This window comes from Cryptomeria japonica, chromosome 5, assembly GCF_030272615.1.
Source record: "Cryptomeria japonica chromosome 5, Sugi_1.0, whole genome shotgun sequence".
Classification (NCBI taxonomy): Eukaryota; Viridiplantae; Streptophyta; class Pinopsida; order Cupressales; family Cupressaceae; genus Cryptomeria; species Cryptomeria japonica.
Window position 1 is genome coordinate 699,237,678 of NC_081409.1, and position 144,179 is coordinate 699,381,856.

At 36.5% G+C, this 144,179-nt stretch overlaps 1 protein-coding gene across 5 annotated transcripts; it reads right to left on the bottom strand.

Annotated features, from left to right (window-relative positions):
* Positions 1-17,648: 17,648 nt before the first annotated feature.
* Positions 17,649-86,460, bottom strand: LOC131070658 (probable monogalactosyldiacylglycerol synthase, chloroplastic). Of its 5 annotated transcripts, none has more exons than XM_058006242.2 (9): positions 86,156-86,459; positions 85,366-85,904; positions 83,747-83,919; positions 82,799-82,960; positions 82,469-82,610; positions 82,080-82,304; positions 53,138-53,200; positions 28,451-28,525; positions 17,649-18,087 (listed from the first exon to the last, which is right to left on the bottom strand). In XM_058006242.2, the coding sequence occupies exons 2-9, from the start codon at positions 85,888-85,890 to the stop codon at positions 17,848-17,850; spliced, it is 1,605 nt and encodes a 534-aa protein (XP_057862225.2). In that variant the 5' UTR covers positions 85,891-85,904; positions 86,156-86,459; the 3' UTR covers positions 17,649-17,847. The 5 variants fall into 5 exon arrangements, 4 of the variants coding, with proteins under 4 accessions (XP_057862225.2, XP_057862224.2, XP_057862223.2 ...); XM_058006241.2 differs by having other exon boundaries at positions 85,366-85,909; XM_058006240.2 differs by having other exon boundaries at positions 85,366-86,056; positions 86,156-86,458.
* Between the last annotated feature and the right edge of the window lie 57,719 nt (positions 86,461-144,179).

A 144,179-nucleotide genomic window follows, 5' to 3' on the forward strand; every position in this document is an offset into this window, starting at 1 on the left:
TTTTTGTAAATAGATTAAAGTCACTTTGATAGGTTTTTATCTTCATGCTTTCTTTTCGTTTATCAATATGAATATATTGATTGATAATTATTATTTAATTAAAGTATAATAATCTTTTATGTATTCGTTATTTTCATATTTGTATATATATATATATATATATATATATATATTTGTGTGTGTATTTTGGATATGCGTGTGTGTGTGTTTGGATTATTGTTGCTTTGTATATATATTATCATATTATTATCGGTCTGCATATTATTTTTTGCCCACGATGCAGATTGATTGAGTCTGCATTTCATTTTCCTCAACCTCTACAAGTAGGGAGGGGAGTGTGAAATGAGAGGGGCTACCACCATGGAGGGTGGCGCACCCTACTCTTAAGGAGGGTGGTGTGGTGGTAACACCACCACCTTTCCCACTTCCTTTGCATTTTCCATGTGCTATGTAAAGCGCTTAACAAACATCAATCCACATTCCACTTTGTAAGGGGATAAGTTAATAAGGTCGATGCCTTGTGTTGAACACATCGACCCATTTCTTAGTAATAAGACTTGGTCGATGTGAATTTAATAAATAGGAGGAAGTTGATATTTAATAGGGAAATAGAGATAGAATTTCATTTGTTTTGGTAAGTAATTATTCATTGTATTTTGACTTGGTAAGGAGGTGATTTATAGTACCATTTTAGTGAACTCTTATATGTTGATCATAGGATAGTGAGTTGTTGCTAAGTCGTAGTGGTGTCATTTTGCATGTGAATTGTGGCAACCTAGTGAGCTTAATTGTATCCTTAGGTTTCTCGTCTTTTTAGTATATATAGAAGAGAGAACTTGGAGGTTATACACATTTTCCATCCCCATTTTCATTTTCATTCATTCACTCATCCATTCTCAATTCCATTAAAGTTAGTCTCATTGCATAGAGTTCATATTTGTGGAAGATTAATGTTAGTTTGAGGGAGAATTGGAGAAATATTTTGTAGTAAGATTTGGAGATTCTTAGTTAGAAGGATAGTGGAGAAGCTAGCAACTTTGGAGGAAGGATTCAATCACATCATAAGCTTTGTTACAGGCATGAGTAATTCTTATTATTATTTATATGTTTTTAAAATGTCATTACTTAATCTTGATTGAACATGAAAGATTGTATTATTGAATGTGCTTGTATTTTTAAAGTGATTGAATTAGAATTATTTTAAATAGAATCAAGTATGGGGAAATATAAGCTAGAATAAGTTTGATGTTAAGATGTTATTAGGAAAGAATAAGATGTTATTCTAGGGATAGATTATCCATGGTTGGGTTTAATTTTATATGTTTCGTATTTTGGCTCATGGGGCAAATATGGCTTAGTATTGGTCAGTTATATAAATAGAGCAAGAAGTGGGTGGGCATATGACTCTCAATCGAAGTACTAAGCATAAAATTATTTGGCCAAAGTAATGTAGGGTGTCTCTATCTACATTGTCAGTTCATTATGGTCTGGGTTTACATTAGAGGCAGGGAATGTCATACTAGTAGGAGGAAACCTAAGTATGATAGCACTAGTTATGTAGGACACAACACTAAGCTCATAAGGCCTTGTTATTGTGAGAATACCAAACCAAACCCTTCACCAAAAGGTCAGGCAGCTTCACTTTGAAGAGGCATAGGGGACTTTCAAGTCTTGGTTGGGTGGAAAAGCGCTTAAGTGATGCTCTTTCTCGTGCAGATGGCAGCTAATATTTAAGGATGTATACCAAGAAGGACATCTAGATCACTATATATTTCATATGTACTTATTGTGAATAAAGATGGAAAAGAAGTTTATTTCAATTATGTTATTTGATTTGTAAAGCAAAATTTTCAATAGATGGTAATTTGGCATTGTATTTTTTTTAATTATTGAAATTAAACTTGGTAAAATGAAAGGGTAGACCAAGAGGGTTGTTACATAAAATTTGTAGCTATATCAAGAAAGAAGCTTGCCACTTATATGAACTTTCAATTTGCCATAATGGGTCATACAAAGACTAATCAAGTAGACCAGATGTGTGAGAAAGACAAAAAGAAAGAGATTTTTCCTTCTTGGGAAGCATATAAGGAAGATCAAATTAAAACCAAAACTTTTACAATAAACAAAGAGGCAAAAGAGGGTTGATCTCAAAGAAATAGACCTATACAGTCCCACAACCTCCTTTTTTGTTGTGGTCGTCAAAGCTTTATGTAAGTGAGCTCATGAACATGAAAAAGAGAACTACAGTTTTAAAAATAAAAGGACAGTAGCAAGACAACAAGTTAAAGCGAATTGCAGAAGCTAGGTGGAACCTTGAAAGGGAAAACAAGTTGTTGAAGGAATGTAAAACAATCTTAGAAAACAACATAGAAAGAGAACATCAAGAGTTAATCAATTAAGAATAAGAAGTAGAACAAGCAAGAACAACAAAGAAAAATAACTCGAAGTCCATGAAAATAACTAATGTGTATGCTAAAATTCATCATTTAATTCAACTAGAAACAAAGGGAAATCATGAATCCCTATCTAATCAAAGAATTCAAAACAAACATCAATGAAATAACACAATCAAGAAATATGAATATAAAATCTATCAATTAAAATTCCATATTCCATGATCGCATGTAGCCTCCATTGTTCTTCTCTTATTTGTGGTATGATGGCTCTCAGATATCGCGCTGGCAACCTGCAAATGACACAAAGATTCAAAGTTCGTGATTGTTGAAAATGGAGATTGAGAGGTGGAACAGATTGATCAAGAGGTGGAACTCAGGTGAGCTCACATGTTGATTGATAGTTGAATTGTTGATTTGGAGGTGGAACTGAATAGATTGAATAGATTAATGAGTGAACTGGTTAAGAAAAAAGTTGATTGAAAGATGAAAAAAAAATGATTGGAGGATAATTAATTGATAACAAGGAAAGCTTTATTTAGAAAAAGCTAACTAGAAGATAAAAAAAAGAATGATTGGAGAGTGTTGGTTGAAAATTTTGTACACTTGGGGAAAATACAAAATTGTGGTTTCAACCAAAGCGTGTGAGTAAAACTCTCCTAATTAAGGGAAGGTTCCCCCTATCTAACTATAACTTTGAAAATAAAATAGGATGGGACAGCAATCTTTCTTCTTCCTTCAAGAAAGACAATATCCTTTTCTCTTCACAGAAAAGGATAGTGATTTGATATAACTAGAAAGGAAAACTAAGAAAACAAGAAAACAAGAAAAAGAAAGAAAGAAAGAAAAGAAAACATACCTTGGTTCAAACTGAAAATGCCTCTCCAAAAGATGCAACAATCTTGGAATGAAGAAGACAATCCAATAAATAGAGACAATCCATAATGCCAAACCCTAACCACGTTTTTTCAAAAACGCCTAAAACTGAAAAATGTGGCAGCAAATGCATGAAGAATCGATCAAATAAGGCTCCAATCCCCACATCTAGGTAGGAGATTTAAAAATGATTTAGAGGATTGAAGATTCATGGCACTTTCATGAGGTAAATCGTGACATTTGAAGAACACATTTTTTGTTTTTTTAATGCCTTATGACCAGCAAAAACGATTACCACGTGGCGTAAAAAGAGTTTCCAAATCCATAAAAATCGTTTTAGGATTCAAAACGTCTTCCTCCTAAAATCTCTCCTCAAAAATCGATTGAATATTTCAACAAATTTGACTCCAATAGCTAATCGGGTTTTTGGAAAAGAAGTGCAAGTTTGATTTTGCATGCACTTGTGAAAATCGGGTTTTTGGAAACAAATAGCAAGTTTAAAATGCACTTTTTCAACTATAAGGCAAAAATCGTGATTTTTAGACCAAATAGCAAGTTTAAAATGTTCAAAAATGCACTTTATAGGCAAAATCGGGTTTTTGGGAGAAAATAGCAAGTTTAAAATGTCACTTTTTCATTCCAAGGCAAAATCGGGTTTTGGAGAGAGATGTGCAAGTTTAGAATCACTTGTAAAGGGAAAATAAAATCCCTACAACAAGTTATATTTCACTTGCACATATGTAATAGGGGTTAAAATCCCTATTACATGTAAAAACCATTAAAGTAGGGGTTTTAGAAAACAATTACAAGTTTACTTGTAACTTAACCAAAAAATCCCTATTTTAACTGAAAAAGCTAAAAGACAACAAAAAACAACAAGCGGGAAATAAAAAGCAAATTACAAGTTTTATTTTTCAATAAAGTGCACATGTAATAAGCTAAAAATTTCCCTACAAAGACCAAAACAATGAAAATCATTAAAACTTGCAATTCAAGGAAAATTCTCCACCTGCAGTCAGGGAGAAAAAACCTGAAATTGAAGGAAAGACATAACAAACGAATCCAGAATGCGACAAAATTCAAAACGTAGTTCGAAGATGAACTAAGGATTAAGCCAATCCAAGGATTAGTCAAAATTTTGCCTCGGGAAGAGTGTCATAAAGTAAAATTTTCATTTTTTCACAAAAATTTTATGTAATGGTCCTTCATTTTTTAAAACAAAAATGAGGACAACAAAGAGAATTAAACAAACTGAAATAGTTAACTGATTGAAAGCTTTTTAGAAAAAAACAAAGTGGAAGATAGAAATAAAGATTGAAAAGATAATGAATTTATTTAATTATTTAATTGAATTAATTAATTTAGCATGTGCATGCACTTTGACTTTAATTTTCAATTTAATCTTTGCATGAGATTTAATTCAAATATTGAATTTATTTTAAATTCAATTTGTTATTTGAATATATTTAAAACTTGGCTTTGATTTTCAATTTCATTTTTGAAATCATGCACATGTATTTGAAATTGGAGGAAATGAGAAGAATTCAATGAATTTGAATTTGAATTTGGAGAATTAATTAACCAATTAAATAAGTTAAAGAAACTATTTAATTATTTAGAAATTGAATTTAATTAAATAATAAAGATTACTCAATTAAAGGAATTAAATCACAATTAATTAAATAATTAATATTCAATTAATATTTAGAAAAGGGTTAATGAATAATTGATTAGAAATAGAATAATTAGTAAGATGATGAAAAAATATGAAATTTAGAAGAATAAGATTAATTAACTTAATTAAATAATTAAAGAATTATTTAATCAATTAGAGGAATAATTGGTACATGATCAATGAGACATTTTTAGGTGTCTACATTTGTCCCTCTTTGAGACAAAGTCAACATGACATTGTTTTAAAAAAAAAAAAAATCCTACCCTAGTACGCCCCGATGACGATTAGGGTGTAAACATGCCCCCTTGGAAAAAGTGGTCGAAAATTTGTGAAACTGGGACCATATTTTTTATATCATTATAATGAGCAATCGTGTGAAGTTTCATGCGATTTCAAGATCGTTTGAGTAGCCTACAATTTCGTTGAAGTACAGGGGGGCCACGGCCGTTGGAGTGAAAAAAACCCTAATTTTGAGTTATAAATAGTGATTTTGCCATTTCATTTGCTCATTTGCATTGTTTTCAGTTCTTGGAGATCATTGTGAATCTAGTGCTTCCCTGCGAGTGTTTGATCATCATGGTTGGCTTTAGGGCATGACTGCACTTGTCCAAGCGAGTACGTTCTTATTAGAGACCACCGGGGATAGGGGGCATGGTATGTTTTCAAATTTATGCTCTATTTATTGCCTGATTTTGTTATTTTTTTCAATTTTTTCCAGAGCCATGTTTTCTTAAGCATTACGCATTCCCCTGTCAATATTTACGCATAAGCCATAAACATACCGCATTAGCATAAGTGTTACGCATAGGTCACAAGTGTTACGCAAACGTCTATTTGTTTACACATAAGTGAATTTCTTTATGCATTGTTGTTAACTGTTACGCATTCACCTTAATTATGTCGCATTAGTATCAAATGTCACGCATTCATTGTAAATGTCATGCATTCTTTGTAAATGAGGTTTTTCTTGCCATGCTTATGATCATTTTTTATCGCGTTAAATGATATCTGACATTTTCAATATGTTTACTGTGCAGGAGAATATTGGAGTGCTATATTGCCGACATAGTAGACCCAGTGGTATTGATCTTCGAGACCGGTTACTTGATGAGGAGGTTGTGCACATTTGACATCTGGGATTGTATCATGTTTTACATTTGCAAAGATTACAGCCAATAGAGCCTTGATATTGTGTTGGTGGAGCGGTGGCATTCTGAGACATGTACCTTCCATCTTCCTACTATTGAGGTGTCTATTACCTTAGAGGATGTTTGGTGTATACTGCATATTCCCATTCATCGTGCGAGAGTTGTATATGATCACAACGATGGTGTCGCCGAAATGTGTGCCCTTTTTGAGTGTGAGGATTATCCCATAGGCTCGCTTGGACTATGATGATCTCACTATAGTATTGTGCAGTATCGTAGGTGGTTTCCTTATCCCTGATAGGCGAAGTCATGGATTTCCAGTTGGATGGGGCAGAGTGCTCCATCATATGATTGTTCATCGGCGAGTGTATGCTTGGGGTCCTTGTCTATTAGCGATGGTTTATTATCAGATGCACAACATTGTTTACTTAAGATACCGATCGGTTAGTTATGATGTGACATTGCTCCAAACTTGTGCTTGGGAGCACATTTCTATCTCGAAGCCAATGATTCATGTTGACTTGCAACCTGAGGAGCCATATGCTTATAGATATACACCTGGGATCAAACACAAGGGCTCGGGTAACGTATTGTACTTGTGACATCAGATTGATGATATCTTGAAGCATTTCATTTGGAGACCTTATTTGGATTGCCCCGGTTGGGCAAATGATGCTTAGCACTTGCCTTTCTATAGACAACAGAGATCTCTGATTGGGAGGATCGTCGAGACACAGAGGATTATTGAGATGTACCTATCAGGACGGATACTTAGGTAGTTTCGAGAGGTACAGGTAGTACCCATTGTTACAGCTTACTTTGCTCATGTTAGTCGTGAGGTTTCTGATTGGGGTGCTTGTATACAGCCACATGTGGTTGATGCAGAGTTCAATGCTCTTCAAGCATTACAGTGGGGTTGGAGTACAGGTGTGGCAGATCCAGGGGACTACACCTCAATATGTTGCATGGTGGGCTAGACATAGGCCTATTCCATTGACCGATCTGACAGTTTCGATCACAGCTTAGCAAATACGTCATCCTAAACAGCCGCTGAAGATTGATATGGGGGAGAGGAGGGGAGATGACAGAGGAGAGGAGGGTGGGGTAGGAGAGAAGGGCGGAGGAGGAGATGAGGGGGGGAGGAGGATGTAGACATTGGTGGAGACACCAAGTCTAGTAGCAATGGAGACGATGATGATTCTTCAAAGTCATCGAGTAGCGAGGATGGGGATGATGATGACATGCCAGAGTTGGAGGATGCACCTACAATAGAGGGGGGTGGAGATGGAGGACAGGGTGGTGACAAAGATGATGGTGATCCACAGATTCTTAGAGCGCCGATTCGAAGTCTAGAGGATGAGGTTGCCAGACTTAGGGAGCGACAAGATGTTGAGCGGGATTCGTTCCACAGATATTATGGTGCACTAGAGAGCAAGAGGGACCAGATTGCTAGTGAGAGGGATCAGATTGCAGGTGAGAGGGATCACCTCTAGAGGGAGAGAGATGATGCGGTGAGGCAGATGCATATGGTTTAGGTCGCTTATGACCACCAGTTTGTTCTAGGTACCAATGCACATAGACATTCAGACAGACTGTACTATGGTATATAGGAGGCCTTTTATTATAGACAGCTCTACCATGAGGTTGTACTTGAGGCACAGAGAGCTCTGAGCTTCAGTGAGGTTAGAGGTCATTCTGGTTCTAGTAGGACTTCTACACAAAGGATCGACAGTGGTGGTGTTATGGGTCCACCTCAACATCTTGGGGCAGGATCTAGCAGCCAGGATCCACCTGGAGATAGAGACAGTGTGGGTTAAGATATTGAGTTCATGTTATTTGGACCTTTGGGCTTGTTTTATGATGATTGTATTCTGACACGTTACTATTTTTGAGTTATATATATGATATGCAGTTTTTTGTTGCGATCTATTATGCTTTGTGTTCCATGTATGTTGTATGATTCTATGTGTTATGTGATGCGGGTCTATATGGTTTATTAATAATTTTTATGAATGCAAGGATTTCTATATGGTTTGTGATGTAATGATTAACTTAATGCAATCTTATATGATACTCAAGTAACTATACTATATGAATGCAATTTAACTATATGATTGCAATTTAAACTATATGAATGCAAATTAAACTATATGGATGCAATTGTGTTTTCGTATGATAATATCAAAATATTGTTTTATCCCTTTTGACTCGGATGTACCTTGAAGAAATGTTAATAAGATAAAAGAAAGAAGAGATTGATGAAAGAATAATGTTAGATGATAGAAAATGATGAGAAAAGAATCAGCAAACTAGTAATAAGCAATTGAGATGAAAATGAGAATGATTGATTCGTGAACCTTTATCATTATTTATTGCACAATATATATTCATCATTGAGCATTATTATGGAACAATGGACCTTAACACATCAGGGTATAAGGAACCAAGATGTAGAGATATCTCATTGAAGAAACAAACACGTAGCAGACAAGGAGTGAAACCCTCCATTCTGGGAATTACCATAGGGGTCGAGGTATGTGTGGCATTCACAAGCTGAATGCTCCTATCATAGACACCCACTAGAGCAATTTCCCTAAAACTTCATTGGTTCACACCACAAACAACAAACAAAAAAAAAGATAATGCCCATCATGGCTCCTCGAGTCACTTGTGGACATCCTTGAGTAGCATAGGAACACAAAGGGAAATCGTGCATCCCTATCTAATCAAAAAATTCAAAACAAACATCAATGAAATACACAAATGACACAAATATTCAAAGTTCGTGATTGTTGAAAATGGAGATTGAATGCTCAATTTATAGATTATTGGAGAGAATTGATTGAGAGGTGGAACAGATTGATCAAGAGGTGGAACTCAGGTGAGCTCACATGTTGATTGATAGTTGAACTGTTGATTTGGAGGTGGAACTGAATAGATTAATGAGTTAACTGATTGAAAGATGAAAAAGAATGATTGGAGGATAATTAATTGATTTCAAGGAAAGCTTTATTTAGAAAAAACTAACTAGAAGATAGAAAAATAATGATTGGAGAGAATTAAAGAAACTAAAATAGTTAACTGATTGAAAGCTTTTTGGAAAAAAACAAAATGCAAGATAGAAATAAAGATTGAAAAGATAATGAATTTAATTAATTATTTAATTTAATTAATTAATTTAGCATGTGCGTGCACTTTGACTTTGATTTTCAATTTAATATTTGCATGAGATTTAATTTAAATAATGAATTTATTTTAAATTCAATTTGTTATTTGAATATATTTAGAACTTGGCTTTGGTTTTCAATTTGATTTTTGAAATCAAGCACATGTATTTGAAACTGAAAGAAATTAGAAGAATTAAATGAGTTTGAAATTGAATTTGGAGAATTAATTAGCTAATTAAATAATTTAAAGAAACTATTTAATTATTTATAAATTGAATTGAATTAAATAATAAAAATTATTCAATTAAAGGAGTTAAATCATAATTAATTAAATAATAAATATTTAATTAATATTTAAAAAATGGTTAATGAATAATTGATTAGAAATAGAATAATTAGTAAGATGATGAAAAAATATGAAACTTAGAAGAATAAGATTAATTAGCTTAATTAAATAATTAAAGAATTATTTAATCAATTAGAAGAATAATTAGTACATGATCAATGAGACATTTTTAGGTGTCTACAACTAACATAGCATAATTGGAAGAATTTCAATCATAATGGCAGACATGGTAATAAGAGAAAACAATTTAAAGGAACAAATAAAAGAGGCGAAATCTTGGGCCCAAGTAGTAAATGAACCAACAATTGAACAAAAGGAAATCATAGAAAAACAAATCAAGAAAAGAAAATGACAAACAAGAAAAGACTGTAAATATCATCATCAAAGATTTGAAGAAGTTTGGAGAGGAGAGAACAAATATCCTAGCAAGGGATTTTCTCAAGAATGAGTTGAAATGGACAAGTTGTATTCAACAAGCAAATAGGACCAAAAAGAATATGGGAGTAGGAAAGGATAGACATGTGAGAATTACCCTAAGAAACTTAGATGACAAATCTACAATCCTAAAGAATAGGGGGGTTGCTTAGAGGTACTCAAATCTACTTTGAAGATTTAACATTTGCTCAACAAGGAGGAAAGAATGGGAGAAAGTAAAATCAGAAAGGGAGGCAAAAAAGTGAGCATGGTTAAAAAATAGGAAAGCTCAAGTCACTGATAGATTAACACATAATAAATAGGGATTTGGGTCACCACAAGAGTATCTAAACATGGTAAGTTGCAATTGCAGAAGCTACCCATGGAGAAGATGACCGAAATTGGGGCACATAGCTGAGGGGAAAGGCATTATTTTTTTCATGAAAACACAAGAGTTCCAAACTTTGAAGGATACAGTAAGATCTTTGTTTGGAATAAAGCGACCAAAATAGGTAAAGGATGTGGAGGAATAACAATCCTATTAAAAGAATGTGGAACAAAATTGTAAACTTAGAGAAAGAAGATCCACATGAATAATTTATATGGCTGAAAATAACAGACAATGAAGTAATAATTTGGCTAGCTACTTGTTATTTTGCTCCAAAAGGCTCAAGGTTTTACAAGAAGAGAAACCTAGATAATGAAGACCCTTGTGCAGCATTAAAAAAAAGATATTTCAGCTTTCAACATCGTGGGAGAAATAATCATAATTGATGATTTCAATGCCAGGACAACAAACAATCAATCTATTCAATTGGGCAGTGATATGGGAAAGGACAATAATATGTTATGGTTGAAGGAGAGTGAGGATCATCTATCAAAAAAGACAGTGCAATATGAAAAAGGGAGTATTTCACAGTTGGCACAGAATTGTTAGGCCTTTGTAGCCTATACGATATGGTTATATGTAATGGCATGAAAAATTGGTCGAGATCCAATAGTATCACTTGTAAATCTTACAATGGGCAAAGCATAGTAGAGTATGTAATATGATCTCAAAGGTCTATTCCCAAGTTGTTGGACTTCAATATTGAGTGTTGTTCTATGGAGTCAAATTCTGACTATATGCCTCTTTTTATTAAGTTTGGTATAAATACAAAGGCCTCTGCAAGGAGAGCATATCCAAAACACTCATAAGAAAGTGGACACACCTGGTAAAATTCTTATAAATCAAGAAAATCAAAAGTTATTCAGTGTTGCTCTTGAAAAGCACCTCAGGTTGGCTACAAACAATATTGAATGCAATGATAGCAAGGGAGATAAAGGGTATATTTGCAGTAGTATGTTCATTCCCATAATACACAAAACTTTAAAGGTGTGTAAGAGATTAGACCTTTGAAGAGATTCTCAAATACCTTCCCGGCTAATCCTTGGTATGATGATGACTGCAAGGTTGCTAAAAAAAATCCCTTAACGAGGAGGAGTCAAGCAAAGAAAACAAGATTATATATTAACAATTGATAAAATCAAAAAAAGAAAGTTATGTGACTTCAAGAAGGAAGGAATTGATTTCTTGGGGAAACATAATCCCAAATGTTATTGGAGGGAGCTACAACAAAAGATAAAACAAATAGAAAATAATATCATAGATTCCCAATGGTTAAATTACACAAAGCTTTTATATGAAAGGACAAATGAGAAAAGTAAGCCTGCCATAATTGACACTTTGGTTGGGCTTTTCAGTTGTAGACATTGATAGTTTGCAGGTAGAATTTTTAAAATGGGGAGCGGAGCTCCTAGCTCCGCACATCAAAAATATCTTTAGCAACGTCACTCAAGATATCTTTCGAGTGGACAACTAGTTGTTATAACTTTCCACAAAAACAGAGATGTCAATAACCATTCCAATTACCGTACTATTAATGGTCAACCATCTTCTTGGAAAGCTTTTTGGGAGCATGCTAGAGTGTAGAATCAACAATTGGGCAAAAAATGAGGGAAAAAGAACAAGGGGGTAAGCAAGCTTCTGGCCTAGACATTCTATTATTGATCATTACATCACTGTAAGACATTTCATTGAAAACGTTTGAAACAGCCAAGCTGGTGAAGCTTTTTACTGCTTCTTCGATTTTTTAAAAAGCCTTTGGCACCATCCCTAGGGATAATCTTTGGCATAAATGGAAGAATTGGAGGTCCCAAAGGAGTATAGGGCAATTTTTCATAAGCTCCATGAGCAAGTTAGAGCCAAGAAGAGAACTAAGGAAGGCATGTCTAAATGTTTTGGGAGCGACATTGGAGTCAAATAGGGATCTCCTACATCCCGCACATTGTTTGGTTTATATGTCCCCCATTGTTTGGGACAGCCAAGCTGGTGAAGCTTTATGCTACTTCGTTGATTTTAAAAACGCTTTTGACACCATGCTCAAGGATTAGATTTGGCACACAGTGGAAGAATTGGAGGTCTCAAAGCAATATAGGAAAGTTGTTCATAAGCTCTATGAGCGGGTTAGAGACAAAATCAAAACTAAGGAAGGCATGTCTAGGTGCTTTAGGAGTGACATTGGAGTCAAATAGGGGTGTCCTCTATCCCCCACATTGATTGGTTTATATATTGATAAACTTGAAGAGTGATTAAATAAGACAAACAAAGGTGGTATCTAGTTGGCAGGCTATGTGATGAAACTACTATTATATGCAAATGACCTTATTCTTATTGCTAAATCTACCCAAAGTTTGAGAGCACGTTTGAAAACTCTCAAGCTCTTTTGTCAAGAGGTTGGGATGCAAGTAAACACCAACAAGACCAAAGTCATGATCTTTTCTTTGAAAAAGAAAAAGCAACAAGTTACCTCTGTCTTTGAGGGTAGCTGCTTGGAGGTTGTGGATGAGTATGAATACCTAGGAATTGATTTCCACTATAGGATTAGTTGGCAGACATGTAGATCAAAGAGAATCCAAGAAAGGTGGAGAGCATACCTTCTTCAAAACAGGTGCGATAAAGTAGAGTTGTCGGATTGGAAGACTAAGAAAACCTTTTTCGACTTGTTAGTGGTGTCAGTTATCCTCTATGGATGCAAGGTTTGGGGGAGTAGCATTTAAAATCACAAATGGTGACAAATAGAAAGAATTCAAAAGCATTTAATCACTAGTAGTCTCAAAGTCAAGTCAACAGTCACATACGAGATCCCTTTAGCTGAGGCTAGTATGTTCCGAATTGAGGCTTCAACAATCGTTTGTTTGTTAAGTTACTTAAAAAATGTTGAAAATATGGATAAGCACCATTGGCCCAAAATGGTTGTTAAACCGTAGGAAGATGACATGGAAGAAACAAAATAGCAAGTAGATGGACAAATGGGACATAAATTTGCATGATTGTCCTCAAACTAATGAGGAGATAAAAAAGTGAGTGTTAGAAAAATTCAAGAATGCCATGTGGCCAAAACAGCTAGGTAGAAAGAAAAGTATACTATGCCAAAGAATTCAACCCCACATGGAAAGATGATGATAAAAACTATTTGAGATCTACAATCAAGGGAAAGGCTAAAACTTTAATTGCACAATCGAAGACTAGCTCTCATCATCTCAGATGTGAGACTAGCAGATGTATGGTGCCCAAAGAAGACTAGGAAGAAAGAATTTGCATTTTTTTGCAGCAAAGGGGTGGTAGAAACTAAATGCCATTTTATCAAAGAGTGTGTAACATTGGAAGATATTCGTGGTCAATTTGACAATAACTTAAAGGTGAATAGTTTGAATGAAGTTTCTGAGGAGACAAGACTTCACAAAACAGCAAGTTTCTTACTCAGGATTCATAACAGAAGAATCAACATGGAAAATAATCTGCATACGGTTTAATTTTTTATCCCCTAGTCCCTTAGACTGCTGGGTCTTGTGGACATCATTCAAATTCCTTCATTCATTCATTCAATTATAATACATGGATAAAGAAGAATTGATTTATTTAAAGCTCTATAAAAAAAAAAATTAAATATTTCTTTTGCTCCCTTTTGTCAGAATGTTGAATCATTGTACGCTTATGAATTTATCAATTCAGGCACATCTGCAATCAACAATAGATCTCTGTATAGACATGTCACTAGAAGGCACTTCATGAGCAAAACTCAGTACAAAAGCTTCACTATTAGCTGTCAGGTATTGTTAAACATGCAAACTCCCACAATCCAAGTAGTTGAGCATCATACAACTTTCTTGTAAAAGAGCAATCAAGCAGCCACTTAAAGACACATAGGATTAATGTCAACATAAAAATATTAAATGAAATCGTACAGTGCGAATGTCCTAATAATTTTGTTGTTCATCTGAATTATATGACAGAGACACCATGTATTATGACAGAATTGTAATTTCCTTAAGTTAAAATGCTCAACCGATTTAACATCCTGTATTTTGTTGTAGCCCCTATATTTCTTCAGAAATAGCAATCATAGCCCATCTTTTTATAGAGATGCTTCATGCTATGGCCTTCAAACCTTAAAGATTATTACGATCTTTATCATGACTTTAGTCAGAATTGAATGAAACAATGGCAAACCAGAAATGCATATGCAATGATTTGTTAGGATATGTTATTCATCAGTTCAGGAATGAGACCTGAATTTTAATGGAATAATGAAAAATATAAAAAAGGATTGGCAAAATTTTATTGTCATATTTGACCTTGAAATTTTGGCAACACATACAGTGCATTCCTAATCATGGATAATGCATGAGTGACTGCTAAGCATAGTTTTTAACAATGCACAACTGTTTGAATTGCTTAGATGATAACACAACAATAATTTGTAGAAGACCTCTTGTAGCAAGGGAACTACTTTTCTTCCTTTTTAACTAGAGAAACAGAAAATGAATTGTTGGAAATATTGTCATTGATGTCAAAGTAAAGAAACAAAGTTGTCATTGATGTCAGGGATAATAGGATCTTGCTATCATGTCAAAAATAAGATCTCAGAGTATATTGTTGAAGTGTTGATGTTATCAGAGAGACTAATTATATGATATATGCCTTGTTAAGGCTAAAGACATGCATATCACGTGAAGGCCAAAGGCCACTAAACCATGGAACAAGTCCCAAAGACTACTTACATGAGACAGCGATCCATACATATGACAGCAATTATAATGAACATGAACAGCGACTCATTGATAGAGCAATGATATCATACAGCAAAGAAAGATGGTGGATTAATGAATAGAATCAATTCTATGTTTATGGCAAGAAATATGGTGGCCAAATAAATTAATATGTTTATATTCTAAGGCGGAGGTTCTTACTTAATAAGCAGCTGACTTGTTTACAAGAGTGACATTTAACAAATGGTAAGATTTAAAAAGGTGAGACTCCATGTAGAAGGCTCTTAACCCAAGCAGCGGATTTGTACGAGACATTATTAATATGAAAGTCAGCGATTAGCATTTGAGGGAAAATATATGCCTATATACATTGTATGTCGAATGGAGGAAGACAAAACATTTGCTTACCAACTCCATTAGAAGTGAAGAACATAATCTAAACGTCGACCTTTAATAAGGTATTTACAATACAAATAAATATTGGTAAGGGGCCTACTCCAGCTTGATAAATTGCAGCGATCAAGTGTTCAAGAAGGATGACTTCAAAGAGAAATAAAAATAGAATTACTGGTTGATGACTATGTCAAATCAGACAAGATTGACAGGCCAAGAAGAGCAGCAACTTAATGAGTATGAGACATGGCAATTAGAACAGTGTATATGGATAAGATAGCAGCGATCATGGATTTTAATTGTTTACAAAGGGCAATGTTTGAGATATACAAAGTAAGCGATATGTAAGGCAGAAATATATACAAAGGTGCAAGCAAATCTGTAAATGAGTGAATGGAGAAATAAATAAAAGAGATACATGTATGTGCAAACAGCAAAATTTATGAAGAATGGAGAGTTTATTTCATAAACTATATATCAGATATTTTAACAATTGTTATGCTGGTCGATCCACATTAAATCACCCAAAATCAGCAGTTAATGAGCATCAATCGATATAATGTGATAAAATTGTATTATGCAGCAATCATAAGTGATAAGACATCAATCATGCAAGAACAGCGATCCGATTAAGAAATGTTTTATTATGACTGGTAAAGAATTACCAATCGATTGAGTTTGATGACTGTGAGCAGCACTCAAGATAATGACTTGCAGCGAGTCATAAACCTGGACGGTGATAATATTAATAAGGGAGTGCTGAAGATGAGCGCATTATATAAGAGCGACTAAAGAAATAGTAATTATGGTGCAACAAGAGCAGTGACTAGATTGATCAGCGACCTCCTTGATTAATTAGACAAAAGTGGTGATTTGTTTAAATATACACTATCAATCTAAAATAAATAAAGTGACCACAATTAACGTGTGATAGTAATTTTTCTTAATAGACAACGGTGTTAAAAAAGCTAATGCAACAATCAAGAAGACTACAGAGATTGGTTACAATATTTTATGAAAAAAATACATACGAAAAGGTGCATGTTATCAAGAGTTACAAATGGCATCTTGGTTAATGGAGAGATACGATGAATTATGGAAAGAGATGTGATAACTAAGAAAGGAATTCTTACTCTTTAAATGGTGCAATTTACTTATGTTTCAACACACATCAATTAAGATGAAGAGGTGCGATTCATGTGATTTATGTTTTAATTTAATAAAACAAAAGACATGAAACTTTTCATATTAAAGAGACACAACCTTTCTATGAAATGGTATGTCTTTTAAGACAATCAGACTCCTTAGAAGATAGAAAAGGAGTTGGTAAATGAATATGAAGAGTGTGGATACGTGACAATGATGATGTGAAAAGGAACATAAAGAAGATTATTCAAGGAATCAAAGTGGGGAGATGAAGACTTGTTGCAGATTATAAATTAGATTTGTGTGCAGATTGAAAAATGTGTGACAGTATTTTTGGAGTATTCTTCGTGTTTTTGTAAACAGCCATATTGTCGTTTAATGAGTATTTTTGATGAGTGAGTATGCAACAGATTTGTGACTGAATATAGAATAAATTTAGAAGACAAGAATGAAATGTATTTCAGATTTAAAGAAGAATATGTGCAGACTTGTGAAGACTTTATGAGCAAGTTTATGAACAGATTTTGAGGGAAGATGTTACTATATTTATGACCATTCTTGAGGAAGAATATTGTGCATTCTTGTAATCAGATTTGAGAAAATTATTATCCATCAAAGGAGAACAGTATAAAGAACCTGTTGTAGATTTAAGAAGGCAAAGTGATCACGTTTGACATATTTGTGAATGCTTCATAGCAGATTTATGACAGTCATCTAGCAGATCAAAAGAGTTATTTATAACAGATTTATGTGTTGAGGTTGGTGCCTCATTTAGGTGGGGTTGGTGCTCACAAAATCAGATTTGGGAGTTGGTGCTTCAGTGGGTTGATGCTCACAAACATAGGGGTTGGTGCACCTACAAACATTGTAAAAGAAGAATTGTATAGAAGCATTAATTTGTCGTGGTTTTCTCCTATAAGGGTTTCCACATATATATCTTGTGTTCTACTTGTGTTCATATTAGTTAGATCACATATGAATGTTGGTATGCAATGAATATGTTAATAAGATAAGTTATATTCTTATGATCGAAAAGGTTTAAAATGGTAAAATTTGTTGTTATACTGATTCACCCCCCCCCTGCCCCCCCTCTCAGTATAACCGTGTGCTCTTCATGAATAAATGAAAATAATATATCAAGTCAAAATTGAAGAGGAACAACGCTAATGCTTAAATTTTAAAAACAGTAAGTGAAATGTCAAGTTAAAGGTAATGCAAACTCAGACAGAACATCTCTCTGACGAACTAACTCGTCAAGGTCATGAACAATCTTAAATACTGCATCAGGTCGGGCAAGCTTTAGTGCATTCTGAGACATCATCTTCAATTCGTCAGCCTTTGGACCAAACCACTTAGCGACAATATTAGCTATTTCTTTTGGTGATTTGCAAAACCTCCCAGCTCCATTTTCAACAACATAAGGCACATTTCCAGCTTCCTGTGCATTATGTATGGAAATAATGTTGAAAATCAGTAATTAATCATACACTCATTCGCTAATGCACACAACTAAAATTTTTAAAGTTGACATGCTGCAAAAGTCAACTTCTCAATTTAACTTTACAATCCTTAAAAATAGAATCCATATAATTTGAATTATGTAAATAACTCATCGATTAGATGAGTTCATAAGTACAGGGGTTTTTCCTTTTGTAGCATCCAACATTATCTAATTTATCATACTAGACCAACTCCAGCTATACCAGGCAGTTTATTTCTTCCATATGCTTCAATATTTTTAACACGAGAACATATCTAAATTTTTAGAACAATCTCAAATTGCAATTTGTTACTTGTACATCAGAAATAATCAAAAACATTTAGTTTTTAAAAGCTCAGTTTTCATCCATCCTACGACTGTTTGGAAAACATTTCTACCTTAAAAGACAAGATTTTTGGACATAATGAAGAGAAACTATAGAGGCAAGAACAAATAGGTAGTTCCTACTCCATTTGGGGTTTAGATCAATATTTTAATTAGCTTGAGCCATAATGACTTTGGATCATGTTGTTTTTCAAGTCCAAGATACCAGAGGCCGTCAAATTTTTAAAAAGCTTATATCCATTAACAATAGTAAAATAAAAGAGAAGTTTGACAAACTGGAAAAGATAAGAACGCTACAACAATGATGACCCGGGTTCAAATCTCCCCAAGAACTGTTAGGCAAGCTTCAAAGTATTAATCTAGAGAGAGCGGAGTGCATTTAAGTACATGAAATGTCCCCCACAATTTTTTTTCAATTTTTACACACAAAATTACCCATTAGCATTAGCATAATGAAATACTGAGAGAAATACATATTGGCAGTTAGACCAGCCACTTCCACTTTTCAGCAAGATGAAGAAATACTGGAAATAACAACTTCTTAATGGTATAACCAGCCAATTACAAATTCTCAACCACTTATTCAGCGGGAGGACTGAACTAACAAACTATCCACTCAACCACTTATTCAGCAGGAGGACAAGAGTACAATGAAATAGTGATAGGCGGCGAAGCCAGCCTCTTCCACTTATTCAGTGGGTGTTAGGAAACAATTCATAATGAAGATTGTTGTTAGTACTACTAATCAGCATTACAATGCATAACAAGAATTGCAAATCAAGAGATATCACTGTCTAACAGCTGCAAATAATGCTCAATATACTCCACAAGTTTCAAGAGACTCACTACCCAAGAAACAACCCCCAAACTCCAAAACTCTAAGTCTGATGTACTTCACCAGCAGACTGAAAAACACAGACCAGCAACATAAAAACCTACTGAAATGCTCATAACTTAACCAAAACTCAACAAAAAGACTTGAAACTGAATTCAAATCAATTCTAGAGATGAGTGTCCAATCCAAGACCAACAACCAGCTGCAAACTTGATCAAACATTAATGCACACCTTCCAAGACAACTTCAGACATGGTACAGCCTGGGCAGAAGGGCGGTTTGCAATATAAAATCCAAAACTTCGAATTAACCTCTAAAAACTAGCATAAGGGATCACCTAGGCCTAAGAAAAATAAAGAGTGAATACCTAGATGCAACAAAAATTTCCCCTTAGACTTATGATGGAAAAACCACTTCAGCTCTACAATCAACCTGCAATCTGAAAACTCACAAACACCCCAAAACACATTAGAAAACATCAAATGACACTACAACAATGAACTCCATCTGCTCTTCAGTGTAAAGAACAGCCTCACAATCTCAACTAGTTGCTATCTTTCAAGCATGAAGCCAAGAACCAGCTAGGAGGTATGCATTCCTCAAAGCAATCAGTCTAAATTTCGGCAACACTTCGTTGCAAATATTCATCGATGTCAAAATGAGTAGAGCCTTGTATTTATAGAGAAGTCTCTTCAAATTCAAATTCAACTCCCTCCAAATTGACATGAAATGAAATGAAGTCAAATGCCAACTTGGACGCCCAAAGCAATATAATATTTGCCTTTATTTTAAATCATATATTCCTCCAAAATGGACGCCAAAATCAACTATTGCTTAGATGCTTTCAAGGTTATAATCTTTAAATGAAATGTCTCCAAAATGGACACACACCTTATGTCTGGAAAATGATACCTTATCACCAAGTCGTCCCCTTAAGTCATTACTAGGAATACATAAATCACACGCCTAGGGGCCAATGGGGGGAAACATTAAAAGATTAAAAAAGTTTTTTTACCAAGCACTGAACAACTGCCAAAGAGAGTTGGAGGCCAAAAGTACAGGAAACTGCACTGTAAAAAATAACCTATGAACTGGTCCACTGAAAGTCTGAAACCTGCAAAAAATAGCATTGCCAAATATAGTATTTACTATAAATAGCATACTGCTAAAAATAGTAAGTGTTTTCAAAGTGATTTTAACTACATTCTGAGCAACCGTCGCAACTTACTAAAAATAGTAGGTCCACAAAAGTCTTCAGATCCAGTTGCATGTCACACCATTGCGAAAACCCAAAAAAACCCAAAGAAATGAGTTGTCCATGCCCCCACTTACTAGAAATAGTAAGTTTACCAAACTCCACTGCTTGCTATGCATGTACCATCATTGCGAAGATTTCTGAAAACCCAGAAGGAATCTAGAATCAAAACTGTAAAACTCCAACACACAAGCCACCAAAACAGCCAAAGCAACTTCCTAGCAAAAAGAAAACCCTAATTCTGCTCCCGACTAGACTACGGGCCTCTAAAATAGGCTAACGACCATCTGAACTAATCACTGCTAAGAAGGGGACATTACAGTATATTAGGAAAAAATTGAGCATAGAAAGATTGCCAACTCAATGAAATAAGAAGCAAAAGCATTCTTATATAAGATTATTAAAAACTTCACTAAACAAAAGCAAAAGCATCCAATATGGATATAAACAACTCTAGTAAACCAAAAACCCAAAAACAAACTAAAGTCAAAACAACTTTATTAAAGCCCATGCTAAAAGCTAATTGACCATTACAATATAACAATACTTTAATACCCTCCCTTAATGGTCAGTCCACTAACTACACCAAGCTTGTCCGAAAAATTTACAAATTTGTCATGACTCAAACACTTGGCAAGAAAGTTTGCAGTTTGGTCCTTTGTTGAACACAATACTGCAACATAGCAGATCCAACTTCATTATGTTGTCTGATGAAGTGACAATGTAGTTCCACTTGTTTGGTATGCTTGTGGAAGACTACACTCTTGGCAAGTTTGAGCACCCCTTGATTGTCACAAAACAAGGGTGTAGGCTTAGATTGTGACATCTTCATGTCAAAAAGCGTTCTTCTAAGCCAAACTACCACACACATTGCTTTTACTACTCCTTGATATTCTACATCTATCAAGAAAAGAGCTCTTGTGTGCTGCTTCTTGCTAGTCCGTGTGACTACACCCATGCCAAGGCTGAAAACATATATAGAAGAGGAATTTCTATCATCTACAGAACCTACCCAATTTGAATCTATAAACCAGCACAGCCTACAATCTTTGCTTCTTTGCCTATGTTGTTGATCTTCTTTGCAAATATACTATTGTTTATACTACCTCAACCCACAGTTTATTGGGAACATTCTTTCTCCATCATACATCAGGGCATCTCCATGATAGTATGGTTCTACCTCTCAACTACTCCATTATGTTGTGGAGTGTAGGGTGTCATATTCTATCTTCTTAAGCCATCTTTACTTTAAAAATTATTGAATTCTTTGGAACAAAATTCTACTCCATTATCAAATCTGAGTAGTTATGTCACAACCTAACTCTTTTTCTACTAATGCTTTGAACTTTTGGAATTCGTTACACACATTTTATTTTAATTTCAAAAAGCATGCCATATTTTCCTACTAAAATCATCAACAAATAGATGAAAATATCAGGCACTAGTGATAGATGGCGTGTTCATTGGTTCACAAATATCCACATGAACCAAATAGGACTATCTTGGCTCTCCATGCTTGTCCATCATCAAAAGGAGTTGTGTTGCTAAACGTTAGGAAGTCCATCAACCAAATTCTCTTGGGCCAACTAAGAGAGAGATGATAAATTGAGGTGCCCATACTATTGATACCAAAGTGTATTGATGTCAAATGCACTCTTGGCTATCAAAGCATGTTCCCTAGCTTGTCCAATGTCAACCAATCTAAATTATCCATGACCTTCTATACCAAATTCTCTTGGGCCAACTAAGAGAGATATGATAAATTGAGGTGCCCATACTATTGATACCAAAGTGTATTGATGTCAAATGCACTCTTGGCTATCAAAGCATGTTCCCTAGCTTGTCCAATGTCAACCAATCTAAATTATCCATGACCTTCTATACCAAAAGCAATACACTTCTTGGTCTCTTTCTCCATTATACAAAATTTGTGTTTTCTGAAAAAACACTAGATTAGTACTATGTTGCATAGTTTGACTTATCGAGATTAAATTTAGCTGCATTCCTGGTACATAACACAAGAAATACGCTTCTTGGTCTCTTTCTCCATTATACAAAATTTGTGTTTACTGAAAAAAACACTAGATTAGTACTATGTTGCCTAGTCTGACTTATTGAGATTAGATTTAGCTGCATTCCTGGTACATAACACACATTAAGAAATGTAACTTTTTCCCACCAAAAGTTATTTGCACATTCTCTCTATTGACAATTGTGTACTCGTCACCACCATCAAAGATCATTGAATCAAAGCAAACAATGTACTCTATGAGCCAATCTTCCTTGTTGGTAAACTAAGATGACAATCCTAAATCTATTTGCCATGCAAATGATTTGGAGTGATCTGTTAGTTTTGTGACCATGAATGCAAATAAGGAACAATTCCTTCTCCTCCAAATGCTCTACCCCCCTAGTTAGATTTTTGCTTAGACAACTTTTTTATGTGTTGGTGTAATTAATTTATTTTATTTATCTCTGGGATATAATTACATTTTATTTAAGCTTACTTAGGGAATTGCATAGGATTAGTTGGAGCATTTCCACTTAAGGTGGACTTGTCCTTTCCTAGGATGTATTGTTACTTGTGTTGGGTGGTTGAGTTTTAACTATCTCTTACCTACCCTTGCATCTCATTGGGCCACATGTCATTATTGTGTCCTCTCATTCCCTTTTGCCTTGCCTTTATAAGCAGGCTTATTTACATTGTATGTTGATCCAACTATTTGCATCTTGATAAGCATACAATTTGTTCTTGTCACATTATTTCTCTCTTATTCTTGTGCTTTCCATTGCCTCTAGATCTGGGGTGGCTACCTTCATAGCCAATTCTTGCATGGTATCAAAGCTTTTAGAGTGCCATTGGTTTGCCATTTGAGAAAATCTTGGTGCAATTTGGGGTTTTGTATTTTGTGGCTTTCTATTGTAGGTCAATATTGGAGCTTGTTGAGTCAGATCTAAGGTCACCATTGGATTCAAGAGGTTTGAAAAAGTCAAAATCGTCTTTTGTTCCATCCAAATCCAACACCATAGGCCGAGTCCATAGTCATTTGAAGGTGGAGGGTGGTTGCCAAACCCAGAAGCGATCTACAATTTTGAAGCACTTTGGGTCAAATCCAACATCCCCATTGCACTCAAAAGGCTCAAGAACACCAAGATCACCTATTCATTCACCCAAATCGGGCACCCTCACGCCGAACTGAAAAATTCCCCTCCCTGGTTGCCATATGGACTTGCAAGTATAGATCTAATTGTTTTAAAAAATATTTATTTTCTGTTTTTTTTATTTTTCAAAAATTATTAAAAAAAACAAATTTAAATGGAGGGGTGTTATTTTTTTGGTTTGTTTAAAAAAAATTGGGCAATTTCGTAGGGTGGTACCCTACGGGTAACATAGACCCTATGCCCGCAATGTTCTTGCGAGTACCACAAGGTACCTGTGAATGCCACAAGCCTTGCAGCCTACAAAGGACCCACTTGTGGTAGCAAGTACCACCTGTCACAAATGTGACAGACAAGGTCCTACATTTTTTTTAGGTTTTTTTTTTTAACTTTTTTTATGTTTTTAAATAATTTTTTTAAATTAAAAACCTTATAATATTTTTTTATTAAGTTTTTTTTTTTAATTAAACTTAAATAAAAAAGATTTTTAATAAATTTTTTAATTTTCTAAAAATTCAAAAAAAAAAGTTTTTTACTTTATTGTTTTTCATAAAGTTTTTTAATGTCAAAATTAAAATAGTGTGGTTTTTTTTCTTTATTCCTAATAAAGTTTTTTTTTTCAAAAATCAATTTTTTCTTTATTAATTTTTAATAAAGTTTTTTATAGGTTTTAATAAATGTTTTTATTAACTTTTAATTAAGTTTTTCAAAAACAAAATGTCGTTAAACAAGCAAATTTGGGAAAATGTTTTTTTGTCCACCTATCGTACCTGTCTTGCAGCGTCCTCCAACCGGTAGCCAAGTGGGTCAGTTGCTCCTACATTTTTCTTGGCGACATACCAATCAGGGGCATCTTCATCTGCAGTCTTCTACAAGGCATCTTTTTGGTGGCATCATTTTCATGTTTTCAGATTTGCACCATGTCATGTTTTATTCTCTTGCATGAGCTATGTTGTACATGCACTAATATAAAGTGTCATACCTCTTAGTACATTGTCTTTTGATGACATATTTGATGTAATCCTCTTGTATTCAATAGATTAAGAAACTATCTTGTGAGACTTGGTACATGTCATGTCTCCAAATGAAAATGTATGTAATTTGAGTATCCATCCGATGCTCATACAGGTTGTCTCCATGCTTGATCTTTATCATGTTGCAATGAGTGATTCATTAGTCATTCGTCATCAACAATAGTACCTGGTTTTGTCACACTTTGACATTCTTGGTGCAACATTGGCTCTATTTCTTCCTAGTGAGGAATGTTGCTAAACATCATTGGACCATCTTTGCAGGAGATTCTACATTGAGGGGGAGCTTTGTGGTCTCTCTTCTTCTCTCTTATGGGGGGACTTTTTCCTCGCATGAGGTTTTGTTCTTCTCATTGAGAGCATTGTGTGTTTTCATCTCTCTTTTGAGGGGGAGTTTTTTTCGATTGGGTTTTTCTCTCTTTCTCCGTTTGTGAGAGATTGCATTGCATTTATATATGGGTACCTAACATGGCCTTGTAGTCAGGACCCATCTTGCATTGTTAACTTGAGTCTACATTCCCCTAAGTTGCACTTAAGGGGGGGTGTTGGTGATATTAATTCATTTTATTTATCTCTAGGATATAATTAAACTTTACTTAAGCTTACTTAGAGAATTGCATAGGATTAGTTGAATCATTTCCACTATAGGTGGACTTGTCCTTTCCTAGGATGAATTGTTACTTGTGTCGAGTGGTTGAGTTCTAACTAACCTCATTGGGCCACATCATTATTGTATGCTCTCATTCTCTTTTGTCTTTCCTTTAAAAGCAGGCTTATGTACATTGTATGTTGATCCAACTATTTGCATCTTGATGAGAATAAAATTTATTCTTGTCACGTATTATTTCTCTCTTATTATTGTGCTTTCCATTGCCTCTAGATCTTGGGTGGCTAATTCTTACATTCTACAATGCTTCTTCATATGATCCATCTTACCACAATAATGAATTGTGATGTTCTTTAGAATTTTTAATACACCATCATTGTTGTCTTGCCCTTTCTTTTCAAACCATTTTTCTATCCTTGTCTTTGGCTAAAAATTCCTACCTATTCCACACCCTCTATTTCGCTACTACTACCAAACTATCTTCTATTTGTCCTATTGTAGGAGCTTATTGCATAGCTCTTCAAACATCAAGTCAACATACTTCAAGGTGATATTGCATGTCTCTAATAAAATGTTCATATACATGTGGTAAACTTTTCAGCTCAATTACTACAATGTCCTCTTTTTCCATCTTCTGACTAATGGCTAACAACTAATCTCGAATGACCTTGATCTTGAGTAAATGCTCTTGCAAGGACAGTTTCTCATCCATCATGATCAAAAATAGCATATTCTTTAAGAAGAAAGCTCTACCCTTATATATGTGCTTTGCTTCTATATGCTGCTGTGTAATATTTATTTGCATCAACGTTTGGGATCACACTCCATGATCCATCATCAGGATAAGAGAGCTGTTGTAGAAAGAAAGTCATATGCAACTCTCGTAGATGTTTTCAAATTTCAGCTTAAGTCATACTTATCTGGACATTAGGAAGCATTTCATCTAAAACAAATAATTTAATAAACATTACTACTTTTCTATCACATTTATCAAACTTGTCCTAGTCTTCACTCATAGTCACTAGTCAAGTGTATTTATTGAGAATGACTTTTTCAAACCATTTGTACTAAAAAATTGTCAACATAAGGTACTTCCACATATTGTAATTATTGCTAGAAAACCTCTAGTTACTTGCCAACATGATGTTGGGTAGAAAAGCCATTTTTCCTCGAAGAAACAACACCTTCCTATTGCAAAAAATTATCAAACCCTTAATAACAACATGTCTTCCATAAAATTTTCCCTACCACTGGACAGAACCTTTCACAAAATACTTTCCAAATCCTAGCTTGTAGAATAGAGAAAATCCCCATGCCCTAACTGCTGAAAACAAAAAAAAATAGTTAAAAATGACTTTAAAAAATTGTGGAAAACACCACAACAAAAGGGTTTAAACCCTAACCACTAGACTTTCAAACCACTCAGAAAACACTGTCATCTACCGTCAAATTATAACCCTACCCACCAGAACAATTAAAAATGGCTTCCAAACCCTCAAATAAAAAAATCTGCGACAATTTCATGGAAAATTGGTGTGAATTGCAAAGAATAAAAGGTGCATGATCTGCATGTGAAAATGAACAACAATTTTACTCATAAACCCTTGCAATTTTACCAAAAAAAGTCCCACAATTTTTAAAAAAAGAGGCGCAACTTTCACCACGAACATGCAATTTCTTTTAATAAACCCATGCAATTTGACGAGGAAGAATCCACAATTTCAAATAAAAACCAATCCACAATTTTAAAAGCAAAGCCTCATGATTTTTCACCTACAAATGCCATGATTCCTTAATGCAACTCTGCATGGATCCATATGAATGGCACTTTTTGGCTCTTCCTATGCTACAACTGATCCCTTGATCCATCACTGCCAACAATAGTCCCTAGGTCATCACGCTTTTATCAGTATCGAAGCTCTACCTAAGCTTTGATACCATACTACAAAAAATGAGCACAAAAAGATTACCAAGATATTCATTCAATTTGATGAAATAAGGAGCAAACGCATCCTTACATAAGCTTACAAAAGACTTAACCAACGAGGATAAAAATGACTAATCTAACAAAGCAAAAAGAAAAAATCAAACTAAAGTCAGAACAACTTTATTAAAGCCTAAGCTAAAAGCTAATTTATCATTACAATAGAATAATATTTTAGTAGTGTGCCCAAGTAGTGACTCCCTTTTCTACCCCAATGTCCGAAGATCCCTTCTACACTCATTTACCCATCAAAAAGAAGAAAATCTACAAGACAACAGTTGCAAATGGTAACCTGGTTGACACAAATCACTTTGGTTCATATTCTATGCTTCACACTCACCAAATAATTGTCATACATATGGGAGGTTTGATAGATAATTATGTATGTAGGTTTTTTTGAATGCATTGTATACAAAAGAACAAAGGATTTAGATGAAATCAGCATTAATGAGAACTAAAATAACCAGCTTGCACCCTCACAAGCAAAGAATTTAAATCCTTCCAAAACCAAACAAGCTTGGCTTGCACAATAAGAGGCAAATCAAGATAGCCGGGAGAGCTCTTGGTATGAGAAAGCTTCATAGTGTTAATCTGGATGACAGATAGCTGTATCCTTAAACTAAAGCATGTCACATAAGCATAAGTGAAGGTCTAAGGCTAAGATGCAAACTTTTTATGATATTGAGATCAAGTTTCTGACTCAATCACTTATAGCAGTCATTAGGTAAAGCCTGAATGGCCTGATATTAATGGGATATATGCATTAAAGTGGAGGTAACATGTTGAAATCGAGGGGGAGGGTTGTACACCTTGTTGAACAATATATAAGGAAAATGAAAGAGTGGTTTCATACACAAACTTGGCATTGCAAGGCAATGACCTTAAATATTTCCTTTACATTTATGCGCTTGAGTAAGTGTCAAAATAAATCCAAATCTATGATGTCGAGGTAACTCATCTAGTTGATCACAAGCATTGGATTAGTTGGATGTCAGACCAAACAGAAATAATTCTACGCATTTTAAGACAAGCATGCATATGTTCTTTTTCATGGCAAGAAGTATTAATTGAATAGATCAAAAATGAGAAACTGTGTTGATAATACCTGGCCAGCAATGTAATCATTGAGGATAATAGGAAGACCTCTGATCATAGCTTCTGCAATTGTCCCCGGACCTGCCTACAAAAATTAAGAACGCAAATTAAATAGAAACATGAGATAACAAGATAATTAGGAAACAAATGGTTTCAAAAGATTTGTATGCTAGCCAGGACTTGTCACCATTATTTTCAGTATTTTTAATAAAGTATTAAAAATCTCCGTAGGAATCACCATTTCAATGAAACAAGCTTTTATAATAATATCCAAATTTATCGTTTTTGCATCTAACCAAACAAAAATGTTATGTTGTTTTTTATTCCCTTCACTCCATTAACATTATTAGTTTTTGAAGATATGGAATCAGCTGAAGATGGATTAGAGGAAGCTGATTGATGGGGAGTAAAATATTAAATATTGTAACCACATTAGCATAAAGGCATCAATAATTTGAGGTCTGATTGTTAAGAGTAACAGTTATTACTATCTTGAATTGCAGAATGTAGTGTAACGCAGTGAAGACAAACAGATGAGCGGCATTAAAGTTTAAACACAATACACATATAAACAAAACTGAAAGTGGATAAAAAAATTTACCTTTTTTATCATGGATTGACCAAGGCATGACCTTACAATTACTTATCTTACAAATTATTTATTATTGGGAATAGTCCAACAGCATTTTTTTAACTAGATGTTCTTGCCATTTAAAACAATTAACAAAATTAAAAACATTATTTCCTTCCTTGGAAATGAGTTTTCACATTACTATAAAAAGTTAATGAGAATATATTTCAACCACTATTTAGGTTGACATTGCAAAGCCTACTATAACACCCACATTTGATTGTATCAATTGCATCCCAGAGTCTCTTGGTGTCATCATTGAAAAGGACCAGTGTGAATTGTGACTTGTATTTATGCACGAGGTCCATATCCACTGATATATCTTTTAAGAGAACACCACATTCATATCGTGCTCCAAACCCATTTCCTTCCCCATTAACTCATGGCATTGACCAAAGCAATTAATCCAAGGTTTCATTGCACACTTTGAGAGGGTCTGTGGTGTGGCTTACCACCACACTGGTTTCTTCATTTTGGGTCCAGATGATTGTCTAAGTCCATATTTTAAAGACTCAGTGACTGAATGAATCGCAAGCTAAAAGGGCAGGGTAAGTTACATACCAAAACCAAGCGAGTCTAAAGGAAAAACTCAGCTGCTAAAGAAAAATAATAGCAGCACCTATAAACTGTTAAACTTCTTTTTCTAAACTGTTATGATTTGAGCTTCTATTCTATATATATATTCTTCTATTTAGAATGAATTCATTAATAAATGCAGTTTGCTATATTATTCTCATTATTAATGCTTATAACATGTGAATATAAAAGATAAACATAATTCTACTCATATTATGTGTCATAGAATGGCCTCTCATCTTTAATTATTAACTTTATGAAATTGCAATAATCTATTGTTCCAATTATAAAATAGATTCAGCATACCAGGCTGTGGTCTGATGGTAGATTCCAATTTAAAGTTGATCGATGCTTGAGAGACAGTTCTTATTAACTGCTCTTTTATCTTATCTGATCGATGCCTTCTGGAATGCATTGCAGGGGTCTTAAATATCCTCCTTGATCGCTTGGAAGGACATGTCTTTATCGGTGGTTGAAACCTTTGGCAAAGGGAGCGTCCTTTGCTGTTTTCCCATTTGGGATCACTGCCCTTTCAACCTGTTGTCTTTTTCTAATCAGATCGTACCATTGAATAACGTATTTGTATTTGTTATACTTGACTTTGCAAATAATTAATATAATTTAATATTACTTAGTTGATCGTCTATAATACAATAAATGCAAAATAGGATAACAATATCATTAATTCGATTAAGTAATAATATTCCCGTAGGGATATTACAATATCACTCAAATTATCCCCACACATGGAATTAGAATTTGCCTTTTGTCCAACACAACTACAATCAAGCTCTTCACAACATTGGCTCCCATTAAAGTAGCACTATATGTTGGGTTGGGTGAGGCATCACTGCATGTGGAAAAGGAATTGGATAAAGATACCAAATTTGTCAAGAGGATTCAACACATTCAACAACAAATTCATGAAATCTTGCAATGAAAATGAAAGTACAAGCAACGACGTGATCTACATAATGTCCCTCATCACTTCTAGGTGACAAACATGGTATTGTTGCACCTTTAGAAAAACAGGCTTCAAGACGCAAACATAAAACTCAAACCTTAGTGGTATGGCCTATACACCATTTACCAATAGGTAAATGATGATACATTTGAATTCAACTTGCCATTCCTATTTTGAGTTGTCTTGATACCATACGAAACTCATCTTTCATATTGCTATTGGTTGATTTGCTATCATTAATTAGGTCATCCTTGTTGAGATAATCAATGTTAACTACATTTTTCCCCTAACAAGTTGTAGAGTCATCCAGCAATGGTCTATTTTTTCAATTAACATGCTTGTAGATTATAGTCGGCCAAGTGTGCCGAGTTTGTTTATAAATATATATTAGTTAGTCATAGGTATAAAGTGTGTAGAAGTTAGTCGGCTATTTGGTCAATAATCTATTTATGCAATTGTGTTTATTGTCCCTGACGAGTAGTTGTTACTTGACAGTTCCTGATGATTGGTAATCTCAACCAACCACAGACTACTATTTATGTACTCATTTTGTGTGTTGGGAACCTGTATCATTGTCATGTACACATTGCATATTGGAAAAAATGTTGGGAACCTGTATCATTGTCATGTACACATTGCATATTGGAAAAAATGCTCTATCTTTCTGAAGTTATATTAGTACTTAGTAATTCTATGTTCTGATATTCTATATTTTATACATTACATTTCTGTTTCCTTTGTATGTTAAGTAGCATAATCTTACCCGAGTAAACATTTGGTGTCATTGCCAATACGAATTTGGAAAATATAATTCATAGATAAGCAACATGGCAACATACAATATGACGATGTAATGGGCTGACCGATAGAAGAACCCAAAGTAACTAAAACTGAAGCGTAAGAGTACACAACAAAAGACAAATTGACGCAACACTTGGTGTACTTGTGGGGAGTATCCGTCAACTCGTACATTCGAAGGGAGGCTCTACAGTGAGAGGTTCTTGAGAGCGCCACCCGAGATAACCTAACAGTAAATGACGAGGTTGAACATCATCCAACCTTGGTCTATTTTTTTCAATTAACATGCTTGTACATTATAGTCGGCCGAGTGTGCCAAGTTTGTACCAAGTAGAAGTTAGTCGACTATTTGGTCAATAATCTATTTATGTAATTGTGTTTATTGTCATTGACAGTTCCTGGCAGTTGGTAATCTTAACCAATTGCGGACTACTATTTATGTACTCATTTTGTGTCGCGGACCTGTATCATTGTCATGTACACATTGCATATTGGAAAAAATGCTCTATCATTCTAAAGCTATATTAGTACTTAGTAATTCTATGTTTTGTACGTTACATTTTTTCTTACTTTGTATGTTAAGTAGCATAATCTTACCCAAGTAAACATTTGGCGCCATTGCCAATACAAACCTAGAAAATACAATTCATAGATAAGCAACAAGTCAACATGCAATATGGCAATGTAATGGGTTGACCAATAGAAGAACCCGAAGTAACTAAAACTGAAGAGGAAGAGTACACAACAGAAGACGAATTGACACAACACTTGGTGTACTTGTGGTAAGTATCTGTCAATTCGTACATTCAAAGGGGGGCTCTCCAGTGAGAGGTCCATGAGAGCGCCATCCGAGATAACGTAACAGTAAACGACAAGGTTGACCATGTTCTCCGAAGACTAGCAAGGTTGTTGGCACATAATTTTATTGTCCTTTGAGACCTTCGAAAAGAAAGGTACCCAGAGCAACGTCGGCAGCAAATACAACAATTCGAGCAAAGGACCCGGAGGGAGAAAGAAGAACATGATACAAGTAGACATTGTACCTTCGGCAATTAATGCCCCTACGGCCAAACAAAGTGGAACAAGTACTGCAAGCGGTCAAGATGAGGGAGAGGGATCACTGAGAAGATTTCTCCAGCTTAGAGAGCAAAGTGAACGATAATGACAGTTGCAAAGAATCATTGAGGAATCGGAAAGTCTAGCAAGAAGTAAAAGTAGAAGTGTCAACAAAAGTCGTAGTCGAGAGAGAGACAAAAACCATCCAACGAGGAAGGCACAACAAATTATACGAGGAATGAGTGGGAAGAGATTTCTAGACACCTACCATTCCCCAACAAAGCAAATGAAAACCTTACTGACCAAGCAGGCAACCCATTCGTACAATCAGTATTGGATGAAGAAGAAAACTTTGGAACTGAGTCTACAAAGAGTAATCAGCCTATACAATCTGTACGGGATGAAGAGAACGAAGGAGAGAACCTTGCGAATGAGATTGCCTAGATACTTGAGAACAACCTACACCGCATTGAAAATCTATCCATATCGTAGACCCCAATGAGAAGAGAGTACAGAAACAAGGTGACCAAGGTGCAATGGACGATGAGGGTGGACATATAGAGGACTCATACATGGTTGTGAGTGCAGGTGAAGCATTGGAACATTGAGAGCAAATATGTCCAACCAGGTCCAAACCACAGGGTACATACCAACTGAGAAAGATGGTGACTCCACCAACGAGTCCAAATATTGACAAGCAGAAACTCTCTAAGTACACGCAATGGATCATAGGACCCCGTAAGGCACTATAAGACATGCGAAACCATCCCATTAGCAAGAAGCCAATTAGACAAAGATTATAGGCTAAGAGCATTTCCCACAACACTACGAGGAATAGCCATTGATTGGTTCTTAGAACTAGAGGATGCACACGCAAAATCTTTGGAAGCATTGAAGAAGGCATTCAAATTTAAGTTTAAACTCCTAAGAGATGATAATGAAATTGTTGCTGAAATCTATAATACCAAACAGGGGAAGCACAAAAACATACGAGCTTGCAATCATAGGCTCAAGGAGTTGTTGGGTAAGATGGAATTAGTCAACTGACAAGTTGAAGGAGAGATGGTTCATCAAGGGACTGATCCCCTTGCTGCGAAAGAAAATGAAAATAGTACCTATGTCCTCGTATGTTGATGCTTACAATCAAGTGATGGGCATTGAAAGTGAGAATAAAACATCCTCACGGGGAAAGAAGAAGACAAGCGATGACGAGAGCATGGAGGACAAAAGCAATGATGGTGAGTCAAAGATAGTGCAAGCCTTGAGACAAGATATGTTGCACATGATGAAGGAACTCAAGGCCGAGGAGAAGAATGCTGAGGCAAAAGATTTGTGGTGCACCAACTGTAAGGTAAAAGGCCACACACTAAACTTTTTTAATAAGTTGTTATGTGACACTTGTCAAGTAATGGGACATTCCATCAAGGAATGCCATTACAATCTAAAAACAAGGAGCACACAAATGCTCTTCGCCCAAGCGGAATAGTCAACCCCTCCTACTACACCATCAAAACAAAAAAACACCAACAACAATGCATCTCCTAGCAAGTTCCAAAACCGAAGATGGAATACTAACAAGTACAATAATAGTAATAGTGGGCCAAGAAGTTGTATCCAATATGATTCCAAAGGGAGACCCATGATCCAATGTTGTAAGTGCAATTTTAGGGGTCACTTCGCCAAGGAGTGCCAGAGAAATCTGAACAAGGGAGGCTTGCTATGCAAGTGGTGTGGGTCAGGTGATCATGAGGACACCAATTGCTTGAAACAAAAGGGTATCAACATGCTGGGAGCAGAAAACAAGATTCTGGCAATTACCTGAGCACAAACCAAAAAAGTAGTGTACACACCCTCATATGGAGAAGGAAAGGCTTTGAGCAGCCAAGACTGAAATTGAAGCAATGGCCAATGAGAGAACATCTAATGAAACAACCAGCACCTTCGTACAATCGAAGTCCGAAAAAACCACGGTACAACAGGTGTCATAGACAACAATTCCCATCAAGGTGACAAATCTCTTGCAGACAATGCCACAACTGAGAGTGGAAATTACATCCAAGAAAGAGTACAGTGGTACCAAGTGGCGAGAAAGTCACCGATCACATGCTATTGATTGTTAACATCGGGAAGCAGCCAGCCATCATGGAGATGGAGATCATGGGAAGAAAACATACAAACACATTTTTGGACGGAGGATCAGGAGTGAACATACTACCAAAGGAGTCATGGAAGTGTCTTGGAAAGACGACCTTGTGGCCACCAACATTCTATTAGTAGGTGTCCCAGCAGCCACTTGGTATGTTGATGGCACAAAAGGTGATGATCGGCAAGCAGCAATTTTTGTTGAACTTTGTTGTCATTCCATTAGAGAAGGTGTACGACGCATTGCTTGGCAAAGGATGGCTGGTAGCAACAAAAGCCAATCACAATTGGAAGAACACACTATCCATTGAGAGCAATGGGAGAAAGTTCGTAATTGACCTCAAGAACCAAGCAATCAACAAAGAATTGGCATCTTCTTATTCAAAATTAGAAGGGGGAGAACTGGAGACAAATGAAGGAAGAATAGAACCAAACAATAAAGGAGTACTCAATCTTGAGAATTGTTCTGAGGACCAGACGAGTTATGTCAATAGCCTATTCCACTAGCAAATGGAGGACTATGAAGTATTCCACCCTAAGTGCAACATGTTGTAGATCACAAAGATGGACGAGGAAGAGAATAAAGCATCAACATGTGAGACATTTCCACCTAAGTACAAGGAATATAAGGAGTTGCAAAAGTCGATGACATACTAGCTCATAATATTGAATGAGACAAGGAGATAAAATATGAAGAGCCAAGGATGAAGAGAGTAAACTTCAGTGATGAAGACAACCCAAAGACAATTCTCATCAGCGATGACTAGAAACCAATAGTTAAGGCAGCATATCTTCATGGAGTACAAGGATACCTTTGCCTAGACATACCAGGATCTGACGAGCATATCCCCAAATTGTGCATACAAAGAATTCCCCTTGTACCTAGAGCACAACCGGTAAGAAAAAGGCCATATAGGATGAACAATAATCATGCTGCCAAGGTGGAGGAGATAGAGAAAATGTTGGAGGCAGGCATAATCTTCAAGGAGCAGAAAAGTGAATGGGTCTCACCAATTGTAATTTCCCTGAAGGAGGCAAATCAAATCAAAATATGTCTGGACTTTAGGTGATTGAATGCAGTAACTAACAAGGACCCCTTCCCTATCCCACTCACTGACACTATCCTGGAAGAAGTTGCTCGCCATGAGATGTACTCATTTATAGACAAATTTCTCGAGTAAAACTAGACAAGCATCGCTGAAGAGGACAAACTAAAGACTACCTTTATAGTGGAGGACGAAGTATAAATGTACAACTAGATGCCATTCCGCTTATACAACGCCCCTGCAACATTCTAGTGGATCATTCTACATATCTTTGATAAGATGTCTGTGGGGAATTTCAAAACTATCCTAGATGATTGGTCAATGTACAATGGCCAGAACAAGAATGCATGGAGAGGTGCAAGAGAGCACAATTGGTGTTGATTTTGTTGAATCTAAAGTGTAGGTACATGATACCTAATGGTAAGTTACTTGGCCATATCATTTGCAAGGCAAGACTGAAGACCGATCCAAACGAAGTAAGGTTCATCGTGCAAATGGAGTTGCTCGAGAATGTCACAGGGGAAAAATCCTTTCATGGGCATGTCAGTTACTACAAAAGATTTATCAAGAGCTTCGCCCAAGATTCTTACTCACTGGATATGCTGACAAGGGACAACCATTCACATGAGCGAATGAGCAAGAAAAGGCCTTCAATGAACTCAAGTCAAGGTTGGTCAACACACCTATCCTGGCATACCCAAACTAGAACAAGGAGTTCCACATGCATGTAGATGCCTCAAATTATGCCATTAGGGCTACACTTGCACAAGCAAGATTACAAGGCCTAGATCATTTGGTGTTCTTCACCAATCAATTACTCTCAAAGGTAGAAGGAATTGAAAGAGAATCACTAGGAATGGTGTACTCTAAGTTTTATCATTGTTTATTCTATGTAGACCACCAAGCCCTCATGTACCTGGTGAACAAGCCAATCATTCGGACAAGTAAGGAAATGGTTGCTCTTGCTACAGGAGTTTACATTCACGATCATTGTACAGTCAAGGAAAAGCCATGTAATTGCCAGCTAGTTGTTAAGAATCAAATCGAGAGAGCCACCTAACAATGTGAACGACTTTTCAGATGCTCACCTATTCCAGATTGTAGCCTACCACCATGGTACAAAAGCATCAAAGAGTACCTATCAACCTCTAATTTCTAGAGAGAGATGCCACCAAGCGAGAGGAGGAAACTCGCTTTGAAGGGTAAAACCTTTCAGCTTATAAATGGTTTGTTGTATAAAATGGGTCCTGACCATGTGTTGCGAAGATGTGTCATGTAGGAGACACCCACAGTAATGAAAGAAGCACATGAATGCCTAGTTGGAGTCACATGAGACCAAATGCTACAGCATGAAAGGTCCTCTTGGCAAGTTTATGGTGGCCGACGGTATATAAATGCCCAAGAGTGGGTAGTTGGATGTGATACCTACCAAAGAGCCAGCAAACCTCTCAAGAGAAACCACATGTCATTGTTCCCCTCGTAGCCACAGGAATTGTTAGAGGTGGGGCCTAGACTTCATTGGTCCATTGAAGGTCAATTAAGTGCACGTGTCGATACATTGTGGTAGGCACTGAGTATCTTATGAAGTGGGCAAAGGCAAGGGCACTATCAGACAACACAATCATTAATACGGCAAGGTTCATCTATGTACAAATAGTCACAACTTAAGGCATCCCTATTCAAATAATGAGTGACCGGGCTGTGCACTTCGTCAATCATGTCATTCAACTAATGACAACAAAATTCAAAATCTTTCACAATTTGTCCAATCCATACTATCTAAAAGCCAATGCCTAGGCAAAGTCAACAAATAGGGTGTTGATCTCGGTCATTTACAAGTCGTGCGATGTCGAAGAGGAGGATTGGGAAGAAAGACTAATAGTCGTACTATGGACCTACCGTATGACGTACAAAGTGATGAGAGGGCACACACCATTCCAGCTCATGTACAAGCAAGTAACAATGGTTCCCACCAAGTACTTGGCCCCTAGCCTGAGAATTGTTGGCAAGAACCATCTTGGCGACACCAAGACCCTAAAGGAATGCCTCTTCGCCCTAACAAGTTACATGAACAGAGGGTAATGGCACAATGGGCTACCAAAACCATGCAATGACAACGGAAGTTCTGGCACGACAAACATCTTCAAAAAATGAACTTTCAACCAGGGCAATTAGTTTTGAAATATTACGGTCATAACGAGATTAAACCTGAAAAGTTCAAAGTTTGGTGGTTGGGACCTTATAAAATCAAGGAGGTTGTCGAGAATGGAGCAATCAACTTGGCAACTTTGGACAATACAACCATACGAGACCTCATCAACGGATCAAAGCTCAAAGTTTACTAGGAGAGAGGAGGACCTACCGTGGAAATCAATATGTTGGGATACACGACCAGAGGAGGATGGATAGTAGGAAGGGACGAAGCATTAGAGGAAGACTTGGTGACAACAAAACAACGGTTTTTTCCTAAAGAAGACTAGGCCGAAGGAGGAGACAATAAATTGGTGGAAGAGGGAATGATTAGGAAGCATGTCGAGGGCATTATTGTACCACGAATTCACAAACATCTGAAAAATGCTTTTTTGGCACATTGGCATCAAAGAGACGCATGGGTGGCTTTTGGAGACTAATTATGACATATGAAGGTGAGTACGAGGGATACTTGGCATATGAGATAGATGAAGAAGCCGAGAGGAAGAGGAAGGAGGACCAGGCGGCACGAGGTAAACCCTAAGGATGACCCAGAGGAGGAAATTGATCTGGAGGAATATGGGATATAGATTGGACCATGTTTAAAGGCTTTAATAAAGGCGGATGATTAGTTCATTTGTGAGCGGGATGGATATAACAAAGACATCATCAAGCACTATCGCAAAAATAAAATAGAACCTTTGCCACTACCAACATCAAACTCACTCTAGAAAGTCATACCAAATCCGGCAAGCAACCAAAGGTTAATGGGGAAGAGACCACATGGTGCCAACAATATGGTGCACGGCATATTGACAGCAGGTATAAAGGTGTGGGGCCTACTCCATTGATAAAAAAATTGATCTAGAATGTGTTGATACATGTTAAAATGATTGCTATAAGAGGCTGCCATCACTTGTTGGTGGCAGTAAGCCTCGGGAATAAAGGTCAGACCACTCGATGGGTGTAGAGGAACAAAGAGAAAGATCAATGATGAAGATAGTGGGAAACATAAAAAGCAAAAAATAAAAGAGGAGAAAGAATTTTGGAAGAATTAAAAGTGCCAAAAAAATCAAAAGTGGAGAAAAAATTAGAAATCGAGCAAAAATTTCTATGGAGTGCTAAGGCCAATAAAATTAAAATTAAAGAGGACATGTTGGCAAAATGTGGAAGAAGAGATTTTTTATAAAAATATTATTAAAGTGGTGAAAACAAAAAGTAATGTAGGGGCCCAATTAACAAAATTATAAACCCTAAAGGACAAATAAAGAGGACATATAAGGTCAAGAATATAAAAATGAAAATTAAAAAATTAGATAATGTGAATTACCTTCGGCCATCTATTTTACCCTTTCAGCACTATATTACTCAACATTGGCAAGATATATTCTTATTTCCAACAAAGAAAGGCTCACAAACCACAGTAGAGCAATTTTCTAGTTCATGGTATATCGAACGGCATAAACTGGTATAGTCACTTCACAAATTGGCACGGCATCATCCCTTGGTATTGGTATAGCAATTTGCTCACATATTGGTATGGCATGATCCCTTGGTTTTGGTATAGCTATTTGCTCACAAATCGGTACAACAAGTTGATCATCAACTAGGAAGGCAACTCATGGACAAACTGGTAAGCCATTTTTTTGAGACATTGGTACTATAATTTCCTAGCCAACTGGTACGGCCTTAGGGTTTGGCTTTGGTATGGCCTATACAACCCTTATTGTTGGCACTCAAGCGGAAGCTAGTGAATTTGGCACAGTACCTTGCATGGCAGGCAATAAAATTGGCACGGCCAATCTCAGAACAACGGTTTTGCTAACAGTTTGAGAAGGCAATATATATTGGAGGCATTCATGAAGGGTCATAGCCATGGAAAGTAGTAGCAAAGGAAAACGATTCAGGCCTCGCATTCAATCAAGGAAGGCAACACGCATTGATACCATTATTGTTGACACTCTTACTTGGAATAGCTTGAGTGGTAACGAGTGTCGCACCAGGTGGCAGGGCATGGATGACAAGCATTCCCTGAAAGTAGCTTTCATACACGTGCCAGCAAATAAAGCCACAAAACTAACCCTTTTTAATGTTTGGGAGTTCGATCCCTACCTAAAGGTGATGGTGACACAATACGAAAGACACTCCCACAAATTGGTCATACTGTATAAGGGTTGCAAGATTACTCTCTCTATCTGGCCTATTGAGTTTACGAGGCTATTTGGGATATGCCCTTGAGAGGAACCTTTGTTGTCAAGCCAAGTGGGAAAATGGCATGGCAACACAAGGATGCACTCATTTGTTGCAAGTTGTGTGCCCTTGGTCTCCTTGTGTTGTGCAACGCAACGCTCGGGTTTGTGACATGGCTTAACCGCCTCCTGTGGATTCTATGAGTCTAGTGGTTGTATCAGGCATTAACAGGTCAATCTTTTGGTGCAACGGCAACCGCACTTGTAACAAATGGTATCAGAGCTTGGTCATAGGTTCAAACCCCTCGCTTGCACTAGGCGGAGGGGGGGGATTGTTGCAAGGTGTGTGCCCTTGGTCTCCTTGTGTTGTGCAACGCAATGCTCGGATTTGTGACATGGCTTAACTGCCTCCTGTGGATTCTATAAGTCTAGTGGTTGTATCGGGCATTAACAGGTCGTGCTTTTGGTGCAACAGCAACCGCACTTGTAAAATCATTAAGAGAGTGTGTCACACCGATTTGATAAAGAACTGGACAGTAGTTGGAGGAGTATTAATAGTTGGGGGCTCAAAAATAATTTCATCACCACAACCAAATGGCAATGTGTGTTGGACCTGATTAAAAGCGGACTTACAGAGCGAGTAGGGCATCGGATAGTGTCATGTGGATGATTGATCTCATGATAGGTCTCAGCATTGGTAAAGTCTACAATTGGGCATCCTTACTCTTTGAGAGGGTCACAAACTTCTTGTGTTTGCAGCACAAGGCTTTCTACATGACTCAACATGCCATTGACCTCTTCTTGGCCATAGTTCGCACTCAAGTACCCTTAGACAAATGGGAACAATACAGCCAATTGGAAACCTTGATCCTTCGTGGGCAACCATGTTCTACTAGGCCTACTTGGCAATAGAGGCAAGCTCAAGAATTAGATGTGGAGGAGGCCTTTCCTATTAAGGACATGACCATAGTACCACTAGTATCAGTTCCTATACAAGCCCCAGTCATCCAACCAGTGGTAGCACCCTCACTTGACATACCACCACCAGTCATCCAGGTAGTGGTAACACCCTCACTAGATGTACCCCTGCTCATTGCCCCATCAATGGATCCCTTAGTGCCAAACGACACACTTCTAGTAGACAAGGCCCTTCCTACTACAAAGCTCGAGGATGCCATTCACACTTGGTTAGACATGAAGGGGATCCCACCAAATACACCTCCATTCAAGCCTCCTTGGCTACTTTCGAAGAATATCGCATTAGAGGGCATAGTAGCTATGGTAGCAGAACCCACTCAGAGTGAGCCAAAACCAATACAAGGTGTTTGTGACCATTCGCATTCAAAACCACTTTCAAAGCCAACACAACCAATGGTTGAGCCCATCCAGCCTACAATTCCACAGACACATGCAAGAGAAGAAGAGTCATCATCCGATGACTAGGACAAGTTTATTCTCCGATTAGGCTAACTAAATCCCCATGATTTAGTCGCTACAATCCAACGCTACATTCAATAGCTACAGAAAATGGCTACATTCATGGATACAATGGAGGATCTTGCTCGAGATTTGGATATTAGCCATGACCCCCTAGTGGCACATGCGGCGGAGCACATTCTAGCCTTGATGCAGATGGAATGCCACACAATTTTTTAGGTGCTTCATTTCCAGAGGGTAGCCACATGTGGAGACGCAAGAGATGTTGAATGCTTGGCATCCTCCACGGCCAACTGTTGGAGGCTGACATGGCTGAGTGTTGTGAGTGCTCCATAACATGGAATTGTGCTTCCATAGAGGACGCTACTCAGTCACGAGATAGGGCCTTCACCAGGTCGAGCAGGCTTGAAAGGCCTTGGCAGATCAATTTCAAAAATCCAAATAGCAACTAGCCTAGGAGCATGCTCCCATTATCACATTGGAGAAAATCGTGGCTAACAAAGAGCACCAGTTAGCCAAGAAGGATAGACAATTGGCAGAGAAGACTACCCAGCTTGTGCAACAGTTGGCAGCGAGGGATGGGAAGCTAATGGAGAAAGACCATGACTCAAGAAGACTAAAAAGCAGTTGATCGAAGCCGCCTATATGGTGAAGGCAGTCAGGGAGAGGGAATTGGTGGCCAACCAACACCTCCAATGCCTTTAGCAACAACAGTCCCAAGAATCTACTCCAACGTCCTCCATACTTCTAAGGGCATCTTCTCACCCCTCTCATTGACATTTCCTTTAGTTTTGTTGTGTGTTCCAACACCCAGTTTTGTCCCAGATGTTTGGGACTAATGTAGTCGACCGAGTGTATCAAGTTTGTTTATAAATAAATAAATTAGCAAATGGAATAAAATGTGTAGAAGTTAGTCGGCTATTAACAATCTATGTGATGTAATTGTATTTATTGTCTCGACAAGTAGTTGTTTCTTAATAATTCTTGGCGGTTGGTAATCTTAACCCGCTACAAACTACTATTTATGTACTCATTTTGTGTTTGTCGAGGGCATGTTATCATTGTCATGTACACATTGCATATTGGAATAAATGCTCCATCTTTTTGATGTCATATTAGTGCTTGGTATTTCTATATTCTAATATTCTATGTTATGTAAGTTACATTTCTGCTTACTCTATATGTTAAGTAGCATAATCTTACCCAAGTAGACATAGATTGCTAAAGGATAGACTATGCCAAATGAAAGACAATGTCTCTAATTGATGATGGCTCTAGCAATAAAAAGAAGAGACAAAAATGTCAAGAATTTGAGTCTGAATACAAGATTAGCAAAGGTCTAAGTAAACTGCTCCCACACTTTGAGTGGTAATGTCACCACAAATCCTTGCCAATCTGTGAAATCCAAAGGCAAGTTATAGTGGAAGTACACTTTTCCAATGGCAAAGCCATCTCAAAGTTCCATACACAAATTTAAAGTGGTAGTCTAAAAGAAAGTGTGCACAAGGATTAAGGTTTCTAAAATTGTCAAAGATTGGCACTATTGCAAGGTATCAATATCATCAAAAAACAATGCCCAAGGAAGAAGATGAACAAATCAATCAAGTGGAGCCATTTTGAGTGGCATTGCCCTCTTAAAGTTCCATCAAGTTTCTTCAAAATGGCTAAGACATCATAAAACTCCACCATAAGCATGAGAAACATAAAATGAAATCTAGACACACTTTTTGTGTGGCTTTGCCACTTAATAGTTCCACCTTAGTCCCATAAGGTAACGAATGAAACACTAATCCACTCCTAGCATAATGAGTTTTTCAAGTTGAGGACACCATTTGCTAGACAAAGCCATCTCAACCTTTTGCTAAAATGATCGAGAGGTGGGTGGAGGTTTGGGAGCCAATCCCCCAATAGGATCGAAGGGCAGTGATCCTCACGGGGTATGAGGACAAAGCCCCCAATGGGGTCAAGGGGGAGAGCCCCTTGCAAGGTCTAGTGGTAGACCCTCCAAAGAGGTTGAGGGGCAGCACCCACAATGGAGCTTGTACAACCAAAACCACACAAACCTTCAGGGTGAATATTATTTTCACAATTTTGTCACTTATTTATTGCAACATCAAGTCCTAACTATTTTCAAGCTTAGGTGATTTGAAAACAAGCTTACAAGTTAGATGCCTATTTATAAGTTTGTGTGATTGCTTAGGGTTTAGCTATAGCACATAGCCATAGACCATTAGGGTTAGGATTTTTGGCACACAAATTGAAAACACTTTTTTATTTTTAAAAAATATTGGATATTTTTTGGAATTTCCTAGACATCTCAAGGATACTCGGGAGTCCCAGAGCCATTCCCAAACCACGGGGTGTCTCAATAATGTTGCCTACTTGACGGGAACATCTCAAAAACATCCTCTGGCCTTAAGCACCAATGGCAAGATGGCAAGGGGACATTCCTTCCAATTCCCCACATCCCAAAAACATCCCCATCCCAGAAACATGGGGATTTGAGGGGGTACGCATCCTCACGGAAAAATTATCTTTTGTAATTAAGTTGTCAACACTAGTTTGGATCTTGGTTCAAGTTTGTGGATTTAATTCATGGATCATGCAACAAAAAAAATTGTGGGGTTGGGTCCATTTATGTTTCATCCATACCAAAAACATGTAAAGATCGCATATGTATAGTTTGTAGCCTAAAACCAAGATTTTAGTGTAGAATACCACATAGCATTGTATAATCAACAAAAATACCATAAACTTCAATGTCATTTAAAACATAATAAGGGTTGTGTTGACGTGTATTTTGTACACAATCATACACAGAATAAAATACCGACAGGCATCTTATCCTCTCTTGAGAAAATAGTCTCTAACTGCTGAAGATCTGCAAAAAGGATCAGTTAGATGGACTCCAAGGTTCTTTTAGTGGGGTCTCCACGTGTGGACAAGCTTTTTTAGTGGTATGATGTGATTTGCTGTTTCCTCCAAGGGGTCTTACGTATTCAAAGCTTGAAGATTTTACTAAACTAAAGGAACTTTCAAAAAAAATGGAAAAAAGACAGGGTTTAAGGAAGTCTAATCTAGCCTAACCCTATGAACGACTTAGCATGAATGAGATTTGGCAAGACTCAACTAACTTCAACTTTGCCATAAGATAACAACTCAATTGAAATTAGTGCGATCTTCTAAGGTAATAATGGTATTCAATGCATCAAAGACCGAGGACACTACTACGAAGGTACATATCCTAGATGCGAAAATGCTTGAAGGTTAATGACTCAAAATGTTTTCCAGTCGACCACGCAAGGCGTTCCTACAATCAGCAAGAAGCTAGTGGTTTGGATTGCGAATCCTACCAAATATCAAATCTCACACTTAGCCTTTCAAATTAACAAACTACTTCGATTGAGCGTGATTCAAGTACATCCAACAACCATGAAGATAACTTATGAAACTTGCAACAAAACACCATAACTTCAATATTTTATTGATTTCCAAGTCATCATATACAACAATTGCTTGAATTTCTCTCTTCAAGACTCAATCTTGCTACAAAATAAAATTGCTTCTAACTCTAATCTCTCTATTACACTCTTAACTCTATTCTCTATTTTTTTATTCTATATCTCCCAAATGAAATGAAAAATGGGGGTATAAATAGCATCCCCAGTTACAATGAAAGGTCCAGATTGAAAGCAAATCAATGGACAAGATCATGACACCTAAACCCTAATTAGGGTTTGTTACAAATGACCTCCTTTTTACTGAACAACATTAAATACATAGCCAAATATTAAATTTGGCACAAAAATCTAGGAGGTATCAACCAATGAGAAATAAGATGTCATGTCATCTGTAACAACCTTTCATCTAGAATCTTATTCCCTTTCCAATTCTCTTTCTTAGCATATGCAATGAATTTTGTCACGATTTCTTCGATTTCTGTGCTTGGAATCTCGGGAAGATTCTTGATACTCTCTTCTAAGTGGATAACCTGATCAAATGCATCTAGAAGAGCTGTGTCCCAAGTAGGTTCAAGTTCCTTTGTTCTATCAATCAGGAGCATGGTGGCATACATCTGATCATACTGCTCATCTGTAACATCTGCGTCCTTGCGAAAGATGATCTTGATTCTATCCTCAAATTCTTGTATATCCACATCTGTCTCGACCTCGATCCTTCTGCCAAGAATGGTACGAAGTACCTCAAATACTCTGTCCTGGATCGGATTGATCACCTCCTCAACTTGACCACATCTAACACTGATGTCCTCAAAGAGAACACTCTTTATATGGAGTAAGGTTGACCACTGAAACAAACTGTGAGAATCACCTTCTAAGATCCTCTCTTGTGCTAGAATTCTTCTGGATGTATGTCTTATAACTTTCAAGACAGGGATGACAACGTCCTTGGTATGGGCAAATGCAGCTACTGTTGCCATCAATCTGTGAATAATCTCAAGAACTTGGATAGCCTGATGGGTGATCTTCGACATCCTTGTAACAAACTCAATGGCCACCGTGTGAGATCTATCCATCCAACTACATGTACGCTGGACCATATTCCTGAATCTTTCTGCTTCATTGATTGATTGAAGGGGCAATGCCTGCAATGGTGATCTAACTGGATCCTGACGTCCCAAAGGTTCATTGATGTGACTGAAATATGTCCTCCATGCACCGACCTCTTTCTCAAGCTTTCTATTCTTTTCTACTTCTTCTCTAAACTTGTCCTTCAATGCCTCAAATGTGTCGGTGGCATCATCTAAAGTCTGCTCTGCTGTGGATGGTCCTAACTCAATAGTCTGTATATGATAGTCCTCTGCTAGGATCTCACCCTCATATTTGTCTGCTGCCGGTGTAGCTATCTGCAGTTTTCTAGATCCAGTCTCATCTCGAATCATCTTGGACATCTTTGTAGCCTTCTTCTTCTCTGTTGTCATATGTGAACGTCCAACAAGGCTCTCTAAATCAATTGCACTGTCCTCGTCCTCAATTACGATCACCTTAGTCAACCTTTCCTTCAACCAATCTGGGATATTTGATCTTGTCTCTTGAACTTGAATTTCTTTATGTACCATTTCTTCTTGTCTGGGAGGAGATGTTACTTCATTATCATTATCTAAATCATAGTCTTGGAGGGATCCATCGGATGAAACATGCTGTGCCTGTCCTTCCTCCTGCCTATCATTTTGTACCATCGACTCCATGGATTCTTCCACTCGAACTGTTCTATCCTCTGGCCTGGAAGAAGTACCTGGTGTTTGATTTTTGTTAGCACCTTGCTTTTTCTTGGAAGGCTCTTTCTTCTCTGATCTTTCCTTTCTCTTCGAACCTCTCGAATGGAGATTGCCCTCACTGGCACATCGAAGGTTACCTTCACCTGAATTCCTAGGATTAGGATTGCCTTCACTAACACTGGCTCCACCTTCGGCTGGCTTTTCTTCCAAAGTAAAAGACATGGCTATGCCTTGTTCTCTCAACTTCTGATGCTGAACGTCTACCCATCTGCGAGTACAAGACAAGACTGGTGCCATCAATTCATCTAAATCCACGGCCTCGGGCTCATTCCAATTCAAACTTATTGTTTTGCTTTCTCTATCATATGAAGATTGGATGTGCCTGCCGTTGTCCTGAGCTTGGTCGGCTACTCTGTAAATCTTACATTTCCTGATGAAATCCAGAGGCAATCTAGAATGTATCTTTCGTTTTAATTCAAGATCATCTAGGAGATTCATCATAAAATCTTCAATCTGGTACTCATGTCTAAATCTTCTACCGACCGTCTCCTCTAAATGTCCATGGGGATCAAAACTATTCCTCCAAGCAAAAGATGAAAAAGGATACAAGGCTAACTCCTTCTCTACGTCATCCATGGCTAAGACATTAGGACATACCTCAACTGAATTACCCAAAATAATAGGTACCTGAACTCCATTCTGATGTCTGTGTCTGAATGCCTTCACATATGCTGCCAACTGCCTTGTTACTTCAAGTAACACAATTCTATCTGTCGGGTACCTCGGCAACATGTATGGAGGTAAAGGACATCCATACACTCTAATGTAAGTGAATTTGGGAAACTGAATGAACCAAGCACCGTACCTCTTGATGAATTCCTGGGCATCCTGAGATAATCTGTTGTGAATCCCTCCTTGCAACGTCCTTGTGATGTTCATCGTGAAAGTATCATTGATTAACTTGTAGTTCTTCCCTGGTGGATGATGCAAGTAGGTATAGGATTCGCAAACTCTGACCTCGCCGGGTCCTCTTCCAATCACTCCTCTGTGAGGTAGTCCTGCGTACTCAACGCTCCTGATTAAGGCATAGATGACGTATGAACTCATGTGGAAGGACTTAGTAGCCCTAAGTCTTCTCAACTGTACGTCTAAGCAATGGCTAATTATCCTAGCCCAATGTATTGTACCCTTTCCTTGAACAATCACCTGGATGAAGTAAAACATCCATTTCTCAAAATAGAAGGCATGAGGCGCTCCTGTAACTCTGTTGAGCATGGTGATCAAATCTCTGTACTCCTCTTGGAAATCAATCCTGTGTGGTGTGTTCGGTACTTTGCTCAGACGGGGACGACTCTTGAGTAGCCAGTTCTTGTTGATTATGCTTAGGCAAGCATCTGGATCATCATCGTACACTGATCTGGCTCCTTCAATGCTCTTGTATATCATGTCCCTGTGCTCTGGAAGATGGAAGGCTTCACTTATGGCTTCCTCTGAAAGGTACGCCAAAATGTTTCCTTCGTTGGACACAATTGTCCTGGACTGTGGATTGTAATGACGGGCACACTCGATCATCAACTCGTGGCACTGAATGGCTGGAGGAAAACCGGCCGCCTTAATGATGCCACTCTCTATTATTCTCCGGGCGACAGGTGATGGCTTGCCGATGTAAGGGACCTCTCGGAACTTTTTCGTGCTAAAGTTCCCCAAGTTTGTATCTCCAATGTTGCTCCACTTGGACACGATCTTGGTCTCCACTTCTTCGGTCTTCTGATCTTCTTTCATGAGAGCCGAGCGACTGGTGGATGCTCCCGCCTTTGGGGTCGCCATACCTACACAGCATTTCATTATAAGAAATAGATTTTGCAATAAATAACGTAAATAAGAGAGATAAATTTTAGGAAATCTTATGATAAGTCTCTAGAGTTATCATTTCCTAAAATACAACGATTGAGCTAAGAGATACTCAAGGATCAAATTTTCAAAACTTGAAATATGACGATGAATGAATAAAACAATAACAATTAAATCGCCATACCTCGATAGAGAGCTAACTTTAGAATGCAAAAACAAAATTTGCCTAGGCAAAATCGAGGTATAAAAGTAATCTTCAATATGATCTCCTCAAAATTGACTTCGCCACCTCTGGATAGAATGTGATCTTCACTTATCGCCTTGGACGTGGTCTCAAATGGATCTTCAAATTCGCACTAACAAATCTCCAAGTCCTTAGCAAATTCCCCTTTGGCGTGGTCTTAGATGGATCTTCAAATTCGCATCACCTTTTGATTGCTTACGCCACCTTTGGTTTGAAATCGCACCTCTTTTGGATGAATGAAACTCGCACTACATTCGCCTCTTCTCAATTCGCATGAAGGAAGGTAAAATAATGATGTAGAAAATGATAATTCTACCCCCCTTATATAGCGCATTCATCCTTCATTTACTAAGGCCGACTTAATAAAAATAAAACCATTTCAAACGATTTCTTAAATGATTTGCAATAACATGACAAGGCCGACCTCCTTAAATGAGCGCTCAAATCGATTTTTTATTAATTAAATAATTATTTAATGCCTTGCATTTTTTATTGCAAATTTCGATTTTTAAATAAGGCAAAAATAATTAATAAATGTTAACGCCATATTAAATGCCAATAAAAAAAATGGATTTTCAAATTTTAAATCGATTTAGCATTTAAGGAAATTCGAATTGTTTAATTTGGCACCAAAAATATGAAAATAAAGGGACGTACCTCATCGCTCTGGTCCCTTGGAAAGGGACAGGAGCGATCCATGATTTTGGTCTAGATTCTTGCGTTTTCAACGTTTAACTCCTTTACTTCCACGTCCCAAATTGATCATCTGGTGGTCCTTTCGAATTTGAATGCCTTTCTTGTGCGAGCAAATGCATCTCATGATCATTATCGCCCTGGTCCCTTGGAGAGGGACAGGAGCGATCTCCATGTCTTCATGTTCATCTTGTACCTTTGACCTTCAAACCTTCATTGTTTGTGTTCTTTTGCGCTTATTCCATTTGTCTTCATTATGCGTTTGGACGTATTAAAGGGACCATCGCCCTTGTCCCTTGGAGAGGGACAGGAGCGATCTTGATTTCTCCTTGATCTTGGCGACTTTTAAACTTCGATCTCCTTTGCAATGTCCTTCAAACGATGTCCCTTACACTTCCTAACCTCATTTCGCCTTGATCTTTGAAGGAACGCGAGTGTTTTTGATAGGATCGCCCTGGTCCTTGTCCAAAGGACAGGAGCGATGTGGGGCCTTTACACCATTTGGCGATGTTTGGACGTTCAAAACTCTTGTTTATCACCTTGTTGTCATACCATGGACCCTCCAGAACATTGCAATATATTGTCCTTACGCGAATTTTGCATGAATTGATCAATACATCTAATATCGCTCTGGTCCCTTCCTGAGGGACAGGAGCGAAGTTCATCATTGCGAGCTTGTTCTTATTTTTACCAACTTGCAATTATCTTCATTGCATGGAATGACGTCCTTTCGACCTTCTTGGTTGCTCGAAACTTGTTTGCCTTTTGAAATCTATGCCATTATGTAGATATCGCTCTGGTCCCTTCCTGAGGGACAGGAGCGAACTAGGCATTTAACACTGGTATGGACGTCCAAAAAATCTTCAATTTATATTCAATGCGTTCACCTCATGTTCTCCTTTGTTTTTGAATGTAAACTTGCCTTGACCCTTGTCTGGATTCTGCAAAATGAAGGAAATCGCTCTGGTCCCTGGGAGAGGGACGAGAGCTACAAGGTACTTCGCCCTAGTCCCTTGAAGAGGGATAGGAGCTATTTGGTCAATATAGGTCATTTTCCTTCGTTTTTGCATCTCAAATTATATTCATTTGGCAAAGCGTCTTCCTTTGGACGTCCTCAAATTGCTAAGTCATTAAAATCTTGCAAGGACAAAACGAAATTTGAATCGTAGCTCCGGTCCTTCACTGAGGGACAGGAGCGATTTTCTTCCTGGAGGCCTTTCTGTGCTCATGAAAATCTTCAATTTATATTCAATGGAAAGATCTTGTCGTTCTCCATTACTTCAAACGTAAAATTTGTCTAGACTCTGCAAGGATGATGAGATATTTGAAATTGAGCTCCCGTCCTTCACTGAGGGACAGGAGCGATTTTGCTCCTACAGGCCAAAATAACAAGATTTTTCACATTTTAACACTTCACGAGGTGAAAACAAATCAATTCCAATGCCCAGGATCAAACTTCAAAAAAGTCAAAATTTGGTCAAAATATTCAATCAGACAAAAATTCACATTGACGGTCAACACTTAGACAAGTTTAAGCTCTGCATGAACATTCCAATTGAAAATTAGACCAATTTGGCGAATTCATTGTATTCAAAATTTGCATTCTAGAAAAGAAGCTCAAAAGCTCTCAAAAATGACTGGATTTTGGCTTGAAAAGGCAAAATTTAAAACCCTAAGGCTTGGCCCTAAATCCAGACTACTAACTAACCAACAGAACCCTAAAAACGAAAGCGAAAACGAGCGAAAAACAAGCAAAAAGAGGGGGTCCCCATTTGGGATGGGGCGATGTGTGAAATGGTCACAACAGGTTGATAATAAGGGTTTTATACAAGGACCCCTAGCTAAGAGGGAGTGTCAATGTTGTGTAGCTTCGGTCAGATAATTCTGATCGATGAAACCAAATGTTTAATCAGCCTATTGGCCTTAAGCATTTTGATATCTATTCTATCCTAATTAGTCTCCATTACAAAACTTAATGTGTTTTGCTTATTTGTTAAATCAAAGCATATGATTTAATAATTTTATATATATACATTCTTGATATCTATTAAATGATGAAATTAAATCATATTTTGGTATTATTACCGACTGAGCATTTAACTATAATCTAACCACATTTAACATTGTGTTTATATTGATCGTGGTCTCCACGATCAGGAGACATGTCCCCGTAGGGACATGCCCCTACGTGGACTTCAATCCACGTAGAGGCATGACTCTACGGAGGCATGCCTTCCTTTGTATAAAGGAAGGGAGGCAGCAGATGGTGGAGATATAGAAAAACAATTAATATCGAATCCACTTCGGCTGTCCTCAGAAAATCTGAAAACCATTTCAGATCTTCATGCTAATCAAATTCACGTACAAGTGCTGCCATAAATTATTGTAATCTGTTAACAACAAAACAAATTCAAAGTTATAGAAGATATCACATTAAGATTAAAAGAATATATCATAATCATAATATTATATATTCAAAATCTGATACAAACTTTAACACTTTTTGACCACAGACCCTTATGAAGTTGTGGAATAGGGAGTCAAATCCACTTCCCAACATGTTGCATTTGAGGAGTTTGAAAGTGACCACAATTTTAGTGCAAGGTGTAGTGGCATTGCTTATGGTTATTCAAATGTTCTTACATCTAATGTCAATGATGATGATGGTGCTCATGATGTAGAAAATCCATATGTTGCTGATCTTTTAGCATCCAGTAGAGGTCCTTGTATAAAACCCTTATTATCTGGTCTACGTATATTATGTCTATTTATGATTTATATTACAAATTATTTTGCTGGTTCTTCAATGTTGATGACTGATGACACTAGGATTTGTTAGTTCAAATATCCTTTTACATTTTAAATAATAACCTCACTAATACTTATAATAAAAAATATTGTATGCTTTAACGTAGCCATAATAACCGTCAAGAAATTCCAGATCAACTGAAGCATCCTATCTTTACAATATCACATGAGCCAAATGCATCAACATTTATACCCATTGCAACTTATGGTAAATTTTGTGCAGAGTTTTGATGTTCTTAATTATCATTAACATATTAACCTGCATAATTTACGCTTGATAAGTTGCCTGTGACATTTACTTCTAAAGGAAAGAAGAATATTGAATGCAATTTCTAATTATGATTTCTAAGTATGGTCATTGAACTTCAAGCTTGGCATAGATAAGATGATTGATTCCATAAACAAAAAAAATGAGAGCAACTATTCATTCAAAAATTATGGTAAGTTGTCAACGGGAGTGTGGTTAAGTGGTTGGGCCTCTTGGTTCTCATGTGGGAGACCAAGGTTCAACTCTCCTCAAGGACATCTTAACACTGAAAGGTGTGCTGGAGTGGCAGTCTCACTCAAATTGCAGATAGATTACAACCAGATAGTGCTGGAGGATGCAGCATTTCGATTGCAGTTAGATAGTACTGGTGGATGTGGCATGTTGCTCGTGGCAGCAGTAGCTCCTCTGGTTAACGCTGGAAAGTTTAGTTCTAGGCCATCAATAGCGTTCATGCTGAAGCAGTGCAAGCCTGTTTGTAGCAGTGACACCGAATGTTATCTAGTTGGGATGGGGCCCCATAAGTAGAACCCCAATACAATCATCAGAAGAAAAAAATTAAGTTATTTACCTTTGTTATGATGCAGTCAGAAGCCCCCATCCATTCTTCCATGTTGGTTTCAAAGCCCCTTATCTGCACAATTATTGGCATCAGTAAAAAATTGGTTGTGCTTAGTCACATCCTATGCCAAGAATTTTATTGTTTTCTGTCTTCAATGACCATATTACAATTCCTAAAATGAGCCAACATATCAGAAGAGAAGGAAATAGCATGCTTGCAACTGGCATTTCAGACTACCTTAATGTATATGCACAATTATAAACTGATAGAATAAAAGAGATTAAATAGGTATTCCCATTACCACTGCAAGCAACCAAGCCATTTCACATACTCAGATATGGTTACAAATTAATGAATGCTTGCAATAGGTGGCAACTGGCCTTATTGAGTGCAATTAATTGAGAAGGCATCAAGGCGTGCAAGCTAGTATCATGAATAGGAAGTAAAAATAGGATTTTATGTTTTGATATGTTGCACAAATTCTTTCAAGGAACAGTAAAAATACAAAGACTCTAATATGCAAAAGGAAGACAAACTCTGGATAGAAATTAAATTGGTGCCAATAGGTTAACGTGCATAATGCACCCAGTACAAATTTATGTTGAATGCCATGTGAACACTTCATCTAATAGCATTTTTAAATGGTTGAGTATCCTCGAGAAAAATAATTAAGCTATAAGAGGAATTGGAAGGTAAGGAAGGAGCTCTGAGGTTGAAGGAAGACAAACGGTCATCCTCCATTGTTGTGCTTTGGAGCTCATGATCTCACAAAACGAGACTCAGAATAGTATTCTTTGTTGATCTTGGTTTCTTTTTTCTCCTTGGTTCTCAATTCCAGCTTTAAATTGGTTATATTGGGTCATTTTTATATTTTCGTTGCTTTAGTTTTTTTTGTAGTTTTAAGTTGTTTTTGAATTTAAAATTTTATTTGTGTTGCCCTTTTACCCACCAACCTGTCAGTTTCATTCACTGATTAGTCAGTAATATTTTGGTGGGTTGGTGGTCCTATGTCTGCCAGTCGGTGGAGGGTGATGTCTTTTTGTGGCGGTGTTCTTTTTTATGTTAGGATCTGCCTTCCTTGAAACATTTATTTCCCTCGTATCAACAGTTATTTCATGAAGAGTCTGACAGGGGGATCTTGATGATGGCACTTGTGGGAAAGTTAATATATCTGTAGATTCTGAATTCGGTGACAGGGTTAACAGCCAATAGGGTATCAAGAATTGTAAGGCAAGCTACATGGAAATTCTTGGTTTCAAAGACAGTGGGTTACAAGAGTCTGCAGAGTTCTCAGTTTCAGAGCACGGAAAAAATTTCAAATTCAAAGGTGGAGGAATGGGAACAGTCAACATTGTCGAAGTTGGAGAACCCAAAGGAAGAAATTTGAAAAGACAGAAACGGTCTCTCTTTGCCCAAGATACTCTTCATTTCTCCCAATCCAAAGATGTTACAAGCTGTAAAAAATGAAGAAAATAGGGTTTAAAATGTTGTAATATTTTTTGTTTGCCCAAACAATAAGTTTTTGCCATCTAAGAATTTTTTTAATGATTGCATTGGAAATGTTTGGTGAAGGAAAATTGTAATGTCCCCTATTGGGACTTACACTAATTTGCCCTAGAAATCCCAAGATAGTTATGCACTATATTTGGGAATGCAAATTGTCAACTTTATATCTTGATTTAGAGCCACAATATTTGATAAGTATATAAACTGCTGTTTAATATATTAATTATAAGTCTGCGAACTCTTGCTTGATCGAATGCTGTTTTCCACTTCTACCATGCCCTTTCCCCCAAATGAAGTGTCTCCTTTTTATATCTTTGTATTTCTAGAGAAATGCACCTCTTTTGATAGATGATGTCCTTTCAAATGGACATGACCTTCTTTCCTTAATCGCACCCCTTTGTTGTTTGTTTATAATTAATAAATTAATATAAACAATTATTGTTTTAGACTAATCACTACTAATCGCATCTCTTAAGGTATATTAATAACTGCAATCTTATAATCATTGCCATGTAATGTTTTTACACCTTAAATTGCTGCATAACTTGCATCGCTGTGCATTTTTACATCTGTGTTTGTCACTGCTTGTTTTTATCAGCAAGGCTGACTCCAAGATAATCACTATTTACCATACATAATACTCAGGTGATTTTTAGTTAAATATATATGACTAGCACTTGGTAATATTTGTCTTGATCAACCCCATTCAAATCCGTTTTGTTTTTGGCGAGGACATGATAGTCCACCCATCCCAAAATTGCTTGTCCTCAAGCAATAGTGGAATGATCATGGAATCTATTCCATAATCTGCCTTTTGCTGTTCTACTCGGATTATCACAAGTTGCTAATTTGAACAACTTAGCCAAAGTGTTGAAAATTTAAGAAAAGTTTTCTCCCATCTTTCTTTTCCCATCACTTGAAAATGTAAAGGATTGATTTGGATTGACCCAATGCATATTGGATAGCTTTTGTGTTAACACAAGAACTTACCATATATTAAGATGAGGATTAGAAGCATGACACACATCTATGACCTTAAATGCAATAAATTCATATCTTTTGGTTCACTCAAGTTATTCTCCTATTCATGGAGTAGACATATTGGAAACACGGAACATACACATAAAAACACAAAGCATACACATGAATATATGCAGACACGGAGCATACAAGCAAATGCACTTATTGTCAATCCCTTCTCATTGACTAGAATGCATCCATTGATTTATTTATACCATGCAGGTTGGCCAGATTAAAGAAGAAAGAAAGAAGTATTTGGATCTGCAAAAGGCCAATGCATTGTAGGGTTAATTAGGGGGCTAGGAAGGAGGCCTAACCCTGCCTTACTACTCCCATGAGCCAGGAAGGGGGCCTAACCCCACCTTGCTGCTCATTAGCCACTTAGAGCTAGAAGGAGGACCTAACCCCATCTTGCTACTCATAAGCCATTTAGAGCCAAAAAGTGAGTCTAACCCCATATTGCTACTCATAAGCCATTTAGAGCCACAAAGTCCTATCTTGCTGCTCATAAATCATTTAGAATCAGAAAGTGGGCCTAACCCCATCTTGCTGTTCATAAGCCATTTAGAGTCAAAAAGTGGGCCTAACCCCATCTTGTTGCTCATAAGCCATTTAGAGTCAAAAAGTGGGCCTAACCCCATCTTGCTATTCACAAGTCATTTAGAGTCAAAAAGAGGACCTAACCCCATCTTGTTGCTTATAAGATATCTAGAGTCAAAAAGTGGGCCTAACCCCATCTTGTTGCTCCCGTATGCTTACTAATGTGTCATAAATTTGCTCCAATATGCTTCAAACATTTGCTTAATATGTCTTATAGATCTTGAGGATATAAGGGTGTCGTAATTACTAGATTGGCTCCTCCACAAAGCTCCACTTGTTTATTGTCCTTTCTTCTTTAGATTGGATGCCTTTAAGATCTTCCTCATCATGCCTTGTTTTCTTACTTGGATTTCCTTTTGCTTGTTCGTCGGACATTGCCTCTATATTACATATTTGGCTTCCATGTGTGTCCTAGCCTCCACTCTTCCTTGCATTTGAAGCACAAACCTTTCTCTTTTGGGTATTCTTGTCGTCTTTTAAGTTTTTCTTGTTTACAATCGTGTCCACGTTCCCATTTTACCTTACATTGGAAACATAATCCTTTGTTTATGAGCTCCTTTCTTTCATTGTAAAATGCAGGGGGATAGGATTGATTCTTTGTACAGTATTTGTCCTTTGTAGGTGTGATGTCCAATTTTAGTGCTTTTTTGGATTGCATCCTCAAGTGATATAGGATCAAGGGCACTTACCAAGCCACGAATAGTTCCTTTTAATCCCTCGACAAATACGTAGGCTAGTCTACATTATGATACCTCAAGTACCATAACTAAAAGTTTTTGGAATTTGGTGGCATACTCTTCTCTAGTTCCATGTTGCCTTATTTGAATTAGCTCTTTAAAGTACCACTCGGGGTGTTTTTTATCAAACCTTTGGATAATTTTTTGAGTGAATTCATCATATGTTGATATATGTTGGTGGCCTTGGGTAATGAGGCCGTGATGCCATCATGGGATGTTCCTTCCAAGTGGAGTATGGTGAATTTTATGGCATCTTCCTCCGTCATGGAACTAAGTGAGAGGTAGGTGTCCATCTTTTGGACCCATAAACGTGTCGTGACTTTCCCAGATCCATCAAAATTAGAAAGGGTTATTTTATTTATCCTTTGTTTCAAATCGTTGTTGGGTTGTTTTCTTTTCCTACTAGAGACAGTTTGCATTTTAGCATCACAGTAATCCTTAAAATAAACATTTCTCCTAAAGTTGGGATCAAGTCTTGAAAATGCTTCCACAATTTCATCAATATTATCCATGGCTGGAATGTTTGCTTCTTCCTCTTCTATGTGTTCTTCCCTTGGTAGGAAGGGAGGTCTTGTTGACCTAGGGTTTGATACCCTTAGTGAGATGTTATTTTCAAAGTAGTTAGAGTTGGTATCCCTCCCACTGGTTTGGTTGGGTCGAGAATTATTGCAACTCATATTTTGAATGGTTGAGGAGAAGTTGGGTTGTTCTTTCATTTCTCTCATTTTGTTCCATGAGAGCTTGAGTGGTTTGCTCCATGAAGGTCCTCAATTTGTTGCCCATTTGTTCGTTCATTGTGTTATTTGGTGCAGGATTGTTAAAGGACACAAGTTTCCTCCTTTCTCTTTTTAAAGCCCTTTGAGCCCTTTGGCTAGGTTGCATCAACTACCTTTCACAAGATGGCAGAAGGATGCTTAGAAACCAATTGTAATGTCCCCTATTGGGACTTACTCTGATTTTCCCTAGAATTCCCAAGTAAGGTATGGACTATATTTAGGAATGCAAATTGTCAACTCTATATCTTGATTTAGAGCCACAATATTTGGTAAGTATATAAACTGATGTTTAATATATTAATTCTAAGTCTGCAAACTCTTGTTTGATTAAATGCTGATTTCCACTTCTATCATGCCCTTTACCCCAAATGAAGTGTTTCCTTTTAATATCTTTGTTCTAATAGAGAGATGCACCACTTTTGAAGGATGATGTCCTTTCAAATAGACATGACCTCCTTTCCTTAACCGCACCCTTTGTTGTTTGTTTATAATTAATATAAGCAATTCTTGTTTTAGACAAATCACTACAAATCGCATCTCTTAAGGTATATTAATAACTGCAATCTTATAATCGCTGCCAAGTAATGTTTTACACCTAAAAACGCTGTATAACTTACATAGCTGTGCATTTTTATATCTGTGTTTGTTACTGCTTGTCTTTATCAGTAAAACTGCATCCAAGATAATCACTATTTACCATACATTATACTCAGGCGATTTTTAGTTAAATATAAATGACTAACAATTGGTAATATTTGTCTTAGTCAACCCGATTCAAATCTGTTTTGTTTTTGGCGAGGACATGAAAAAAATGGGGGCATATGTTAACTTCTGTAGAATGTTGCAAAAACAGCTCTTTGTTGTTTTTTCAAAGAAATGGCATGCAAGAAAGGGTGATTAAGAAAGACTTTTGGAATTTAGGATAGTCAGTTTTCAAGGCTGTTCCTCAGTACGCTAAGTCTAAAATTGAGAAGGTGGTGGCTAATTCAGCCCCAAGGTGGCTAAAATTAAAAATGTTACCCCTCAGTAGTGGGAATTCTTTCTACAAATGTTTAAACCATTGGGTAATATTCTGCAAATTGAGGAAACTAGAGTAACTCCTCATTTAAATGCTAGAGTCTTAATCTCTCATGTGCCTGAAGTTGAAATTCCAGAACAGCTGTGTATGCAAATGCAAGATAGTGTGGTTAACTGTGTGTTGACGTGTATTTTGTACACCATCATACACAGAATAAAATACCCAAAGGCATCTTATCCTCTCTTGAATAAAGTCGCTAACTGCTGAAGATTTCGCAAGAAGGATCAGTTAGGATGACTCCAATGTTCTGGTTAGTAGGGTCTCTACGTGTGGATAAGCACCAGTGGTCGTTGTGATTTGCTGTGTCCTCAAGGGGCCTTACGTTGCCGAAGATTTTGATGAACTAAACAAACTTTTAAAGAAAAATGACAAAAGAGTAGGGTTTGCAAGAGGTCTAATCTAGTCTAACCCTAAGAATGACTTCATGTGGACAAGACTTGGCAAGATTCTACCAACTTCAATTTTGCCATAAAATAACAACTCAATTGAAATTGATGCGATCTTCTAAGGTAACAAATGATTTTCAATACATCAAAGATCAAAGACACTACCACGAAGGTACATATCCAAGATACAATACTGATTGAAGGTTAAGTGATTCAAGTATCTCCAGTTGACCACGCAAGGCGTTCCTACAATCAGCAAGAAGCTAGTGGTTTGGAAAGCGAATCTTACCAAGGATCGAGTCCAACACTTTGTCCTTCGAATTAACACACTACTTTGATTGAGAATGATTCAAGTAAATTGAACAACCATGAAGATAACCAAGAAAGTTGCAACAAAACACCATAACTTCAATATTTCATTGATTTCAAAGTCATCATGTACAACAATTGTTTGAATTCCTTTCCTCAAAACTCAATCTTGCTACAAAAGTAAATTGCTTCTAAACTCTAATCTCTCTAATACATCAAACTCTCTGATATCTAACTATGAAAATGACATGAAATAAGGGTATAAATAGCATCCTCAATTACAATGAATGGTCCAGATCAAAAGCAGATCAATGGTCAAGATCATGACACTTAAACCCTAATTAGGGTTTGTTACAAATGGCCTCCTTTTTACTGAACAATATTAAATGCATAGCCAAATATTAAATTCGGCACAAAAACCTAGGAGACATAGACCAATGACAATTAAGGTGCCATGTCATCTATAACAACCTCTCATCTAGAATCTTATTCCCTTTCCAATGCTCCTTTTTAGCATATGCAATGAATCTTGACACGATTCCTTCGATCTCAGCAATTGGAATCTCGGGAAGATTCTTCATTCTTTCTTCCAAGTGGATGACCTGATCAAATGCATCTAGAAGAGCTGCGTCCCATGTAAATTCGAGTTCCTTAGTCTTTTCAATCAGGAGCATGGTGGCAAACATTTGGTCCTGTTGCTCATCTGTGATATTAGCGTCCTTGCAAAAAATGACCTTGATTCTATCCTCCAATTCCTGCAAATCCACATCTGTCTCAACTTCGATCCTCCTGCCAAGAATGGTACGAAGTACCTCAAATACTCTGTCCTGGATCGGATTGATCACCTCCTCAACATGGCTACATCTAGTACTGATGTCCTCGAAGAGAACACTCTTCATCTGGAGTAAGGTTGACCACTGAAGCAAACTGTGAGGTCCTCCATCCATGATCTTTTCCTGCGCTAAGACCTTCCTCGATGTTTGTCTGATTACCTTCAAGACAGGAATGATAACATCTTTGGTATGAGCAAAAGTGGCTACTGTTATCATCAAATTGTGGATTATCTCAAGAACCTGGATAGCCCTATGAATAGTCTTCATCATCCTTGTTACAAATTCTACGGCAACTGTATGAGATTTGTCCATCCAAGTACTCATACGCTGGACCATACTCCTGAATCTCTCTGCCTCATTAATTGATTGAAGGGGAAGTGCCTGTATGGGTGATCTTGCTGGATCCTGACGTCCCAAAGGCTCATTGAGATGACTGAAATATGTCCTCCATGCACCGACCTCTCTCTCAAGCCTTCTATTCTTTTCCATTTCTTCTCTAAGCTTGTCTTTCAATGCCTCAAATGAATCGGTGGCATCATCCAACGTCTGTTCGGCTGTGGATGGACCTAGCTCAAATGTCTCTATATCATATTCCTCTGCTAGGATCTCTCCTTCATACTTGTCCACTGCCGGTGTAGCTATCTGCAGTTTTCTGGATCCAGTTTCATCTCTAATCATCTTGGACATCTTCGTAGCCTTCCTCTTCTCTGTCACTTCCTGAGAACGTCCAACAAGGCTCTCTAAATCAATTACATTGTCCTCGTCCTCTATTACGATCACCTTAGTTAATCTTTCCTTCAACCAATCTGGGATGGCTGATCTTGTCTCTTTGACCTGTATTTCCTTATGCAATATTTCTTCTTCTCTGGGAGGAGATGTTATTTCACTATCTTCTCTATCTTCATGTAGCTCATAATCTTGGAGAGATCCATCTAGTAACCCCTGCGGTGCCTGTCCTTGTTCCTGCCTATCATTCTGTACCATCGACTCCATAGACTCTTCCACTTCAAGTGTCCTCTTCTCTGGTCTAGAAGATGTGCCGGATGAACGATCTCGGTTGGTCCCTTGCTTCCTCTTGGAAGATTCTCTCTTCTCAGGTCTCTCTTTCCTCTTTGAACCTCTTGGATGGAGATTGCCCTCACTTGCACATCGAAGGTCGCCTTCACTTGTATTTCTAGGATTAGGATTGCCTTCGCTCACACTAGCTCCACCTTCAGCTGGTTTCTCTTCCAAAGTGAAAGTCATAGCAATGCCTTGCTCTCTCAACTTCTGATGTTGTACGTCAACCCATCTGTGAGTACAAGACAAGACTGGAGCCATCAAAGCATCTAGATCCACGACCTCGGGCTCATTCCAATCCAACCTTATTGATTTGCTTTCTCGATCATAGGATGACTGGAGATGTCTGCCACTATCCTGAGTTTGGTCGGCCACTCTATAAATCTTGCATTTCCTGATGAAATCCAAAGGCAATCTAGAATGCATCTTTCTTTTCACTTCAAGATCGTCTAAGAGATTCATCATAAAATCTTCTATCTGGAACTCATGCTTAAACTTCCTACCGACTGTCTCTTCTATATATCCATGTGGATCAAAGCTTTCTCTCAAAGCAAAGGATGAAAAAGAATACAAAGCTAACTCCTTCTCTGCGTCATCCATGGCTAAAGCATTAGGACATACCTCAACTGAATTGCCTAAAATGATAGGTACCGGAACTCCATTCCCATGTCTATGTCTGAATGCCTTCGCATATGCTGCCAACTGTCTTGTTACTTCAAGTAACACAATTTTGTCTATCGGATATCTCGGCAACATGTATGGAGGTGAAGGACATCCATGTACTCTAATATAAGTGAATTTTGGAAATTGGATAAACCAAGCACCGTACCTCTTCACTAGTTCTTGTGCATCCTGAGATAATCTGTTGTGAATCCCACCTTGCAACGTCCTTGTGATGTTCATCGTGAAGGTATCGTTAACTAGCTTGTAGTTGCTTCCTGGCGGATGATGCAAGTGGAAATAGGAATCACAAACTCTGACCTCGCCGGGTCCTCTTCCAATCACTCCTCTGTGAGGTAGTCCTGCGTACTCAAAGCTCCTGATCAAGGCATATATGACGTATGAACTCATGTGGAAGGACTTGGTAGCCTTCAATCTCCTCAACTGTACGTCCAAGCAATGGCTAATCATTCTAGCCCAATGTATCGTTCCTTTTCCCTGAACTATCACCTGGATAAAGTAGAACATCCATTTCTCAAAATAGAAGGCGTGAGGGGCTCCTGTAACTCGGTTGAGCATTGTAATCAAATCTCTGTACTCCTCCTGAAAATCAATCCTATGCGGTGTGTTCGGGATCTTGCTCAGGCGAGGACGACTCTTGAGTAACCAGTTCTTGTTGATGATGCTTAGGCAAGCATCTGGATCATCTTCGTACATGGACCTGGCTCCTTCTATACTCTTGTAGATCATGTCCCTGTGCTCTGGAAGATGGAAAGCCTCACTTATAGCTTCCTCTGAAAGATATGCTAAAGTGTTTCCTTCCTTGGACACAATCGTTCTGGACTGTGGATCATAATGACGGGCACACTCGATCATCAACTCATGACACTGTACTGCTGGAGGGAAGCCGGCCGCCTTAATGATGCCACTTCCGATTATCCTCCGGGCGACAGGTGATGGCTTACCAATATAAGGCACCTCTCGAAATTTCTTCGTGCTGAAGTTGCCCAAGTTGGTATCTCCAATGTTGCTCCAATTAGACACGATCTTGGTCTCCACTTCTTCAGTCTTTTGATCTTCCTTCATGAGAGCTGGACGACTGGTGGATGCTCCCGCCTTCGGGGTTGCCATACCTACACAACATTTCATAATAAGAACTAGATATTGCAATGCATAACAAGATTAGATAAAAGATTAGGAAACTTCATGATAAGTCCTTGAGTTATCATTTCCTAAAAAATAATTGAGCTACTGGAATTCAAAATTTCAAAATTCAAAATTTGAAGCTATGACGATCAACAATTCAAAATTAAAACAAGGGATTCATATCGCCATACCTTTCTTGAGAGCTTAACTCTAAAATGCAAAACAAAGGAATTCGCCTAGGCAAAATCGAAATTTAGTGGCTTCAACGTGATCTCTCTCAAGCTAGCAACTTCGCCACCTTTTGGGGTCTTTGACGTGATCTTCAATGTCTTTGGCAAGTTCGTCCAACTTGAAACTAAGTTCGCACGTACTCTCCTTTTGATAATGCTTCGCACACCTTGCTTTGATGGAAATTCGCTCCACTTGAATACCAATCGCACTTCTCCCAAAATCGCATATGAAAGATGATAAAATGATAATGTGAAAATGAAAATTTTCACACTCCCTTTATAAGCGCTCACCTCTCATTTACCTCTAGGCCGACTTGGTGATTAAAAGCAAATTTTTAAATAAATTTAAAGGCCGACTTTTGTAAATAATTGAAAATTAAAACCCAAGCGCCCCACTTTTATTAATAAATTAATTAATTAAATGCCATCGTTTTTTAATAAATTCGATTTTTAAATAGGCAAAAATTAATTAATTAATATTTAAGCGCAATTTTTAAATGCTTTTTAATTGAATTTTTTAATTTTGTCGATTTTTAGCATTTAAAATAAATTCAAAAAATGTTTGTTAGCGCCAAATTTAGAAAAGGTAAGGACACAAACCATTATCGCCCTAGTCCCTGACTGAGGGACAGGAGCGAATTATCACCTTGATCTTGATTCTTGTGCTTTTGACGTTTGAAACCATCATCTCTATGTTGAAAATGGCATTTTTTCAAGGAATTCCGAACTTGAGTGACTTGATTTTGTAAATGAATGCCTTTTGTGACCATTATCACCCTAGTCCCTGACTGAGGGACAGAAGCGAACTTCCATCTCTAGCTCAAATTGGTAATATTTTGACGTTCACTTCTTTTGTGTCGCCTTCCAAATGACGTTTTAAACCTTTTGCAATTTTGCTTTGACATGATCTTCGAAGGATAATGAGTGATTTAGCTAATATCGCCCTGGTCCCTGACTGAGGGACAGGAGCGAACTTAATGTTTTCCCCTTGATCTTGCATCTTTGATCACCAATCTTCATCATAAGGCAAACAGTAACGTTGTTTCTTCATTCCACTTTTACTTCACTTGGCTTTTACAAGGCACTTTTAATGTTTGAAGGATTATCGCCCTGGTCCCTTGGTGAGGGACAGGAGCGATCCTGATGTTCTAGCCAAAATTTGCTATCTTTCAACCTTTGCTCTTTGTTCATTGCCTCCCAAACGATGTCCTTGATCTTGTGTATCCTTGCCTTGTCATGATTTTGAAGGAAAATGAATGATCTTGTGCAAATCGCCCTGGTCCCTGACTGAGGGACAGGAGCGATATAGGTTCCTTGGCTCAATTGATGACCTTTTGACGTTTGATTTTCTCGCATGTCATCGTCTCAAGATACCTTTGATACTTTGCAACCTCGCATAACCTTGACTTGGCATGATTTTTGAAGGATTTGGCTAGTATGATGGTTATCGCCCTGGTCCCTGGCTGAGGGACAGGAGCGAACTTTAATGTCCTGGGCTCATCCTTGTTTGTATCAACTTGCAATCGCTTTCACCATGTAGAATGAGGTCCTTTGATCCCTTCTGGACACTTGAAACTTGATAAACCTTCAAAATTCTAAACCTTCATGAAGATTTCGCTCTGGTCCCTGACTGAGGGACAGGAGCGATCTTGGACATTTGGTGCAAATCTTTCAATATTGGCGACCTTTGTAACTTTGTTCTTCGTCAAGATGCTTCAAAACGTCCTTGCCTCCATGTATCCTGACTTGGAGTGGCTTGAATTTGGATAGAAGGCAAGGTAATCATCATTTCGCCCTGGTCCCTGACTGAGGGACAGGAGCGAATTTGCATTTGTAGGCTCCATCACACTTTGCTAACTTCTAAATTTATCTTCAATGGTCTTGTAGTGCCCCATTTCACTCATCTTTGGCTTGGAATTTGCTCTAACTTGGCAAGAAATTGACCTAAGGCAAAAATCGCTCTGGTCCCTGACTGAGGGACAGGAGCGCCTAGGCCAATTTGAGTCCCTTGTTGATGTTTTATAATCTTCAATTTGTCTTCAACGGGTTCATTTCATTCTCCTTTCTTGCCTCAAACCTAAAACTTGCTTGCTTTTTGTCTAAAACATGCCTCATGAGGAATTTCGCTCTGGTCCCTGGGAGAGGGACGGGAGCTACACTGAACTTCGCCCTGGTCCCTGACTGAGGGACAGGAGCGCCTTTTCATTTTGGGTCCATTTTCCTTCACGAAGGCACTTCAAGTTATATTCAACTGATAAAACATATCTCCTCTGATCTCTTCAAATCGTCAAGTTGTTCAAATTCTGCAAGGACAAGGCAATGTTTGATTTTGAGCTCTGGTCCTTCACTGAGGGACAGGAGCGATTTTTACTCCTGGGGCATTTCCGTGCTCATGAAATTCTTCAAATTATATTCAACGGAAAGATCACGCCTCCCTTTACCACTTCCAATTGAAAAATCATCTTGATCCTGCAGAGACAGTAAGATTTTTGAAAACGAGCTCTGGTCCTTCACTGAGGGACAGGAGCGATTTTGCTCCTACAGGCCAAAATATCATGATTTTAGGATTTTAACCACTTCACAAGGCAAAAACAAGTCATTTCCAATGCCCGGGATCAAATATCAAAAAACTCAAAATTTGGTCAAAATCACTCAATTGGACAAAATTCGCAATTTCATCATTCACACTTAGACAAATTTAGACTCTTCATTCAAAATTCCAATTGAAAATAGACTAACTCACTTAGCCTCTGGCGAATTCACTTTATTCAAAATTGCATCCTACGAAAGGAAGCTCAAAAAGCTCTCAAGACTGTCTGGATACTAGCCTGAAAAATGACAAAATAGAAACCCTAAGGCTTGACCCTTAATCCAGACAACTGACAAACTACCAAAACCCTAAAAAACAAAGCGAAAGGCGAGCAAAAACGAGCAAAAAGAGGGGGTCCCCATTTTAAATGGGGCGATGTGTGAAATGGTCACAACACTGTGACATTGATTAATTAGGAAGTTTAAATGCTTGTAATTTTTTGTAAAAGAAATGCTCATGTTAGGAAAAACTGTCCTAAAATTTCAAAAAAAAACAATTAGGGATTTTAGAAATGAAGAAACTGTTTCAGACAAGGCTATTCCACAAAATGTTAATGTTCAAAAAGAATCCATCATAGCCAATAATGAGTCTCTGAATTCTACAGATATTGATAATCAATTGGATAGAATTAGAGCAGAAGAAAAAGATAATGTTGGTCTCCCTAATAGCGGATCTTCAGTAGTTGAGGGTAAGCTTGCCTTTGATAGTGAGGTCAATTCAATGAATAACCCATTATTTGAGGGTGACAACAAAAGCTAAAAACAACCCTGTACAAGATTGAGATAGGGATAAGAATATCAGTATTAAAGAGGCAGATAGGCCTCTGTAGATTAGTACTCAGTCATTGGCCTTAGAAAAAATAAATGCCTGGGCTGAAGAGAAACGGAAAAAAATGGCAAAGTCCCCCCAAATGCTGTTAGACACAGATCCCCTAGGCGATTCTTTTGAAATTGAGGACGGTAATAAGCTTAGAAGTCAGATGGTTGTTCTTGACTGTATTAACCCTTATTTTTCTAAGGGTGTTATGGAAGTTGACAGAAGAGAAAAAATACATGCTAAAAAAGAAAAAAGAAAAGAAAACAAGGTGATCAAGGACCTAACGAGAACTAAAAGTCCGAGGCAAAGCAAAATTCCAAAATGTTTTGACAGATTTTATAAGAACTAAAAGTCCAAGGCTTCTACTCACACTATTAAATGATTATTAAGGCTGTTAGTTAAAACATTACGGGTTAAGAATCACCTGACAGAAATATATTTTGAGGTCCTTTTGTAATAATAGACTTAATATTGATTTTCTATGTTCACAAGAGGTTAAGATTGTGGACCTTCAACTTGACTGTGTTTTGAATTTTGTGTGGAAGAATTCTTAGGCATTCCATACATTGCATAAGAAGGGTAAAGTAGGCTCAGTAATTTTGGTTAATGCTAAGTTGGTCCAATTTGTCACTAATAGTGGTTCTTCTCCCTGCAATAGAGTTGTCCAGGTTACTTTTTAAAAGATGATTGTAAGTTTGGTATTGGTTCCATTTATGCATCTGATGATTATAGGAAAAGATGTTCTTTGTGGAGTTGAATGGCCAGCTCCCTGCTGAAAATCCCATGGATACTGAAAGGAGACTTCAATATGGTTGAATATAACGCAGATAAAATTGGAGGTAACGAGGGTTTGTGGAAAGAAAATGAACTATACTTTTGGTCTAGAATGAAGAGGTATGATTGTAATGGGATATGGTTTCTCAGTGCTTGGAGCACAAGTCTAGGAGTGTCAAGGACATTTTCATGTAAGCGGGGAGACTTTTGTGGTGATTGACAAAGTCAAAATTCTTAGGGTGGAAATTGTGGAGGAAGACCAACATGGGGTCTCAAACTACAGCATCCTATGAATCCATTGAAAAACTTATATGGGGAAAGAAGAGTACCCCAACCGTTCACGAGAGAATGTTTCTACAAAGTGCTTTTACTTCCTACATGCAAAGGATCATGGTGTAGAGATCCCAGGAGGCCCAAAACGCCATTCAAAGAGCAAGGTGTTCAAAGCGAGTGCAGTAGTAATGTAGTGTGAAGCAGTAGAGTAGAAAATTCACTTGGAGTCCTGTTGGTGTGTTTTTTATGCACGCGCAACTTAGAATAAAATACCCAAAGATATCCTATTCTCTCTTGATCAAAATCTTCTATGTGCTAAACAAACGGACTGTGTGATCACAAAGACGACTCCAAGATTCCAAATTCATGTGGATAGTCTCAATTGGTTCGTTGTGATATGCTCGTAATCTCAAGAGGGGCTTACACAATTATTCTAGGAGTTAATCAGTCTAAAGATTTTACTAATTCCTGACTTACTATTTTTTTGGAACGATTTTCAATAATGTTCTACTTCTACTATGACTTTGAAAAAAGGGCAAAAAATCAGGTTTTAGACAGATAATTCTAACTTTAAGCTAATCCTATGAACTTAGGAGACAGAAATTACAAATGTGGAATCAAAACCAATTCTTGCTTCGCCAAATTCAACAACACAAGAACGGTGCAATCTTCTATGGAATTTCAAAAGAGTTTCATATTACTCATATTCACCAACATTTTGAACAATGAATAAAGCAATAGAAGTTAAATTTATTTTACCTATTTAGACTAACTTTGCACGATAATTGTAAATCATCCAATTATCAAAAGCATGAACAATCTATTCCACATTCAGCAATTCCATCAAATCCTTCATTCAATTTAACAACTTGAAAATAAATCCTACTCTAATGAGAGCAAAGAAACCATGCTAAATTGCAAAAGTAGACAAGATTCGCCAACAATTGAACAATGAATCATGTCCTAGCACTTAAGAAGTATCACTAAAACAATTTCTCCAAAGTCTCTCATATGAAAATAAATGAAATGAGGAGGGTTTATATAGGCACCCTTATTACAAAGCAACGGCCTGGATTAATTTAAGATCAATGGCCAAGATTAAACAGCAAACCTAATTAGGGCAAACTAGCATAGTTATCCAACAATGGACCAATGAGAAATGAACAACTACCCAGCTTTCTTCTAGAAGCGGGTATCCCTTATCCTTTTCCTTGGCAACAAATCTGATTAACCTGGTCATTATGGGGCCCAACTCCTCCATTGGGACACTTGGCAAGATATCAATTTTGTACTCCATCAAGTCTATGTTATCTTCACACGTGGCAAAGGTAGTCATCCAATCAATTTCAAGTTTTTGAAAACCACCTTCAATGGACACGAAAAAGGATGCCCTGCTGAAATGTTGCATTTGGATCGAGTTTGCAAAAGTGGAAAAGTGGTTTTGAACTTTGACCTTCAGGTTTTCCACGTCTAAATCTCTTTCTCGGACTATTTTCTACTCTAGCACATCAGTAACTATGATGAAGACCTTGTCTTGGACAGCCTTGATTATTTCTTCAATTCTAGCACCATCACTCTTCATTCTTTCCAAGACTTCTCCTTTAGCTACCAAGGCATGATACCATGTATTGAAGTCATATGATGTTCCAGCTTCAATTACATTTCCATGAACCAAATCATGCTCGAAAATTCCTTTCAACACCTTCAAACATGGAATTGTCTTTTCTTAGATAATTTGGAAATCCTCCCAAAATTCAGCTATGCACTGGATTCTATAAATGAAGGAAGAGACCCATCCATAGACTTGTGCCAATTCTTCCACGAACTTGATAGCCTTATTTGCAACTTCATCAATCCATTCCTTAGCCTCTTGAGTTGCCATCTTCATTCTTTCAAAATTTTCAACTGACTTTTGTGGAAAAATCAAAGGTGGAGTGACTATTGCCTCCTCTCTATTGATAGGATTTACCAAGTGCTGGATATAACCTCTTAGTTGTTCATTTTCTTCCATGCTGACTGAATCATCCAACTCTTAAACTTCTCATTCCTTTGTGGTAGGACCTATGTCCACAGTCATTAGTTCATACTCTTTAGGAGCAATGTCTTCCTTGGATTTATAAAATTTTGGAACTGCCACTTGCACTGAACGAGATCTTGTGGCATCCCTATGGATTAAGGAATATCTCTTTGCTTTCTTCATTTCTGCAAGCCAATTCAGCCTAGCTAGGATCTTTGTTGAATCGCCCAGTGGTTGGGCTTCTACAACAGTTTTCTTTTTCATTCTTTGCAACAACCAACTTGGCACCGTTGGTTGTCCAATGCCATTATCTTCTTCTTTATTTTCATCATTCCCTTCACTTTCCTCAATTCCCTTGAGTGCAGAAATCATTCCTTCTGGAAATCCTTTTTCCAAAATGTCAACTTCAATATTTTCCAAGTCCATATCCGTTGTTGTCATTTGATCATCAAGGCCATCAAGAATAGTTTACTGAACAGGCTCTACATTTGGTTCTTCAGGAACTGGAGGAGGCATTTCCATTTCAACTTGCTGATTATCCATAACTGAAGCTTTGCCCTTGTTTGTGGAAAAGCCAACTTCTTCAACCAAAGAAGTGTTGATAGAGGAAGATGCTTTGTTTGTTTTTTGCTTCTTTCTTCTTGAACTTTCTGCTATATCTTTCTTTCTCCTGGAATTTCCACTTCTTGGCTTCCCGCTATCGTGTGTTACTTCATCATCCTTGGAAGAACCAGAATCATGTTGTTTGTAACTAGGTAAGATGGGTTCAGATTGCCTTAAGGCAACATCCGAACCCATATAGGACTGGGTCCTATCCTAAAGGGGTAACGTGCCCCCAAGTTAAGCTCAGCCCCATACCCTCACGCCACCCTAAAATACACCACGCCTCAATAAATAAATTGGCGCCAAAAGGAGGAAGGCCGACTTGGATTTAATAAAGGTTAAAGACTCATATAAATAAAGATCAAATGCAAACTCAAACCAATCAATCATTTTCCTCATGCAATCAGCGAATTAGCTCTGCTAATAAAAGTGCGAATTTATCCGAGGATTGTGCGAACTTGGCAAGGATTGTGCGAACTTGTCCAAGAGGATATAGGCCTCTTTTGGTGCAGACTTGAAGTGCTTAGAAGTGCAGATCTGACATACAAAAGGGATCAGATCTGGAGAAGCAAGCTAAGTATTGTATTTGTGCAATTAAGAGAGAATATATAATCTGACCTGTGGGTCTTTAATGCTGGGTTTTTCCTCCTTGGAGGTTTTCCCAGGGTATTTGTGTTTGTCTCTTGTTTACTTATTTCATTTCTAAGTTTACTGAATTATGGTTTAATAAAATATTACAAATCTGATTAACAAACTAGGGCATAATTAAAAGACATAAATCTGATTACTGATCTAGGGCACAAAATTAACAAATCCAAGTTTCTCATCAAATCATAGGTGAAGGGGATATTATTTTCCTTTAGCTTGTGAACTTGCTGATCTACCCACCACCTTGTGAATTTCATGACTAGTCTCATTAAAGTGTCCAAATCTGAAAGTTCGGGTCCAGACCAATGTGTTGCAAGAAGGGGTTTATCTTTTTCTTCCTCATAGCGTGACTGGGTGAAAATTCCATCATCTTCCAAGTGATCTGGTATGGGGAAAAGTTCAAGTTATCTGATCATGCTGATCGGTATCCTAGACAACATTCTCTTCCTTACTTCATATTCATCCTCCGCATTGGCCCAGAAGTCCTCAAGATCAGCCCTATGTTTGTATTTCCTTTCATTTATCTTTCTAATATGGCGGTGGGGATCAAAGTTAGACCTTGATCAATAGGAGAAAGGATACCATTGCATCTTTACATCTACCTTATCAGCTGCCAATGCTGATGGACATGACTCTAGCATCTTTCCAATGACAAGGGGAAAGGAAACTCCTGCCTTCTGCTCGACTCTTTGGATTTTCCCAAATGTATCCAGTTGCCTAATAACTTTCAGTAGGACCATTTTGTTTGTTGGAAATTTTGGAAGCTTATATGGACACCCTATGAATCCTTGGACTCTCAAGTATGTGAATCTAGGGAATTGAATATACCAAGACCCGAACCTGCTTATCAAATCCTTTGCTTCTTGTGTCAATCTCTGATGGGTGACTCCTTGAAGTGTCCTGGTGATGTACATAAGGAATGCATCATTAACACTTTTCAAGTGGGATTTCTCCTGTATATGTAATTCCGGATAGCAATCATATGCCTTAAATTGATCATCTTTGTTTCCCACGATGCCCATGCAAATCAATCTCTTATATCTGTAACATCATGCAAGTACATAGATGATATAGGAATTCATGTAGAAAGACTTTGTATGTTCTAAGTTCCTCAGCTGCTCATCAATGTTGTTACTGACTATTCTTGCCCAGTTTATCATTTTGACACTAGTAGTGATTTCATTGATGAAGTGATACATCTAGGGTTCGTATGAAGAAGCTTTAGGGCTTCCCATGACCCTATTGAGCAATAGAACAAGATCTCCATACTCCTCAATGAAATCAGTCCAGAAAGGTTTATTTGGGACTTTGGTATAGTGGGGTCTTGGTTTTAGGAGCAAATGCTTGTTGAGTATTTCAATGCAAGTGATAGGATGAGCTTCAAAGATGGCTAAGGCTTCCCCCTTGGTTTTGTACATAGTTGAATGGTAATTTAGGATGCCAAATGCCTCTTTAATGGCATCTTCTCCATGATAGGCCAACACTCTACCATCAGGAGCCTCAATTTGTCTTTCCTAAGTGTTGTAATGCTTTGCGCACTCTACCATCAGCTCATAACACTGCATTGCTGGAGGAAATCCAGCTGCTTAAACAATTCCATTTCACATCATTTTACACGCAAATGGTGAAGGAAAGCAATCATCTGACCCGTACATCCTCTTCTTGAAATCTTTGATGTCCACATGACCAAGGTCAGTATCATTGACTTTCTTCCACTTTGTTTGAATCTTGGAATCCAGCTTTGGTCCCTTGTTGTTGAAGTTCATCTGCACTTTTTGAGAAACTCCTTGAGTTGACATCAACTATCTCAAAATATGGAAAATTCATAAGTTACAAGAAATAAACTTGATGTCTACTTGACAAATTTCGAAAAATAACTCTGATTTTCTGATTAAATTCTTGAAATCAGACGCAAAATCAAACTAAGTAAAGTCTGAAAATGAAAATCAAAGTTAGTAAACTTGGAAATTATGGAGTTAATATCTGATTATGGACTTAGGAATGAAAACCAGACTTGAAAACATTCTGAAATTTGAAATCAGACTTGGAAAAAACTTTTGAAATTATGAAACTAAATCTGATTTATACACTTTCTTCCTTCAAAATTGAAAACGCACAAAAAAGCAACATTGTTCTTTGACAAAGTTTCAAGAATTTATGATGGCAAATCTGAGTACAGGTCTGAGAATCAGAAATTTAGAACAAAAGAGGAAATTTTGAAGTTCGAAATCCTGAAAATCTGTCTTGAAAATGCTTTAGACCTGAAAGAATTGCTTCCAGTTTGTCTTCGAATGGCTGAATTCCCCTTCGAAATTACTTTGAACCTGCAATTTCACTTTAGAAATCTACTTCACAACTTTGAAAAAGCTCTTGGAAGAGTTTGAACTTCCAAGCATGAGGTGAAAGTTGTGAATAATGAATTGCCACGGCTGATGTTTATAGGGAGTTTGAATTTGCCTTGCATTGTTTTTTGTGTTTTAATGAGTTTTAATGAGTTTTAATGGCAATGAATGTGGTCATGTTTTTCTCTCCAAATCGAACTTCCCTTCTGTTTATTTTTGTTTTTTTAATTTAAAACTTAATGGCAATTCCTTCTTTGCTTCCTTCTAGAAGCCTTTTCTTCTTGAACGAACTCTTTGCTTTAATTGTTAATTTTTTTCTCATTCATTTCAACTTAGCCAAATTACCCTTCTCAACTTTGGCGAATTTTGCTTTCCTTGCTTTAGGTTTTTTTTTTTTGCCAAACTTCCAAATTCTTTTCCTTCCATGACTTAAGCGAATTCCTTTGTGCTTTTTAAGTTTTGCTTTAATTCCCTTTTCTTTCCTATATTCATTTAGGCGAAAACCTCTCGTCTTTAGCTTTTTGTTTTAATTCTCCTTGTCACCAACACTTAGGCGAATTCCTTGCATTTTATTTCTTCTTCCTTGATTTAATTCATCTTAACTTGAACAAAATTCCTCCTCATGTTGGGTGAATTGTTGCTTCTCTTCCTTGCTTTAATCCATTCTACCATTAACAACTTCTTTTCTTCACCTAGGGCAGACTTCATGGTAGCACAAGGAACTTTTTCTCATTCCTAGGCGGACTTTGCCTTAAGTTAGGGAACTTTTTCAACCAAGGGGGACTTTGCTTGTTCACAAGGAAGATTATGCTTCCCTAGGGAGGACTTTGCATGTTGACAAGGAAGATTTCACTATGCTTGGGCGGACTTGGTAGTGATCAAGGAATTTATGCTTCCCCATAGGCGGACTTCATCATTGCTTAAGTAACTTTGTCATGTTGCTAGGTGGACTTCACCTCTTGATAAGAAATTTTCATGATGTTGCCATATTTAACCAAATTTCTGACCTTTTCCCAACACTTAATCACTTTCTAACCCACTCCTTGGGTGGACTTTGCTAGTTGCCAAGGAAGTTTTTCATCACTTTGAGCGGACTTTGCTTGATGACAAGGAAGATTTCACTATGCTTGGGCAGACTTCGCTAATTGACAGGGAACTTTTCCAACCAAGGGGCGGACTTTGCATGTTGACAGGGAACTTTTCACTTACCATGGCTGAACTTCATCATTGATTGGAAATTTTCACCATGGACAAGTGATCCTGGAACAATCTTGACTCTAGACTTAGCCATTTCCTCATGATTTTCAAACTAGCTTTCTAGAAATTATTGTCTGGATTCAAAAGCCATTTCACACTTGGTTTGCTTTGGATGCATTCTTCTGATTAAACTCTTCTACTGGCCTTGCAACCATCATTGATCCCCGAACAAGCAACAAGCAACTTTCTATTTTTAGGAAAAAACAAACTGAAAAAGCAAGTTCCCGGGTTGGCCCTAAAATGCCAAAAACAAAACTTTCTAAATTTAGAAAAAACCAAAAAAGCAAATTTCCTAAAACACAATCTCAATCTCAATCTCAATCTATCCCTTTACCATGTCAAGCCATTCTCCTATTGAAACCTCTATTTTGGTTGGTTAGAATGATGAAACCAGTGAAGACTCTGGTAAGCACATGTTTAAACTCAATGTCTCCCTCCTTAAACATCAAGACTATCTTGATGGAATCAGAACGACTACTACTCTTGTGAAAAATTGTTATGAGAGAGGTTCCGTCATCAAAAGATGGGATTATTTGGTTTCTGTATGGAGTAACATCTTTAAGAGAGTAAGAAAAAAAGGCTTTAGACAAAAAGAGAATTGAGAGCACCCTTGAAGAGAAGATTTTGTCTTTGGAAGGAGAGTTGCAATAGAACAAAGATGATCAAAGAGCTCTTGTTAAAATGATTAGGACCAAGAATCTTCTTAGGAGACTGTAAAACCATAAAAATCAAGGAGTGAAAATTAGAGCAAAGATGAATTGGATCAAGGAGATAGAGGTTCCAAGTACTTTTTTAACCTTATCAGATATTACAAACAAAGAGTTGGCCCTATAGAATATGAAGATTATACTATAATGTCCCCTTCCTAACTAGTTGAGTTGGTGGACCGTTAGCCTATTCAGTTTGGTTCCCATAGGCTAATGTGTTGGGGTTAGGGAACTTAGGAGGCAGTTAGTCCAGCAGTTTGGCAGTATTTGATGTTTAGTTGAGCTTCTCCCATTATTATGAGCACAATGCCCTTTTATGGAGTGAATTTGGATTTTATCAAATTAAGGCAAAAGTGAAAGGGGCCGAATTTGCCTGGAGCGCTATAAAGAGAATTATGTGAAGCTCATCTAAGTTTGATATTGATATTGCTATTTCTTCTGGAGGAGGTTACTTCTCTTTGGGTTGTGAGGACGAAAACCCTTGCAAGCAACATTCTCCACTTTATTGGGAGATAATCTGGAGAATTTATTAGTGTTTTTACTTAGGATACACATTGGAGCTTCATGGTGAATCAATTAATGCATTAAATCAGTTCATAGTTGAATATTTTGGAGAGGATAATTATCAGTTGCAAATTTGAGATTGAGTAAGTTTATAGCTGAATGTTTCTTGTTTTTGTTGGCTGTACCAATTCTATGCTGGTCATACGCTTCCTTGCTAGGCGTCTAGGGTTTTGAGGAGCTGAGCTTTACTGTTTGTGGGTATTTTAGGTCTGCAACTCCTTTCCTATCCTCAATGTGGCCTTTGGGGTGGACAGTGAAGGTTGGTGTTCAAGTTTCCAATGCTAGTTTGCCAATTTCAATGCCAATTCAGTCTACTTCTTTGCTGCATTTTATGGGTATGTTGGAAATAGATATGTTATGAATATTTTGGAACTGGATTGCTCTTATTTTTGTGAGAGATAGTATTTCCAAATCAGAAATAAAATCTGGAATTTTCAGCTTTGTAATTTTTGTGTATTGTCTAATTTTTTAATTGAAAAATTGATGCACTATTTCCTATTTATCTGCACTATATTTGTCATTTGAAAACATTGCAAAAAACAATCAAAACATATTCCAAAACATAAAAAAAATCAAAGCACAAACAGGCTGCATATTATAAATACTTCTAATGATAGTGCTTTCATGAAGGAGGCCTTTCATGCTTCTTATCAGAACCTATTTTCTACAAGGAGGGTAATCACAGTAAAGAGGCAAGAAAATAATGTACAGGGGTCATACGTAAGTTGGTCAGGGAGGAAGATGCTTTGAATGTCAATAGACATATCACGAAGGATAAGTACCATTAATTCCTTTTGTGATGGCAAATATCTTGGTAGTGATGGTCTTTCTATTGAATTTTACAGAGCTAATTCTGATTGGATTGGGGATGAGTTGATAGAAGTCTGTCAAGAAGCTTTTCGAAAAGTCTTTGGGCAAGGAGATTAATAGAGGAATATTAAGCTAATTCCAAAGGAGGGGACATGAGACTCTTATTAAATAGAGGAGGTCAGATTGACAGAAATCCTAAAAAGAGTGGCATCGTTACTCAAACAAGGTTTATCAAGGGGAGATAATTCTTAAAAACCTAGTCACTAGCTGGAAGGGCATGAAGTAGGCTAAAAATAATGCGAAATATGTGAGTACGGTGCTTTTGGATTTTGATAAAGCTACTGACAGAACTGGTGGTCTTTTGTGCTTGAAATGTTGGAGGTCTTTGGCTGTCCTAAGTTCTGCAAATGGATAAGTATTTCAATCAAAGATTCTTCTACTCAAATTGATTTTAATGGGGATCTAACTGATCCCTTTCCCCTTCAAAGATCTATCAAGGGAGGGTTGTAATGTCCCCTTTTGGGATTGCCCTAAATCTTGCCCAGAACACTTGTAAAAGACAAGTTATTGCAGATGTCTTTAAGAATGCTGAGTGCAGATTAGATATTCTTTTATGATCTTCAATCTCCTGATTCAATTCCCTTCCTTCAATTAGAGTTCTGCTTTATATATTCTCAATTTGGCAATAGTGGGTTATGCCCCTTCTCACAGTCATAACCTCTCTAAGGGTGGTGTCCCTTCAAACTATCTTTTGCTTAACAAATCGCTGTTGTAATGCTGCCTTAAAGAGATCGTTCCTTAACGAATCCTTGTTGTAATGCTGCCTTAAGGAGATTGCTCATTAACAAGTCACTGTTGTAATGCTGAGATGATTCCTCAACTATAGTTAAAGCGAATCGCCGATGAAGTTATTTGAGATTGCTTCTTCTTTTGCTGTTGGTCTTGGTCTGATCAGACCCACAGAAAATTGTAAAGTCTTAGAAGTAAGACAATTTTATGTGCATAGCTTTCCTTAGTTCTCTTAGAGATGGTGCGAATATTGGTGTCATGGTGGGGGCATGATAGTCTGCCCTTCCCGAGATTGCTTGTCCTCAAGCAATTTTAAATTTGGATGGTCAAAGATCTCAACTCCTTTCCAAGTGAGATCTTCCGTAGGTAGACCCTTCCACTTAACCAAGTACTCTGAAATGGATTTATTTCTCAATCTCTTTTCTTGCACATCAAGAACGGTTTCAGTTTCCAGAATTAACTTTCCTTCACCATCGAGCAGAGGTAATTCCAAACACAGAATAACATGTTGTCCTAGCACCTTTTTATGTCAAGACACATGAAAGATATTGTGGGCCCTACTGTTCGCCAGCAGTTCCAATTTGTAGGCAACTTCTCCTATTCTTCTTAAAATCTTGTACAGTCCATAGAATCTAGGTTTAAGCTTCTTGGCTCCTTGATTATGACTGCTTATAAAGTTGTAACCTTAAGAAAACCAAGTCCCCAACTTCAAATGTCCTCTTTCCCTACTAGGGGCATTCCATGTTTTAGCATCATAGTAATCCCTAAAGGAAACACTTCACCTAACTTTGGGATCTAGTCTTGAGTATGCTTCAGCAATTTCATCAACATTGTTAATGGGAGGATTATTTGTTTCTTCCTCTATTGTATGTTCTTCTCTAGGTATGAAGAAAAGTCTTGTTAGTCTAGGCTTTAATCCCCTTGTTGGTATGTTGTCATTTTCTGAATGATTAGAGTTCAAATCCCTTCCATTTGTATGGTTGGATCTGAGGGTATTAATTGTATCATTCATATTCTGTAGGGTTTGGAGGGTTCGAGTTGTCCTTTCATTGTGTTCCATGAAGGCCCTCATTTCATCTCCCAATTGTTCCCCCATTTTATTTCCTTGAGTAGAGTTGCTATTTGCTGCAAGTCGTTTCCTTCCCTTTTCTAATGCTCTTTGAGCTCTTTGACTTAGTTGCATTCACTATCTTTCACAGGGTGGCAGGAACGATGCCCTGATACCAATTGTAATATCCCCTTTTGGAATTGCCTTAAGGAGTTAGCTCCTTAACAAATTGCTGTGGTAATGCTGAGATCGCTCCTCGACCATCATTAAAGCAAATTGCTGATGAAGTTATTTGAGATTGCTTCTTTTGCTGTTGGTCTTGATCTAATCAGACCCACAAAAAATTGTTAAGTCAATTTTCTGTGCATAGGTTTCCTTAATTCTCTTAGAGATGTGCGAATATTGGTGTCATGGTGGGGGCATGACAAGGGTGTCCAATTGCATCTGGCATGTTTGTGATAGCTGTTGATGCCTTGCATTATGTGTTGAGAATCAGTTTAATTAGGCCACCTGTTTATGGCATTTGGCTCCAAAATAATGAACAATTGCTTAATCCCCAGTTTGCTGATGATACTTCCCTCTTTGTTCAAATGAATGAAGATAATTTTGCTAATATGATAAATAAATTGAACATTTTTTGCAAGGCTTCTGGTGCTAAGATTTTGGACAATAAGTCTACTATTTTAAATTAGACAACTCTCCTCCAGAGTGGCTGAACGGTAAAAATTACCAATGGGAGAGAGTTGTGGGAGGGGAGGGGGGTGTGGGGACCTAACACTATTGTTAAATATAAAGGTATCCATTTTTACATTGATCCTTCATTGAAGGATATGAGGGAACGGATGTTCCACAAGACTGATAAAAAGCATCAGAAATGGCAAAATCATATGTTATCTTTGTCTAGGAGAGTTCAAGTTGCTCAAAAGGATCTTGCCTCTCATAGGATCTACCAATCTTCTACTTTGCTATTTGGTAGTGCTCAATTTGAAACCATTCAAAGGACTCTTAGAGACTTCCTACAGTCTGACAGTAAAGGAAGTAAGAAAATGCATCCAGTAAATTGGTCCTTGTGTTGTTTGTCTAAATCCCTTAGGGAATAGGTCCTGGTGTTGTATTGCTCTAGCAGTCAAATGGATTGTAAAAGCTTTCGATGGGACTGAGCCTTGGAAAGTTCTGATCAGGAATAACATTGCTCTTTCTAGACCCAGAAAAGGAATGAATTAGGCAGCCTTACACCCTCATGATTTGCTTTTTCGTAATTTTTCTGTCAAACCCTTTATGTCCAGTGTGCTTAATAGATTCGAAGGGCCTAGGGGAGTGTCAAACATTTGACTAAGGACTATAAGGCTTTTCCTAGAACTGATGACAAATTTATAGCTTTTAGATCAACTTGATGGAACCTTGAATCGAATAATAAACCTGTGGCTCTTAGCCAGTGGTTTTGTACCAAGCATTGGAACTCGAAAGTGATCTCTAACTTCCAAGACATTTTTTATGTTGGCTATTTGAAAAGTTGGGAAAGATTGAAAAAGGATTTCACATCCCTCATAGTCAAAGGAGAATCTTTTATGTTCTGAATAGAGCTCTATACAGTGGGAACTTTCCTATTTCTTTATTGCTGAATGCTGAAATTTTGATGAGCTTCAAGTGAAATGATGGTACCATCTTTAATCAGAGCTTTGCAAAAAAAAATCTATGCAATGCTGGCTGTTATGAGGGAAATAATTGTTTGTTTGAACAATAATTGGGATCCAGATTGGTCTAATTCTAAACTGGGCTATGTATTGAGACATACTTGGTCTTCCATTGTTAATCCAAAGAAGTTTTGTTTTAGATGGCTTCTTATTTTGAAGAATATTAATATGAACGTTGAATTAGTTTCTCTAAGTATCTGTGTTAGAACGTTTTCTTTGTGTAATTAAATTGAAACTATTGAACACATTTTCTTTAATTGTCAGTTTGCTTTTCTACTTTGGTCCCCTTTTCTTGGTGGTAGGCCATGATGAGACACTAAAGATGGTTTTACTTGGTTTGAAATTTTATTTGGCTATGTGAAGGATTTATCTATTTATATTAATAAATTCTGGCTTGTGTTTACTAATGAGATTTAGTGGTTTATCTAGAAGAAGAGAAATAAGGAGATCGTCCAAGGCAAAAGGAGATACCTTACTGAGTTTCAATGCGAACTCACCCTTATTAGCATTATTTTGCAGGTCGCCATTATTCTGGAAATACCCAAGGTGAGATTCCTGATCTTTCTTGAGGAAGGCCTTACTATTGTCTACAAAAAGGAGATTAAGAGAGCTCATTCTTGGCCCCAAGGCAGGTGCAACTTGAAAAAGGATGAATCAGCTGCTCTTAAAGAGTACATGAAGACTCATGATGTTGACAAACCTGAGAAGGTGAAAAAACTGGAACCTGTGATGAGGAATGGATTTGAACCTGTTCTGAAGGACTTGGACCCAAATGATATGGCTGATCTGCCTATTGGTACCTTTGACTTGGATCAAAATGAGTGTAGCAGCAACCAGAGATGTTGCTGGGAATAATGTGGACTCATGACTGTTGCCTTTATTGTTGATCTGGTGTATTTCAGTTAACAGAATTGTTAGCTGTTATTTTGTTTTGGTCTCTATGATTGAACTCTGGTATGTAATTGGAGTTGATGCTCCTCAAATTGCACTTGCTCCTTTTTGTAATTGATTCCTAATATAAAAAAAATATTAAGCTATGACTGAGACTTTGATATAAGAAAGACAAACAATTATTACTCTGACTGCAACAGCTTATATTTTGAAGGAATTTATAAGCACTTATGAAAATTCCATTAGTGATGAAAGCATATAGTTGTACTTTTTTGTGAGACTAGTTAATACTCCTGCAATAACCTATAATTTGAGGGGACTTGTAAGTTATAAGCACTCACTGCAATTTTGTGACTGAACAAACATATGGTTGTACTTATTTGTGAGACTAGTTTGGGGCATTTAAGTTCATCGATTTGCATTAAAAAGGGGTGTAGCCTTCTGGAAATGAAGAATTTTCACAAAACCACTGCTTGGAAAATAGCTTCATCTTCAGAAAATATAAAACTTGAAAAACGTTTACTTTGTGCAAAAATTTCTTCATTTCCAGAAGGCTACAGTGTTCATATAAAAGAAATAACCCTCCAAAATGCAATTGAACTATTTTTAAGGGGTCTCCTCAGCTGAAAGAGTAAGCTATTAACTAATAAAATTTTGCCCAATATACCAAGGCCTCACTTTTGGATATTTAAAGCACAAAAGGAGTTGCAACCAATAGTCAACAACATTATTTGGCAATTAGATTAACATAAATTATCCAAAAATATTGCAATTTTTCTACAAAATACCTGTATTGGCATATTCCATTGAATGGACTGCAACTTTTTTGCAAGCTTTCGATTACGGCCACAAATAACAATAAGTTGACCAATAGGCTCTCCTAATTTCTCATTATATAGAGTTTCTCCAAGGGCCCGAGCTGTTTTCTCGACAGGACCCATGCCTTCTCCTCCTCCCATTAATAAAACTGCAGGTAAATCCTCATCCATTCCTAAATCCCTTTTAAGTTCATCCTAAATCACCATGAATATATAAAGTAAATAACTGGAAATTTGGACTTTTGATTTACTATTAAGAATTTAAAATCAAGAGAAGCAAGGCAAGAAGAAGCCACTGAAGCACCATCTAAGAAGCTAAATAAAGAATCAATCACACAATGAAACAAGACAGTGATGACCTTAGATCTAATAGCCTTGCAAAATGATGGCCGTACAGGCAGCCCATATACACGTATTTGTGGAGGCTGTAAACCCGCCTTTGATGCTCTTCTTGCAACCTCAGGTGTTGGGCAGTAGCATCTAGTTACAAGCTTATGGAACCTATAAAGAAGAGCATAAGTAAGGTAATCCAACATTAAAAGCTATAGATAATGTTTCATTCAACATTGAAATTATTATTAAAATGGCCTAGAATAATCTAGCACAGTGTCTCAAAAGACTAGAATAATACCAAGACTCAAAACCATTATACTAAGATTGTATTTCAAGATATCAGTGCAAAAACCTACCATGTTGGATGACAGGTGCTCAAATCTGTGATGACTGTAGTGAATAATATCTTTTTAAGAAGACCTTTGGACTTTAAAACTCGAAGTGGAACATGCTGCATTAAAGGATGTACACTTACAATAATATCAGGTTGGTACTTCATCAAACCTCTTGCCACTTCTCTGTGCAGAAATTATCATATTAGTAAAATATTTTACAACGAATATAAATAGATTGATCAAGCACGTATTAAAAATATAGGCTTCAACTAGCATTCTATTCCAGTACCATGTAATGATGCCCAAAGTCAAGAGGCTACTATTTGTAAAATAACGTTCACACGTGACAACTGCAAATATAATGCTCAATTCACTACCTATACAGTCAAATAAGTTCTCTGAGATATCCTTTAGTATGCTCTGATGACTAACACATTAAATAATGACAAATAAACCTGAAAGCATAAAAACACATGTTTTCATATTGACAATATTTGAATTTAGCAATAACCAAACAAATTAATTGATGGAGACAATTAAGAAGTTGGATGGTAGGCCAATTTGGTTTATTCTTTCAATGTGAGCAAGTTTAGATTAATAAGAAGATGATATGTAGCTTCCTGTGCATAGATGATATGTAGCTTCCTATGCATGGTGACCTGATTTTCAGGATTCTGCTATAAGAATGCATAACCATCATTCAAAACATATAAATATGCCATTTCAAAAATCAAAGAATGTAAAATATCCAGGGAAATATGCTTAAGAAGACAGCAGACAATATTTTAAGGATCAATTAATCCTTCAGACTTAAAACTTGAATAGCTTTTAGAAATGGCCCAAAAATAGCACAAAGAAATAATTCAATAGCAGATTGGCAATATTTCTATAAAACTTCCTTCAGTTTGCAGACATTATCGCCCATCTTTTTTGCAACAAGATGAGTCCTCTGGCGACTGGGATAATAACCTGGCAATAAAGGCAGATGTTGCTGCTAAATTTGTTTGATGTATAATGCGTGGAGCAGTTCCATGGAAGGTGACTTTCCAGAGTGTCCCGTGCTTCACCAAAAAGCTGTAGCTCCTTGGTATTTGATTGAATGGCCAGGGGGTGTGATCTTTCCATAAGTCAGTCACAAATACCTGCATGATTTAATCACTTAAATTATTTCATAGGACTGGCACATAAGTGCTAGAGAGTAGAACATAAAACATAAAAACGAATTATACATAAAAATATTCAAGTACAAAACATATCAGCAACATATCAGCAGGATGAGTCAACAAAGAATATTTATCAGGGCCTTGAGTACCCTCTCATTATCCAAACAAATCATCTGCAGGTTGTTTTGCAAATCCTACACTATTATAATGCACCACAAGAAAGCAATGAGGCCCAGACTAAAAATTTGATTAATTTGATTTGCGAGTCTGATATTAATCTTAATGCTAATTTGATTTCCACGTCAAAAGCTGTTGATCAGACTGTTTTGATCAATAAGTCTAGTTATGTTATTGTTTAGTTGCTAAATGATTAGCATTCTGTAGGTCATGGAATTTCTCTTGGTAGGTCTTTGGTAATCAAGAGGTCAATGATGTAAATCATGATGTTAATAACTAGTAATCAATATAAAGGCAACATTCTCCCTCCTGTGACTGGAGGTGTTACAGCTCAACACATTTATGGGACCTGGTAGAGTTGGCATATAATAAGGGTGTTAGAAATCACTTCTTGTTTCTTCAGTTCGAAATTCAAAGTAGTAGTGGTATTCCAATGTTGCTTGCAGAGTTGGGTATGGTAACAATCTAGTTAATAAAATGCAGATTCTGGGCAATTTTAAGGTCTAGTTAATATCTAATTTTGGGAATGAAAATTTGATTGTTTCGGTTAAGTCCTCATGTAATGTCTTTAAGAACTCAGCCCACAGACACAGTGGCCATGGGCACCCATACTGCTACTGACAACGATGACAATAAAGACGCTGAAGCAGATATTAAAGAGGAGTGTGATGACTATGAATTAAGATAGGTAAAGACTCTCCTAAACAACATATTTTGATTTCAAAATCCAATAATAAATAGGTGACTACTGTAATCATTCTATAAATTTCCTAGGATGGGTTCTAAAATTTTGGACTACAACATAGCTTGTCTTAAAACTTGTTATTAGTAAGTCTGTTTCTTGGTTTTAACTGAGAGTGGTACAGCAGCTTCAGACATTAGTGAGCTTTGTAGGCTTGGTTTTTGTCCGTCTCTTTCATCAACATACAAACAAAAATTACCAAAACTAAAATGAGAAATTAAGTCCAATGGGTCGTGACATAAGATTATGGAGACCACTCATAAGAACATGAAGAAATATCAAATCCTGCTAACCACAGTAAGGCAGATAACCCCAGAGCACATGTGGCAAGATTATGGTGTAACAAAACACGGGCTACATTACAGTGTGACCCATGTTATTTGAAGAATTGAGAGGGCCTATAACCTCAGTGTGCATTCAAGATCTACCCAACCACAACATATTCAGAAAAAAAGTGAAATCATGTTAGTCCACAAATGACAAAAGAAGGTTCTACAGAAGCTGACCTTGTACTCGTCACCGAATTCTAGCTCAAATGCAGCTTTAATGGCTTCCGCAGAAGCCCGGTGTCCACCACCTGTGTCACTCATAAGAATTAGGACTTTTTTCTTGCTTTCTCCACAATTAATCTGAATTCCACTATCATCCACTCGCCTGGAAGTAGAATCCCCATCATCATGTGAGCCATTAGCAGCCCTAATGGATGCCAACCCAATGGGCAGTAGGGGCATCCTCTCACAGTGCAGCCTCACAAACCGATTGAAGTAGTGCCTCCAAACACTTCCACCCACCCTGCCGAGATTACTCACAAGCGAATTAAAAATAGTGTTTCTGGCATTCTTATTGTTTTGAGGAATGAATCTAACCTCACTTACTGGATGACCCCATGGTGATGAAACTACCACTTCAGAAGTACAAATGGAGCTCGGCAGTGTAGAAGAGTGATATGACTTAACAGGTAAAATAGGTAAGTGGGAAATGCAGTTCATATACACAGAGACATCATGAACACCAACTGCTGAGGCGGACATTCTTTATTCTTTCTCTACTCTATCAAGAAAAACGAATTTCAGTGAAAAAACTTTTTCCCCAATTAAAATGAATAACTATATTAAAGGACATTGGTTTCAAGGACTGTCGAAGGATATGTCGATGCCCAACTGCAAAAGTGCAAGTGGGCATCAGCGTTATTGATTCCTGCGAGTGTAGTTCTGTGTCAACGGGAGTGACAATGACGATGAACCATGCATTTATTCAAAATGGGTACTAACATATTAAGTGTAAATGAGTACCTACCAAAGGACGAGACAGAGAATTCGGAATGGACTGTAATGGGAGATCCACTCCGTAAAAGTTTCAGACGATCCCTCTTGTCTAGATATAGATTACTGGGTGTTTTTTCAATTATGTGGTCGGACATCAGCAGCGAGAAATTAGAGAAAAGAGATCATGCTAGCGGGCCACCCGTGCATTGAAGAAAACATGGAAATCTCAATCTACCCGATGTATTGTCAGGTTTAATGGGAATTTTACAATTTTCTGTTTAGGATATGCGCTCGAAGACTCCATTTTTTAATAAGAATATGCTACATTTTCCATAATTCCTATTCTACGACTCCAAACCGCAATTATAGTGCATTTATAATTTTTAGCCGATAGGCTTGCTGTGACGGGCATTTTTTGCCCGTCAAAGTGTCACCTTTGGTGAGGTGCGTTTTTTGGCATGTTTTCGGTGAGTTCTTCTTTTCCGGGCGATGATAAGATATCTTATATCATGTCGCGTGTTGGATAATCGATGACAAGACAACTACAACCACGTCATCTTTTGCATTTTTTTGAAAGGAACGTGGCAATTAGGTCATATACCACCTACTATGTCCTATATTGATGGCTTTGGCGGTGACGCGAAGGGCCTGTGTTAAAAACGGGTAAAGAGTTGGTATTTGGGTCTCTATTCCTTACATTTTTATCTTTCATGTGGTTGCAAACGCAGTTTACAATTAATTTTGGGTTTTCATTGTGTCGACACAATTTCCGTTTTCATTGTGTCGACACAGTTTTTGTTTTCATTGTGTCTAGTCTTCTTGAGGGTTTTGGTGATTTTGCTAGAACAGTTGTTTTTGGCTCTGTTTGGTTTAAACGGCCTTCTATGCAGAAGGCAGGTAATTATTTCTGGTTGTCGAATTCAAGTACCTTTTCAATTTGACGGTTTATGCTTCTAATGTCTCCATTTGTTATGTCTATGGTTTGACCGCTTATTACATGTGACTATCTCTTGTAGTAAGCATTTGTTTTGTTTCTACTTTGCAAATGTACTATTTGGTTTGCGATTTTAGGGTTACATTTGACCTTCATTGTTATGGTGATCTTTGTTTACTGTTGCGACTAATTGGTTACGATTTGGGTTTTGTTATCTTTTTTTGACCAATGGACATATGTAGGCATATGTAGATATATATACTGACATATATATGCATAGTTTCCATTTTATCGTTGATTAAGTATTTTCATTCAATGCATTCTTATTTATGTTATCGTTCGACACGTATTTCACAATTTATTTGGGGTTTTCATTGTGTTGAAACTATGTGTGTTCTCTTTGTAGTTGGGCTCTTATAGGGTTTTGTTGGGTTTGGTTTAATGGATGGCTTATTGGTGTCTCAAGCACAAGTTACTATTTCCTAAATGTTGAATATTGTTTCTTTGCATTACTATTGTGGCTTATTGATAACAATTTATTGTTTCCTTGTTTGTGTTTATGTGGTACATGCATATATTTATTTGTATATATATTTTTAGATATACATATGCACACATGTATTCACACGTAGATAGACACACATATCTAATTCATATGTACAAACATGTGTGTGTGTGTGTGTGTGTGTTTATATGTAATAGGAATGCATGCATATACACACATTTATTGGTATGTATACCTTTTGAAATAAGTATATATATATATATATATATATATATATATATATATATATAAACACATATATGAAATATATCACACAAAGAATTGGAAATGCACATTCATAAAAACAATAAAAATGTGTAGCCCGCAATAGATGCAAACAGTCGAATCTTGAAACCGTAAAACGTAGAGAACTTGAAATTCCCTTTCATTAACTAAAAAATGCATAGAACCTGAAATGCCTTTTCATTAAATATGAGTGCAATTAAGAAAATAAATAACCATAGCTATGTATCTTGAAACCCTAAATCAAGCAACAAAAGTAACCCTGGACATATGCACATAGTGGAAGCCTGAAACCCTAATAATCCTAAAAAACGTAAAGATCTTGAAATATATTTTCCTTGATTGCTAGAGAAATGGACTTACCATGTCCTGTATTGTTTGTTTCAATGGTCATCCGAAGAGCTTGCATTAAATGTGGCTAAAGACTTGGTTACCATCAGGCATGTTTCTTGTGCTTGAGTAGTGTTTCTGTTGCTTTTATGATTGTAAACGCCATACCTTCATTTACTTTGGGTATATATTCTCTACATTTTGATCTTTGTGGCGATCTCTTTCTATTCTATCTATGCTAAGCTTCACTCATTGTATTTGATAGCTTAACATGCACACAAAATGTATGGAAAACAAGCATTTACTTTGTTATTTTATCATATAGAACTCATTGTTACAAATTGCAAACAGATTGTGCTTGTTATGTCCTAGAGGATACTTTTTTTGCTATGTCGATGGGCCCAGACCCAACTCTTGTTGTCGAAGACCAATGTGTGCATAAGTTTTTTGTGTTGTTCTTTGTTTACAGTTTTTCCTTGTTTAACAAATTGTTGAATATGTGTTACTACAATTATTTTTCCATGTCCCTTCAATTGCTTTATGTACAGATCTGTGCTTCTCAAGATTTGTGTGTTTGTGAGGTAATGCATTCGCATAGATAGACATAATTGTGCTTCTGTATTTTGTACTTTTATAAGGAAATGTGAAAATTTGTTTGCTACAAAGACTGCTACTAAGGTTGTTTTGCTACTTCCTACATTATATGCTCTTCTTTTTTATTGTCGTAGTAACCATGGATTATAATGGTTCATAGGGAAGATTGTCTAATATTACTAATCCATTTGAAGAAAAAGTAAAAATTAAATTAGCCGATAGGCTCCCTGTGCGGGATTTTTGCCCACCAAAGAGTCAGCCTTCTGGTGAGGTGCATTTTCTGATATGATTCTGGCGAGCTCTTCTTCCCCAAATGATGACAAGAATTTCAATTTGTTCTTGCCATCGTTGAATTGTATAGAGATATAGAGTTGTGTACTCGTGCTTTACCTATTGGCCTCACTGTTTGGGCCAACATCATGCATGGATAACTAAATATGGGACTTTGTTTATTACAAAGGTTGTTGAATGTAGAACAAAACATAGATCTACATATAGATTTATATTTTTTCTCGCCATTATCAAATTGTATAGAGACATACAACTATGTTCTCTCATCTATAGCCGATAGGCTTTCTGTGTGGCCTTTTGCCCACCAAACTATTGGCCTTCTAGCAAGGTGCGTTTACCAAAATGTTTCTTGCGAGCCCTTCTTTCCCAGGCGATGACAAGGCATCTTCTGACATGTTGTGTGCTAGATAGTTGATGACAGGACAGCTACAACCATGTTGTCTTCTTCTTTTTTTGAGAGGAACGTGGCAGTGAGGTCATATAGCACCTGCCACATCCTGTATTGATGACAGCTATATTCATTTTTGCAAGCTTTGTAAATAGATATGTTTGTGGAGATGGATGCATATTTATCCAACACTATATGTAAACATACAAATACACATAGTGCAAAAACATAAGTATATACCTTGTTGACTGAACATCCACATGCATATGGCTATATGTGTATTGGTCTGCTAAAGTTGCTATATACAAAACATATATATTTGTGTGTTGATATGTATATGTATTTGTACCTGATAGGCTATGCATCCAGAAATGAAAATAAAATCATATGTATCTATGTGTTTGTTTTTTAGATAGTCCATTTTGGCATGCCTTTTCACGCCAATACATATATAACCATACTCGTGTGTGTGTGTGTGTGTGTGTGTGTGTGTGTGTGTGTGTGTGTGTGTGTGTGTGTGTGTGTGTGTGTGTGTGTGTGTGTGTGTGTGTGTGTGTGTGTGTGTGTGTGTGTGTTCATGCATAAATAATTGAATATATATGTGTCTGTCTCTAAACAAACATTTATGGATACATATGTTCTTTGCATGCATGCTTGCAAGCTAGAAGGCAACATATTATAGCCCCTATCACATTGTAACCAAATGTATCCATAAATGTATATCCATTTATTCTTAGCCAATTACATTTGTGGATACATGTTGTGTGGCAAAGCACTGAAAAAGCACTTTAGGACTAATTACCTTTCATTAGATGCAGCTAGGAAAAAAATAGTTGATGTTTGGATGATACATTTCTATGCCTTTTATGTATCATGTTAATGCAGGTGTAGACATATACATCTACACTTACAGTTGTGTTATAATGCACATATATGTACAAGTGTGTTTGCCAAGTAACAGTTTGCTCACATGGTAGTTAACTTGCAAAATGTCACCTTTTGGTAATTGCTAATCTTTTTGGTTCCAATGCATGGCCAACATCCGTTTGTTGGCCAATGATAACACAACTTCAACAATGCCCTCTATGCTTGTCTTGAGGTTCTATACTTCCTTCCATGTCCTTTGTCGATGCCTTGGGCAGTCATTGTTGAAAACTTGCCCTTCATCTGCATAAAAAAACTAGATGCTTCATGGTGTCTTCTCTACTCTTTGCCACTGTGTTTGTCACTTCAGCTATGCCTATATGAAGTTCGCATTTAATTTTCACTTTTCATTCTAGATCTGTACTTTTCCATTGTGCTTTGTACTAAATGTATGCAGTGAAAAGTGATGATGAAAACAATAATATTGAAAGACTAACAAAGATCCAACCACAAAACCCGAGCCTAACAATAAAAAGAATCCACCATATACAAATGAAGATACCTAAGATCATGCAAAATCAACAAAATAAAACAAAGTATATCATTCACATGTCAAGTAGGGTTTCAATCTCCATTTCTTCCTATCTCCATTGATCGTGTTTGATATATTTGCTCTCAGATTTTATGTGTGCACAAGAGCTTAACAAAGAACGGCAATGTGGTTGATAGCTTGGTCGCAAGAAAGCTTGATTGCATAAGGTCAAATATGTCATTAGGTGATTAATTAGGGTTGAAAAGGAAGAGGGCATCCTCTTATATAGTGAACACTGTAGGAAATGGAGGGATAAGATTAAAAGGTGTAAAGATAAATGGTCGGCTAGGATTAAAGGGTAAGTAGAGGAAATAATTAAATGATAAAGGGGGTAGGTAAGAGAAGAATTAAGAGATAAATGACATGTGTCATGGGTAGAAAAGGCTAATGAATTAATTAAATAAATAAATATTTATTTACTAAATAGAGGAAGTGGGATCAATTAAATAAATAAAAAGTCTATTTAATTTAGGAAAAGGACAATTTAAATAAATAAAAGTATTTATTTAAATGAGGAAAAGCTTAGAAAAGTATAAATGAATTAATTAAATAAATAAGAATTTATTTAATTAATAGAAGACTTAGGTTAAAATAATTAAATAAATATTCATTTACACAGGATAAGTTTAGGTGTCTACATTTTGCCCCTCTTTGAGACAATGCAACTTGTTGTGTTGGCTCAAAGAAGAAAAACTGATACATCCCCCAAGATGGGAATGATATGCCCCCTCAAGAGATTGGATGAAAGTGTTTGAAAAGATCACAGACAATCTCTCGATAAGAAAGAAAGGCTAGAAAGGACTAACAAGATAATGTGACAAGCTCACATAGGAAAAAGATTGACTCAAGAGGAATCATACAAAAATTGATACAAAATGGGATCCAAAAGAGTCGTGCTGAGGGCCCTCCCTCGGAGCCTGTTGGCCTCGAAGGAATTTTGAGCTCTTGAAGTCCCTACTCCGGGATCACCCTATCTGTCTCCTCCTCTATCCCCTGCTCCTGGTGGTGCGAGTGGACCCATGACTCCACCACTGGATGCCTGCCTCTTGTCTCTCCTAGTAGTCGTCATCTATGAGGCTCTCCTATAACTCCCTGCCCCGAGCTTTGGAGGAACTACTGCGTAATATAGATCTCTCCAGTATCCAATCTCCTCCCTTGCTCATAGGACGTATACATAACCTGCTCCATGATCCCCTTCTCCTACTTCTCTCCCTACCCTCAGTTCCTCTGCGGTTGTATATCGTTGAATGGCCCAGTCTCTCCCCCTTTGCATCTCTACCAACTATTGCCTCAATCGATTCACATCTCTCTCGAGATCCTCAATCTCATCAGCTTGTCTCATTGTAATCCCTCGCAGCACTGGCAACTCATCCTCCTCCTCATCTCCACCCTAGGAACCCTCATCCTGTCTAGCTTGTCCATGTGCCTCTCTCCCTTGTACTTGTCCTTGTACCTATCCTACAACCTGTAGGAGTTGTCCTCCTCTCCCCCTCAGTGCTCTCGGTGGCCTCCCTCCCTCAACCCTCTCTCTAGCATCCCTCTATCCACCCTTGCCCCTCACCAACCTCCTTGTTGCTCCTCTCCTCCGCCTCCTCCATCTCCCTCCACCCTTATCCTCATCATCCTCATTGTCATCATTCTCGTCTACCAAAGGCTCGTCTTGGATTAGTTAACCTAGGTACTGGATGTGTGGCAAAATAGGTTGCATACTCTGCATCTGTGCTTGCATCAACCACATCCCTCTATAGGTCCCAAGGCATAGGAACTAATTGCTCAGATTGTGTAACAACAACATCATAAGACAAAATTGGCCCTCGATGAGCCTGATCTCGCACTATCCATGCAAACTCTCCAGATCCCTGAGGCATCCTCTGTTGTCGCCCAAACTATCTACATACCCTATCAACTAGATGTATGTCTAATATATATGGTGTGCGCCTGATTGTATACCTACTCCTGAATACATAAGGACTCTCTATAGAGTCCTCCTCCCAATCCTCGCAATCAAGATAGGGTCTTCATATGACACTATCCATGTCATCTATCACCCGTCTCCAAAAGCCCACCTTCCCAATCTGTGGCTGGGAAGTGATCATACTATACAAATGTGCATATGGTTGTCCATGCCCTCTCCCTCTGAAGTGTACTGGTCTAGTCACTGCAGTGCGCTCATATGACCAAACTTGTAGTAGAGTAACCCCACAACCTATCTCGCAGCCACCGAGATACACAAACTAATTAAGTTCAGGATACAAGTGTGCCAATACACATGGACCCCATGCATACCTAGTGTGGTGTGTCGCCAGTGTCTCTAGAGTCCTCCCCCAGCCAATAGCCATACCCCGCATCGCCTTGTTTGGACAAATGAAACCACTAATCACTCTTCCAACCATTGTCGGTAGTTTACATCCAGTAGAAAGCATAACCTCCCAGCTGATGTGATATGATATCATCTCTAGCTCTGGGTCATCAAAGACCCGTCTCAATGCATCCCTATCTCCCTCTCTATCATATGACACCATCTTGTCATGGATCAGTATCCTCGAGATCTTGTAAACATCCTTTAAGGTGACTGACATCTCGCCACTTGACAAATGAAATGAACAAGTCTCAGAGCGCCATCTCTCTGCTAGAGCAATCAATGATCCTTTATTCACTCGAATCTTAGGCAGATACATGATGTTTCTCAATCACATAGCCTCGACAACTGCCTGCTCCTCAAAGGTCAACTTTGGTCGTAACCTCTGTGTCACAAGGAATCTCTCTCGTGACTCTATCTGGAGCAAGTACTCCTACATTCAGTCAAACCAATCATGTCAATCTTAGTGGTACTCATGTTCATCACATAATGCTACTTCAATCGTGGTGGTACTCATGTTCATCACATAGTGCTACTTTTATCCTAGTGCTTATGTCTATCACATGACACTGCATCCTCGTGTATATGTTCATCACATTGCACTTGATCCTATCTAGAGGCCTTGCTTGAGTGTATCCTCTCAACAACTTATCCAATTGGCAACGTATGTTCATCACAAAATTGTCAATTTTAGCCTTCTTTCCAGTTTGTCTTTTCTAGGGCAATTGTTGAGTGAATCCTCTCAGCACCTTGTCCAATTGGCAAAGTATGTTTATCACAAAATTGTCAATTCTAGCCCTATTTTCAATTTGTCTTCCCTAGGGCACATGTTTGAGTGAATCCTCTCAACAACTTATCCAGTTGATTGTGTATGTTCATCACAAAACTACATAGACACAATTATGTTGATTCCTCTTGAGTCAATCTATATCATGTGTGACCTTGTCACCCTATTGTCAATCCTTTATAAGCTTCCTTTCTTATTGTTACTGTGTCATTTATCCTTCATGATAGGAGTAAATCACCCTATAAAATTTCATTCAGAGTCCTTGTCTTTCTTGCAATGCCTCGATTCAAGCCCTTGGTCTGGTTGTAAATTGTCTTTAAATCAAAAATGTCAATTTTTAGTAATTGGTCAAACTCCATGAACACATTGAACCATTTTGAACCGGGTTCATTAGGTTCATTTAGGTTCCGCAGGTTCTTAGGTGTCTTAGGGTTTTTTCATACTAACAATCTCTTTAAGTGTTTTGCGGCAACTCCTTATTGGTCTCGTTTGGTGATGTGTTATGTCATCTCTCTTCAGGCGTTGAACTCTTTGAACCTAGTTCAAAAGGTTCAGACGTGTTCAATATGTTTAACACAATTCAAATGGTCAGTAGCACATGACATAGTTAATCCTTTCTGAAAAGATTTCTCCTGGGTGCGGTGTACGCCTTGAACTACTTGAACCCCAATGAAGTTTGTTTAGAATGTTCATGTGTGTTCAGATATGGTGGGTCCCGTGAGTTAAAAGATTTGATGGTGCATTTATTGCCCAATATGAGGAAGGTGAACCATATCTTGGGTGACGTCAATTGTTGGAGTTTCGAAGCAAGTAATCATTTCGGGAACTGGTTGTTATTTCAAAAATGTCGCCATGCATTCAATGCATGTGTGCGATGCCCAATCCACAAGCTCAATACACTTAAACTGACGATTGGAATTATTGCACTTAATCAGTTCGTATTATTGCTCTTGCTATAAGGTATGAGAGAATTTATTCTCTAAAAATTTGTTCCTTGTCATTGCGGTGTGATTTTTCTTGGATAGAAGGTTTGTTTGCTGGTAGTCGTCTAGTTGCTCTCAACTATGAAGGTGAGTCCATTTCTTGTCCTCTCCAGTGATTTTTACCTGCATTTATTCTCTCGTAGTAAGGTTTGTTGGAAGAAAATAAAGCTTGTTATTCATGAATTATGAAGTCCACGTTGCACCTGTTCGGGAATGTTTTTAGTCTTGCATGTACAGAGCCCATAGTCAGTGATACCGACCTTAAAGGGGAAAATCTTGAAATTTTAAAAGAAAGGGTGTTCAAGGGAATTGATGGTTCTTTTGGTGTGGAAGTTTTGAGTAGTGGTCTCATAGAGGCAGCAGCCTTCCCCCCAACTATCCCTTGCCCAAAATTGGTTAGGGAATGTATTGTTAGGTATGATCTAGCCTCTGAAACCACCAGGAGAGACAATGGTGAAACCCTCCTTTCCATTAACCGCAAAGTAATTTCCTCTATTTTCAAGCTACCTGACTACCAGTTCTCAAACTTTTCTCCTGCCCAGTCAATCACCGAGTTCAAAGCAAACAGAACCGGGCACTGAAATAACATAGCAAAATATTGGTTGAAGGTTCCTCGAAGGGGTGGTTCCAGATTGCCCAAGAATCCCAATAAGAATCATATGTTGCCTCACATTAACGATGTCATGTTACTATTGCACCAAGTCAGAGGCTCTGCGGAAGCCTACATCTTTGACAAATGGATTTATTGCTATGTGCAGCTAGTATTAGAAGGGAAACAATACCTTGATTGGGCAGAGATGATTGCTGATTCAATGAGGGAGCAACTGAGTATGGCCAAACAGTTTAAGCATAATTTCTTCATGTCTTTGTATCTTATATACTGTTTGGAGTGTGTTAAGGAGATAGTTGGAATACCTAGACAACCCACTGAGGAGGAGGTCCCTGTATATGATTTTTACCCTATGTTGCAAAAGGATAATGCCTTGCAAGACTTTAGGAGTGTACACAATGTCTTTCTAGGAGATTTGTGCTATGAATTGAAGAATATGAAAACCAAAAGAATTTTTGAGGATGCACAGGCATTGGTGAAGAGGTTTGGTAGCTTCTTTATCCAATTCCCTCACTTCTGCTATATAAGGATAGGTGGTTTTGAGGAAGAGCCCTTCAAACTTCCTCATTTTTGTTTAGATTGTTTTGTTTTAGCAGAGGTATGTAGGCAGCTAACTACTGTGATTAAAAAGGCTCAACCCAGGGACAAATGGGAGGGTCATTTTCCCATTCAGTTAGGTATGTTATCCTGCAGTTCAATATTGGATGCTTTGAGTATTGGAGTGGACTTGAAGAACTTCAATTTTCTCCTGTACCATGAAAGGAAAGGTTTTGATAATAAGGGTTTCTCCCGAAGTCTTGGTCTAATGTCGTATCTCCCAATTCCACAATTAGAGGACTTCTGGGAGGATTGCAGTGATGAACTCGATGTGTTCAAAAGGGGAAACATGAGGATGGTGTTGGAGCAAGTTATTTCATTGCAGGTAAAGCTTGACATAGACGGGCTTGAAGAAGATTATCTAGAATTGTTTGAACCTGGATACTTAGCTCAAGCTGAAACCGAAGTGTCCTGTATCAATTGGGGTGAGGAAGAAGAGGACGATATACAGCTGAAAAGAAAAAGGGTTTTGGAGAGAACCACATAATGGATTGAAAGGAAGAAAGCAGTGAAATTAGGTGCCAAGTTTAACTCTGCAAGAAATAGTGAGGTTACTTTGCATTCACCAAAGCATTTTTCTAATGATGCTTCTATGCTCGTTCATGCAGGTAAGGATAAAAATCTGCCTCAAGTTAGGCACAAGTCTAATCCAGCTTTGGATTTCTCCACTCCTCAACATACTCGGTCACAAAGTGTTGCTCAAAGAAGGATGGATCAAGCTAAGGATACAGAGGTGAAGGATAAGATTCTTGAAGCTCAGATATTTGAGGTTGAAGATCTGGACAATGACATTGCTAATGCCCTGGATTCCCATGTGGTTATTGTAGCTATGACACCACCTTCCAAAATGATTGAAGGAGCAACTAGTTCCAACGCAACCCCTAAGTGGCTGACCACTTCAGTGAATAGAAAATGGAGTTCCATTCCTGTGACCATTCCAATTCAAGATATGGTCATTAAGTACACAAAGAAGGGCCCCAAGCCAAAAAGGTTCAAAACAACTGCTCGACTGGATGGTGATGAAGGGACCAAAAAGTGGGTTGTCGAGATTGCCTCATATAAGCCCAAGGAAGAGAACAATGAAGTCAGCACAGAAGATTTTGAGGTCACTAAGGTGGAGCTAGGAAACATGAGTAGAGATTCAGATAACCATTTCTTCCAGGTACCCGCAAAGAAAATGCTCACTAGGTCAGAGAAAGATGGGCGGGAAAAGAGAGAGCTAAAGTGGCATATAAGCATCCTTGCTCAATTCATTGACAGAATCGGTTGCTTCAGAGCACTTCCTATATCCCATGCTACAGAGAGCTTTGATCCTACTTCACCAGAGAATAAAAATATAATGAGTCAGGTTCAATGAGCTAAAAGCATTGCAAAAGCTGTTGAAAGATGGATTGAAGGAGTAATTAAAGACGGAGAAAAGTATATTACGAACTCTCAAAAATTATGTGATGAGATGCAGAGCCTCATTGCGAAGATTCAAAACCAGATTTCGCCATGGGAGAAAGAGGAACACAAATGGGAGAACGTCTTGCCTATGTTCACTAAAATAGAAGAATACGGAGCTACCAAGTTTTTGACAGAACATTCAATCAAGCTAGTAACAAATGAATGTCAACTCTTCATGCTAAAGAAGACCATAACGTGGCAGGTGCTCACCTTCAAATCTGTGATCTCCGATGCTAAGACTTCTGTGTATGAACTCCAAGACCTCCAATGCAGTTTAGTTAATGACAACAAGGTGGTTAATCTTGACCACGATTAGCAGTTGGGGATTTGTAGGCTGAACATGCAGGATGCGATAAAAGTTTTCAGGATATACATGGAGAAAATCAAAGCCAAGGGCAATTTCACTCCTGAGGATATAACACGGGTTGCTCAGATCGAGTCCATGACGTTTATCGGTAATGATCAGTTACCGAAGCATGCCGAAAAGATGGTGAAGCACAAATGGAACAAAGAAGCGACCAAGGCAAAACTCAATGCTGTGAAAGTTTTGAACCAATCAATAATCCAGGAACTCGCAACTGCCCCCAACGCCCAGAAAAGCAAAGAAGAGGATGATGGTGGGAAAGCAGCATAACGCATTGATCAAGGCCCTATTTTTATGTATCTTTCATGTTTATGCAAAAGACTTCGGGACATCTGTCCCAATTATACTCTGTTAGTTTCATAACTGATTTAGAGGAGGTCGGGTTTTCAAGGAGACCTCATCTATTCTAAAAACTATAAATTAGACTAGGATGGACAGGATAAGGGTTAGATTTTGGTTAGAATTTTGTTAGTTTTGACTTAGTTTCTTTTGGTTTGAGAAGTGATGTTTTGTTGAAGGAAGTCAACAGACTTTAAAAATCTGGAATTGAAAAGGGTTTTATAGATGTATTATATATATATATATATATATGATCATATTGTTTTGTGAGAAAGAGAAACCTTCGAGTTTTGAATTTGTGTAGTGATATGTATTTGCATATGTTGATCTAATCAAATGACAGTGATTGCCTTTCCAATGCAAAATATTATTATTTTTCTGAGATTCCTTCCCGTGAGTTTTTAAAGGATGCGTGTTTGAAAAGAGATTTTGTCTCTCTTATCTGTTTTTATGAATTGTAAAACCGGTGTTTTGAACTTTGTTTCAACCACTTCTATTTCTCACATTGAAGCATTAAGAAAACTTATTTTTCCTTGAAATATGTGTAGATCATTAGCCTCTCATCTAAGAATGAGGTAGGTAGCCTTGTGTGCTTTCAAGTTAAAAGCATACCAATTGAAAATAAAATAGATTATTCCTTGAATAACTAACGAAGGGAGTTGTACCCATCAAAAAATTCAAAGGGAAGTAGTATATGTTACACTTACCCAACTATATAGTGAACTTTTGCTTTTAAAAGAAGGCGACAGAGTGAGAAATTCAATACATTAAAGAAAGGTAAAATCAGTTCACTAACACTTATTGAGAGATTGTCTGCGATCTTTTCAAACATTTTCATCCAATCTCTCGAGGGGGCATATCATTCCTGTCTTGGGGCAACTTTGTATCAGTTTTTCTTCTTTGAGCCAATGCGACAAGTCGCATTGTCTCAAAGAGGGGCAAAATGTAGACACCTAAAATTGTCCTGTCTAATTAAATAAATATTTTTATTTATTTAATTAATTCATTAATCCTCTTCTAATCCTTTCCTCATTTAAATAAATACTTTTATATATTTAAATTATTCTTTTCTTAAATTAAATAAATATTTTATTTACTTTATTATCTCCTTTTTTCTAGTAATTAAATAAATCTTTATTTATTTAATTAATTCATTAGCCTTTTCTACCCATGACACATGTCATTCATCTCTTAATTCTTATCTTACCTAACCCCTTTATCATTTAATTATTTTCTAATTTACCCTTTAATCCTAGCCGACCATTTATCCTTTTACACCTCTTAATCTTATCCCTCTATTTCCTAAAGTGTTCTCTATATAAGAGGATACTCTCCTTCATTATAAACCCTAATCAATCCAGCTAGCTAATCAATGCATCTAAAAACTCATATGCAATCAAGCTATCAACCACAATCCGTTCTTTGTTGAGCTCTTGTGCACACATAAAATTTGAGAGCAAATATATCAAACGAGATCAATGGAGATAGGAGAAAATGGAGATTGAAAGCCTACTTGACATGTGAATGGTAATATTGCTTTATTTCGTTGATTTGCACAATCTTAGGTATCTCTATTGGTATTGATGAATGTTTCATTGTAGGACCTAGATTGTTTGTGGTTGGATCTTTATGGTTTTACAATAGTTTATCGTCATCACTTTTCACCGTATACACTAAAAAATAACCTTTACAACTATTTTTTAGATTTGCTTGATTTCATTGCACATACAAATCATTGTCGTTAATATTTTGTTCAATCCAACATGTAGATTTATCTCCCCCTTTTGTTCAAATCATTGGATGCAGACCTGTATGTGATAAATACTTCTTGGAAAATCATTAATGATTGCCCTCCTTAGATTTTCATCTAATCTATATGGATACAACACAGAGTATTTGTCCTTATATCATGCAGAGAACAAAAAAAGCATTTATTTGGAATAATGTATGTTGCTATTGTGAATCAAATACAAGGAAATGCATACACACATTTCTATGTATATATTTAGATGTTTACCTCTATGTTACCTATCTTATGCATAGTGATATACTCAACTATACATATTTGTGTCTATGCACATATGAGTGATTATTTTTTATTGATGTTGCCTCTTTTTAAACATGGAGTTTACATGTGTTTAAGCCTCATCCCCGTTTTCTACAATTGCTTTTGTAGGAAATGCATGGTCACCCACAACATGCAAATACAAATGTTGCTCGCCCATTAAAAGAAAGAAAGATACAAAAAAACCAAATATACTACAACAAACATAGAGATCAAATAGTTGCACATCGTTGTGTGTTGCAACTCCAAAACAAAATGGATATCCTACAAACAGATGTACATACAACTACAAACAATAATCAATTACAATAGGAAATACTAGCACGACAATGCAATAGCAATGAATCTGAATTTGGTGACCGATTAGAACATGCTTTTACATCGCTTTACTCTACATCACTGGAATAGTTTTGAGACCGGATTGATGCATTGTCCATGCAAAACATATGTTTCATCTACAAAGAATGTTATATCAACATGTCTATTAGAAAAAATCATCCAAAAACTATATTTAATAGATGATACTTGAAAAAGGTACTCGCCGATTTTATTTTGCCAACAATATGGACCCTGGTCCACAACCTGACGTCCTTAAACAACTTACTCGAGTTTAATATTTTCTCATAGCTAGGGTGGCACCTGTCTTGTAATTCACACATACAAGGGGAGACCAATATAAATACAGTAGACATACTATTAGTTTCCCTCGAGATATCTCAAACATTGTCCAGATTTTGCCTCACAGGTTTCATGAGATAGAAATACTCATTGTTCATAGAAGCAACATTGAGGGCAAGAACTATAATTGCTATGTAAATAAATATAATGTGTTGAATGCACTTAAGTATAAAATACATAATGACCCTTACTATGTTGATGTTATTATTGATCTTGAAGTTGTTAATGAGCTCCCCGAGTCAAGTACAAATGGATCAAACATCTCACAGACTCTTCACCATAATCCAAAAGATATATATCAATCAGCGAGAACATCAACTGATCCTAATGATACCTTTGATGAGCATGGAAACTCGTCATCTTTTGTTACAAAATGCCAAACCCTCCTCAAGAATTGCAGGCCATTAATGAGGTGCTTCATTTCGAAGGTTGTGCTGAATCAAATATATCATGGCTTGAAATAAAATCCACCCCTGTCAATGAATATAATCATGGGGGGTTACTTTCTATGGATTTCCCAACACTATTTCCAACAGGAAAAGGACTCCCTATTCAATCGATGCTTGCACAAATACATTTGCATGAATATGCATTGTATCTTCTAAGATACCATGATAGTAGATTTGGTATGCATGTCCACTTCCATTATTACATATATAATATTATAATGAGACATCATAGTCAACAAACTACATCTATTATTGTGATGGAAAACATTGAAGACAAGGTCCCACATTCTTTGGGTGCCTTGAGGGATGAACTACAACATGTTCTTGACTCCCAACTTGCAAATTAGCTTATGCACTTTGGTGCATCTCTACAGGGTACATGCTCTTACTGGAACAAATCTTGTGTCCAGTTGACAACAATGATCCAACAACTAGGCACACCCACACTCTTTTTCACCTTAATCTCAATAGATACCAAATGGCTTGACTTGCATAGATTCTTTCTAGCTTCAGATGCACTTCCATCCAAAAGAACAAGAAAACAATTGATTGACAATATCATTCAAAATCCACATATCATGACATTATATCATCACGTTTGCTTCACAGCCTTCCATGAGGAAGTTATTGGAAAGAATTTGCAATTGAAATGTTATTGGTTAAATATGAATGGCAACATTGTGGATCTTCTCATGCCCCAAATATGGATGCACTTGACTGGAATAACCCGCATGAAATAGGCAAAGAAAAATCCTTCTTTGACAGATATGTTTGCACTTGAAACCCACACACCGATGTTGAAAGAAGAAATAGGACATACCATACTCTTGCAGATGATATGTGCCTCCTCTCGACTGTCGATATCCTTTCCATTGACCCATTGGTGGATTACATTGCCTTATTAAATATTGTTCAAAGACATACAAAGTGCACAAAATACACATGCCTCAAAAAAAGGGCTAACAATTACAATGTTGTTATAAAGCTCCATGGCATGAACAACTGCTTTCAATGTTGACAATAGATAATGAGCAAAACAAAAGCTATAAAATAGTAAGGAATGGTGACCGTTTAAATATACGCAACCCTCAGATGCTTGCAATCTGGCGTGCTAATGTTGATTGCCAACTAGTCACATCCAGGAAAGTTGTTTTAAACCATGTATCTAAATATGCATCAAAAATTAAAATACAATCCGAGTCTTATTCTGATATGTTGAAAAGACTTGCAAATATAGACAATTCTGAAGGTAAAGTGTTGTTGGCATATCAAAAGTTTATAATGAATTTTGTTGCTAACCACAACATTGGTGCTCAAGAAACCTACCACATGTTACAAAAATTGCCACTTGTCACATGTAGCTGTAATTTTATCTCACTAAATGTAGGGAGGAAATTTTTGCATCACATCAAAAAAGGTGCACCTGAAATTCAACAAATCAAACTAACAACTGCATACATCCACCATTATGTGCAAACGCCTTCAGAAATAGAGACCTTATTCCTCTTTAGATCAGCACAACTATACACATATGGTGCTTATCGCAAATTAGATAAATGGTGGCTAAGGATTCATTTTGTAGTGGTTATTGTAGACACCTAATTATGTCCACTTGATTAAATAAATTATATATTTATTTAATTATCGTTCATCCAACTATTAATTAAAATCACATTTAATAATCCTTTCCCCTTTTCCAACTATTAATTAAATTAATATTTAATTAATTCATCCCAACCCTCTTCCCCTATCTACAAAATAAATTAAATAATCGATTTAATTCACTTAACCAAATTTAGACCATTAATTAAATAAATAAATCATATTTGTTTAATTAAATCCTCCTCGATGTTTAAATAAATTAATATTTATTTAAAATCCCTGAATCCCATCTCTCACATTTAAATAAATTAATGTTTATTTAAATCTCTAAAATCCCCTATCTCACATTTAAATAAATTAATATTTATTTTAAATTCCTAAAATCCCTCCCCCACTTGCACTTTCTAGAAAATGCAAGTTGCAAGTTAACCTTCCTCCTAATCATGTTTAAATCTCTATTATTAGCATAATCACCCTTTAATGGTTTACACATTCCTAAACCAAAGGTTAACCCAAAATCCGTCAACTCAAACCTTTAATGGCTTTCTTTAAAGTCTTCAAGCCTTTAATGGTTTTCTTCTAGAGTCTTTAAGCCTTTAATGGCTTCCTTTAAAGTCTTCAAACCTTTAATGGTTTCATTCTAGAGTCTTCTCAAGTCTTTAACGATTTCCCTTAAAGTCTTCAAATCTTTAATGGTTTCCTTCTAGAGTCCTCTTAAGCCTTTAATGGTTTCCTCTAAAGTCTTGAAGCCTTTAATGGTCTTCTTCTAGAGTCTTCTTAAGCCTTTAATAGATTCCCTTAAAGTCTTCAAGCCTTTCATGGTTTCCCATAAAGTCTTCAAGCCTTTAATGATTTCCTTCAAGTTTTCAAGCATTTAATGCTTTATCCCCCTTTTTATTTGAATAAATTAAGAATTATTTAAATAAAATCCAAAATTCACATACACATTTAAAAAAATTAATATTTATTTAAAATCCTAAAAATCCATTCCACTTGCATTCTCCTACAAAACCCACTTGCACACTAACCCTTCTTCTAAATTCTTCGAAACCCTTTTAAATTAGCCTAAAACCCCTCATAAGAATTTGCACATTCCTAAACTAAGAATTATGAAGGAGTCACCTCTCAAAGCATTAAAGGCTTTATTTCTTCAACATGTTAACCCTCAAAGTCTTCGTAAACCATTAAAGGCTTAAATCTGACTAACCCACTTTTCACACTTGGTTAGAGACTTTCTCTCTAACTCAACCATCCATTTAACCCTCAAGTCTCTTCAAGTATTCAATGCTTTGACCATGGTTATCCTTTAGCTCTTGAACATTCTTTTATCCCTTGGATAAAATGATTATCCATTAACTCAACCCTATCCAAACCCCTAGGGTAACCATCATGTCCTCTCGGGCATTTAATGTCTCTTCTCTCTCCTCTCAACCCTTCTCATATTGACACTAGTCAACATAGGATTGGTTTGAAAGTGTCACATGGATTGATGATCATTCAATCCTAGCCCTTGTTAAGATAATTCAATCTAACCATCCAATTGCCCATTTCTTCTATAAATAGGTCGCATTCCCTCATTATCAGGATCCCAAGTTTTGTGTATCAAGGTCATTGTCTACCAAGGTCATCAAGTCCTAGCTTTAGAATCTACATTTTGTCTCTCTTTGTAAACTTAAGCATTTAGAATTAATTATGTTATTAGCATATCATGTTAATATAGTATCTCAATATCATGTTAGCATAATCTTGTTGATCTTGGTGGCATAGGCATATAGATCATTTCACATATAACTCGTTCTTTGAGTTGTCATTATAAGGGTCAATTACTCAATGATCTAAGAGCAATCATGATTTAAAGAATCCTTGAAGATAGAGGACAATGGGACTCTTTTGAAGGATTATCTTGTTTAATTGGTTTACCAGGTTAGTCCTTATAACTAATGTTTCATTGGTATGTTAGTTTCATGTTTTTCTAATTGATTAAATTTCATAAAAGCGCATCTGCGAAGAATCATAACACATACAACTAGTATTCTAGCACATGTGCCCCCAACTACATCACATTTGAAGGTCAAAGCAACGCATATACACTTTTTTCCAGTGCATAGGAGACCTTTCTAATCTAATATGTCTTACTTTGTCTTAGCGCATAGTATCATCAATATAGCGCATTCCTTCTCCAGAGTAGTGCATATGATTTGGATAGTAGCACATTTGTTCCATCTTCTAATGCATATGATCTATTTTCTAGCGCATTAGTTACAAATAGAAAGCAAAATTTTGTAATACAAAAATGAAAAATTTAGGCTTGTAAGCCCACAATCTTGACTAAATTTTTTAGGGTTTTGCAAGTTCTAATTTTTGTTGTAGGTCCAAGGGAGTTAGATTAGGTTTTTTCTTTATTTTTCAAAGTTTTCATCTTACAAAGGGTAAAAATAATTCACTTCATTCTTGCATGGATAAAAAGAACTTCATCTCTTATTTGGTGCTTTGAAAAAGATCTCACTTTCTTTCTTGCAAAAAGTTAAAACAAACAAACAAACCTTTCTTTTCTTGCAAGTTAGCTCACATTGTCCTTTGGTGCAAACTTAAAAAGAACAAGACAATTTTTCTTTTTGTTACAACAAGAATAAAATAAGACAACCCACATTTCATTTGCAAAGTAACAAAGAACAAGCCATCTTTGTCAAGTTTGAAGTCTTGCTTTTCTTACAAAGTTTTTCAAAATTCTCAAGGTTCAAATATTGTAATTTTTGGCTTAAAAAGAACATTCACTATTGCTATCTTGGTTAAAAGGAACACCATCTTTGTTGGAACAAAATTTCCAAATAGAAAATAGATCACATTGCAATGATGGGATAAAAAGAACAAAAAATGCCTACCATGCTTTGAAAGTGATAGGTATATGCTCTTCCCTTAATCGGGTGATCAAAAAGTCATACTCACTCTTGGTTTTCCTTTATTGAAATTAAGATAAATCCTTTAGTAGGTATGTCCTCCCGAGAAGCCCATAAGGTTGGTGAGAGGGCGACCTAAATGGGGAATGACTAACGCCAAGTATTCCAACCCACTATAATCAAATGTGGATCATGATGAAAATCATATATAACGGTTTTGCTCATTGATTAGCCTTCCCCCAATATCCTTGAGATACATAAAGCCTTTGTTCTAAAGGTTGGGAAGCCTCCTAAGGGATATTATCATTGAAGACCGAATGGAAGCCTTACTAAAAAGCTTTAAGAGTAGAAGCCTTGCCGAGTCAGTTATCCAAAATTTTCTAATATCATAGTGCAAGGGTGGGGAAGAATCTGCTCCCAAGACACACAACATACATCTCCCAAGAAAATGATCCAATTGAGAAGCAATTCTCTTTGGCTCATCTTCTGTAAAAAGGCAAAAAAATGGGGTGCACCCTTGGGTTTGACACGAGTATTTGAGCTAAAGGAGTATCAAGATGTGAGATATGGTATTATTAATGACCCTTGAAAATAAAGAGTTTGATTGATGTGTTTTTTTCATTCAAACCAGTGAAAACAAGAGGGGATTTGAAAAGATCTTGTTGAACATACACTCATTGTTTAGATTATGACAAATTGTCTTCTTGCTTGCTGCTTTATTTTAATAATTTTCTAGAAGATCATCTATCAAACATTCAGAATTTTCACAAAAACATAGTCAAGTTTGTCAAAACTTTCAATCATAGGGCATTCTAGTGCATAAACTAATTAAATTAGTGCATCGAATCATCAACATAGTGCATACAATCCATTGGGGAGTGCTTAGGAAGCACACATTAGTGCATAAAGTGTACAAAATAGCGCATAGGACCAATAAGATTTTCAAAACTCCAACACAATCCAAACAATCAAGCTAGCACATACTTAGAATATCTTAGTGCATCTATAGGACAACTTAGCACTTTGGAGGACCACGCTAGTGCATTCAACTGATCTTTTAGCACATACTCTATTTGTTTTAGCACATCCTCATAAAAATACCTCGTACAAAGAGTAAAATAGAAACTTTCTTAGAAAAACAGAAACATTTTTGGATACCCTTCTTAGAGTTAAGCTCATCTATCATCAAACATCACTTAAAACACAGAAAATCAGGTCATTACAAGTGCAACTTCCACATCAAAATAGGATCCAACAACTTATGTGCTCAATTATCAATCCGATCTCTTATTTTCAGCAATGTTTCACTATCAGGATATATCATCCTTCATCACAAAACAAAGCTCTAAATTAGATTAACTAAGTCTAATCAATACAAAGAATCTTTCGTATTCAAACTTAAGTATCTCATATCAAATTAGCACTCCCAGCAAGGATAAAAGTTTAAAATAATTTCAATCATTTGTATGACCATTTCTTGTCGTTTGAAAAAGAGGAAACTTAGTCAAAAGGCAACCTTGAAAAATAGAAGTTTTCTCTACATAAACTGCAAGCCCTTGCTAAAACATCACACATTCCTACACCACTTTCGTAATTATCTACACGATTGTGGAAATGAGTTTGACGAGGAATCTTTAAAAACACGTACTTTTGAACAAAGATTTGCATTATCACAACATCTCAATAAAAGTAGGAAAATTTCCTTGTCCTATCTACCTCAACAAAAAATCACCTATTGACTTACTCAAAACCTGTCAACAACAGTTACAATTAGATCACCTGCATGCCCATTTGGAGAAGATTTCAAAGACTAAAAATTAAGGGAAAGGAGGTGCAAACTTCACCTACCATGTCAGAATGAGAAGAAAATCCCTTTTACAGGAATCGAGATATCGACGCAAAACACATAAGTGATGAAATAATTCAAGAAACCCAACAAGACCCCAAGTTCCAAAAATGTATGAAAAAACTTCTAGAAAATGATAAAGACAAATATCTTCTAATGTTGAATAGTCATAGTGCCAAACTATCCATTGATTTCGGTACCGAGAAAATGGAAGCTGAATCAAGTACCAATAACAACAATCCATTGAATGCCTTAACACAACATATTCAAGCTCTTCAACAACAAATGGAAGACATACAAAGGAGAACAATGAGAAAATATTCATTAGAAGACATATGCCCCTATCCATTTGATCAAACTCTAAACATGATACCATTTCCACCTAACTGTGAAATTCCAAAATATGATAAATATAATGGAAAAATTGATCCACAGGATCATGTGAGAGAGTTTTGCACTATGAGCTTGGAATTTTCACACAATGACACTTATTTAATGAGATTGTTCCCCAAAAGTTTGGGTGGACAAATCATGGAATGGTTATCAAAACTCACACCCAATATCAGAATATTTGAGGAGTTTGTAAACAAATTTGTTTCCCAATATTCTTATAACATTCAACATGAAATCGCCATGCTCAACTTATGTAATACCAAATAGAAAAACGGTGAGACATTTCTTACATTTTTGCAAAGATGGAGATGACCGTTTGCTCGATACTCTCGCTCGGTACTGGAAAAAGAAAAAAATGGACATTTTTATTGACAATTTAAACAATGAAATGTGTTATACACTCTAATTGCAATGTCCACTGAGTTTTGACAAACTATCAAAAATGGTCTTAAAAATTGAGGAACCCTTGGTTAAAAGAGGAATATTGAAATTCTCTAAGGAAGACACCAATTTTTCCAACAACTACAACAATAACAACACCAACAACAATGACAAATCAAAATTTTGGATGAGAAACAAAAACATTGTTAATGACGACATAGTTGATGCCAATAAAATAAAATCCAAACAATCAGTTTTGAACTTATTAGGTAATACACCCACAAACAATCTAGAAATCAACAAACCCAGACCAACCCTTACACCATATCGAATAAAATTCACACCTTTGGGGCAATCACTCGAATCAACGTTCAAAGAACTTCTTGCCAACAAACTTATAACATTGCTTGACACAAGAGACTTTGAACCAAAAGTTAAACCATCATGGTGGAATGACACACATAATTGTGAATTCCATAGAAGCAAAGGTCATAGGACAAATTATTGCCAACAATTGAAAAATCTAGTGCAAGACTTATTAGACAGAGGTGATATAAAGGTAGAAGGACACAAGACAAATGATGATCATAAAGCATTAAAAAATCCTCTCCCCAATTATTAAAAGGGAGAAGCTTCTCTATCGAATAACAAAAGAGCCAAGGTGAATTACATTTATGACAATGTTATCAATCACATTTCGACATCAGACAACCAGATAAATGTCATCAAGATCAAAGACAAACAAGAACACAAACCCGTCAATGTAACCACACGAGCTCAATCCAAGTTTGTATTAAAGGAAGCACATCCAAAATAACTCCTTCAAATCAATACAACTTGGTAGATTAGTTACAAAAGACACTGACCAAAATATCAATACTCGAGCTTCTAAAAATCTCACCAGTGTACAAAGAAATTCTAGAAAGGGATTTTGTGGACACTACAATACCAACCAATTTAGTTATTGATTGATTCCAAGACATACTGGGACATTTAATTGTGCCTCACACTTTGTAATTTTCTGAGAATGATGATGTCTCCTTGAGTCATCCACATAACACTCCCCTCCATATTAAAGTTATATTCTACAAACATCGAATCAAATGTATACTAATAGATAGAGGAGTCGGCCTAAATATATGTACTTTAAAGCTTATATGTGCATTAGGTTTCTCTGAAGATGCTATTGATCCCAAAAGAAAAATAACCATCAAAGCATATGATGATGAAGAGAGATCCTCGGAAGGACTAGTGGTATTACCCATCAGAGCGGGACCAATTTAGAAGGATACTATTTGCCAAGTCTTGGACATAGACCTATCCTACAACATACTATTGGGTCGACCTGTTAGCAACAATCAGGAAGGAAGACTGAGAGGGGGGGGGTGAATCAATCTTCACCCGATCAAAGCAAATTAAATTTCAAAACATAAACTAATAATCTGTAGCAATGAGTCAGATAAGAAAATTAATAGCACAACAAACAACACCAAGATTTTGACGTGGAAAACCCAGTTAAGGGAAAAACCATGGTGGGAACCTACCCACAGTAAGATGATACTCTGTCGTAGTATGTGAAAATATTATAATGGGGAATGCACATGCATTTAGGCACACTTCCTAGAGCTCGCTGCTCAAAATATATATGCCCAAAAGGCTACAACCCTTAGGGAAGTCTCACTGACTTACAATATGATTAGGACTACAATCTAGAAGAAATGAATTGCAACGATAGCATCTACAAATGCCTGATGACAGTTCTGGTTAAGCACAATTGTCTACTCTACAACACCAATCTCACCTCAACACTACACTAAATGATAAGTCTCTTGTTTGTACAATCACCTCTCTCTGATAATGCAGACACAATACTGACACCTAAATTACATAAGTATCTCACCTATAAATACAAATCATCAACCTTGATAACAAGGTCAGTTGAACCCTCAACTCATAATTATAAAAATTATATTACATGATATAAAAATCTATCACTAGACCAATATAAAGATTTATATTACATAACATGGACCTAATTCAAATTCCCAAATGATCACATCCACCAGAAATCATGCCAAGATCAACCACAACACGCTACACCACTAGAAATACCGCATAACATGAAAATCATCACCGGTTCACATAAATCACCAAAAAATCACACAACGATCAATACCGATCACCAAAATAAATAGGACATGACTAGGGAACACCAGAAAACATGTTAGAACCATCCAGAACAGTTGCACCAACACCACTTTTCAAATCTTCATCGATCAACATCTAGAAAGCTCAAGAACACAACTAATCGGCAACTGTCACGAAGAAAGATAACTTGTGAAGCACCAAATCACGAACCATATAAAATAAAGATACACAAGATCATCCCAAACAATATCCCAAAGTCTTCGCACAAGATCTAATCACATCAGAATATATCGAAGGAAATACCGGATTCTGCAAAACACTGATCAGCAAAACTAAACTTCAAAACCAGATCAAAACCTCTTTCCAAACTCACCGGAATAAATCACATGAATATATTGAAATCAATGATAACAACAGCATATCCTAGCAGTAGCAATGAAAAGAACCAAATCCAACAATCTCTATAACAATTCAACATGACCTTGGATCCATGAAATGCAAGCAGTACCATCGACATACCACCAATGTGTAAAATTCCCCTACAATGGACTGGAAATTTCCATATCAGCAGACACTAATCCCTTCCAGTACTGCAACAATCTCAAGACAACTCAAAATATCCTTGTAACACACAACCGGGAGGCTCTCACTTCTACATCATCAATTAGTAAACTCCAACTCAAATATCTTTCCATAGATTTTGAGAAAAAGATTTAGCTAAAAGATAAAGGTATTGGAGAGTATTCTTTTGAACCATCCTTATGTCTATCAAAATTGCCAGTTTCATCAAGATCTTATGGACAATCATTAGCATCCAAATAAAAATCTTCACAGTCCATCAAACTCTTTGATGGTACATTTGTTCAAGCAAGAACCCTAGCCGATGAAACAGAGGATAAGGATGTCCTAAATTGGCTTTACAAATATGAGGAGCAATCTAAAATGGTTGTTCTTAACATCAAAGTACCCACAAAACAATATGGAAAAGGTTTCAAAATCATGCAAAACATGGGATATGATGGTTATGGTCCTATTGGCAAAAGAAAAGAAGGTATTCTAGAACCCATACAACTTCCTACTCAAAATGCTAAAGACAAAGCAGGACTAGGCTTTGGTAAGGACATTCTAGTTCGTAGGCAAGAAGAAGAAATAACACATAAATAACAACATGAAGAAGAAGCTCGAAAGTAGAAAAACAAGGAAACAGTCTAAAAATAACAAAAAGAAGTAGTCTGTAAACTATAGGAAGAAGAATATAAGAAAAAACAAGAAGAACTTTCCATCAAGAAAGACGAAGCTACTCAAAATATTTATGAGAAGATCCATATATTGCAAACTATCTCTAAAATAGACTCAAATGAGTGGGAATGGGATTCACCGGATGAAATATCTTGTGATGAGAAAGAAATTGATGTCATTCAAACCTACGCACCTATACTCTGCAAAGGACAAAGCTTAGGGTCTAGACCATTTGAATTTAGATCACAACCTATCGATGGCTCTAGTGAGGATGATCAGAGTCTAGATGAGATAGATAATCTTGAGGAGAGTAACATCATAGACCTCGACTTTGCTATCCCAAACATTGATAACATTTTCATCGTGACCCTAACTTTTTTAGACCTTAATCAGCTAGACAACCCCTTATGATTATTCCATCCTGAACTCATTGACTAGGAACAAATAGAACCTCTTAATATCCCTATCTTTCCAGATGATGATGCCATTGTTCATTACCTCTATTCCACAAATCCCAAAAATTGTTCCACCAGCGGATCTCATGATAGAACTTACAACCAGGGGAGTGCCAAGTCTCTTAATCATAAAATGAATAAAAACAAAAAATCGATCTAATGGTGAAAACCATTCATTGGTAGTATTAGATCATAAAATAGTAAAAAGAAAGGGTGCATCCAACGATGAAAACCTCTATGAGGCACTGAAGGATGAGAAACTTGACACTCTTCCAGAGCATTATCAAAAGAGATAACCAATATTGATTGAACCAACTCAATCAATTAACATCGACAATGAAGAGGTAGCAAAGACCATACACCTGGTTGAATCATTGACAAAACAAGAACAACCTAATTTCACCAACTTATTCAAAGAAAATCAAATCAATTTTGCTTGATCATATGCTAATATGCCAGGGATAGATCCAGAATTGATCATGCACCACTTATCCATAGCTCCCAGAGCTAAACTAGTGAAGCAGAAACTAAGAAAGATGAATACACATGTTGCACTTCTAGTAAAAGAAGAACTACATAAACTACTAGATGCAGGATTCATCAGACTAATCGACTATGTAGAGTAGATTTCAAACATTGTACTTGTGTCCAAACCAGACAAGAGCATCAAGATATGCATGGTTTTTCGAGATCTTAACAAGGCTTGTCCAAAGGATGACTTTCCTTTACCTTGCATTGACACCATTATAGACTTAACAACAAGACATTCTATGCTATCACTTATAGATTGTTTTTCGGGCTATAATTAGATCAATATGGCACCAGAAGATCAAGACAAAAAAACTTTCACCTACCCATGGGGTACATATTGTTGGAACTTCATGCCTTTTGGATTAAAGAATGCAGGAGCAACTTATCAGCATGTAATGACTATAATTTTTCATGACATGATGCACAGATTCATGGAAGACTATGTAGATGACTTGCTAGAAAAATCATTCACTAGGGAAGGAAATTTGGAGATCTTGGACAAAATCTTTCAGCGTATAGAACAATTCAATGTGCGATTAAATCCAAAAAAGTATGTTTGGAGTAACACCAGGCAAACTCATAGGATGCATAGTATCAACAAAAGGCATTGAGGTAGATCTGGAAAAGGTCCAAGCAATCATGGAGATGCCACCTCCCAGAAATATTAGTCAAATAAGATCTTTACAAGGAAGGTTGCAATCCGTCAGAAGATTCATTGCACAACTGGCTGACAAATGCTTGCCTTTCACCCATCTACTACACAAAAATGTTCCTTTCATATGGGAGGAAGATGTGAAGAATCCTTTGACCAGTTAAAACAATATCTCATGAATCCACCCACATTGGTGCCACCAATAATTGGAAAACCAATTCTACTCTACATATCAGCTACTGAGGTATCTTTAGGAGCTTTGCTAGCACATGAGGATTCTATAGGCAAACAAAGGGTTGTCTACTACATCAACAAAACATTGAGTGGTTATGAACTTAACTACACATTCATCAAAAAGGCTTGTCTACTTGTAGTGTTTGAATCCCCAAAGTTGTGACATTATATGCTAGCTCACACAATCAAGTTGATAGCAAAGATAGACCCCTTAAAATATCTTTTTAGCAAGGCCACTTTGATAGGACAACTCAAAAAATGGGTGATGATTTTGAGTAAGCTTGACATTTATTAGATGGACAGAAGAGTCATCAAGGGCCAAGCAATAGCAAATCTATTAGAGATTGTTGGGCATTGGTTGATATGTTGGCATTGATGTCAATATATGGGGAGATTGTCATATGGGGAGAAGTGTTGGATAGAGGAATATGTTGAATATGTTCTCTCTATGTTTTAATGTTGTAGTCAAATTAAATGAGTTGGTTTAGCCTGTGTGTTGCAGATGAAATGATGTGGATTAATTGGTTTTGAGATACTTATCTCTATTTTATTCAACAAAAGTTTCAAAGGTCTGCATGTTGGTTTAATTGAGTTATGAGGTCCAGTATTAAGGATGTTATTCAGTTGTTCATGTTATTAAGTATTTTGGTTTGTTCTCCGTATTGCTTTGGAATTGTAATATCTTTAGTTGCGGATGTGTGGGATGTATTATAGATGTTGAAGTGTGTCCTTAGTTCGATTGGTTCATGATTTGGAAATTCACAAGTGAATCTTTTAGGTTGACAATCAGTTATGTTGGTGTTCTTGAGCTCCGATAGAGAGATGATAATGATTCTAGTAATCTGAGTTGTTGCGGTTGTTGTGGTGCAATTAACGTTGCTTGTGAATATTTCTAGATCGTGTTCTATGCATATGGATGGTCTTCATTGATTATTGTGCACGTTATTGAATATTTTCCTTGTCCGACGATGTTCTTCGTGTTATGCGATATTCGTGATGTGGTAGCATATTGCGGATGATCGAGGCATAATTCTTGGAGGTGTTTCATATTTGTGGTGTTTGTTTAGGTCTAGACTATGTCTTAGCCAACATTGTTTTGGTCTGCATGCATTATTATAGCATGTGTAAATACATTTTTATAATTTGTAGCGTGTGTTGAGCCAACCTCTATTTCATAGGTTGATGACTTGAATAAATGAACGTAATAATCATTGAGAGACAATGATATGCATGAATATTGTATCAATCATTCAGTAGTAGGGAAGTTGTGTGAAGTTATGGAAAGAAGTGTGTTGTAGAGAAGATTTGACAACGAGCTTAATCAGAACTATACTTAGGCATGTGGAGATGCTATTTCATCAGTTCATGATTCTCAGGATATAATCCAAATTCTTTTGTAAGTCAATGAGACTTCCTATAAGGTAGTGAGCCTTCCCTAAGGTTTGTAGCCCTTTTGGGTTTCTTGTTTGAGCAGTGAGCTCTAGGCAGTGTGCTTAAATGCATGTGCATTCCCCATTGTAATATTTCACTTACTCCTAACAAGGTATCATCTCATTGTGGGTCGGTTCTCACTGTGTTTTTTCCCTTGACCGGGTTTTCCACATAAAAATATTGGTGTTATCTATGTTATTGATATGGTGTTATTTCATGCTTTAAACTATTAATTATCAGATCTGATTTGTGGTTTAAGTTGCATTAAGTTTTTGAGCAAACTGATTCACCCCCCTCTCAGCTTGTTGTATTGTTGCCAAAAATTGGTATCAGAGCTAGATCCTCCGGAAGAAGCTTGATCACTTGAGGAGACCTGAGATGGCAACCTTTGTTTTCAAGAAGGATAGTTTGAGATTTGATGGAATGAACTACACTCTCTGGAATGGCCAGATGCAATGTCATTTGAGATGCATTGGAGAAGAGTACTGGAAGATTACTAAGAATGCATATAATGTTTCTTAGAATGGTCCTACTAATTTGGATTAGATAAAGGAAGAAGAATTTGATATTACAGCTAAGGAAGCATTACTGAGTGCATTTTACCTTGATAGATTCTAAAATGACTAATGTGATGGACTTAGAGACTGCTCATGAAATCTGGATAAAATTGAAGACCTTGCATGAAGGTGATAGTCATGTGAAGATTTCTAAGTTGCAGAGCTTGGAGGACAAATACGAGAACTTGAAGATGACAACATTACTTCTTTTATGCATAAAGTGAATGAGCTTGTGTGTGGAATCAAATGTGCCAATGGAGTATTAGAAGAATCTAAGAATGTTTTTAAAGTGTTGAGATCCTTGCCTCTTGCTTATAAACATAAAGTGTTGCTATTGATGACATTCGGACTGTGACAAATGTGACAAGAGACATGTTGATTGGTGAACTTGTTGCTTTTGAGCTAAGTGAGTTTTGAGACTTTCTTCCTAAGATTGAATCTGCATTCAAAGCTACTATTTTCGGGAAGAAGAGATATGATCCGAGAGAAAGTTCTACAAGAGTATCTAGATATGAGAAAGAGATGAAAGAGATGAAAGATGAAGAAAGAGAGCTTGAGGAGATTGAAGCACTTATTGTCAGAAGATTGCCTAAAGGTGCTAGTAAGTATGAAGGAAAGTTAGCTCTTAAATTTTTTTCAAGTAATAATGGGACATTTTGCATTAAGGTGTCCAGAAAGAGATATAAATCCTAAAAAGCCATTTAAGCCATATAAGCCTAAATATCAGAAGAAGTGTTATTATGTTGTTGATGAAGGTGTGACATATGATGAATCGAATAAGGGAAATTCAGAAGATGAATTTGTGTTCATTGCTACCAAGGAAGATGATCCTATAACTACAGATTCTACAAGCTACATTAATAAGGAGAAAGCTTTGGCTGCTAAAGTTGAGGAGAAAGATGAATGAGTAATTGACAATGGTTGTTCTCATCATATGACAGGTGACGAGTAAATTTGGAAATGTATGATGGTGGTATAGTAAGATTTGGTGATAACAAAGTTTGTGTAATCTGTGGTAGAGGTTCTATTTCTCTTGATGTTTAGCACAATACTGATGATGTGTTGTATGTTGAAGGTTTAAAGCGTAATCTTTTGAGTGTTGGTCAGATGGTTGATAAGGGATATAACTTGCAATTCAAGAATGGAAAATGTGAGATCTTGAGTAGCTTCGGAACTGAGATTGCATCAGGTACAAAGACTAAAGGTAATGTCTTTCACTTGAATGATGGTGGTAAAAGTTGTTGGATTGCTCAAATTGATGAAAGTTGGTTATGGCATAGAAGAATGTGTCATGTAAATTTTGATTGCATGGTCAAGATAAGTTCTACTCAAGCAGTGAGAGATCTATTGAAGCTAATAAATGCTTCTAATCCAGTATGTAAGGAATGTCAATTAGGGAAGCGAACAAGAGTTACTTATTATAGAAAACAAATAATTCTAATGGATTGTTGGATCTTGTACATACTGATTTGTGTGGTCCCTTTAGAGTGAGAAGCTTGCAGGGTGACATGTATTTCATGTTGTTGATTGATGATTATTCAAGAATGATTTGGGTTACCTTCTTAAGGGAGAAGTATAAAGCATTGGAGAAGTTCAAGATTTTCAAAGCTATGGTTGAAACTGAGACTGGATTGAAGCTGAAATGTTTGAGATCTAATAGAGTTGGAGAATTAACTTTCGATCAGTTTAATGCATATTGTAAAGAGCATGGAGTTAAGAGACAATTATTTGCTCCTAGCACACCACAATAGAATGGTGTTGTAGAGAGAGAATAAAACAGTTCAAGAAGCTACTAGAATCATGATGATTGAAGGAAATGTTTTGCATGTGTATTGGAGAGAAGCTATGAGTACTACAATATACACTCTTAATCAGGTGAATGTCAAAGGTGATACTCGTAAGACTCCTTATGAGCTATGGTTTGGTTATGCCTCTACTGTTAGATATTTCAAAAAAATTGGAAGTAGAGGCTATATCAAAAGAGATGAAGATCTTAGAAAGTTTGATGTTAGATGTGATGAAGGAAATTTTCTTGGTTATTCTACTAGAAGTAAGGCCTACCGGTGTTATAATAAAAGATTGAGAAAGATAGTTGAAAGTACTAATGTGAAGATCGATGAAGGTAATGTAAGACAGATCAGATCTTGCGAATATGATTTTAATGATCAGGATGCCAATTCAGATAAAGGAAAACAAGTGCAGATTGATCCAGAAAAGTCAGAGAATGAAGAAAAAGGTGCAAATGCCTATGCAAAAGAAAGTGTTCAAGAGCTTGGAATTCAAGAAAATCCTAAAACTCTCAGGTATGTGAGGTTGAATCATTCATAAAATTAGATTATTGGTGATAAGAATAAAGGTGTGATGACTAGGAGAAGACTTGTTGAATAAATTTGCTTTTTGCTAAGATTGAACCTAAAAATGTTGATGAAGCATGTAAAGATGAAAATTGGATTAAAGACATGGAAGAAGAATTGAATTAGATTGAGAAAAAAGATACATGGATTCTTGTACTTAGACTTAAGGATTAAAATGTAATTGGAACTTGATGCTCTGCAAAAAGGATTAGAAAATTTGTTTGATGGCAACACACACAAGAGCACAAGAAACAAACATTAGTGTTAGCAACAAAAGATTATCCTAAACAGGCATATCAAGAGAGATATTAAGCATGAAATAGAAAGCATACAAATATAGAATAGATAAACTATACTCCTCCAAATGCTAATCAAGATGCTCATAGTTGCTCCTCCCTTGTTCATCTCCTCTCCAAGTTCCACATGAGTGTAGCTCTCAGCTTTTAGCACTAGCCATGGATGCCATATGGAGATTCAAGATGGTTGAAAATGATAAACAAATGATATGCAAGTGTAGATAGTGATGCTATGAAAAAGCTCTATGCTAATACCAATATAACAACAATACTCTAATGCTTCTTTCCTTTGCTTGAGGAGAAGGGTTTTATTTATAGAAGAAATGGGGAAATGAAGAGTTAAGATTGAGCAATCTTAACAAGGGTTAGGATTGAAAGATATTCAATCCATGTGAGACTTTCAACCCAATCCCATGTTGACAAGTTTCACCATGAGGAGGCTTGAGAGGAGAGAGATAAGGAGCATTGAATGCTTGAGGGGACATGATGGTTACCCTAGGGGGTGGGGTTAGGGCTAGGTTAATGGATATTCCTTTTATCCAAGGGATAAATGAATGTGCAAGGTTAAATGGTTAGCTTAGTCAAAGAAATAAATGCTTTGAAGAGACTCATGAGTCAAAAGGATGGTTAAGTTAGAGGAAAGTTTCTAACCAAAGGTAAAAGGTGAGTTAACCATAAATGGTTATGTAAGAGCCTTTAGTGGTTTGGAAGACTTTAGAGGTTAACCATTTGAAGACTTAAAGCCTTAAATGCCTTTCAAAGACTTTGAGGGCTTTGAGAAGTGACTCTGAGTTGCTTAGGAATGTGACAATATTTAGGGGATAGATTAGGCTAATTAGAAAGGGGTTAGAAGAATCTAGAAGGGGTTTACGCATGCAAGTGGGAGGAATTTTGGGATTTTCAATTAAAATAAAATCATTTATTTCAATTAAATGGTGTAATTTGCATTTGGATAGATATTTAAATAAATATTAATTTATTTAAATGTGAATGTGAATTTTGGATTTAAATAAATCTTAATTTATTTACATGAGAAAAAGGATGATAAAGCATTAAATGCTTGAAGACTTTAAGGGAAACCATTAAAGGTTTGAGAAGACTCTAGAAGGAAGCCATTAAGTTTGAAGACTTTAAGGGAAACCATTAAAGGTTTCAAGTGGGTGAGGATAAATAAGATTTTAAATAAATTATTTATTTATTTAAAATAGTTGTGCAACTTGCATTTGTAGGAAAATACAAGTGGGTGGAGGATAAAGGTGATTTAAATAAATGTTAATTTATTTAAATGTGAGAGATGGGATTTTGGGGGATTTAAATAAATATTAATTTATTTAAATATGAGATAAGATTTAATTAAACAAATATGATTTATTTATTTAATTAATGGTCTGAATTTGGTTAAGTGAATTAAATCAAATAAATTGAATAATTTATTTAATTAATAGGAGAAGAGGGTTGAGATGAATTAATTAAATATTAATTTAATTAATTATTGATTGGTGGTTAAATAATCAAATAAATACTAAATATTCATTTAATTAAGTGGACAAATTTATGTGACTACATAACTAAATGGGTATTTTGGAATAAGTTGAATTAACAGGGTGAAGTTGTTTGAAATAAAGCTAGACTTGTTTGTAAGGGTTATGCATAGGTGGAAGGAATTGATTATGATTAGACTTTTGCTCTGGAAGCTTGAATTGAAGCTATTATATTATTTCTTGCCTGTGTTGCTCACAAAGATTTCAAGGTTTATCAAATGGATGTTGAATTGACCTTTCTTAATGGTGAGTTGGAAGAAGAAGTCTATATTGAGCAACCAGATGGATTTTAACTGATAGATGAAAAGGACATGGTTTGCTGGTTGAAGAAAGCATTGTATGAATTGAAGCAAGCCTATGTTGTATCCACTATACACTATACTGTGTTGTGGACCTTGGATCCGCTACACCAAGCTGCCATCCCCATAAAATAAGAGCAAGAGCACCAAACTCAATAATAGCAACATGAGGCTGTATACAAGCACCCCAATCACCAACCTCTCGAGTAGTGCAAGCAAAATAAGTTGTCACGTTTGGAATACCCCGTACTTCCCTGAACTGTCTGAGCACATGGCTAGGAAGATGCATATAAATAACCCTATGACTACCAATGTCTCGACTAATAAGATATCTCTGTTGTCGATAAAAAGGAAGATGTTGAGCATCGTCAGTCCAACCAGGACAAGTAAGATAAGGTCTCCGTGAGAAGTACTGTAAGATATCAATCTGATGACGCCAATACAAGATGTTACCCAATGCCTTATGCCTCACACCAAAACTATACCCATAAGAATATGGTTGCTCTAGATCTAAATTTATATGTAACACATGATAGAAAATAGCTATGTGCTCCCAAGCCCATGTCTGGAGCAAAGTAATACCACATCTAACTGATTTTTGCTGCAAGTAAACAACCCCATGCATCTGAAGATACAAAGTGGAAAGAAGACAAGGACCCCAAGCAAACACATGTCTGTCAATAATCATATCATGTATAACATGTCCCCATCCAACAAGAAAACCATGGGCACATCTATCAGGAATCAATATCCAACAACAGTAGAAGCAAGGACAACGGTGAGATCATCATAATCAAAATCATCCCAATGAATATCATAACAACCACAGATATGTAGATCCTGCTCCTCACACTTGAACAATGTACACAAAGCTAAAATACCATCATCACGATCAAAAGTAACCTGCCTACCAGATATCAGAATGTGTAAAATATGCCACACATCCTTAAGTGTGATAGATGCCTCACCAGTTGGTAGATGAAAAGAATATGTCCCTGAATGCCACCGCTCAACTAAAGTAGTAATCATAGCCCTATTCGTCGTAACCTCAGGTAAATGTGCTATATAATATAATCCAACTTGTCGTAACAAAGTGGTATCCTCCACATCCAACTCATGACATCGATCAAGACTATCTGGCCGTGTTTGCCTAGCAAGAAGTACTGGATAATGCGCTTGCATTTGGAAAATATAAAAAATGAGTCAACTACGTCATCAAAACTATCAAGACGCATAAACTGAAAGAAGAAGGGACTTTATTATCAATTGCGATTCAATATTATCATATGCAAAGCAAAATAAGAAAATGTGGCATATTTATGCCAAATGCAAAGCAAAATAAAAAAATGCGGCATATTTATGCCAAATGCAAAGCAAAATAAGCAAATGTGACACAATATAAGCAAATGTGATCCAATACATTCAATTGCGATACAATTTTGTCAAGTGCGACACAAAGTTAACAATTGCGACATAAAACATTAAGTGCGAAGCATTAAACTCAATTGCGACAAAATTAAGTCAATTGCGGCAATATCAATACTCAATTGTGACATACATGAAAAATGACACACTAAAAAATGATTAAATTTTTTGCAAAATACAGACAAAAACAAGCAGAAAATTAGGCAACTCACCATGCCACCAGTGTCGGGAGGTCTTTGATAAGATCACACTCACTCAGATAAATGCAGTCTCGCTCTATGACTTGCCATTTCGCTCCAAAGATGCCAAAAGCTCTAATCTCTCTAAGAAATTCTTTTAAAACAAAAAAATACAAATGAGCTCAAACCCATACCAATCCTCAATTTATAAGCTCAAAAATTAGGGTTTCTTAACATAAACGCCCGTGGACCCCTCTAACTTCAACGCAGTTTTAGACATAGCAAACAAGATCGAAACTCTTTCAAACTTCATATTATCACTATCTAGCATATTCCTGAAAAACTGGTCTTCGATCCAAAAATTTTCGACCACTTTTTCAGAGGGGGCATTATACCCTAAGTATCACTGGGGTATTTTTTCTTTTCGTTTTCTTTGAAACAACGTCATTCGGACATTATCTCAAACAGGGGCAAATGTAGACACCTAAAAATGTCTCATTAATTCTAAACTAATTATTCGTCTATTTAATTAAGTAATTCTTTAATTATTTGATTAAACTAACTATTTCTTTTGATCATTGCCTTTCAACACTTCTAATTATTCTATTTCTATTCTCAATTCATTTTAATCAGTTAACCCTATCTCAATTATTAATTAAATATCAATTATTTAATTAATTATGATTTATTCCCTAGTTAAATAATCTCTATTATTTAATTAATTCAAAATCCTAAGTTTAAATAATTTCATTTAAATTATTTAAATTGATTAATTAAATTCCTCCAATTCCCCAAATTATAATTTCAATTAATTCCATCTAATTTCATTTTATATTTCCCCAAATTCGAATTTCACTTAATTTCATCTAATTTCAAATCATCAAATTCACTTTTTCTCCAAATTTGAATTTCAGTTAATTTCATGTGCATTTCAGCATTCGAGTGACCAAATTCAAATCCAAATTGAAAATGAAAATCAAATTCAATTTCAAATTCCTACAACACATGCTAACATCATAACCGATTGATCAAATCCGTTGTCTAATCAGTTAACTCGTCAATCATCCTTTTTTACTCAAAACCAATTCAGTCTTCTAATCAATCTATTCAGTTCACTCTTCAATCAATTCAGTTCACTAATCAATCAATTGAGTTAACAAATCAATCAATTGAGTTCACTGATCAATCAATTTCAATTATCTCCCAATCAACACTTGAGTTCTAATTCTCATCCCTTTTGTGTTGAAAATCTATAAATTCAATAATCAATTCAATCTGACTTTTTTAGAATCACAGAATCATAGTCTTCAAAACATTTGTATGCAGGAAATTGGTGCAATACCTGAGAGCCACCAACCACTCAAATTGGAGAAGTACAATGGAAGCAAAGATGCAAAATGAGGGAGTCTTTATTTGAATTTTTTTCTCGTTTTGTTTTGATTTTCACTGATTATGTTTGATGTTTGTTAATTAGTTGATAATTGGTGATTCGTTCTTATTTTCTAATTAGCTTAATACATTTATGACATTCAGACATAGAAACACATGTTACTCTATATGATGATGATCTATATGCATTGATTATATGGGTGATGATCTTTTATTTTCTTTTTCATGATGATGATGCTCTATATGATGCAATGATGAATGCTTTTGATTTTTGATTTTGATGACCTTGGATGCAAATGAAAATGATCATTAACTTAAATGATGTGAATGAAGTGATCTATATGGGAATGCAAATCAATGAATTTTTTTTAATGCATAGGATGATGTAAATGCAAATGATCTACATAAATGTTTTTTTATTTTTATATGCAATGCTTCTAATGATTATGAATCTAAGTGCAAAGATGCAACTAAATGATCTTAATGAGCTTCAATGATCCTAATGCAAATAACCATGATGATACACTACATGATTTAACGAAATACACTTAATGGAAGGCAAATTAATGCAATGATTGAATGCAACTAAATTAAATGGATGATGATTATTTAAATGATTCTAAAAAAATGAATGCACCTACAATGATCAAATGCAAATTGTTTTTTTTTGTCCAAGTATACTCAATTTTTATTTATGATCGTTGATTTATGAATGAAATGAAATGCTTATAATTCAATTGACAATGAATGCTTATAATTCAGACAAATAATGAGCTAATCTAAAATGATCTAACTAAAAATGATACTACCATTCTTCATATCCTTGTCTTGTAACAGTGCTTGATTTCATCATTGAGTTTTTAAAAAGTTGTAAGAAAATACAAGCAACTTGACATAATGATTCAAGTTGACCTGAGTATCTCTTACATGGATTTTGATATAGCAAGTTTCTACAAGCAACTTGATATAATGAACCAAGTTGACTTGAGTATTTCTTGCAAAATAGACAAGGATTATCCCCTTTCATGCATGACTCGGAACGTCCTCCTTGATCTTTTGTCGATCATATCCTTAGACAAGTGCATACCTTAATAAGAGATAAAGCACATATAGCAATCAAAAGAAAATAATCATGCCCCATCACAGCTTCTCTAGTCATGGACATCCTTGAGTCGCATAGAGTACATGATTGGCAATAAAATCAAGATATAAACACTGAATCTTGTATGTCATTCACATGTTCTCATGGTCATTAACTGATATAATCATCATGATGAATGATCATTGATAATCCTTTGTTACTTGTTGGTTGAATTCTTTGTTTTCTGAGTTTCACAATTCGGTTGTCAAAAAAAAGGCCTTGATCTTCGTTGCTTTGTTTCTCATTATTTGTTTCAAAACCCTGATGTTTTTGGTTTTTCTAAGTTTTTCGAATGTTTTGGATTTTCAAAGATTCAAAAGATCACCTTAGCAAAAGGAACGAGGATTTTGCCCCCAATGGAAACAAAAATTTATTATGGATGTGCAAATTGATCAAGATCCAAACCATGGCGGGATACAAATGCAAATTGATTGATTTTGATAAAAATCTAAGACAGTGACTACAACAAGTATGTCAAAAACTGATAACTATTGGTAAGCTGCATATTTTCTACTAAATGGCTCAAAGAAATAGATGTGAAAGATGGAATGGATAAGCTAGGATAGATGGAAGCGTTAGATGCGATAGGATGGAGTGGATAGGTGTGCAAAGCGATCTCATAGATAGAAGAACTCACTTTTTTAGATAGCACTTGTTTACCAGGTTTTCACAGTCTAAATTTATTGCATTTTTTCATATTTTGATATTTTTTAATTTATTTTCCGTCATTTTATGCTTTTTAGGGATTTTTTGCTTTTCTGATTTTTACTAAATTCTTTAGGGCTTTATATGCTTTTTATTGATTTTTTCAAGATTTTTATACCTTAAGCATAGAATTTCTTGAGATGGATAGAATTGATAGTTTCATCAAACCAATCACCTTCAAGGGTAGATAACTTGTATGCTCCTGAGCCATATGTTGCTACTATAACAAAAGGACCTAACCAATTTTGTTCAAATTTACCCTTCTTTTTTCGGTCTTGCTGATTTCTTGGATTATCTCTTAGAACTATATCTTTGATCTAAAAAATGTGTGGCTTGACTCTATGATTATAACTTCTTGCCATTCTCTGTTGATACGCCTTCAAATGATCTGTTGCATTTTGGCGACATTCCTGGATCAACTCAAGTTCTTGAATTCTAGAGATTCGATGTTCTTCTTCTGGTATAAGACCTTTCAAGGAAACTCGTAGAGAAGGTATCTCTACTTCTATTGATAATATGGCTTCTAATCCATAGACTAAGCAATATGGAGTTGTCCCCATTGGTTTGTGGATGCTAGTTCGGTATGCCCAAAGAGAAGGATTTAGCTAAATGTGCCAGTCTTTTCCAGCTTCATTGATTGTTTTCTTCAAGATTTTCAAGATAGTCTTGTTTGATGCTTCAGCTTGACCATTTCCTTGTGGATAATATGGATTAGAAAACCTATGTTGGATATGGAATTTTTCACATAGTTCCATCACATCTTGATTCTTAAATGGTCATCCATTATCAATAATAATGGTCATCCATTATCAGTGATAATGGTCATAGGAACTCCATAACGACATATTATATAATTCAAGATGAATGATGATATTTGTTTGCCCATCACTTTTGTCAAAGCGACTGCTTCAATCCATTTAGTGAAATATTCAGTAATAGTCAAAATGAATTTAGGTCCATTAGAGGATGAAGGATTTATCTTACCTACCAAATCAAGGCCCCATTGAGAAAATGGCCATGATCCTGCCATAGGATACAATTCTTATATTGGTGCATGAATGAGATTCCCATGGATCCGACATTGTTTGCATTTCTTGGCATATGTGAGTGAATCTCTCTCCATAGTAGGCCAATAGTAACCAATATGAAGAATTTTCTTAGCCAGTGTTAATCCACTTGAGTGTGTGCCACAAATACTTGTGTGAACTTTGTTAAGAACTTTCTCAAATTATTCTTGTTCGAGACATCTCAATAAAGTGCTATCTAGAGCTCACCTATATAAGGTATCAACAATAATAATATAGCAGGATGACTGACAGATAAAATTTCTTCTCTAATTGCAGGATAGGTCAGGAGGAAGGATATTCTCTTTCAAGTACTGATTAGTTTGGTCATATAAGGATTGACTGGTTGCCGATATATGGAAAATCATGTAGCTATGCTGGGATTGAATCGTAGGGGTTAAGATATCTTCCATCAAGAATTCATAACGTTGTTGATTCTCCTGATTCTGTAAAGAGATGCTATTGTAGCCATTGCATCTGCTACTTTATTCTCATTTCTTGGGATTTGAGTGAATGATACTTCTTCAAAGTGTTCTTTAAACTCTTCTACCAACTGTTTGAAGGGCATGAGCTTGCCATCCTTAGTTTTATAATCATTATTTATTTGGTTGATGATAAGTTGTGAATCACCGTAGACATGTAATTATTTGACATTCTATTCAATAGCCATTTTGAGCCCAATAGTCAATGCTTCATATTTTGTAGTATTGTTTGTGCATAAAAACCGCAGCCTATATGATTTTGGAATTGTGTGTCCTTGAGGTGTGATGAACAAAATTCCTGCACCTGATCCATATTGTGTATAAGAACCATCAAATTACAACTCCCAAAATTTTGTACTTATTGTCGGAATGTCGTCATCGAAAAATTCAATGTGCAATGGTATGTCATCTTGTAAGGGTGCTTCAGCTAATTTATTAGTAATGGCCTATCCTTTGATAGCTTTGTGATCAACATATTCTATATCAAACTCACTTAGTACCATAGCCCACTTTGCCACTCTGTCTGTCAAAGTTGACTTGTTCAGAAAATACTTTAGTGGATCTATCTTTGCTATCAGTTTCACATAATGAGTTAGCATATAATGTCGCAACTTCTGAGTTGCAAATACAACTATTAGGCATATCTTCTCTATTGATGTATAATTCAACTCATAGCCAACAAGTGTTCTAGTGATGTAATACAATGTTCTTTCTTTTCCTTCTTCGTCATGTTGTGCTAGGAGAGCTCCTAATGATACATTTGTCGCTGAGATATAAAGTAACAATGGTTTCCCTTTGATTGGTGATACAAGTACTGGAGGATTCATGAGACATTCTTTAATTTGCATAAAATCATCTTCACATTTCTGATCCCATTTGAATGGAATGTTCTTATGTAAAATATGAGTGAATGGATGACATCTATCTGCTAATTGAGAGACAAATCTTTTGATTGATTGCAATCTTCCTTGTAAATAATGCAATTGACTTATGTTCCTAGATGACTCCATTTCCATGATAACTTTGACCTTTTCTGGATCTACTTCAATTCCACGAGCTGATATAATGTACCCAAGAAGTTTTCCAAAGGTTAGTCCAAATGCATATTTCTTTGGGTTTAATCTTAACTGGTATCTCTCAATCCTATCAAAGATCTTGCCCAAGATGTTCAAATGTTCTTTTCTTGTATGAGATTTTGCAAGTATATCATCTACATAATCTTTCATAAATGTATGCATCATATCATGGAAGATTGTTGACATAGCTCTTTGATAAGTTGCTCATGCATTCTTAAGACCAAATGGCATAACATTCCAGCAGTAAGTACCCCATGCATAGGTGAATGTTGTCTTTTCTTGATCTTCAGGGGCAATTCTTATTTGATTGTATCCTGAGAATCCATCCATTAACAAAAACATCTCATGTCCTGCTGATAAGTCCACAATTATATCAATGTTGTGTACTGAGAAATCATCTTTGGGACATGCCTTGTTCAAATCTCTAAAATCGGTGCAGAATCTTATGATTTTATTTGGCTCTGACACTGGAACAATGCTTGAAACCCATTCTGGATAGGCAACAGGTCTTGTGAAACCCACATCTAATAGTTTCTTTAGCTCAAATTTTACAAGAAGAGTGATGTGTGGATGCATCTTCCTTAGCTTTTGTTTAACTGGTTTTGCTTTTAGATCTACATCGAGATGATGCATGATAAGATATGGATTAAGTCCTAACATGTCTGCATTGGACCAAGCAAAATTTATCTATCTTTGTTTGAAGAATTCTATGTATTCTTTCCTCTCTTTATCTGATAATGAGGTAGTAGAATGAAGTATCTTGGGATCCTTTGGTGTGCCAATGTTTATTGCTTCTGTTGGTTCTACTAGAATAGTAGATCTGTCCTGAAAAATATGTAGGGAGGATGTCAAACTTTCCATCTTTTGGCACCTCAAAGAATTTTTCACTGTTAGATACGTCCTTTATTTTTCTTTTTGATTGATCTAGTGTTGCCATGAAATGGTTTTCAGCACTAGGTCTCTTTCCTTGTTTTATTTCAATTTGTGATTGGAAAGTTTGGCATTCTCCTGACTCCAAGAAATGTTACTTGATTTCAGGATGGAAGGTATCTTAGGTGTTATGGGTTCAACAACATTAAGATACACAGCTAAGTCATGGTCATTGGACAAGACATCCAATTCAGGGTTTTCTAGATTATCTCAATTAGTTCTGGGTGAAGAAGGGGTAAGTCAAAGGCATCATCATTGTTAGGTGCTTCAAGTTTCATGACATAATAGTCATAATTTGGCATAGAGTAGGTAATGTCATAGATAGAATGATCTTGAGGGTAGTCTCTCCCAAGTGTTCTCCAATCAGTTCTAACAAAATCAGTATTGGTATTTTGTAGTTCACACTCAAGTGGCTCTTCATCTGACGTTTGTACTTTAAAGGAATGGATTATATCAACACATGCATCTTTAGTACTACAAGTTCCTTCTCGATTAATTTCAATAGATTCATTTGTACTTTGAAGTTGACATAATTATGTACATGATATAGAGGATTCTTTTTTTTTCTTTTGTCTTCTCTTGAACTCGGCTTCTTCTGGACTAATAGTCAATCCTACTTGACTATCTCTTAGCTCTTATATGGTTTTGCCATACCTTGGTACATCTTGCTCCTCATTTGATAAAAATTTGATATTTCTTGATGCTTGATCCATATGTGTTTGTGCTTCTTGTGGGGTTACTTCTTGGCCTTTTTCTTTCTCTTTCTTTTGTTGTCTTGTACATGTCTCTTTTCTCTGGATTTTGAGTTCTTCTTGTCTTCTTTCTAACTCTATCTTTTGTTTGTAAAAGACAAGTCTTCATTTGTGATAGTGTCTTGCTCTTCATTCTTTTCTTCACTTGATATACTAGATGATATATCTAGACCCCATTCATATTCATTTGAATATGTCTTTGAACCATTGTCTAGGATTACATCATTGTACTATACAAGAATGTTGCATGGTGCAAATAGTTTTCTGATTTCTGTCATCTCTTCTTTTACCGCTTCTAGAATATCTTGTTTAGATTTTGCATTTGCTTGTAATCCTTGAACTTGTTTACAAGATTCTTCTTCTCGTTTGATTGCAAGCTCTTCTTCCCATTTCTCATGTTCTTCTTGTTTCTACTTATTGGCTACTATTTTTGCTGCTTGATGTAGCTTTTCTTGGCATTGTTCTTCTTTAGAGACCGATTTCTTTCTCCACTTTGGCTATTGATAATTATGGTGCTTTTGATTTGGTTTTGAATATCCAAGTCCTGATTTATCTTCTTTAGATTGCGAGTGAGGACAAATAGGTTCTGAAATACCTTGATGTCGCTTACCAATTGGTCCTTTTCCTTCATATACCATTTTTTGCATGATCTTATAACCATTGCCATATTGTTCTATGGGAATATCGACTTCTGCAGTTGTTGCTATAGTTTCATTTTTATCTTTGTACAACCAACCAAGAATGTCCTTGTCTTCAGTTTCTTCTAAAAGTGTTCCAACTCTAACAAATGCTCCATTAAACATTTCTTTTGATTTTTTTGAGATTTGAGGTTGGATATTTGTAGGCTTTTTATATGATTTAGGTGAAAGTGGAAAATTATGCAAACAATATTTTCCCATTTCTACATCATTTAATTTGAGTTTTTTCTAGAAGGTTTCCCATAACTTTTCTTGAATTTATTTGGTAGGATATATTGATTCTCTGTTATGTGGAACTCTTGTATCTTGTGTTGGCTTCAGATTATTGCAATATTGACTCGAGACTGCAATTATAGTGACCTCTTATCCCTCATGAGGACTTTACACATTGGTGATATGTATAAGGAACTGCTTGCATGTTGTGAATCCATGGCCTTCCCAGAAGAATGTTATAAGAGAGATTCAAATCTAAAACCTGACATAATGTGTTCCTTTCCACAGGTCCTATTTTGATTGGTAACACCACAGTTCCTTTAGAATAACTCTCCTCTTCATCATAAGCCTTAATGGTTATTTTCTTCTTTGGATCTACTGCATTTTCTGAATATCCCAAATCTTTTATTAAATGTAATGCACAAATGTTTAAGCCAACTCCACCATCTATGAGTACACGTTTGACATGAGTTTTATTAATGGTGACTTCAACATGTAAGGGAGAATTGTGAGGATCTTGCAAGGATGCATCATCATTTTCAAAAAATGATAAGCAATGAGGGGCTATAAGGTGCCCCACCATATTTTGGAACCAATCTACATCCAAGTCTTTTGAAACTGTTGTTTCTGTTAGAGCTTTTCACAAAATTTCCTTATGCATAGGTGACACTTTGAGAAGTTTCAAAATTGATATTTGAGCAGGTATTCTTTGTAATTGCTCCATTAAGTTATATTGTCATGAAGTGGAGGTTGATTCATTTGTTATACCCAAAAATGTGACCTTTGCTTTGCTTCTCGTAATGACATTGATTGGTTTTGAAGGTGTGTTATCCTTAACGATGATGACATTTACCACATCATCATATGTATAATTGTAGTTCACTTTGGATTTTCCTTTATCATCTTTTAATTTGGATTGTTCACCTTTTTCATAGTTTGGAAGCGGAGTTTTGAAGGCTAGGTGTGATTCATTTGTCTTATGTCTATCCACTATCGATTAAATCTTGGATAAGGTTTTTCAACCTTTGACAATCATTAGTTTGGTGTCCTTTATTCCGATGCTAATTGCAAAAATTATTGTCATTCCACCAATTTGGTTTGACTTGTGGTTCATAACTTCTTACTTCTGGTAAAATAATTAGTTTATTCGCAAGAAGAGTTTTCAAAGCTGATTCCAAGGGTTCTCCAATGCTTGTGAATTTCCTGCGATGATTGGAGAAGAAAGACTTGGATTTATTATTTTCTTGATTGTTGTTGTTTGGGATCTGACTTGATAGATCAAAGATTAGTTGTTGTTTCATAGCATTATTGTCATCATTTCCTCCATTGATGATATTCCTATTATTTGACCAGAGCTTGGGTTTGTCATTGTTGTTGTTGTTGTAAGAATTATTGTAAAGTTTTAGCTCTCCTTTCTTTACCATCACGTCTTCTATTTTCAGACCGCTCTCAATCATCTTGGCAAAAGAGGGAGGACATTGCATTTTTAGACAATAACTCATTTCATTGATAAGATTATCAACGAATATGCCCATCTTTTCTTGATCAGGTACATCTCTTGGATACCTATTAAATATTCGTTTCCATCGCTGCAAGAAGATTATAAAAGATTCACCAATCTTTTGTTTAACATTGCATAAATCCAGCATTGTTATTGATGAGCCTAAATAATGGCTCTATTTTGATAGATTTTTGATAGAATACTCCTACCTAGGTCTTGTGATTATATGACATTTGGATTATAATACTCTCCTAAGTTGATACCTTTTAAGTGTTTTTGAAACGAGTTTAACTTATACCTAAGGATGTCATACAATGGTTTGAAATGATCTATCTATGCAAATATCTAAAATTAATTTTAAATATGATTTACATTATATCATGTTAGCATTAGTATATACACATGTTTGTTGTGCATATTAATATCATGATGCAGGGTCAGCAAAGGTGAAGAAAAGACTAAATGGCAGTTTAAAGGAGCATCAAGTATATAACCGCAATGTAGACCTAGTCAGAGAAATGCAGTAATGATCGAAACCACTTGACCGATTCTTCAGAAGAGTGACTTATGAAAATATTTATAACTATTCTTAATGGAGCTTAGATCTAGGTAGCAAGTCATGCTATATTTTCTCAGCTGCAGGACAGATGTTGTTATGTTTTCCTATGCTGACTTCTTCTTCTTCTCTTGTTAATAAATCATGTTCACCTATTTCATAGGAATGTGGTTAATCAGTTAGAAGTTTGTTATAAGTTTTCTTATAAATAAAGGGATCTCTCTCCTCTCGGGGGTAGTAGAGAACGATATAATATTTGTAACACACAGTCTTCTGGTATTTTATGTATTTTTCACAGTCAAGATGAAATAAAGATAGATATGATTTTGAATGCTTAAACAATTGTAATCTAAAGTTCTGGAGATACTCACTCAAGGGGGCCCACTTGGTGAGTAATCCTTTGTATGTTCCTGTTAGTTTTCATACTTCTATAATAGTTGTTTCTGCAATTGTCTGTTCCTATAGCCACAACAGTAGAGTAGTTCTTGTTGCTTGCCAGAACTTTATCATTTAACAATAGTTGTTTAAAGTAATTTCCAGTTGTAAGATTCAGTATTAGTTCATTAAGATTCCATGTGTTTACTTTAGAAGAATTTCCTTTCCTGTAGTAATCTAGAATGGTTGTGATATGAACTTGGTGCACATATAGTGCTGGTCCATTTCAAGTTTACATTCCTGGTTGATAAATAAATGAGCCTTTGGCACAAGAAAGTTATCTATTCAAGGATATTTAATCTCTGAATCGTGCTATATTACCTAGTTGTCATTCTAGTTGTGAGGACCAACATTTTTGGCACCGTTGTCAGGGATGGTGCCAAGCTAAGAACCTGTTGTAACCATTAGTTTCTAAGTTTTCTTATTTATCTCTTTGAATTTTCTTCATTAATTTGCATGCATAAGAGGAGAAGAGATGCACTAGGAAGATTTATTCCCTCACATTCCACTCAAGATATAAAATCAGATCAAGAACCTAAAGTAAACCCTTTTGCAGAAACTTATGTGCTAAATAGAGGTGTCTTTAATTTGTCAGAACGAGACCTATACTTCCTGAATGAACCCCCTGAACAAAACATTTTACCTGTAGTCATTTATCAGGGACCAATGGCAGCAAATCCTCCACCTCCACCTGTAAACCCAACATTTGAGTTTCCCATTCCTGACCAACATGATAATTCAAATTTGAAAAACATACCAACTTCTTCACTTCCAAAATTTTATGGATTGGTAACAAAAGATCTAGATACCTTTTTGTTTGAATTTGATATCCTTTGCAGAAGTTATGATTATACCACTGACGCTCATAAACTCAAGTTATTCCCCGCTACTTTGAAAGAAGCTGCCTTGAGATGGTTTATGAGTTTAGGAAGAGATGTAATCACTACCTGGGAGGAGATGAAGACAAACTTCTTGGATAAGTATAAAGACTATTGTAGGGGAATGGACCGGCATGGTAATGATATCTTCAGGATGACACAAAAAGAAGATGAAAGCCTGAACGACTATTTGGAAAGGTTTTTATTTAATGTCAGGAAATCGAAGCCTAGTACTCTAAGTGAAGATTCTATGAAGTTGATTTTTCTAAGGGGCATCAATGATGATTGTGTTGACTCTTTAGATCTAATGGGAGGAGGAGATATTACTCAATTTCAATGGGATGACATCAGACAAATCTGTCAAAAGTACTCCAAAGCTGTAGCCAAAAGGGGAAGACACTATAGGCATGGCTCTTCAATTGCAAAGTCATCTTCAACAGTTTCAAGAATGGAAATAACTCATATGTTGAAGGATTTTAAAGAGGATATAATTAATAATATGGCTACCCAATTGGATACACATCAGGCAAAGAAGAAGCATGAGGAGGCAAAGACTATGGTTGCTGAATTTTGTCCTCACTGTCAACAAAAGAAGAAGGAATGTAGATGCAATCTGTTATCTAAAATTGATAGCCAACAAAGTTCCCCAAATTTCAAGCTTGTATATGGAGATGATGAACAACTCTTTTATGTTGCACAACGAAGGCCTTGGCCTCCAAGACAAGGTATGCCACAAGATCCATTATCATTTTCTAATCCTTATATGAACTTCAATGCACAAAATAGTTAGTGGCAATCTCCATATTCCCAAAATTTTGGAAATTATACTCCTCAGTCTTGGCATAACTCTCAAAACCCTTGGCTTAATTATCATAGTCCCTCATCTCAATGACATCAACCAAAAGGGAATTGGTCTCCCCCTCAAGGTAACTAGCAATAGTCACCACAATGGAGGGGAGGACAACAATGGGCAAACCAGTCATCAGGTTTCCTGCAGCCACAACAACAGTCCCAACAACTAGCTTTAATGTCACCAACTCCTAATGCTACTTCATCCAAGCCAACCCAACTTCTAACTCAGCCTGTGCCAAATCCAAATAACAAACCACTCCAGCAACAACAAGTTTTTTCGAGTGATCCTAACAACTATCCTGCATACTCTCTCAATATAAGTGATATTCATTTACGGTCAGGGACAACATTGCCTACTCCATCTCCTCCAGTCATAACATAGTTACCATAAGAGGAGACTGCTCAGGAAACCATACCTAATAAACTTGAAAACCCTAAGCAAGTTCAGTAGTTTGAAACTTCAGATACACATGTAAGAACTCCTTCGTTTCCTCAAAGATTACAAGTACAAGTGTCTAGGCAACAAGATGATATAGCTTTTGATCTTATAGATCAACTAAAACATATATGTGTCAAGATTCCACTATTTCAAGCTATTAAAGACATTCTCATATATGGAAAAACTATTAAAGAGGCATGTTTGAAGAAACCTAGAAGAAAGAAAAAAGACCCAAAAATAGTGCATGTAGTAGGACAATTGGTTGATATTATGTTAGGAAAAACTGTTGTCCCTAAGTATTCTAACCCAGGTAGCCCTATTGTGAAGATAGTTATTAATGGAACTCAAATTAAAAATGCCTTGATAGACTTAGGAGCAACCATAAATGTTATGACTAAGGATGTCATGTAGCAACTCAACATTACTAGTCTTAGATCAACTCCAACGGTCCTGCAGCTTGCTGATAGCTCTATTGTTCGGCCTGAAGGGATGGTTGAAGATATTATTGTCACATTAGATTCTTGGGAATATCTAGTTGATTTTATAATCCTCTCTCCTAAGGCAACATTAGGTGAATATCCAATTATTTTGGGAAGACCTTGGCTTGCAACAGCTGATGCATATATAGGTTGCAGATCAATATATATGACAATTTCAGATGGTATTACTACTAAAACACTTCCACTCTATTCCCCAACACAACCACAACTTGATCAAGAGTGAGTAGTCTAGCCAAACATAGGAGAAGAAGCAAAGGAAATTAATTATGTTCAACAACTAATGATGTTAGGAAGGGAACCATTCATAGCACTTCAAGAGGATGATACAATACTCTCTAACATCATAAGAAATCATTATGGAGCTGCTCAACTATCATTGGGTATACCAGTAAGTCCTCTGCATACTCTTCTTCCATCTGTACCCTCTTTAGATTCTCCTGCAACCACAAACATGTTTCACACATTGCTACCACAGGAGAGTCAAACCTCTTGTCTATCTGAAATATCTAATGTTGAGTCAGTAACTCAAACAGAGGTTGCTGCAGGAAGAAATATGAATATCAATAGCAATTAGCAGTCAATCAAAGATTGTCATTAACAGAATTACTCAAAGTCCAACAACAAGCTTTCGCATGGGATTATCATGACATGAGAGGATTAAATCCAACATTGTGTACCCATAAGATTTATATCAAAGAAGATTGTAAACCAATTAGACAGCCTCAGCGAAGGATTAATCCTGCTTTAAGGGAAATAGTTAAAAAGGAACTACAAAATTTGCTTCATGCAGGATTCATTTACCCTATTTCAGACAATCAATGAGTTTCTCCTCTAGTTATAGTTCCAAATAAAGGAGGGAAATGGAGAGTTTGTGTCGACTATAGGGAGCTCAACACTGCTACCAAAAAGGATCACTTCCCACTTCAATTCATAGATCAAGTGTTAGATTCTCTAGCAGGTAAACAATACTTTTCATTTTCGGATGGGTTTAGTGGTTATAATCAAATCAGAATAGCTCTGGAAGATCAAGAAAAGACCACCTTTACCTACCCTTGGGGCACATATGCCTATTCAGTCCTCCCTTTTGGTTTATGCAATGCTCCTACAACCTTTCAAAGGGTTGTCCTTAGTATATTTTCAGACATATCCCATGATTGTATGGAAATTTACATGGATGACGTTACTACTTATGGGACTACATTTAAGGAGGCATTACAAAATTTGATCAAAGTGTTGCAGCGATGTGAAGATCACAATTTATCCCTGAACAGTGAAAAATGTTTTATGGTGATGCAAGAAATAATAGTGTTGGGCATCGTATTTCTCAATCAGGTATTCAAGTAGATCCAACTAAAATTGAAGTAATACTTGCTCTTCCTGTCCCTATTAAACAAAAGGATGTAAGAAGTTTTCTAGGCCATGCAGGGTACTATAGAAGATTTATCAAGGACTTTAGTCAAATAGCGGGGCCATTGTATTCTTTATTGACAAAGGATGTTGAGTTTGAATGGACAGTTGCATGTGAAGAAGCATTTTCTAAACTAAAAGGAGCCTTAACCCAGGCCCCTATACTTAAAGGACCTGATTGGTCAATTCCTTGTCATGTTCATACAGATGCATCCAATTTTGCAATAGGAGCAATTTTGGGGTAGAAGCAAGGAGTTTTGGAAAATACAATTTATTATATTAGTAAAAATTTGCAAGGACCATAATTGAATTATACTGTTATTGAAAAGGAAATGTTAGCTATCATTTATGCCCTTAATAAGTTCAGACACTATATAACTGGATATCAAATCTTTGTGCATACTGATCATGAAGCCATCAAGTACCTCATGAACGAAAGCTCCATTATAGGTAGATTAGCAAGATGGTTGTTGTTAATGCAAGAATTTGATATTACTAGCATAGATAAACCAGGGAAAGCAAATGTAGTGGCAAATTTTCTATCTAGAATTCAAACACCAGACAATGTTGAGGTCATTGATGATTCTTTTCCAAATGAGCATTTGTTTTCCATCACTTTGAATATTCCATGGTATGCTGACGTAGCTATCTACCTAGTAGCTAACAAGATACCCCCACATTTCTCACCCAAAGAAAAAAGATTGCTGGTAGAAAAGAGTTTCAACTTCTCATGGATAGCAGATTGCTTATTTTATACAGGTCCAGATCAAGTTATGAGGCATTGTGTAAGGGAAGATGAGACATATGATATCCTTCACACCTGTCATGATGAGCCTTATGGAGGTCACTTTGTAGCCAAAAGAACAACTCTCAAGATATTAACTACAAGGTATTATTGGCTAGCCTTTCACAAGGATGCAGTCAAATACACCAGGAAATATGACAGATGTCAAAGAATGGGATGACCAACTCGGTCTAATGAAATGCCTCTACATCCTCAAGTAATTGATACACTATTTGACAAATAGGGCTTAGACTTTGGTGGACCAATTGATTCATCATCAAATGGTCGATCCTACATTCTTGTTTGAACCAACTATGTTAATAAATGGGTAGAGGTCAAAGCCTTCAAGCATGCCAGAGATAATAAGGTAGCATAATTTTGATATGAAGAAATCTTCACTCGGTATGAAGTTCCTAGAGAAATAGTAACAAATCAAGGGGCACAATTCACTTCCACTTTGATCATAGCCTTGGTTAATGAATACAATGTCAGGCATAGGAAATCCACTCCTTATCATCCTCAGGCTAATGGACAAGCAGAGATCACTAACAGGGAGCTTGAATAAATATTGACCAAAACAGTAGCACTCAACTGAAAAGATTGGTCTAGCGATTATTTGAATTTGTATGGGCTTATAGAATCACCTAGAAAACTACAATGGGGTTTACACCATTTGAAATGGTCTATGGGACAAAAGCATTGATGCCTGTAGAATTTGAGCATAAAACTTTGAGAACGACTATTTCCTTAGATATGACTCTTTCTATAGCACAAGAGGAAAGGCTCCTGCAGCTTAATGTCTTAGATGAGATAAGAAAGTCCACCCTGCAGCATACCGAATCTGTTCAAAACCAGTGCATGAAGTGGCATGATCACTATATCAAAGATAAATCATTCAAGCCAGGTGATTGGGCTCTTCTCTATGATTCGAGGTATAAAGATAATTTGGGCAAATTATAGACATGGTGGTTCGAACCTTATGAGATAGTTGAAATATTCTCTAATGGTGTTGTCAAATTATCTACAATAGATCCTGTTAAGTTTAAATTGTTAATGAATGGTCATCGATTGCGCTTATACCATAAACCTCTGAGCAAAGATGACTTTCTACAACAATTTTCCACTACCAAGCATGTCGAGATTCCTGCAGCAACTGGCGACAACTTTGTCATCACCACTCTGTCGTAAAATCTTTGCAGCATGATCATAATAAATACTTCCACATCTGGAGGAAGTACTTTTCTGCATAATAAATATTCCATTCCGTATTCACTCATTTTTTCCTTTCACTCCATCCATTTCAGCCTCATTTTCCATGCATCATGGCTCAATGTCTTCAAGCTGCAGTCATTCTTGCGTGATATCAGGTACGCTCGTGTGTATTTATTTTGGTTGCATGTATATAATTAAACCATATTAACTATAATTGTGATATTTTGCATAGTGTCCTTTTTCGGTCCTCCTCCGCATGTGTGGACACCTGTCAAACCTTAGGTTTGGGGGGGGGGGAGTACATTGATAATGACTCTAGTAGATAATTCTTATGTCCTCTCGAATTGGATTTTATTTTTCAAATTTCTAGTTTGAGGTGATATCTTGTATTCTACTTTTCTGTCTGCTTAGAGCTATTTTTAGATTCCAGCTAAGTTTCGACCAAGTAAAGGTACCTTGAGTATATTGTAGTGTTTGGCCATATTTATGCCATTATAGAGTAGAAAGTGTTATCACTACAATGGGTGGTCCACCTGTTCGTCATGAGCCAACAGTCCATGAAGTCCTTCTTCAGGACCAAGATTGTGAGCCAATATTCCGTAACAGTGGATGGCTGGATTATTTTTTGAAGCTGACAGAGTTTAAAGAGGAAATTGGAAGGGAATTTACCCACACACTTTCAAATAGAGAAGCCCATGTAAAAGGTTTGAGAGTGGTGGTTACAGAGGAATGGATTGCAAAGGTAACTGGGTTACCAACAGGCGGGGAGAAGTACTCAGAATCCAAGGATGCACGTAGTGAAAGAGCATAATTTACACATTGGGGAGACCCCCCATTAGTAGTAGATAGACAAGGAACTAGGCGAGAATCTCTCTTGCCTGAATGGAAAGCAGTAGCATTGTATGTTTTAAAGTATTTAACCTATGAAGGAAGGTCCTCGCATCTATATTCCCATCACTTCAAGCTTCTAAGTCATCTACGCCACGAAAGAAGGATGAATGTTCCAAGCCTATTGTACAACCTTCTTTCCATAAGTGCAACAGAGACCTAGAAAGGTAGGCCTCACTTTGTTTCTCATCATTGCATAATTAAGCTATTAGCTGAAAGATCTTTGAGAGATGTCTCTCCAATGCTTTGGAATGAATTTTTTGAAATTAGAATGTTTAGGGTAGAGAACACGGTTATAGAGGAGCCACTTCCATCTTAGGAACAAGAAAATCTGGAAAACCTTAAAAAACCTAGTTCCCCTCTTGAACCCTCATCCTCCATGATATCATCGTAACAAAATATTCCCGCAGCAGAGGAACCCTTACAAGAAGAAGCTACAACAAGGGTTCCTTCTCAAAGTCTAAGAAAAACTAGGGCTGCCACACGAAAGGAAAAGGCCAAAGAAAAACAGGTTGACATAGAACATAAGGAAGACAAAAGGAAAAGTGAGAATTTACCCCCTCTTGCAGCCAAGAAAAGAAAAGTTGTAAAACCAATTTCTCTAGTAACCATTGAAGTGGTTGAAGAGTTGGCTACAAGAAGTAGTCCTGCAACCGAAAAAGGAAAATCTTGGAGAAGTAGTGGTAGGCTCTGTAAAAAGCTTAAAAACCAATACCACTCAACAGAGCCAAATATTACCATCCTGATTGACTCCCTAGAACAAGAACAACATAGTCCACTTCACGATGATGTCCCTCCTCCACCTAATGAACCCCAAAGGGAACAAGAAAAAGAGGAAGAACTACAAAATATGGAGGAACAACAAGAACTGCAGCTGCAAGAAGGGGGGGAACTCCAAAATATTGAGCAACCTCAGAAGGAAGTAGGTTTTGAAAGTATGGACAACTTAGCATTTGTTGTAGAACGAGTTATTGAAGCAGGGAGTAAAGTTGAAAAGAAGAAACCTAGGGCACCTATTCATAGGCCACCTACTTCGCTTACTAGTCATGCGGTGGGACTTGCTCTTTATGAGGACTGGGAATTGGAAAAGGTAAAAAAGCAGATGATAATCGATTGGCAGAAGAAAATTATTAAACAAAAGGACGAGGAAATTGCTCAGCTTAAAGCTAAGGTGGAAACAGTAGCCACCATGGTACCACAACTAATGCAATGTCGAGCTCCCCCTCGTGTTTACTCTTTGTATTTAAGAGAACAACACATCAGTTTCCAAATGATGAGAATTGTCAGGGATTTAAGTCCCTCATTGCAGACACCAGAGGAATTCTACAGTGCTTATCAGACATCTCCTATAGCAATTAAAAATCTACTTTGTGAATTTTATGTACATAACTATGTTGTCCCTAATGATGTTGATTGGAACCCTCTGGAGATATCCAATTGAGAGCTATTATGTCATGGATGTAGAATGAAGTATCAAGGGGAGAGCAGTTTTAGGTACACAACAAGGAAGAACTTGAGATTTCACTATCCTTAAGGGCTGAATCAAGGGAACCTAGGCGACTTTATTTTGATTGGCAAAAGATTGTATATGAGCCAGATTATGCAAACGATATCCTACCCTTAAGAGAAGAAGTGTATAAGGAATACAAAAAAATGGCTCCAAGGGAAGGACAAGTAGCAATAAGACATATAGTCCAACGCTCGAATAGCCTGCCAGATGAGTTAAGGCAATATGAGCCACACTCTGTGCAAAACTACCATGCAGCCTTAAATAGAGCACCCAAGTATATGCACTTGGGAAGAACAAAGGGACGACATTGGATGCCTCTCAGTTTTCAGCCTCCAATCCTCTTATGGTCATTGATGGGATGTAGGGAAATTGACCCACCATATAGTGAAGTAGTAGAGCGTACCAGGTGGAAGAGATTGGAGAAAATGAAAGGATTCTACTGGAGCTTATTTGCAGGCGGTTTTGGACAGGTTACTCCAAGAAATTTTTCATAGTCAAGATGAAATAAAGAGATCGATATGATTTTGAATGCTTAAACAATTCTAATCTGAAGTTCTAGAGATAATCACTTAAGGGGGCCCACTTGGTGAGTAATCCTTTGCATGTTCCAGTTAGTTTTCATACTTCTGTAATAGTTGTTTCTGCAATTGTATGTTCCTATAGCCACAACAATAGATTAGTTCCCGTTGCTTGCCAGAACTTTATCATTTAACAATAGTTGTTTAAAGTAATTTCCAGTTGTAAGATTAAGTATTAGTTCATTAAGATTCCACATGTTTACTTTAGAAGAATTTCCTTTCTTGCAATAATCTAAAATGGTTGCAATATGAACTTGGTGCACATACAATGCTGGCCCATTTCAAGTTTATGTCCCTAGTTGATAAAAAAATGAGCCTTTGCCACAGGAAAGTTAGCTATTTAAGGATATTTAATCTCTGAATCATGTTCTATTACCTAGTTGCCATTCTAGTTGTGAGGACCAACAGTTATCTCATTCCTTACATTGTAGGAGTATTGTGAAATAAAATTATTCACAAGTTCTTCAAAAGATTTGATTCCAGATGGTAATCTTGAAAACCATTCCATTGATTGTCCATTTAAACTCCTAGGGAAAAGATTCATTAAGTAAGTTTTGTTGTGTGCAAATTCCATACTCATAGCACAAAACTCCCTAATGTGATCCTCAGGATCAGATTTTCCATCGTATTTGTCATATTTAGGGATCTCGCAATGTTGTGGAAATGGTATCATATTCAAACTTTTATCAAAAGGATATGGGCAAAAATCTTCTAATGAATACTTCTTGGACCTTGTTCCATTATGCATATCTTGTATCTGTTGTTGTAGAGTTTGCATTTGTTGAGTGAGATTTAACAACAGATTATCCATATAGTTTCTCCTTATCTCTTCGTAAGTTCTTCTATCACTACGTTCTCTTCTTGTATCATCACTTTCTTTTCTTGTTTCTTCATGGCTTTCTTTGTTTATATCTTTGTTATTTGGATCATCTATGTTTTGAGTATTACTTGTCTCCGCATCTATGTTAAAATCTTGTGGCAATTTAGCTCCTAATTTTGCCAACATCAAAAGATATTTTTCTTTTTGCGTTGCTAATAATTTTTCCATTAGTATATCAAATTTGAAATCTCGCTCAAGGTCTTTAATAGTGTTATTGATCGCTTCTTCATCAACAATCATATACCCAAAAGTTTGAAACATCGGATTATCTTCTTCTTCCATTTGTTTTTGTTGTTTTATGAGTTGTTCATATTGAACTCTAGTCCAAACTAGCATGTGATTGTTTCAAAAATTTTGAAGTTTTTTAAAGACAATTGAATAGGTGATTATTGGTTTAGGAAGGTATGCTTTGTTGATTTTACCACTATTGTTTGTTCATTGTGATAAAGCATCTCTTTGTTGAAAAGCACGTCCTTGCAAAATTTCTCTGTCAAATTCTATCCTGCAATCGCGTAAATAGTGACAAAAATGGTGTAGGAATGTCCTATGTTTTAATAAGATCTTGTGATTGATATACAAGAACCTTATCCTTTTCTGAGTAGCTTTATAATTGGGTTTTCTTTTCTTAAGGCGATACTTAAAAGTCATATAAGCATATGATAGTTTACAAGTTTGCTTGATTCCAATGTGAGTGCAATTCTGATTTTTTTGATATAACCTAGGTTCAAAATAGGAAAAATATATCCAAGATAATGAACACAAGGTGGATTGATCAAGTTTCGTGATAAAGGATTTGATATATTATGATGAGAATTTGACAATGATGTTGATTTTTGCACTTAAGATGTTTGAATCAATAGCTTGTTGAATGTTTTATAGTTATGGGAACCTTTTGGAAATGGCCTATTAGATTGGTGACCCAGTTATCGAACTAGTTTGAAAATGTGTGATAGTTTAAAAACAATTCTACTCAAGAAGTGTTTTGATACCGACTTTGAAATTTTGGTTTGATATGCTTTGTTTCAGATGTGAAAAAACCTTTGTGTTAACTTTTGTGGTAAAAAGTGCTAACTTATGGGATAAAAGCACTGTTTTGTTGCTTGAAAGTGCTATTCTGACTATGTTTCAAGGATTCTTTTCAAAATTTTCAGCAAGTTGTTGGATTTTTGCTCATTTTTAGATGATGACTTTCTTTAAATTTTGACCATTCTGAGCATGTTATAGACATAGAAGACACAATGTTTGAAAAACAAAATGCACAAGCAAGT

Coding starts and splice junctions, on each gene's coding strand:
- LOC131070658 (XM_058006242.2), bottom strand. CDS start 85,890: ATGTCCGCCTCAGCAGTTGGTGTTCATGATGTCTCTGTGTATATGAAC. Junction 53,201..82,079: donor AATGGAATATGCCAATACAG/GTATTTTGTAGA, acceptor ATAATTGTGCAG/ATAAGGGGCTTTGAAACCAA. Junction 28,526..53,137: donor CTGACTGCATCATAACAAAG/GTAAATAACTTA, acceptor TAATTTTTGTAG/GCAGGTCCGGGGACAATTGC.